Source organism: Mya arenaria, chromosome 4 (genome assembly GCF_026914265.1).
Source record: "Mya arenaria isolate MELC-2E11 chromosome 4, ASM2691426v1".
Lineage (NCBI taxonomy): Eukaryota > Metazoa > Mollusca > Bivalvia > Myida > Myidae > Mya > Mya arenaria.
The window spans coordinates 70,110,604-70,244,963 of NC_069125.1; the positions used below are offsets into that span (position 1 = coordinate 70,110,604).

General features: G+C 38.0%; 8 protein-coding genes across 13 annotated transcripts; 6 read left to right on the forward strand and 2 right to left on the reverse strand.

Annotated features, from left to right (window-relative positions):
• The first annotated feature begins 12,160 nt into the window (after positions 1-12,160).
• LOC128231157 (matrix metalloproteinase-2-like) lies at positions 12,161-38,770 on the forward strand. The gene is made up of 10 exons (XM_052943625.1): positions 12,161-13,337; positions 26,434-26,714; positions 32,624-32,805; positions 33,190-33,285; positions 34,174-34,332; positions 34,467-34,663; positions 34,889-35,021; positions 35,249-35,394; positions 35,606-35,732; positions 36,280-38,770. The coding sequence occupies exons 1-10, from the start codon at positions 13,026-13,028 to the stop codon at positions 36,564-36,566; spliced, it is 1,920 nt and encodes a 639-aa protein (XP_052799585.1). The 5' UTR covers positions 12,161-13,025; the 3' UTR covers positions 36,567-38,770.
• A 3,131-nt stretch (positions 38,771-41,901) lies between these two features.
• LOC128231158 (macrophage metalloelastase-like) lies at positions 41,902-53,062 on the forward strand. Of its 2 annotated transcripts, XR_008260306.1 has the most exons (12): positions 41,902-42,082; positions 42,408-42,490; positions 44,368-44,540; positions 44,807-44,882; positions 45,054-45,190; positions 45,444-45,701; positions 45,797-45,928; positions 46,118-46,291; positions 47,256-47,380; positions 47,604-47,752; positions 47,974-48,851; positions 51,124-53,062. XR_008260306.1 is itself a non-coding variant. In XM_052943626.1 (11 exons), exons 1-11 carry the CDS (start codon positions 41,981-41,983, stop codon positions 48,065-48,067), a joined length of 1,503 nt encoding a protein of 500 aa, XP_052799586.1. In that variant the 5' UTR covers positions 41,902-41,980; the 3' UTR covers positions 48,068-48,937. The 2 variants fall into 2 exon arrangements, 1 of the variants encoding a protein (XP_052799586.1); XM_052943626.1 differs by lacking the exon at positions 51,124-53,062 and having other exon boundaries at positions 47,974-48,937.
• Positions 49,855-52,384, forward strand: LOC128231048 (innexin unc-9-like). The gene is made up of 2 exons (XM_052943467.1): positions 49,855-49,880; positions 51,124-52,384. Exons 1-2 carry the CDS (start codon positions 49,855-49,857, stop codon positions 52,382-52,384), a joined length of 1,287 nt encoding a protein of 428 aa, XP_052799427.1.
• Positions 53,052-54,394, reverse strand: LOC128231159 (complement C1q subcomponent subunit B-like). Its single transcript, XM_052943627.1, has 4 exons — positions 54,250-54,394; positions 53,953-54,122; positions 53,562-53,641; positions 53,052-53,395 (listed from the first exon to the last, which is right to left on the reverse strand). Exons 1-4 carry the CDS (start codon positions 54,366-54,368, stop codon positions 53,069-53,071), a joined length of 696 nt encoding a protein of 231 aa, XP_052799587.1. The 5' UTR covers positions 54,369-54,394; the 3' UTR covers positions 53,052-53,068.
• A 6,434-nt stretch (positions 54,395-60,828) lies between these two features.
• On the forward strand, positions 60,829-61,498 carry LOC128231049 (innexin-3-like). The gene is made up of 2 exons (XM_052943468.1): positions 60,829-61,084; positions 61,191-61,498. Exons 1-2 carry the CDS (start codon positions 60,829-60,831, stop codon positions 61,496-61,498), a joined length of 564 nt encoding a protein of 187 aa, XP_052799428.1.
• Positions 61,499-76,305: 14,807 nt separating this feature from the next.
• On the reverse strand, positions 76,306-76,857 carry LOC128231050 (complement C1q-like protein 4). The gene is made up of 2 exons (XM_052943470.1): positions 76,819-76,857; positions 76,306-76,632 (listed from the first exon to the last, which is right to left on the reverse strand). Exons 1-2 carry the CDS (start codon positions 76,855-76,857, stop codon positions 76,306-76,308), a joined length of 366 nt encoding a protein of 121 aa, XP_052799430.1.
• A 6,542-nt stretch (positions 76,858-83,399) lies between these two features.
• LOC128232550 (scavenger receptor cysteine-rich type 1 protein M160-like) lies at positions 83,400-93,480 on the forward strand. Of its 3 annotated transcripts, none has more exons than XM_052946182.1 (12): positions 83,400-83,587; positions 87,852-88,026; positions 88,412-88,578; positions 88,810-88,963; positions 89,156-89,352; positions 89,444-89,560; positions 89,660-89,935; positions 90,192-90,464; positions 90,618-90,899; positions 91,028-91,153; positions 91,458-91,494; positions 92,264-93,480. In XM_052946182.1, the coding sequence occupies exons 1-12, from the start codon at positions 83,533-83,535 to the stop codon at positions 92,811-92,813; spliced, it is 2,409 nt and encodes an 802-aa protein (XP_052802142.1). In that variant the 5' UTR covers positions 83,400-83,532; the 3' UTR covers positions 92,814-93,480. The 3 variants fall into 3 exon arrangements, with proteins under 3 accessions (XP_052802142.1, XP_052802143.1, XP_052802144.1); XM_052946183.1 differs by having other exon boundaries at positions 87,876-88,026; XM_052946184.1 differs by having other exon boundaries at positions 87,882-88,026.
• Positions 93,481-101,002: 7,522 nt separating this feature from the next.
• Positions 101,003-120,232, forward strand: LOC128232110 (scavenger receptor cysteine-rich type 1 protein M160-like). Of its 3 annotated transcripts, none has more exons than XM_052945475.1 (17): positions 101,003-101,134; positions 101,749-101,893; positions 102,776-102,957; positions 104,474-104,627; positions 105,826-106,007; positions 106,217-106,336; positions 113,189-113,330; positions 113,812-113,978; positions 114,193-114,346; positions 114,510-114,703; positions 114,815-114,934; positions 115,044-115,316; positions 115,594-115,866; positions 116,032-116,313; positions 116,627-116,752; positions 117,078-117,114; positions 117,984-120,232. In XM_052945475.1, the coding sequence occupies exons 3-17, from the start codon at positions 102,810-102,812 to the stop codon at positions 118,534-118,536; spliced, it is 2,925 nt and encodes a 974-aa protein (XP_052801435.1). In that variant the 5' UTR covers positions 101,003-101,134; positions 101,749-101,893; positions 102,776-102,809; the 3' UTR covers positions 118,537-120,232. The 3 variants fall into 3 exon arrangements, with proteins under 3 accessions (XP_052801435.1, XP_052801433.1, XP_052801434.1); XM_052945473.1 differs by lacking the exon at positions 101,003-101,134 and adding an exon at positions 101,499-101,629; XM_052945474.1 differs by lacking the exon at positions 101,003-101,134 and adding an exon at positions 101,499-101,629 and having other exon boundaries at positions 113,195-113,330.
• The last annotated feature ends 14,128 nt before the right edge of the window (positions 120,233-134,360 follow it).

Below are 134,360 nucleotides of genomic sequence, written 5' to 3' on the forward strand. Positions count from 1 at the left end.
CTTTTACTGTTGACTTCGAAGTGTTTCATCTCATAATAAAACGAGGAAATAGACACATTTCTTGATCCTTTTTAGATCTCGGGAAGGAGTCATTAAAAGTCGTCCACGCGGCACAAAAATATAAAATATTTTGATATATATGGATATTAAGTGGAAAAAGTTTCTTTAATGAAATGGCCGAGAAATCGCTCATAATTACATTCGACATACACGAAAATAATAAGTTATTTTTTTCATTCTGCATAATGATTCAAAATTGTTTGTGGCGTAATATAACAGGTTCGTACTTGACCACCGTTTACAGCTAGGTGGCCAAACTTTAGCTATTGATTTCAATTCTATAATGCATGCGGGCGCGTTTTCTCGCAAACACAGATTACAACATTGCACGTGAAGTGAAACATCACGTGACTAGTGCAAGCAAAAAACTTAATGAATACAATAGTTCACATCTTTGACGAGGAAAGCAATAAATTTCTAGTAAAAGAAAATCTGTGTCGTATATTTGTGCATAAACATAAAAATGCATTATGCAAACAACTATGAATATTATTTTTTTAAGTAGTTATTTTAAGAACATAAACCGAATAGGTTTTACCATGTTTAAAGTGCGTATCGATCAGGCGAAGATATGAGATGAAGGCCAACGGAAGGTGCCTTTTGTTAATAAAGTGCATGGAAGTGCATGGTAATGTGTATTTAATCATTAATGGAAATCAGACGCTAATTTTTACATTCCCTTACGTGTACTGTAGGTTTTACATGATTGTTACTAAAAGCTATACAAGATTATTGCTTTAGGAAATACAAGATTATTACTGTAGGCAAAACAAGATTATTACTGTAGGCTATACAATATCTGTACTGTATTCTGTACAAGATTAAAACTTACATACTAAAGCCTAGTTCTAAAGGCTCTAAAAGAGTATGACTTGTATGCAATACAAGATGATTACTGCAGGTTTTATCATAGTATTTCTATGGGCAATACCAAATAAGAACTGTAGGTTATACAAGTTTATTACTACAGGCTATTCAAAATTAGTACTGTAGGTTATACAAGATAAGTACTGTAGATCATACAAGATTAGTATTATAGGCAATACATGATAATTATTTTAGGTAATACATGTATAGGCATTCCAGGATTATTTTTATAGGCATTACAAGACTTTTACTATAGGTTATACAATATTATTACTATATGCTATACAAGAAGAGTACTATAGGCAATAAAAGATTAGTACTGTATGTTATACAAGATTACTATTATATGCTGTACAAGATAAGTACTATATGGAATACAAGACTAGTACTATATGCTATACAAGATAATTACTATAGGCTTTACAACGTTAGTACTATAGGCGATAAAATGTTAGTACTTTTATTTTTTAAACAATATTTTAATTGCATTACTTTAAAATGAATAATAAAACAAACAAATATATTCAACAGATACAAAAAGTATATATTCAATTATTGTGACAGCAGTTAAAAACCGATCATGCACAAGTTCACAATAATGTGCATTTTGCAGATCGTTTCCGTAAGTATTCGTCCTTTCCCCGGAGACGTTCCTATCATCGAACTGTACAAAACGGTTTATGTGTTCGTACATCACCATTTCTAAATCTATTTCAACCGCGTTATGCGTATATAATTCACTACGCATACTCCAGTATTCCTACAATACCAATCTTTATTTAATAGAAATAAAGTAAATTGATTTCGTCATTTGAATTCCCGCATTTACCGTTTTTTGTTGTTTGCAATACAGTATGGAATAGAATGGAATGGGAAATTGAGTGTTGGTTTTCATGCCTGTTCTCAAACACATTTATATTTTAAAAAAATACCAATTTACCATCGCAGTATCATGTTATCGTTAGTAACGCTATAACATTCTCACCTTTTCATTTCAATCTAACATGGAAACTTGCCTACATTTCGAAACAAATTACAATCAGGAACTATATATTAAAAAGGAACTTAATTGCATATCAGGGGATTTCATCCCTTTGGCTGTATAATAACATTGTCTTATAGCCAGTTATTGCAAAATTACGGGGAGAGTTTATAGTTCCCGACGACGTGTCCCATATGACGCGTGTTTTGTTCACGCCTCTGGCATTAGGGGACCCTCTTTGTAAAAACAAGAGAAACAAACTTTATACACAACAACACAGCTGTTGGCAAAAGGTTTGCTATTTTATTTCTTTAACAAAATACCGAATATTCGATTACCGATTTTGAAATTCGAATACAAAACGTTCGGTCTTATATTCGTTTGCATCCCTAAATTTTACGACCAATCAACATGAGGCGTACTGAAAACATATGACTAGAGTCAAAATACTGTAACTCGAAAGAAAGCACCGAGATGCCGGAGAAATTGCTAAATAGTAAATACGGACTCAATGTGGACGTGCATCATACCGTTCAAACAAATATTTGGAAGTATCAATGTTGAAGTCTCAAACAAATTGACGTCTCGCACGGATGAAGAAAAACACAACTTATGAGATCTCTTTGCTTCATTTATGACTAAGTATCCTGGAATGTAATCATACAGACTATGGCTCGTTAATCACAGTAATTTGTTGCGTTTCTTAGAAACCGTTTCCATACAGACCATCACATCGGACGTTCGATACGGTTGCCTTTTGACACAAGATGATTGCTTTTTGGGATATGAGAGAAGCTAGAATCGATGTTTGCGATGACTGGTTGTCAAAATCTCCCTCTTTCTCTCGTTAATCAGCTTGATCACTGTTTGCTTTCTGTTCTAAGTTATTTGTTTGATATTGGTAACACTGTTAGCGGATGATGTATTTGGCATGTTACAAGTGATAGCGTGTTTTTGGCTGCACCTAATTTATTTGCAGCAAACCATTCCAGAAATGAAAATTGCTCACAATATTTATATCAATTGATATGTAAAGAGAGGCTATCTTTATGTTTTGCTAAAAAAGTCTTACTGCCTTAAACAGCTAACTTATGTACTATTACAGTGTGCTTTGGCAAATAATGAGACATTGGCCGCTCTTCCACAAGGATGGGTAATGAAGGGCAAGGCTGAGGTTCAAACCCCTCGGCTCAACCGCTGCCGTCAGAGGAATACCAACACTAATATGGTTTTATTCATTACTGTAATCCCATTGAAAGATATCAGAGACTGCGTGCTAAGTATTAAATAATCAAAGCTTATAAATCAATTAGGAAGGCAGGGTTTTGTATTCTTGTTTGCGAAAATATTACGGACTCGTTTTATCGTCTCTGTCTCATAAACTGTGCCCGAGTAGATTGAGAATTATTCAAATGATATTCAGATGTATGCATTATGATCTGTTTTCGGCCTCTCGGGGCTCTCGGTGTAGACAACATATCAATTCTGTCCCGAACAACCCTAATGTACGGAAAATCTTACATTTGCAAGAAATTTTGGCAAATTCAAAAAGTCACGAAAGCCAGCCATATTCATTTACACTGATCTTGCATTTTCCTTTTAATTTTATTGCTCGTTTCAGGAGATATTTCCGTGATTATCCCTATAAATGAATTTGCCATGGGATGTTTTAAAAAAAACAAACAGTGTATAGTGACTCGCAACACAACATGCTCATCACATCTCTAAATTTACATGATTGTTATTGAGGATGCAGCTTATTAAGCAATAATTATTACTGTTAAACAATATATATAAAAGCACATAAGACACGTAAATGTACAAATCTACTGTCGGTACGGCTTTAAATGACGTCGATCTAAATGCTGTAGGTTCCGGCTTTTAATGTTGTCGGTTAGATTTTCATTTTGAATGTACACGACACTTGAACATAGTAGCATTCATTTCTTTTATTCATTTCCCTTTCTGAATGACTTCCCTTGTATGCAACTGTCAGGGGAACTAATCTGGAAATGAATGTTCGATATATTCTTTGTTTGGTGTCCCTTTACCTATGGTTATCAATACGACTCGAATGTCGCTTGGGCTATATTTCTACAAGTTGTACATTCACCATCATGTGGATTCAGTCGCCAACTGTATAGGCAGTTAATGAATCCACATGATTCTGACTAAAAAAATCCAAAAATTTAGCCAAAGTTTCAGTATACATACTTGACTACATGATAACACTGTCCATTTTCCAGTTCTAAATAAAGCACCTCAGAAAGCCAAGAATGCACCAGATTGCACCATGGGTTTCAAACTTTCAGAGGGGGTATGCCCCACCCCATCCCCCTAGCACAGTTGTGAATCCACACGAATAGAGGTCTATCTACGCCGTGTTAACTATTGTTATAGCAGTATTAACATAATGCTAACTATCTTCTCAGCATAAATTATGTGAACATACATTATCTATCAATGTGTTAATCTCACTGTCAGAGCCTGTGTGAAGTTTGCTGAACAAACGACATACATCATCGGAATGTTGGTATAAATCGCGTTCGCGACATTTGACGTTTTGTGCATCAACAACATTCATCGCACTCGCAACATCAACAGCATTCATCGCACTCGCAACATCAACAACATTCATCGCCCTTGCAACATCAACAACATTCATCGCACTTGCAACATCAGCAACATTCATCGCACTCGCAACATCAACAACATTCATCGCACTCGCAACATCAACAACATTCATCGCCCTTGCAACATCAACAACATTCATCGCCCTCGCAACATCAACAACATTCATCGCACTCGCAACATCAACAACATTCATCGCACTCGCAACATCAACAACATTCATCGCACTCGCAACATCAACAACATTCATCGCACTCGCAACATCAACAACATTCATCGCACTCGCAACATCAACAACATTCATCGCACTCGCAACATCAACAACATTCATCGCACTCGCAACATCAACAACATTCATCGCCCTTGCAACATCAACAACATTCATCGCACTTGCAACATCAGCAACATTCATCGCCCTCGCAACATCAACAACATTCATCGCACTCGCAACATTAACAACATTCATCGCACTCGCAACATCAACAACATTCACAGCATTCGCGACATACAAATCGTTCGTGACATTTACAGTATTCGCCACGTCCACGATATTTGCGACATTCATTATATTGAAGAAATTGGAAACATTCGCAGCATTCGCGACATTTGCAATAATAGGGTCGTTTAAAATATTCGCGACTTTCACAAAATTGGCAACATTCACGCCATTCACACCACTAGCGACATTCACAACAATTTCGACGTTCACAACATTCACAAAGTTGCGACATTCACGACATTTTCAACATTCGCTACATTCACGATAATCACAGCAAGACATTTGCATCATTGTTATTATTACGATGATTATGATGTGGATTACTGTTGAAATTATGATGTTATGGGTTTTTTTGGTGTTTCAAAGACGGACATCATTTAAGGAAATTGGCGTTATTATATTGACGCAATCTGTATAAGATACTGCGTCTATTAAACTGATTGATTTCGCAAATTGACCCGATGATAAAAACCGTATTGAAATACTCAGGCGAAACTGTTTGCAATAAAATCATGCATAGTTCGGTGTTATTCCGGAGTTGATCACTTGTAAGCCATGAATATTTAAGAAAGATGCGAAACATGATATACCAGCAGTGTATTTCTCAAACGACATGCAAATAAGCCAGCCCCAGTAATTTGTCTTGTATCGATCAGTCTAACAAGAATTTTGAAATCATACTTTACGTTGTTGTGCCATAGCAACCGCCAATCAAACGTATCTGTTATCTTGATTTACCAACGGTTTTAACTTTTAGAATATCCTTCTGGATGAATAGTTGGCTCATTATATTATCTTTTGTGGGTTATATAAAAGAGTTCTATATACGTGAAATTGTTATATTCCGTTTTGGGAGTTAAATAAAAGAGTACTATAAACGTAAAATTGTAATATTACGTTTTATGAGTTGTATAAAAGAGTTCTATATACGTGAAATTCAACGCGGAAAGTCTTCGCATATTTTGCGAGTATTTTGCAAGTTTAAGTACATAGGTAAGAAAAAACAGTGGTTTACAAATATGTCAATATGAAAAGGAGTTGTTGATATTTCGTCAGAAACTGGAAGAGTGCAAGAAATGTATAACATAAAAATAATGTCTTCAATAAAACTTGCATCTGCACAGACAAGTCAAATACTCTAGCCACTACGCCACTACACCACTACCGCAGCTATGATTATAATGGTCAAACTGCTTTGTTTTTAAAAAAAGAGTATCGGTTTGGGTTAGAATCGAGACTTGTATTGCATTTCACTATTTCTGGCAAGTTATCATTTTTAAATGCATTTATCTTGTCCGGTTGAGAAAAAATATGTATTTTCCTGGGTTTTACAACCTTCGCATTTTCTTTTTTGAAATGAGTCGTCTGCATTTCTTCGAGCATGCAGAATGTCCATATGTGGTGAAAAATTGTCTGCAATAACTTGAATTGTGTGCAAAGATGTGTAGAACTGCACCATTTGATGCTTAATTTGCCCTTTTAAGTCAAGGTTCATTTGAAAAACCTCAAAGAATGGCATGTTTGACCAAAACGCCTTAAAATTACAGACGTACGGGTGCTTCGGTGACATTCAGTGAAATTGGAAAGCTGTCATAGAGTATCAGATTGAGCCAGTCTTGGATGTATATATGTATGCATGACTTATCGAACTTGTTTTTTATTAAACAAATGCAGGGACGGTTTTACTTTTACGTTATCACTAAATGCTAAGTACCAGGATGTGGTCCAGGATGCCCTCTCTATATTTAAGATTGTGAATGCTACTTCAGATTGATGTTTTGTTTAAGTGATTTACAAAATTGACAGTTGTCCAATACCTGCACTCAGAGACAAAAATATCATATAATTAACTTAAGATATTATGAGGATGTTTTTGCTAGACAAGAACTATGGCTGTCTTTTGGCCTAATGCAACATGGATTCCTTGAAATAACGTTGCTTAACTTTGAAGTTACTTCTTACAACAAACCTTTTTAATTGTTTAAATCAAGTTGGTTTGAACTTAAGTTTAAGGAAATGTATGATTGCCATGTACGTGAAACGCTAGAAATGGCTTTTTTTCAAATTTTGCCTGTTTGCATTGAAATATAAAGGGAAATTAACTAGTAGTGTATAACCCTACGACGAAATGCCAGTGTAAGAATTTCCGAGTTTATAAAAATCCCTCTGTGATATAACTTGCACACAATAGTCAGTCAAACTATTTTTTTAAACACCGAATGTATTAGTGTTTGGACCACTATATTATACGTACGGCACATAAACAGACGTCGAAAATTTTGAAAATACTGCCATCCTATTGCCAGTATTAATTAAAACATTATTTCAGTGAACATGAACTGTAACAGTGAACATAGCCTGTAACAGTGAACATGACCTGTAACAGTACACATGCCCTGTAACAGTGAACATAGCCTGTAACAGTGAACATGACCTGTAACAGTGACCTGTAACAGTGAACATAGCCTGTAACAGTGACCATAGCCTGTAACAGTGAACATGAACTGTAACAGTGACCTGTAACAGTGAACATAGCCTGTAACAGTACACATGCCCTGTAACAGTGAACATAGCCTGTAACAGTGAACATAGCCTGTAACAGTGAACATAACCTGTAACAGTGACCTGTAACAGTGAACATAGCCTGTAACAGTGAACATAGCCTGTAACAGTGAACATAGCCTGTAACAGTGAACATGACCTGTAACAGTGACCTGTAACAGTGAACATAGCCTGTAACAGTGAACATGAACTGCAACAGTGCCCTGTAACAGTGAACATAGCCTGTTAGAGTGAACATAAACTATAACAGTGACCTATAACAGTGAACATAGCCTGTAACAGTGAACATAGCCCGTAACAGTGAACATAGCCTGTAACAGTGAACATAGCCTGTAACAGTGACCTATAACAGTGAACATAGCCTGTAACAGTGAACATAGCCCGTAACAGTGAACATAGCCTGTAACAGTGAACATAGCCCGTAACAGTGAACATAGCCTGTAACAGTGAACATAGCCTGTAACAGTGAACATAGCCTGTAACAGTGAACATGAACTGTAACGGTGAACATAACCTGTAACAGTGAACATAGCCTGTAACAGTGAACATAGCCTGTAACGGTGAACATAGCCTGTAACAGTGAACATGAACTGTAACGGTGAACATAGCCTGTAACAGTGAACATAGCCTGTAACATTGAACATAGCCTGTAACAGTGAACATGAACTGTAACAGTGAACATAGCCTGTAACAGTGAACGTAGCCTGTAACAGTGAACATGAACTGTAACGGTGAACATAGCCTGTAACAGTGAACATAGCCTGTTACGGTGAACATAGCCTGTAACAGTAAACATGAACTGTAGCGGTGAACATGACCTGTAACAGTGAACATGAACTGTAGCGGTGAACATGACCTGTAACAGTGAACATAGCCTGTAACAGTGAACTTAGCCTGTAACGGTGAACATCACCTGTAACAGCGAACATGACCTGTAACAGTGAGCATGAACTGTAACAGTGAGCATAACCTGTAACAGTGAGCATGACCTGTAACAGTGAACATGAACTGTAACAGTGAACATAACCTGTAACAGTGAACATGACCTGTAACAGCGAACATGAACTGTAACAGTGAGCATGAACTGTAACAGTGAACATGAACTGTAACAGTGAACATAACCTGTAACAGTGAACATGACCTGTAACAGTGAACATGACCTGTAACAGTGAGCATGAACTGTAACAGTGAGCATGAACTGTAACAGTGAGCATGAACTGTAACAGTGAGCATAATCTGTAACAGTGAGCATGACCTGTAACAGCGAACATGACCTGTAACAGCGAACATCACCTGTAACAGTGAACATGAACTGTAACGGTGAACATCACCTGTAACAGTGAACATGAACTGTAACGGTGAACATCACCTGTAACAGAACATAACCTGTAACAGTGAACATAGCCCGTAACAGTGAACATAGCCTGTAACAGTGAACATAGCCTGTAACAGTGAACATAGCCTGTAACAGTGAACATGACCTGTAACAGTGAACATAGCCTGTAACAGTGAACATAGCCTGTAACAGTGAATATAACCTGTAACAGTGAACTTTACCTGTAACAGTTAACATAGCCTGTAACAGTGAACATGACCTGTAACAGTGAACATAGCCTGTAACAGAACATAACCTGTAACAGTGAACTTAGCCTGTAACAGTGAACATAGCCTGTAACAGTGAACATAACCTGTAACAGTGAACTTTACCTGTAACATTGAACATAGCCTGTAACAGTGAACATGACCTGTAACAGTGAACATAACCTGTAAAAGAACATAACCTGTAACAGAACAAAACCTGTAACAGTGAACATGATCTATAACAGTGAACATAGCCTGTATCAGTGAACATAACCTGTAACAGTGAACATAACCTGTAACAGAACAAAACCTGTAACAGTGAACATAACCTGTAACAGAACAAAACCTGTAACAGTGAACATGATCTATAACAGTGAACATAACCTGTAACAGTGAGCATGATCTGTAACAGCGAACATGACCTGTAACAGTGAACATGACCTGTAACAGTGAACATGACCTGTAACAGCGAACATGACCTGTAACAGTGAACATGAACTGTAACAGTGAACATGACCTGTAACAGTGAACATAACCTGTAACAGTGAACATGACCTGTAACAGCGAACATGACCTGTAGCAGCGAACATGACCTGTAACAGTGAACATGAACTGTTACAGTGAACATGACCTGTAACAGTGAACATGACCTGTAACAGCGAACATGACCTGTAACAGTGAACATGACCTGTAACAGTGAACATAACCTGTAACAGCGAACATGACCTGTAACAGCGAACATGACCTGTAACAGTGAACATGACCTGTAACTGTGAACATAGTCTGTAACAGTGAACATAGCCTGTAACAGTGAACATAGCCTGTAACAGTGAACATAACCTGTAACAGTGAACATAGCCTGTAATATAATTTTTATTATTTTCTGTCAATATCGTATTAAAGAAAGTAATACATCAATCTCAAACTGCATGATTCCGGCCTAGAAATAATTAATATATTCTAGGGGGAGTACCCCCAAACCCCCATTTCAACAATTTATTTCAGTTCTGTGTCGGTTCTAAGGACGGGGCTTATTTCAAAATGTGCTCCTAAGCTACGCCCCCTTTAACGTCAATTCCTCGCCCCGCCCCTGGTATATCGAGACCTATACAATTATGTCTGTCAGGCTAATAAGACAATTCAGTACACTTCGGTTTAACACTTCCATTGCGGTCTGGTCCCTGGTCAATCCACTTGTTTGCTGTAATGGTACTATCGGTGCAGAAATCTTGAAAGTATCCATTTCGCCGACCGGGACCATGGTGATTTTCGATCGTTTATGTGACAGACGACACCGGGGATAATGTGGTAAACTGATCATTAAACGGTTATGACACGTGCGTGCATGCAATGGTTTCACTTTCGGCGATGAAATTTGGGTGATTTTTTGAAGTCCTTGTGATGTAACTAAGTACTGTCCACGAACAGAAAATAAAATTTAAAAAAAAACATGTTGAAAATTTCTAATTTTTCATCTAATATAGTTCGGTATATTTCCCAGTTGAGTATATTGAAATGGGTTCTGGCATCTCGAACACCGCCCCATCCATACAAACGTGTTCTTTTATAAGTATGGGGTGCAGAAAGGATGGTCAAACGTTTGTTGATGTTTCAGTCGTGTGACAAGCTTCATTTGGAGAATAATGAGGAATCAGCGTTGACAAGCACTGTCAGTGACCACCACTAACACGAGATTCATATCGACACTTCATGTTAAGTTATCGATCAACGAAAGTGCTGCAAATGAAAGAAATCTCTTTTTAAAGCAGTGTCTAGCTCAAATTATTTTGTAAAAAGGCGAGAACTGTTCAATATTTACATAATTAAACCATACACTTCCATTTGAGCAGACAACAACCCTGGTAGTGGCTGAAAAGAAGTCAACAGAGTTGAAATTGAGAAAGCGGTTGGTCCGTTGAAAGCAATAATGGAATGGTTCAAAAGATGAAATAGTAAACAACTCTAAGCATGATCGTGGTGCCATCCATCTATGGTTTAATTGTTTAATTATTCGTACAACGTAAACAGAGACTCGATCTACGCGTTGGAAATGTGTCAGTAAAGGTACCATGCAGTCTGTCTGGTCAATGCGCTACACTTTGTCTACAAGTGGCTCCTTTGTGGCGATGTGGATAGGTAAATACATGAAAACATTTTAATTTCGAGTATAAAGTAGGTAGGTGCGATGGCCGCAGTGTCAGGTTAACAATAAAAACACCGCTGACTCAAGATTTAAAATTAAAACGATTTACCCTGTGGTCGCTGGTACTATAAATAAGAAATACCCCTGAAATGAGATATTCGTTCCTCTCGTGCTAAGGACAACATTGGATATTTCGGGGCTTATAAGGTGAACATTACACATTTCGTTTAAGTATAACCGACACGCGATTTTTTATACTGGCTTAAGAGTAAATTACTTAAATTTTATAAAATGTATTCCAATGCCGGCTTTTAAATGTTAAGGGGTTTCTCGTTACAAATAACTAGATTTAAGATTTAACAGCAGAAAGGCACACAACAGTGAAACAAGTGAGTGTGAATCAGGAAATGTTTTAAAGGGGAATATAATATTCAATTTCCAGCGTTTTATGAAAAGTGTTCTTAAAAATCGATTAACTGTTATGATATGAAGGGAGTGAACAATTTATTCTTCAGTTATTCAGTTAATGCTGTAACCATCTGTGACAGCTCATTGAATATTGACAATCCTTTTTGTACGCTTCGGGGATAAGAGGAAATGATTGGTATTATTAATTGCGATATTTATTTTTCAGTCTTTGATGAAAATGCATTTTTTCCTCCAATTGATATAACTGTTATATTTTTTTTTTTTACATGTAGTGTGAAGTAAAAACAAACGAAATGCAAGCCCATATATAACGCTGATATATACCACTTTAATAGCAATTATGAATCTTATTGGCTACATTTTACTATTAAAATTTGATATTACTAGTATCTTATTTTGATGAGCAGTGTATTGATAAATAAATGACGTGAATACTATTACATTGCAAAATGTATTTGACTGACATAGGTCATATATTATCTGCCAAAGATCAGCCGAAATGTCAACAAGATATTGACGGAAGTGTCCTATTAAAGGGAGTTTACTGGTATCTTATGTACACCGCACGTGCTGGTACAATGTCCACGAGCATCGAACGAGGGAAGGAAACCCATTAAGCAGGCGTCAAATTTCAAGTTCAACTGGCGAGATTAACGAACTTAAGAGCTCTCACGTCAGGGAGAATGACCCATATTTGCAAAAAACACAACAATGAACCACTTTCAAAAGATCGTTCTCACGTACAGATGAGGTCACGCTTCTTTTGTTTCCAATCCCTTTCCGGTGCCGTAGACGCTTGACTGGTATCTGATTTTTCGTCTGTGAGCGGCAGCTGGGCGTCCGTGTGAGTCAGACTAAGGTTGTATCGGTTCCAAGCACAGTGTGCTAGGCCGCTACACGGGTAATATCGGCATAGAATATTAGTAGGGAGAAACCTCTATGCCATACAGACATGTTTCTCCCACATACATAACATAACAGTTTACGTTTGAGAGAAGATCGCTGGAGTATGATTTATAACGTTTAAATGCATCATTGAAACACACTTTCAACCGGAAGGAATTTAGTTATTGGGTCATGCGTAAATAGCAAATGTAAACAAACAAATGCGCGTTTAAATATATATCAAATAACATATATAGCCTCAGTTCCTTACAAATAAATAGTGCTGTTCATGTGATATAGAACTTCTTATAAAGGATAGTTGTGTGCCTATTATATAAAAAGCGATGTATATACTTTCATTCGAAGTGTAATGTTTATAGCTAAAAATGTTGGATTGTAGATTTAAAGGAGATACGATGATGATGATGAAAGAAAATATCTGTGATAAAAAACAACAACCACACGAGAATTCGTGGAAATATGTCGGGCCTTTAAAATGCACAAGCTCATGTATAGATGGAACATTTTATAGAAAAAACAGGTGTAGTTATAGGGGGTTGGGCCAGTGTTTCTCTGGACATTTATCTGTGATAGTGACGCTGTTAGTTGTGTGTGTCCTTCACCTTGCGGTGGCGGCCCCTGCAGCCTCCTACCAGGACGCCACGGACTGGTACCGCCAACGGGAGCAACAGATGGTGGTATGTCAACTTTTCCCTAATTAATAACTAAATTTGTATAAGTACACCGTCCAACCCCTTCTTTAGCAGCAATATGTGGCCCTATTTCAGTATCTAACGTAACTAATATAGGATAATCGAAGTATGTTAGTCTGTAAGTCCGAAAATTCACTAGTTCATACACAGGACATATCATAATTGTGATCATAATTAATGGAAGTGAAACAGATTAGTTATACATGAATGGTAGTTTCAAATATAAGCCCTACTTAAGGGCTTTCCTTATCCCATTGAACCAAAGGGAAGTCAGATCAAAAGTGGTCTCAACCTCTCAAACAGCTATTAAATATTCGCAGATGTTTGCTACTTCCTACAAAAAGAAACCCGCGTATATTCTAAATCAATCAATGAAAAACAATATATGTGAAGCCATAAGGTTATCATTTTATCAAGATATATTATTGTTGTTAATTACTGTTAGCTCCGGGTTATGTTTCCCTCTGATATTCCACCAAGATCGGGAAATCTAATTAAGAAGATCTAGGTCAGACAGTGCTATAAGCATTAGGAATTTAATGTAAATAATCAATTGCTATTAAAGTCTAGGACAAATAATCTATACTTTCGCAAATTATATTTGTGTCTGTGTGACAAGTGTCTGTAACAGTGGATAGATCACGTTTAATCACACTTGTATGATAGAAGATAGGAGATAGCTAATGTTGCAACAAATTACAGCGATACATATCGTTATCTGTTCCTGAATTAGAACGACGATGTTAACCCACCATTTAAGTGGTAACCTGACACCAGAAATGTGAAGCAATTTGTGTTTAAATGACTCAACGGTCATCAAACAGTCCAAACTGGCCATTCTTATGTTGTCCGCTTGTGACCACGTGGTCTGCATCATTGCCCTGCCGTTAATCGATGAAACTTTATAGCAAAATCATTAACAATTAATCGATGTTAGCTTTATCCACATTATCATCAGCCTGAACGGGTTATGAGAGAAAAGAGCCCGTTATAAATCTAGTATAATGCTAACTTGTCCTTCCGTGTCTGTATCGAATGCCTATAAAATTGTATTATATAATCTACGATATTTATAAAACATATGTTTTATGTCAGTGTTCGTAAATTAATGATAACAAAGTCAATGTAGATCTAAACGTAAACACTTATCTTTCATAGAATACAGTTTAAACCAAGAATTCATACATTTTGCTAAATTCGACATGGGCTGAGCAGAAACAAAATCTTGACAAATGCAAGGTTAGGAGTAGCAAATTACCTCTGATGTCTCAAGGCTGTGTTCTGGGTCTGGGCCAACTGTTCATGTCGGCGGTTATACCTCGTCGGAGCTTGCCGATACTTGTGTCATATCAAGCCTTTCACTTACTATATTATTGCTGAAAGTACTTGGACCCGTCCTGCGAATGTCCATGATGCCACGTAAACGTTTCCAGCAAGAGCAATTAGTCATTGCTTTGTTGGAACTATGAGTAATGTTGGCGGCTTAAAGTTTCTAATTTTATGTTGAAAAAGGTATTTTTCACGCATACGAATTGCAGGATTTGAACACCATTTGAAACAGCTGCACTGATACATCATACAGTCACGAACTATGTACACATCATACAATATGAAATCATCATACACTCTGAGATTTAAGTTTATCTGAATGAAAGTGGTGATTGTTATAATGATGATGATGATGGTGGTGGTGGTGGTGGTGGTGGTGGTGCTGTTGCTGCTGCTGCTGGTGGTGATGATGATGATGATGATGATGATGATGATGATGATGATGATGATGATGATGATGGTGATGATGATGATGACGATGACGATGATGATGGTGATGGCTCATACACATGCAGTTGTTGAAGAAGTTGTTTTGTCTCCCACACACTGAGCAGTGGTTGTAGTTGTTGAAATGTGTACGTAACATATGCTGGCAAATGATAATAATCAGGAATTATCGGTGATGAAGAGATGTGTCGGCACAACACTAACGGTGATATATGAAGGCATTAACGCATATTTGCTTGACTCTCGGTGCCATTGTGTTCGACTGTGTTCTCTCAATGCTGGTATAGAAACGTGCCCTGCTTATCCGGAATTTGGTTAATTGTAACATGCAATATTAACGGTTCTTATTAATGACGAATAACTGCGTGCTGTACCGGGTGTTCCGGAGTTATTTTTGTGCATCTGATTTACGAATTGGTAGATTATATCTTTCTCCTACTGCATATTTACAAAAATAAACTCTTAAACGTTCTTTTAAACCTTCTGCATGGCACAGAGTCTGTAGAGCTGTCAGATTGACTGGCACTTTCTCTTAGACTAAACAGATATCTGCAGGTTTTGTTCTCAATTTTCTGACAAATTACTGTCACAAACCTCAGATTCAAACCTTTATGCCATGATGTCCAGATCAATTGAAGAGTCATCGATCTTTTAAAAAGGCGCCGGAGAGTTAATTATTAATATGACTCATTGTACCATATGGTATAAAAAAGTGTTTAATATTGCTATGAGCGTTTTTAAATATTAATCGCGCGTCGTCACGTTACACCCTGTTCCACACCTGGATGCCTCTTAAAGCGCTGATGATCGCACCTGATTACGGTAAATTGGTATTTTATGTCTCTGCTGAAGAGAGGATGGTCTGGTTAAACAGACCTGTATGACCTAACATCACATAAGACGGGGACCATTCATTAGGTAATAAACTGCAATTGTCTCACATTATTGTCATGGATAGTTGCTTCAGGACATTAAGGCTGACATTATACCGAAGTAAATATGTTTATGTAAACTGCATAGGATGTAAAACAAACAATCATTTTGTTAAAGTGAGTGCTAAAGTGGTAAAAATAATCCGTGTCCGAAATGTCCCCAGTCAACAAACACTTCAAATGACTTGAGATCAAACAAATACAATACAAAATCAAATCCCAGGATTGGTTTTATGTTCACATTCATGTTCATCTATAACATAATGTACAAATTGAGTATGACAATAACCACAACCTTCTAAATTGTTCAGGCAGTTCGTTAAATGAATTCTAACTACATTGTATTTCCAAATGCATATGTAATGCAACCTTTTGTTTATTTCATTTTGTATGCGAGTACCTATCGAATTAAAATAATTTTCTATCTATTTTGTCAGGGTTTAAACTGTTGCGCCCTAGACACCGCCTGGAATCAATGCCCCATTCAAAGGAACTCGCCCATGTGTTTAGACCGAATCTTATTTCATGGGCATCTGCATACATTTATACTATAATTATTTTACTTTGTGATACCGAAATTGCAGAATTTTTTTTTAAAACAAATTTGGTATTAGTTGAGAGCGAACCCACGCCGGTACAGTCAATATTATTATATATCCGGGATAGTTTAATCTTTAAGCCTTTTGTTGAAAAGCGTTACTTAAGCAATTCAAAATCGTGTACTTCAATGACAATATTAGAGATTATATCAACATTTGTTGAAGGGTGTCAGCCAACAGTATGTTAGATTTAACGATACTGGTGATTTGCCACACTTTATATCATCATAAAAAATGTGCATTTTACAAGACATGAGTGAGTCCCTTTAATCCTAAATTGAATGTTCTATCAAAGATGCATACTAGTTAATAGTTGCACCTTGACTAGGTTTTGGTAAAATCAATATTTCTTTAAATGGTATTCATTTCCAGTTGAATGTGAAGAATTCTATCAGTTAGCATATGATTCCCAATATTGTCTACAGTACTTCTGTCACTATTCTTCTCATTTGACACCATCCAGACTGGTTCATCGGCCTAGGAAAACACACCCCTCTAACCATAAATATTTACGCTATAAATCGTGTGAGGTTTATTTCAATGGGCATGGTGTTTAGTTCCCAGGTTAAGCCATCTGTGATGGTACATACTAATAAGGTTGGTAATGGAAGCTGTCAGGTCAGATCACTCGTGCATTTGTAAGCAGACACGCTGACAATAGCGGGTACTGTTACAAGTATCCTTTATTTTGATTGACTCAAAATCTGTCTCTCATGCATATACTATACACTAGATGCACCTTCACATTGTGGTCCATGTAGATGGGTATTTTGGTGAATTATACATTTGTAGAAGACTGTCTTCGATGGAATCACAGATTTAGGCATTCATTGCCCTCTTGTTTCCATTTGGTCGGTGGTAGAGCACTGAATGCATTCATTGCCCTCTTGTTTCCATTTGGTCGGTGGTAGAGCACTGAATGCACTGTGTGTTAAATAGTTCACAAAGGTGGTCTAACATAGCAATGGAAGTGCATGATTTCGGTACACGTGTTTCTAATTATTTTCAAATGCAAACATCCATTCTGTTTTGGGTGTTTTTAATTTAATGTGAGCAAGGTAATTTTGTATTTTAATTGAATGGCATAAAGTATAACATATGACGGACAGAGCCTTGGATTTCACAGTCTATACGTTTCTGGTCTAGCTACACACTGTAATTCAATGTTAAGTGTAGGTCCCAACCAAAACACAATGTAGAGTGTAGGTCCCAACCAAAACACAATGTAGAGTGTAGGTCCCAACCGCAACAATATGTAAATAATAGGTCCCAAACCCTATAAAATTTAATTGTAGGCCCCAACCACTACACATCCCTAGTGTATGTCCCAAAAACTGCAAGATGCCTAGTGTAAGTACCATCCACTAAACAATGAAAGAGTGTAGGTCACAACCACTACACAATGAAAGAGTGCAGGTCCCAACCACTTCACAATGTAGAGTGTAGTTTTTAACCACTACACAATGAAAAGTGTAGGTCCCAACCACTACAGAGTGTAGAGTGTAGGTCCCGACCACTACACAGTGTAGAGTTTAGGTCCCAACCACTACATAGTGTAGAGTGTAGGTCCCGACCACTTCACAGTGTAGAGTTTAGGTCCCAACCACTACACAGTGTAGAGTGTAGGTCCCGACCACTACCCAATGTAGAGTGTAGTTTTTAACTACTACACAATGTAAAGTGTAGGTCCCAACGACTACACAATGTAGAGTGTAGGTCTCGACCACTACACAATGTAGAGTGTAGGTCCCAACCACAATACAATGTAGAGTGTAGATTTTTACCACTTCACTATGTAAAGTATGGCCCCAACAACTACACAATGTAGTGTGTAGTTTTTAACCACTACACAATGTAAAGTGTAGGTCCCAACGACTACACAATGTAGTGTGTAGTTTTTAACCACTACACAATGTAAAGTGTAGGTCCCAACGACTACACAATGTAGTGTGTAGGTCCCAACGACTACACAATGTAGAGTGTAGGTCCCAACGACTACACAATGTAATGTGTAGGTCCCAACGACTACAAAATGTAGTGTGTAGTTTTTAACGACTACACAATGTAAAGTGTAGGTCCCAACGACTACACAATGTAGTGTGTAGGTCCCAACGACTACACAATGTAGTGTGTAGTCTTTAACCACTACAAAATGTAAAGTGTAGGTCCCAACGACTACACAATGTAGTGTGTAGGTCCCAACGACTACACAATGTAGAGTGTAGGTCCCAACGACTACACAATGTAGAGTGTAGGTCCCAACGACTACACAATGTAGTGTGTAGTTTTTAACCACTGCACCATGTAAAGTATAGGTCCCAACGACTACACAATGTAAAGTGTAGGTCCCAACGCCTACACAATGTAAAGTGTAGGTCCCAACGACTACACAATGTAGTGTGTATGTCCCAACGACTACACAATGTAGAGTGTAGGTCCCAACGACTACACAATGTAGAGTGTAGGTCCCAACGACTACACAATGTAGTGTGTAGATTTTAACCACTACACAATGTAGAGTATAGTTTTTAACCACTACACAATGTAAAGTGTAGGTCCCAACGACTACACAATGTAGAGTGTAGGTCTCGACCACTACACAATGTATAGTGTAGGTCCCAACCACAATACAATGTAGAGTGTAGATTTTTACCACTTCACTATGTAAAGTATGGCCCCAACGACTACACAATGTAGAGTGTAGTTTTTAACCACTACACAATGCAGAGTGTAGTTTTTAACCACTACACAATGCAGAGTGTAGTTTTTAACCACTACACAATGTAGAGTGTAGTTTTTAACCACTACACAATGTAGAGTGTAGTTTTTAACCACTACACAATGTAGAGTGTAGTTTTTAACCACTACACAATGCAGAGTGTAGTTTTTAACCACTACACAATGTAGAGTGTAGGTCCCAACGACTACACAATGCAGTGTGTAGTTTTTAACCACTACACAGTGTATAGTGTAGGTCCCAACCACTACACAATGTAGAGTATAGTTTTTAACCACTACACAATGTAAAGTGTAGGTCCCAACGACTACACAATGTAGTGTGTAGTTTTTAACCACTTCACTATGTAAAGTGTAGGTTCCAACGACTACACAATGTAATGTGTAGATTTTAACCACTACACAATGTAGAGTATAGTTTTTAACCACTACACAATGTAAAGTGTAGGTCCCAACGACTACACAATGTAGAGTGTAGGTCTCGACCACTACACAATGTAGAGTGTAGGTCCCAACCACAATACAATGTAGAGTGTCGATTTTTACCACTTCACTATGTAAAGTATGGCCCCAACGACTACACAATGTAGAGTGTAGTTTTTAACCACTACACAATGCAGAGTGTAGTTTTTAACCACTACATAATGTAGAGTGTAGTTTTTAACCGCTACACAATGCAGAGTGTAGTTTTTAACCACTACACAATGTAGAGTGTAGTTTTTAACCACTACACAATGCAGAGTGTAGTTTTTAACCACTACACATTGTAGAGTGTAGGTCTCGACCACTACACAATGTAGAGTGTAGGTCCCAACCACAATACAATGTAGAGTGTCGATTTTTACCACTTCACTATGTAAAGTATGGCCCCAACGACTACACAATGTAGAGTGTAGTTTTTAACCACTACACAATGCAGAGTGTAGTTTTTAACCACTACATAATGTAGAGTGTAGTTTTTAACCGCTACACAATGCAGAGTGTAGTTTTTAACCACTACACAATGTAGAGTGTAGTTTTTAACCACTACACAATGCAGAGTGTAGTTTTTAACCACTACACAATGTAGAGTGTAGGTCCCAACGACTACACAATGCAGTGTGTAGTTTTTAACCACTACACAGTGTAGAGTGTAGGTCCCAACCACTACACAATGTAGAGTATAGTTTTTAACCACTACACAATGTAAAGTGTAGGTCCCAACGACTACACAATGTAGTGTGTAGTTTTTAACCACTTCACTATGTAAAGTGTAGGTTCCAACGACTACACAATTTAATGTGTAGATTTTAACCACTACACAATGTAGAGTATAGTTTTTAACCACTACACAATGTAAAGTGTAGGTCCCAACGACTACACAATGTAGAGTGTAGGTCTCGACCACTACACAATGTAGAGTGTAGGTCCCAACCACAATACAATGTAGAGTGTCGATTTTTACCACTTCACTATGTAAAGTATGGCCCCAACGACTACACAATGTAGAGTGTAGTTTTTAACCACTACACAATGCAGAGTGTAGTTTTTAACCACTACATAATGTAGAGTGTAGTTTTTAACCGCTACACAATGCAGAGTGTAGTTTTTAACCACTACACAATGTAGAGTGTAGTTTTTAACCACTACACAATGCAGAGTGTAGTTTTTAACCACTACACATTGTAGAGTGTAGGTCTCGACCACTACACAATGTAGAGTGTAGGTCCCAACCACAATACAATGTAGAGTGTCGATTTTTACCACTTCACTATGTAAAGTATGGCCCCAACGACTACACAATGTAGAGTGTAGTTTTTAACCACTACACAATGCAGAGTGTAGTTTTTAACCACTACATAATGTAGAGTGTAGTTTTTAACCGCTACACAATGCAGAGTGTAGTTTTTAACCACTACACAATGTAGAGTGTAGTTTTTAACCACTACACAATGCAGAGTGTAGTTTTTAACCACTACACAATGTAGAGTGTTGGTCCCAACGACTACACAATGTAGTGTGTAGTTTTTAACCACTACACAGTGTAGAGTGTAGGTCCCAACCACTACACAATGTACTGTGTATATTTTAACCACTACACAATGTAGAGTATAGTTTTTAACCACTTCACAATGTAGAGTGTAGGTCCCAACGACTACACAATGTAGAGTGTAGGTCCCAACCACTACACAATGTAGAGTGTAGGTCCCAAAAAAGTTCGAAAAAGGCGGCAAACGATATGTTCAAAAAGGTGGCAAACGAAGTGTTCGAAAAAGGCGGCAAACGGTGTGTTCGAAAAGGGTGGCAAACGAAGTGTTCGGAAAAGGCGGCAAACGGTGTGTTCGAAAAGGCGGCAAACGGTGTGTTCGAAAAGGCGGCAAACGAAGTGTTCGAAAAAGGCGGCAAACGTTGTGTTCGAAAAAAAACGGCAAACGAAGTGTTCGAAAAAGGCGGCAAACGATGTGTTTTAAAAAGGCGGCAAACGAAGTGTTCGAAAAAGGCGGCAAACGATGTGTTCGAAAAGAGTGGCAAACGATAAGCTACACTATGCTCAATTGTTATCCCCTCAAAGCGTTGAGTGCACAGCCGATATCCGATCCTTATGATAATGATCACTGAGAGTGAACAAGTACTTACAGAATTAAATGATACATACTTAGTACTGGTACTACAAACAATTACTTCACACAATCTAGTTGTTGATACGAACTTTGGCTTGGTATAAGTCATGTTGTATCACTTGAAGAACAAAGCCGATTCCTATTAATTGAATTGCACTGCATTTATTTGCGTCCGGTCGAGTCATTGTTGTTTGAAGATAATAATTCTGTGAAAAGAATACGTTTCTAAGTAAAACCTTACCATATCGCTCGTTTCTGAAATAACATTTACTAACATGGTCATAAAACAATACAACTTTGTAACTTGAATGTTTTTCTGGTTTTGCTATGGTTTTGTCTAAGAGAACACATATTGAATACCATAACTGTTAAGCCATCAAGATCGATTTTGATAATCATCGAAAAATAATGTATACGACATACTAACGTAAATTGTACTAGCAACTGTTGATTACCAAACCACGTGTTAACATTATCTGAACAAAATGGGAAATATATCTCAAGCGTAACATGTTTAGTTACGTATTTCAATCATTAAAATCCAGTATAGGGAATGTCATATTCGTGACTAGCCTGTTCTGATGTATTTTCCAAGTGCCAAGATATTGTCATGAAACAATCAAAGAAACAATGAGTTGGAAACTTGTTTTTCCTGGAAATTAATTCATTATCGACCATATCTGTATCATTTCGTAGGAAGGTTCCATTAGTCCCAAGAATGCTTTCAACAGACTAGTATAACACCTGATAGCTCTTAAGCCGCTCATTATGAACTTAATTGTGTTATTCTCATAAAACACCTAATATCTACGGAAATATCGCAGATTTATGCAGATATCTTACTGGGGAATTCTAGGTATCATTACAGCATAAGTGTTTGTAATTATTTATTCGTATGTAGTTGTGGTTAACAATCCCCGACTCTTGTGCACTCCTCTGGTTTAGACTATAATATATTGGGAAGCACCGCTGAACATGCAAACGATCAAGTCAATGAATGAACTCGGGGACGTGTGTGCGTGTGACTATTTGTCATGTCAAGACGAGTTGACTTTCAGCGGGGAATAAGTATATGTAACAGATTGCAATAAACCACATATTGACATGCACGCCTGTAACATCGGGATTGGCTCTTTTCACTCTTTAATGATTCATACAAAATGGTTGTAACTTCGTTCAAGTTCTTAGTACGTATAAACACTTCTCATATTGCGTCACTTTCGATTGCAGTAAATTGATGGTAGTACTCTTTCATTTCCTGCGGATACAGGTGAGGCCAGTAGCTTTCCGAATATTGCCGTATTCTGAACCATGAACTGTCTGACTGCGATCTGTTGTCCTACCTTTTTGTTATGGTTAGAACAAAGCCCACAATAAATCATGGCTAAGAAACCGGAATAAAGTTAATAAAAAAACGATATTCTCAACGCTCTGAAATAAAAAAAATCATTACAAATCAGAAAGTAAAAAAGTTATCAATTACTTTAAGATTATCGGTTGGGTATTCATAATAGAGTGATGACATCCTGGCAGGGCTTATCAACAGCTCCAGGAACATTGCATCTACCTTGATACACGTCAGTTCTTTGTGCCATTGTTTGATAATACTCATTGAATTAGTCATTAGGTCATTCTTTCTTTGTTGCTAATAAGTATAGTATTGTTGTTTGGCTACCATTTACATCTTAGAACCGTTCACTTGAACTATCATGAATAAATACTTGATATTATTCCGTGTTGTTTCTAATGACATTGCATTGTTGTTTAATCGTTTGAATTGATCCTGGCACACGCGTGCATTGTAGGCTTGAAGAGGTTTAAGAATTAACCAGCTGGGATTTCCGCATATGTTTTCAAGCATTTCTTCAATTATACTCCAGAAATATATTATGCAGTTGTTTAAAAAAATCTACGATACTCTAATTTGCTCTAAAATATTTGAAGTATTCTCAATTATAGAATTTTGATTTGTTTTTGCTGTTTTTGTTGTTTTATTAATCAGTTGAAAAGTTTCAGTATCCGAAATACATTTAAAAAATACATGTTTTGTTCCGTTTAGCAGTCACCAGCATTCGCAAGGCTGTGTTCGGATTGTTTTTCAGGTCAAAATAGCAGAACCCTACAAAATCAAGCTTAATCTTCAAGTCCGTTCTCCCTGCCTGTTGAGCCGTATTCATATTACACTTCCTTTTAAAGTATCATGTTCTAGACGTCTGACATTATGGAATAATTAGTCTGAACGGTTTGGATCGATACAGGAAGCCCTGCATGCATGGTTTATAGTGTATGAACATTGGAATGTATCGATCACATTCATAATCTACATAAGTATTGACTAAGCTTAATGGTTTTTCAAAGAAATCGGATATCTTTAATGACCAGAACTCTTAAAGGTCGAGATCTGAATCACATCTTGTTCTCGGAAATGTCACATAAAACTATCAGACACCAAAAACTCGTTCTACAAAATTCAAATTATAGAATTGATAAACAAAAACGAACACAAAAAAACCCCCACTCATTGAAAGCAATAAATCATATAATACCTTTCACTTTGTACGGAACTATCCTTACATCTGAGAGCAATAATGTTCTTTGAAACGCCTTGTTTTTACAGTTTGATCAAGTGATTTCATCGGATATATGCGTAAGCCTTTAAACATTCAATTAGTGAAAGTTTAAAAGTAGATGCCCAAAAAGATAGAGTTGTTTTGGGGAATACACGTTGTATTAACAACAATTTTAAGTTAGAAAGTATATTTTGCCTGCCGTTGCGTGAAAGCAAGAGATGAGAACAATTGGTACGATTATTTCGTAAATTTGCTTTGAGCTATTCTGTACGCATTTGTTTTTCCTGCGAAATTAACGTAATTATGGCCTAATAGTTTCCGAGTGAGTGTTGCAGATGTTAATTGTGGCGTAGTGGCTTGGTCGGGTCTCGTAGGAAGGTGGATTTATGTGAGCGCTTTCCCAACACTTCAGTTAAAACGTGTATGCAAAAATAGTTTGTTAGTAGCCTCTAACAAACCAAAATGTTTAATTGCCAACATTTAAATGCCACGGTAATTTTGTCACAATACTGTATGTTTACTTGATAATGATAGCCTTAAAAGACTATTAATATATACATATCTCTGTTTAAATATGACAATATCTCTAATGTAGCAGCTACTTGGAAAAATATGCAGAATCGCAAATGATTTCCGAAATGACATGCAATATCCGACTCCAGAAGCCAGTTAAAGAATCCTGTTGCATATCCACATCGATTAGCAGAACTCTTCTCTAAATTGCCATTTGAAGCCCTGGTGCGGTATTTTCTGTTCCAAAAACAGGCCCATACACTGTCGGGTCAATAGATTCTGATCAGCGGAGCTTTATTGCTTATTCTTATTATTATAAGAGGGGACGGGGGACGCCACAATGTCTCGATGGGGGAAAGATCCATCATATTAAAGTCAATAAAAGTCAAAATGATGTGAATTCTTGTAAAGCGTTTCCTCTCCTTTTGGTAATATACTTTGCAGAATGTCTGGCATTATCGGAGGTTTGAATATAAAGCGAAATTTTGTTTTAGAGAAACGATGTTCTTGTGTTTTTATTACTTAGTACATGTATGATGACGAATACAATTTTATTGCAATATTATAAACCACTTATGCAAAAACTTAATAAAACGTACATGATGAACAGTTTGCAGGGGACACTACTGTAAAAGACAAATTATGATTTGAGTGACAGTATTAATTCCCTTCATTAGATATTATAATGTTCGGTTACACACTACTGATTTTTTTTAATATATTTTCACAAGTCAATGCTCGAAAGGTCAATTGTATTTGCTTTCAAAGACATCTTTGTTTCCGTATTTACCAGCGTGTTTAACTTAATCAGTAATCTTAACACTATCAGCCAAAACTCTGACACCGATCTAATCTCGAGTTTACCCGTATTTACAAAACCGTGGGGCGTTATACCGGAGCTCTCTGCTATCGATCAAAGATCGATCAACAGATAGGTGTTCCACGTTATTAAGATATCATTTTTCTGCCACAACTCATTGTTATTATTTTTATCATACATTAAAACAACATAGGAGATAATACAGTACGGTAATTTCCTCTACCGCGTGATAGAATGTCGTTTCTTCAAAAACTACATATATTCTATAAACCTTGTCTATATATGCGGTAAATCGGGACACTGTTGCAGTAGATTTAGATGCGCCATGTACCATCCGAGCTTCTCTCCGACCAATGCTGACAACTGGAAACATCCTTTTGAAGTAAATGGAGAAGAATTATGTTAGTTTAGCAATTGCGATTCCGTACGGACGCATACTGTCCGCATGAGAAGAGTAGTAATTTATTAACCTTTTTAAAATACCTTTGATCCTGTCTTTATATTTATTTCATGTGTTGCTTGATTCTGTTTTCAGACGTACCTTGGTGAATTTGGTTACATTCATGATGCGAGCCGGGAGGCGGGGCCGGCAGGACTCACCTCTAAAGAGGCATACACGGCCGCCATCAAGCGTCTGCAGCGTTTCGCCCATTTACCGGAAACCGGCGTAGTAGACAGACGAACACTAGAACTCATGGAGCGGCCGCGATGTGGCAATAAAGACGAACTTGATGAAACCCAAGACTCATCACGCAGACGGCACAAACGTTACGTCACAGCGAATTCCAAATGGGAAAAGAATGATCTCACATATAGGTTAGTAGCGTCATTTATCTAATGAAGTGGTTTAAGTCTCATTCATACTTTTTTAATTATCTTTTTTTACCGTTGGTACATAATTATACAATACTGCGCCGACAAGACCTTGACACATAACCGCATCTATCGAGGTTTACACCTGGGTATTTCTATTAATGATTACCTGCTCGAACGTTTCAAACTCATATTACGTAGAACACATTTTCTGGTACTTTTGGAATGTATCAACGTCAGCAGAATCTGATAGATCTGTAGATAACGGATATGATCCGGCATTGGGAAAGAAAGGTTCACAGTAAGTGTGCACGAATATCTCGTGCCGCATGTAAGTGTACATCCTCAAACAACGAGCACTGAGCAAGTTTTTTGATGGGTTTTCCAGCAGCTTGATGAATGTGCAGGTTTGCCCAATTCATGAGTGTTTCATTGCGCTGCTTACCTATATTGGTAATAATTCATCCCGATGTTTATGAGTATATAATTGAGTCAAGGTAGCTCCACCTTAGTATCATTGCCTTGAAAAGTGTCTTCTGGCACTTCAAGATGCGCATCAACCCCGGTACTGTCAACAAAAACAGGCGCATGATGATTGTGACCATACACATGAGTTGCTATGAACGTTTGATTTAAAGGGCACAATATAGAATTACATTTGGTAGTTGCAAAAATGTTTTTAATTGTTCTGCATTATTATGTTTAGCTCATTTTACTTTAATGATCAGAACAAAGATACATATGATTTGTGTACAGAAAAATTATCGATACTTTGGCGGGTTTTTTACTGGGTAGTTTGTGTCTATATCATCAGTGTTCCTCTTTAAAGCACCCCTTTCATCGTATTGCAAGCATACTATAACTATGTATATATCCATGTAGTACCATTGCTTGAAACATGATGAGCCAATACTAAGATCTTGATTAAATAAAGTGGCCAACCACTGTTTCATTTATTTACATAAGTATTTAATTACCGGATTTCTACAAAATCGACATCGGAACAACGGATCCTTCTAAAGTACGCAATAATATCGTTAAAACAGAGGAAGCGACAATTAGTGTCACATGAAGTGACTTCTTAACCATCAAAGATCTTCTTCTATCTCCGCCGAACAATACCTCTAAAGTTTCCTTGTTCCCTTCTATTATCACAATGATCATGCAGTGCCGGACTTTCGGTATCCGTGATGATACAGGCGCTTGTCAAGCGTCCTCGAGAAATCCGGAAGTCGGCACTTTGTGTCGCTTGCAACGTGGACGGACTTTTGTTCAATACACAAGTATTTGTCTATTTGAGGCCCGTAAAATCTGCTGAAAAGTTAAATATACCAATTGTGTATACTGATTGGGTCAGCAACGGCATTGTTCTTTATGTCTGTAACTTTTTTCTTTCAATACTCGATACAGAGATTGTGAATTTAGAAATACACGTATTAAAGAATTGCAAAACTGCTGTGTACATAGTAATTCTTGTTTTAATTTATAATGTTGACCAGGAAATGCATATTATTCTATCGTTTAGATATGAGTCTTTACTTTAAATACTTTTTCTTCAAGTGTGTCAATTTAGCAGCCACTTAAGCCAAGAAAATATTTATTGAACACCAAAATGACCGTTACAAACATATAAGAAATATTCTTCATTTTAATAACGTCCGCATAAACACGATTCTGCAACCCCTGGCGAACCTCATAAAATACCACTTGACTGTGAGAAATATTTAAGAAAGTATAATTAACCAATGAGTGTTTAAGTACTTAAGCTCACATGAGCCGCCTATTAAAAGCAAGTTGCGAGCGACCGTGTAGCAGAGATGGCTTGGCCCCCATGTTGACATTCATGTCATTCTTCTGGGAGTCGGGGATGTAACATGTGGTTTGCATATTATGTTTTCTTCGCATTGAGCTTTTTGAGTTCTTGTCTGGTTTGTTTCTGTGTTGAAATACATGCTCGTTGTTTAAAGTCTGTTAGGATGTTAGCGATTCTGGATTAAGATTTTAGTTATGCTTTACTTAGTAATGTTGACACATTGTGCGGATTTGTCTGTTTCATGATTAAATGGCCGACTTTTTGTCTCTCGCTTTGGTTGATTTTTCCTATTCCAACATATCTGTTCGAACAAACAACTTGGTGATATTGAGGAAAATAATGATAAAGTAGAATTGCTCGGTTTTGGGTTTGACAATTGTTTAAGGATTTATTTAGGCTATAAGATTTAAATGAAAGATAGAAATTGGGGTTTCTAAAGCTTTGTTGAAACATAAACGTCCGTGTTCCGAGGCGGCTTTGTTTCCTTGTTATGTCTCTTTATTTTGAATTGCGGAAGTGAACTTTTATTCAAGTTACCAGAGATCGTATTCAGTTTTCATCATACGTTCATTTTAGCAGAAGATGTTATACCAGTAACTCATGGAGTAACCAGGCATTTAGAGAAAAAAAGAGAATTGAACGTGAGAAATGTTAGCAGTCTGAAACCAAGATGATGAAGTGGACAAAGTATGGATTATTGTATCAAAGCCTGAATTAAACTGCTATACGGTTAGAAACAAGGGAGTACGAAGAGAAAACATTGTTTATTTCTTTTACAATTGACAGTGTAAATATGATGATAAACACAACACCTTAATGGCTTGGGTCTGAAGAAGAATAAAAAAACAACACAAAGATTCTGCGACGAAATTGCACGTGAAGGCACCTGTAACTAGACACGACATACAGCGATGAAGACGAAGATGAACTGCGTTTGGAATTATGGAAATGGCAGCTTGGACGACCCCTTGTTTAGCTGGGTTGCGATAAACTGGGGCAGGCTCTTGGATGTGACGGGCCCTTGTTCAGCTCGGTCGCGATAAACTAGGGCAGATTCTTGGATGTGACGGGTCCTTGTTCAGCTGGGTTGCGATGTAATAGAAATCATCACAACCTGCTTGAATGAGGACTTGTTCGTCCTAAAACTACATGGATTGTCACTTTTTAGATAATGAAAAGCCTCAGAATGAATTTGATATAATATGAATTTAGTTCAATTCATATTTGTGGGTTTTGTTTTAAACAAGTCGTTCATGGGTTCAGAGGGTTTGTCGAACTGCTTCTTTATAGTCCTTGTTTGAAATTTTTCATATTTAAGTTTCGATTGGTTTCTTTATCAGCCTCCCTTTTGCTTCCTTGCTTGTAAGCGTTCATAAGGACAAACGGAAATTAATGCATTTGAGGCACTTAAAACCAGGACTTTCATCCATGAAAGGCAATTAAACTGAAACGCAGATCCTATATACGATAAAGAATTGAATGTCAACACGGAGGCGTCAAGTAACCATTGTGTAGCAACTGCCTTACACAACTTCCCTAACACGTCCAACAAAATAACAGTCCAGTCAATCCTTCCCCACCATACACTCACATATCATGTCAGTCTCATCATATATATAGAAATTTACCTTTTATAATTGTAATAACTTTTTAGTAATCACTATAAATATAAATTGCTTTTTAATAGACTAAGTTGTTATTATTTCAAAATGATGATTCAAAAATACTAAATCAGACTATTTAAATAATGCATTAGATTAAATGAATGTTCAAGATGCGGAAACAATAAAATATGAGAAACATTCGAGTGAAGCATTGTCAGACGTGTAGTTTGTTTGGAGATATTCCAATTTCCCAGATGTGAATATTCCAGCGTGCTCTTATCCTCCATGATCGTTTTTTCTTCTCAAACTAAGTAGCATTAGAGAAAGATGATGTTTTGATAGAGAACTTGCAATGGGAGCTAATGAAAAACGCTTGTATTCATTAAACATATCAATGTTTTAGCTTTTTTAATTATGTTTTCCCATCTAGTTTCCCTGTCCAAGTGCCAGTTTGGTTTTAGAATGTCAAAGCATATAAATGTATGAGTAAACTTCCCTGAAACCGTGGGTCTTGTTGTATCATAATATGTATGTACAACATTTCTACTTCCCTGGGTCTTGTGATATTGGGTTCGTATTCATGATGTGTATTTTTTAAGAAATGAACAACATTAAGTTTTTGTTCTTCCCTGAACCGCTGGGTCTTGTTATATGGGATTTATAGGTACATGTTAAACTATGACAACACCGGCTTCGGTCATCACATTTTACAGCTTCTTGCACATTTCGTGATTAAAATTGAATAAAAGTATATGGCTTTAACATTTCCCGAATAATTCACTGAAATTATAATCATGATCCTTTTCAATAGAATCAAGAAGCCGAGCAGTATTGTAGATATAATTTCCATTTCCAAACTATAAATCACATATCACGCATCATTATCAAACGTAAGTTATCTTTATGTAATCCTATTTTCTTAGATTTTATTACAAAAACAAGATAAGCAGGTTTACGGTGCATATATCTAGCTATATCTTCGACACTAGAACCTTTTTGTTTGTACTCCCTGCTCGTCAAAAGGTGTTAAAGCAGTGCCTTGTGGTTGCTAATGTGTTGAGTGCACACATCATCATCGCTCCTGGTTCTGTGTTCGTTTCATTTAAAAGAATGAGTCTGTGTGTTGTTATCATCTGATATAAAGTCAAGTACATGTAAATTCATAGATTCATACGATCTTTAGTCAACTGGAGCAATGAGGTAGAACTTGGCTCAAGCATACATGTGATATAATGCTTAAGTTGCATTTTTCATCGCAATGCAGGATTATTTTATACTTGGCTTTGAGTGATTTCCCGACTGCTGCTATACCTTGTTACAAAACCTGATCCAAAATATTTACCTGATGTGAAACACAGGTCTCGGGCATCGGGCCCAGCCATGACGGCCTGCCATGCACAAATCTCGTTCACTGAGCCCAATTCATATTAGCCTGACGCATACAGGTCTTGGGCACTTGGCCCAGCAATGCCCGCCTGACGTCCACATATCTCGGGCACCGAACCCAGCCATGGCGGCCTGATGTAAACAGCTGTCTGGCACCGACCCAGCCAATGCGACCTTGCATACTCCAGCTCGGGGCTCCGGGTCCATCCATGGCGGCCTGACTTTTACGGCTCTCTGGCACCGAACTAAACCGTGGCGACCTGACATACTCAGGTTTGGGGCTCCACGCCCAGTCATGGCGACCTGGCATACTCAAGTTTGGGGCTCCGTGCCCAGTCATGGCGACCTGGCATATTCAAGTTTGGGGCTCCAGGCCAAGCCATGGCGGCCTGGCATACTCAAGTTCGGGGCTCCGCGCCCAGTCATGGCGACCTGGCAAACTCAAGTTTGGGGCTCCGTGCCTAGCCATGGCGACCTGGCATACTCAAGTTTGGGGCTCCGGGCCCAGCTATGGCGGCCTGGCATACTCAAATTTGGGGCTCCGTGCCTAGCCATGGCGACCTGGCATACTCAAGTTTAGGGTTCCAGCCCCAGCCATGGCGGCCTGGCATTATTCAAGTTTGGGGCCCCGGGCCCAGCCATGGCGACCTGGCATACTCAAGTTTAGGGCTCCGCGCCCAGCCATGGCGGCCTGGCATTCTCAAGTTTGGGGCTACGGGCCCAGCCATGGCGATCTGGCATACTCAAATTTGGAGCTCCGGGCCCTGCCATGGCGACCTGACGTTCACAGATCTCTAGCACCTGGCTATGCCATAGCGGACTGACGTACACAGGTCTAGGTACCGGACTCAGCCATGCCGGCACATACGACGCTTTCATGATTGATCAACCATGTGGTCACTTCTGCAGTAGCCTAAAGATACATCAATTAAAAATGAATCATAATCACACTGAAGTATGTACGATACTAACCAAACACTTGCACACTAAGGTAAATGATAAACCATTTCAGTATACAGGTATCTCGGACCGTGACGTGCTGGTTCAGTTTGAAGCAAGTTCACTTATTGTTCAACATTAGTGTTAATACGTCTTTTCTATTCCTTTAGGATAGAAAACACGACACCGGACCTGAGCCCCGGGAGGGTGCGCCGGATCTTAAGTGATGCCTTCAAGGTGTGGTCTGTGGTGACCCCCCTCACCTTCACAGAAGTCATGCACTCAGATGCAGACATACTCATACAGTTCTCAGAGGGTTACCATGACGACGGATACCCCTTTGACGGGAAAGGTGGGTTTCAGGGAAATATATTTTGATATAAGTTGATGCTATACTTGTCCTGTAAGAATATACTTGATGTTATATTATCAGTGATAATTATACCTGTGTGTATAGATTTGATATTATCGCTGATAATAACAGTGAGCAAAGTACTGATTTCGACGTCACATATTTGTTCCAAGTATCAGTAAAGACAGTGACCATGCTCTGTCTCTCACCAAACGTCGGCTCACCAAGTTCGCTGGTACAAGTCACGCTTTTTCGTGGCCGCTTGCAAATTCGACACCAGAAATGTTTTTTTTTTATTTTCTACTTTGAAAGGCACACTCGGCCAAATGCTATATAAGGTTTAATGTAACCGAACATGTTAGTAAGTGTGTGTATGGATTTCAGGGTCTGTGTTGGCTCACGCGTTCTTCCCCGGAAACAGCAAGGGAGGAGACACTCACTTCGATGACGCCGAGACGTGGACATTTAACTCAACAGATGGTATGGAAATAACTCAATTTTCACTATCCTGATATTTAACATGGAGACGCATGCTCAAACATGATCGATTCAAATATATAAAAAAAAATTATCTTAAAACAGTATAATTTTGTTGGTTTTGATTACTGAATCAGCGTGTCACCGATAAGCCATGGACTGCAACAAACTGTAACAAAGCAAGGTCTGGTTGTATAATATGTTCAGACTTCATTGTTTTTGTGCTATTTTTTCCAAAATAAATTGGATTTTCCGGTAAACAAAAACACAACATTCAAGAAATGCAGTCGAATTTCAGGGGAGTTCAAGGTTAAAATATATCAAAATAGTTCAGATTAACAATTAGGTTTTGAAATAACAAGCTCACTGGGTCAAAAGATCTTATAAAATTTGATGAGCAGACGAGAGCTTGGAGTAATACTATGGCATGTAATAGTTCCAATGAGCCGTAAACGAAACATATGGCCCGCTGCTCAGTGCGAGATCTGTGACGTCTGCTTCCGATTATCTTTCAAACCTGGCAGACGAAATGTTTAAAAGGCCACCTCGATGTATGGTTGTGATTGCATGATTTGGATTTAGATAAATTTAACATGAAACGCGTGTTTTGATTAACGATTAGAATGTTTTCCTCATCTGGCAAAGTTCGAATCAGATTTAACTTCCAACTATTCCTTGTTTTAAGATGACCTTGAATGACTTTCATTGATTACACACACCTGAAATGGAAAGTTTCAGATCAAGTGTAACATTTTCTGAATGCACTTCCATACTTTCTTCCTCAACCATGATGACTGATAATTGTGGTGATCTTATCGATGCATTTGAAGACTAACACACATTCTGCGGAGCAAATTATTTAATTACGGTTGCCATATTTCCTTCTTGTAGGGGTGGATCTGTTTATGGTGGCGGCTCACGAATTCGGTCACGCGCTCGGGCTTGCTCACAGCAGCAATACGGAGGCGCTCATGTATCCATGGTATCAGGGCTACACTGACAACTTCCGGCTGCCTTATGACGATGTCCAGGGCATACAGACACTTTACGGTACGTAAAATGCGATAGTATAACTAACTTTTCTTTCCTGTTAATATGGAAATCCTTCTATACAAATAAAGAAGCCAAGATGAAAAATGATGTGTACGGGTTTATCTCATGTTTCATCATTCCCTCTCCCGCAGGTTCCCCAAGCAATCGTCTGCCAAACACTCCGCGACCCCCGATCGTAGTGCCGGATAATAGGGACAGGGACAGAGGGGGTGAGGCGCCCATCACCCCCCGCCCGACGCACCCACCTACCAAGGACGACACTCCATGTACCGGAAATATCGACGCCATCACTGTTATACGGAAGGAGATCTTTTTCTTCAAAGGATCGGTAGGTAGACGTAAAAATCTTGCTAGTGTTCTCAATAGGACATGTATTTTATTCGGTGTACAAACAATATTTTAATTTTCGAGCTGCATTCAAGGCAACCTTGACAACCTCTGGCATTCTTCAGTTGGTGTAATGTGTGCCGCAAATATATTCTTACGTTTACTTATCTGTAACAGTATGATAGTAAATGTAAGAGTTGTTCATCGATATTTCGCTCTCCTGTAGAAATTCTGGCGCCGAGGTCCCAATGGATTGGCAGCGAAGCCGACAGAGATCAGCAAGTTCTGGTACAATCTTCCCTCAGACGGTATTGACGCCCTCTATGAACGATCCGACGGGAAAATAACGTTTTTTAAAGGTACATATTATATGTTTGATTTATTTGCAAAACATCTTACGTACCTTATTTAAAGAAGTTTCAAACTCTTCTGTTTTTGTTACCTGATGCCGTCGACATTGTCGTCGCGCCGTGCAAAAAAACAAATGCTGGCTATAACGATTTCAATTAAATAATTAAGGTATTAAAATGTATATATATGTGTGTATGTAAACGGTACAACATGTATGTGTATCTGTGTGGTTCAGGTGACCGGTTCTGGGTGTTCAGCAGTAACCACATGGTTACCAACTTCCCGGTTGAGGGTCGTCGGATCACGGAACTCGGCGTCGGCAAAAACGTGAAGAAGATAGATGCCGTCTTTACATGGCCATACAACAAACGCACTTACCTGGTAGGAAATGTGGTCTTATTCCATGCACTTCAGCTAAATTAAACTGGTCGCAAATTATTTGCGCTATTATTCTCTCGAGCTTAAATCAATGTTAATGGTATACAAAATAAATGTCTTTTACTATCGGCATATTTAAATTACATCTATTAAAATAACTAATAATGTACTGATAAATGCAGTGGTATGTAACACATGCCTCGCCCCCTTGTAGGTGACAGGTGACATGTACTGGAAGCTGAATGCCAAGGAGGATTTCATCGAGTACGACTACCCCCGGGACATGAGCATCTGGAAGAACGTGCCCGTCCCCCTCGACTCCGCCTTCAAATATTGGGACGGTACGGGACTTAAGACTGCATAATGTAGTGACAGTGTTTATGTTAGCATAGACAAATACATAGTATACCTGGTTCAAAGTAATGTCTAATACTAAGTAGCTGGTGCCCCTTATTGCATGAAGATAAAAATAAATGTTCACTAGATTGGGAATAAGCTTAACCTGTTTCTTAGTACACATAACACTAACTTAACGCTTTGGCAAACTTGGAAGGCTTATATTAAGAAAATGCCCTAAAGAACAAATGTATGTTTTCAAGTGCACGCAAAGAGGTTTCAAAACCGAACAATTGCCACAGTTTCCGCTTCGGAAATGACTGGCATACATGGTACATTGACCTATATTTAACGTTGACTCATTAATGGAGATTTGCGATATCTTTCAATGCTTTTATATAGATAAAATATTTGGACTCAATTCATGGGTAATGGTTTAAAGACTCATGTTAAGGTACAAATAACTTGAGTAACTAACACTTACAATATATTGCGCATATGTTCTTCATGCTCGTGGTGCAGGCAGTAAACTATATGTCAATCTTATTTCAGGGAAAACGTATTTCCTCAAAGGGGATCAATACTGGGAATTTTACGACAATAAGATGCGAACGCGGAAAAAGGACGGAAGGCCAATTGGTCGTCTGCTTGGCTGCCATAATGGCGAACTGAAAAGCGACATGACTCTTCGTTTGAGTGACGACCCAGACGACAATGAGGACGATGACAAAGGTTCATATAATTCCGAACACCAGACACAACCATCGTCGGCGGCGGCGTTAGTTACTTCAATTTTAGTTTTAGTTTATATTCAAATTGTGTTAAAACTTTTTCTTTGACGTATGTAAATTATAAACTTTTGCCTTTAAACAAAATTTTGTATCCGTCGCGATGTCTCAGAAATGATCCAATGAACCAAGTATTTTGCTCATGATTATGTTTCTTTTAGTCAACAATCAACGCATGAATCTCATATCAACAATTGGATTCAAAGTATACCATTTATAGCTGAAATCCTCATTTTTAAATTTGAAACTTTATGAGTATTGAGATTATGATGTGTGTCCTATTGTATGTGTAATATGTTTATATTATCATATAGAATCTGGTTATAAACATACCTGAGTCAGGTTATGGTGGTAAAACACATCAAATATTTCGTGGAATGAAGTCTTCATCCAGTTGTCGTTTCTTCCATTTTTTTTAATTAATACGGGAAGAAGGGACGTATGTATACCCCCATCTCAACAACGAGCGTATGGTTGTCGTTGTCATCTGTTTTTCGAATTATTTATTCTTGGTAGTATTGGTATATACAGCTTTATTGACTGAGTATTCATGTAAGACATTCTTTGGTAATTTGAATGCATTGTTTATCTTAATGAGTGTTATGACTCACTGACATAACAAACGATGGTTTGTCATGCGCTCGTTGATTTGGGGCCCCATTTAGGGCTTAGATCTGGATGCCATAAATAGCATTTACAAAAGAGACAATACAACCTCTTTCTTTTCAAAATGTTCGACAATTTTCGACATAAAGCTTGGAAGTGTACTTAGACAAAGCAACTGTGGTACACCATATATAGTGTGAAAGATTTGTGTTCTTATTTGTGTAGCAGTATAAGAGTCATTACAATTTTACGCTCAGCGAATCATGCATGTTCTTTTTTTATTGTACATCTGGCTGTAACTTAGTTACCATTTTTCGTACATTGTTCTTTACTCCATTGGTATAAAATGTTACTTTAAGTAATACTCATTAGCCATAGTCTTGCGTGGGATTATTTTGATTATATTTCTTCCGTTTTGCCCCATATAAAAATAATGTGTTTTTTTTTATCATCAAAATACTCAGACTACTGACTCCATGTGTATACATGTACCAGCCTTTTACATTGTGAATTGCCATGTTCTGTTGTAAATGCTGTCAAGTGTTTCTGATTTATGGAACGAAAGTTGTTTGAGGACTTTTTAACTCACGGTCACAATGATGCATGTACATGTAATTCGCTTTTTTATTTATCATAAAAACTTATAATGTTGTGTACATATATACCCTCATTGATGTGCCATGTTTTTTTGTGAAATTACTTAAAGATTTACAATGTTTTCAAAAAAGTCATATGATAACTCCGTCGCACAATCGAAAGTATTGTATATGTCACAACAGACAGCTGTTTGTACAGCTAACTTAATTCATAAGAATGATATTAAAACATATGATAACAACCAACCAAGTCTACCAAGCATTATTATTACTAGAATATCAGTTTCTTTAACATTGCAGATGAACAAAAATGTTTGTAAGAACTCAAGGTCATGTGTATATTTTTTTATAAATGTGCAACTTATTTATATTGTTAAATCTGTTTTTGTATATATGGTTTGCTGTATATATTTAGTTATCTTTACCGATTATGTGTTAATTTGCTCCTTGCCACACCTTGTTTGCGTTCTTCCACTTCGATCCTGTATATTCGGCAATATTTTGTTTAATTTATTTGTGCTTTGTATAACATAATAGTTTGCCTAAAACGATGGTATTATGTGGACACGTTTTTAAACAACTAAGAAAAACTAGAATCCGTTCCTTTATACCCCAAAAGTTTATGAGCCCATTTGTGTTTCCAATGTGCGTAACATTGGTTAATATGCTTATCAATCCTAAGTTGCTAGTTTACAATAAGAACCACAGTGCAATATTGTTGTGTATTAATTGTGATTCATACATATTCCAATCATTCTGCAGGTCATAAATTGATGTAAAACAATCCTTCTTAGTATTTTAATTTTATTATTGATACATGTGTTATAAAATGTACAAGAAATAAAAATTCAGAAAGGCCATTTTTTTTAAAAATATAAAAATAAAATAAATGTTATCAGATCATAACAGATGGAATAGCAACTACAATGCATAACAGTCAATTGTCATTTATATTCACTCTTTTAAACTGAGCAATGTATTTAACATATATGTTCTTACAGAAATGACATGTAAACTTCATTCATTATAAATAAAAAAAAATAAAAAAAAATACATTTTACATTTGTTATATATGATCAGTTTACGCAGATCAAGAATGCCCGCACCATTTTCTGTTGAATAAAATGAACTCATTTGGTGTTCGCACTTATTTGACTCACTAGCTTCGGCACTTTAAGTCACGTGTTATTTTGGCGCGAAAGTTAAATCGCCCAGGCGTGATAGCTTCATTAATTCAGCAAATGAGTGTCGTGCGATGGTAACTTGTCGCGGCTTTGTGAATACTTCATTATAGCAAATGAAATCAACGTTGGTTGTACGAAAATGAAAAAGTACCCACAGATGAACTTTTAGGTTACTTTATACGTTAAAAGAAAAAAGTATTTGGGTTATTATAATGACCTCGGTGCGTTTGCATAGTACAGTTACTGGGTGTGCCATTCATTATGATGTTATTCTTTTTCAATCACGCTATTCTGATATTTTTTTCGCATCAACAAAACACACTCATTTTGGTACTGAATTGTGCTTGCTTGGTTGTATATAAATAATAAAAGAAATAATTAACGTAGTGCTTAATTTATAATTGAATATTGAGACATATATTTGATAAGTTTACTGACACAACGATTCGACAGTTGTTCACACATCCTTTTTAAATTCGGGTTCATGACTAAAATTTGCCTCCAGACAACGGAACCCTTAGCTGTCAACCAGAGTTACATCGCTCATGTGCAGAGGAAACAACGAACTATGGAAAATAGACGACTGTACCAAGCCACGTTGACTCTCGACGAAAATAAATGATTGTACTCACTTGCAGATCTGTTCTACATGATGTGGAACACCAGTACATTGTACGGAACGAACCCTATGTGTTAATATGTTGTGACATGTAATGCTATTATGTCTAACAAACATGTTAATTATTATCATGTCTTACAGACATTAAACTATTTCTTACTGACGTGCGATTATGACTGACTGACATGTTATTATGTCTAATCGACATGCGTTTATGTCTAACTGATGTTATTATGTCAGACTGACATGTTATTATGTCAGTCTGACATGTTTTTAAGTCAGACTGACATGTTATTATGTCAGATGGACATGATAGTAAGTCAGACGGACATGCTGTAATGTCAGACTGACATGTTATTATGTCAGATAGACATGTTATTATGTCAGACGGACCTGTTATCATGTCAGACGGACCTGTTATTATGTCAGACTGACATGTTATTATGTCAGATGGACATGTTATTATGTCAGATGGACATGTTAGTATGTCAGACGGACATGTTATTATTTCAGACGGACATGTTATTTTGTCAGACAGAGACGGACATGTTATTTTGTCAGTATTATGTCAGACGGACTTGTTCTTATGTCAGACTGACATGTTATTATGTCAGACTGACATGTTATTATGCCTGATGGACATGTTTGTATGTCAGACGGACATGTTATTACGTCAGATGGACATGTTATTATGTCAGACGGACATGTTTGTATGTCAGACGGACATGTTATTACGTCAGATGGACATGTTAGTATGTCAGACGGACATGCTATTATGTCAGACGGACATGTTAGTATGTCAGACGGACATGTTATTATGTCAGACGGACATGTTATTATGTCAGACGGACATGTTTGTAAGTCAGGCGGGCATGTCATTATGTCAGACGGACATGTTATTATGTCAGATTGACATGTTAATATGTCTAACTGTCTTATTGTCTCCGATTCTTTCTTTAACCGTATCTGTCATGTTTATATATCCAAGCTCTGCCACCAGCATTGCCGATTCTACTTTTTCGGTAGTGTGTTCTCATTTTATTCATTACTTAATCAATCGCTGCCACTATCCAAGATACTACTGCGAACAATAATGAAGACCATAAACGTTTCTAAAACTTTATTTCAAACACGCATACATACACGTTGAATTTAGAAATTTTGGTCATTTTAGAGAAACTTAGAAGTTGAGATGTTTCACTGATGTAATTTCTTTAAATTCCTAAAGATGGATACAGACAAAAGAGAATCCAAGCCAAAAAAGACAGATGAGAGATCCTTCGCTACTTTGCCTGCTCTTTTATATATTACCAGTTGCATAACAGACCAAAAGTCAGCTGATCAAAAAGTTGTGGTCTATCAAGAGTTGCACGAGGTAGCTTACATGATAGTTGGGACTTACACACTAGTTTGGGTCCCTTGCATAATAGTTAGGGTTAATGTTGTATAATATTTGAGGTATGTACTCGTAGAGGATTCCCTAGTATTTACTAATATAACAGTTTGGTTTTCTTTTAGTACCTGAGTCATTGAGTGCATTCATACTTGACATATAAATAATCTATATCTACAGAATTGTGAAGAATGAGAGTGGCAAGAAGTAGCGTGAACATTTCAGCTTCTATACTAAGATGATTATTTGATTTGATTATACAAACTCCATTTAAAAACACGATCTTTGCATAGAATACCAACAAGTAAAGCAAAAAAAAAAACAACTGAACTTTAAGAAATTAACCATGTAATTATTGATATGTAGAACTGTACAAATTGCCATATCATTATGTAATAACTATTCATGACATTACATTTACACATAATTACATGTCTGTTAGACATACTAGCATTCCAGTTAGACATAATAGCATGTCAGTTACACATAATTGCACAATATGTGCCAGTTATGGCACTCCATCAAGTTGGGTTAATCCTCGACTGTCATTGGCCCACAAACGCGTGCAGACATCAACATAACATAATATGCAAAATTATATGTCCTATATTCGTTAGGAGGATTGAGGTCGTTTTGCACAAAGTGTGTGCGTTGTCAAAATATTTACAAGATATTGTACTTTAAATTAAAGATCAACCACAAAGATTCAAAGTGCATATCAATTCAGTAAAAGTTACATTGCGTAGGTGGTCGACATTATCTTGCCACCCGTCCCTGAATAGGAAGACGTCATATTTTCGTTATTTGGTGCGATCGCTTGAATGAATCACCGGAGAACTAAGTATAAACACACAATCTAAAGCTAGTGATAATGGCATTCAATAGGTTCGAATACCTTTGAGGTACTTAAGAAAAATGTATGGCTACTTAAGATATCAAAGTGTCACCAATGTGCCCTATTTAAGCAGTTCATTGACTAAGAGGGGCAGCGAAAAAAAGTTGGTACACTCGGTTGTTCTTTTAATTTTAGCTTGTTTTAATGTGCTTACAAAAAAAATCAGACCAACATGAACTTACTAGCATATTCTGGAATAATTTTATGTATTTTGCAAACTAATAAAGGATTCGAAATATCGAGGGAAAAGCGGGCAAAAGGATTTGAAAGTGATGTGAGTATACATCTCAAATTTTGTGTTATTAGTCAAGTCAAGTCAAGCAATATTTATTTATAAAGTCGGATTTACAACATATATAACACAAGCTCTATGGAGCTTTATTTTTACTGTGATTGTTGTGTGCAACTACGAATGTTTGACATAGTCACACTTCGATATCGGTTATATATGTACACATATCTGCAAAGTATTTTTTGTGAACTGAAATCCTGTCATCTGCTTGAAATGGGTAGGCTAAATACATTTAGCCAAGTGATTCCACGAATTCTCTTAAAACACTACTGCTATTGTAAAAATTCACTGTTCCTGGATATTGTAGAAGTACTTAGAGAAGTTCGGTTACCTGGACGAGGCGAAAGGTGGTCGCCAGCATGACGAAACATCCAGAAAATATGCCATCAGGTTAGTACACATTTTGATAAACTTTTCATTTTTCTAAGGAAAATACGCCATCATGAAGGTACTCGGTCGCCAGCATAACGAATGCTTCAGGAAATTAACGCCATCATGCACGTATACGCCTGCCTGACAACACCTACAGGAAAAAACGTCATTATGTAAGTGAACAGCGTATTGAACCTTCCAGGAAAGAGACGACATCACGTATGGTATGAACACCATCAGGATGATCTACAGCCTTCGGCTTGGCGAACAACATAAGGATGGTCTACAACCTTCGCAATGGCGAACTCCATCAGGATAGTCCAAAGCCTTCGGCTTGGCAAACTCCATCAAGATGGTCCACAGCCTTCGCATTGGCGAACTCCATCAGGATGGTCCACAGCCTTCGGCTTGGCGAACCGCATCAGGATGGTCTACAGCCTCCTGCTTGACAAACACCATCAGGATGGTCTACAGCCTTAGGCCTGGTAAACACCATCAATGTGGTCCACAGCCTTCGCATTGGCGAACTACATCAGGATGGTCCACAGCCTTCGCATTGGCGAACTCCACCAGGATGGTCAACAGCCTTCGCATTTGCGAACTTCATCAGGATGGTCTACAGCCTTCGGCTTTGCGAACTCCATCAAGATGGTCCACAGCCTTCGGCTTGGCGAACTCCATCAGGATGGTCCACAGCCGTCGGCTTGGCGAACTCCATCAGGATGGTCCACAACCGTCGGCTTGGCGAACTCCATCAAGATGTTCCACAGCCGTCGGCTTGGCGAACTCCATCAGGATGGTCCACAGCCTTCGGCTTGGCGAACTTCATCAGGATGGTCTACAGCCTTCGGCTTGGCGAACTCCATCAGGATGGTCCACAGCCGTCGGCTTGGCGAACTCCATCAGGATGGTCCACAACCGTCGGCTTGGCGAACTCCATCAAGATGTTCCACAGCCGTCGGCTTGGCGAACTCCATCAGGATGGTCCACAGCCTTCGGCTTGGCGAACTTCATCAGGATGGTCTACAGCCTTCGGCTTGGCGAACTCCATCAGGATGGTCTACAGCCTTCGGCTTGGCGATCTACAGCCGTCGGCTTGGCTAACTCCATCAGGATGGTATACAGCTGTCGGCTTGGCGAACTCCATCAGGATGGTCTACAGCCGTCGGCTTGGCGAACTCCATCAGGATGGTCTACAGCCTTCGGCTTGGCGAACTCCATCAGAATGGTATACAGCCTTCGGCTTGGCGAACTCCATCAGGATGGTCTACAGCCATCGGCTTGGCGAACTCCATCAGGATGGCCTTCGGCTTGGCGAACTCCATCAGGATGGTCTACAGCCGTCGGCTTTGCAAACTCCATCAGGATGGTCTACAGCCGTCGGCTTGGCGAACTCCATCAAGATAGTCTACAGCCTTCGGCTTGGCGAATCCATCAGGATGGTCTACAGCCGTCGGCTTTGCGAACTCCATCAGGATGGTCTACAGCCGTCGGCTTGGCTAACTCCATCAGGATAGTTTACGGCTTTCGGCTTGGCGAACACCATTAGGATGGTCCACAGCTTTCTACTTGGCAAACTCAATCAGGATGGTCCACAGCCTTCAGCTTCGCGAACAACATTCACTAAAGGAATTGTATGTTGTGATCCGGAAATGCCACCAAAAATGGCAAATTTGTAAATGAGCGATCATATACCTGCGCAATAGCCATGCATTGACTGTGACCTTTTTATAGGAACGCATGTCAATCACTTATATACACGCATTTCATTGTAATAGAATTCAAAAGTATCAAATGCAAAACATTTATCTCACAATTGTTCTGTTGAATTGGGACAGAATACACATGTCCAGTTAACTAAAAAAACTCCTGAACAATTATATGTGACACTCCAGCGAGTTCCAAGAGTTCGCAGGGATCCGGGTGACCGGGCAGATGAACGAGGAGACACTGGCCCGGATGTTGGCGCCCCGCTGCGGGCTTCCTGACGTCATCCGCCCTGGGGACAGGATCCCACCGAACGCCCGTGAAACCAACAGGAACAAGCCATCTAACTTCTACGCCCCAGGTATCACATGTGCTTATTTGTTATGTCCGTAGCGCGTTGCTGTGACCCTTCGTCTTGGAGATATATTGCCCAACCTTCCTTTTTAATCATCGTTCGATTACGAAAATGAAAAAGAAAATCGTGTGGAGACGCTTGTTGACACTGTACAAGTCAGTGAATTGCTTTCTTGTGTTACCAAGACAATGCGCGTCAAGGTATGTAAGGTGTAATGTACATCTGGTTCGTAATTGTGTTAAAATCGTTCCATATTTATATTTTTATTGCAGGATTCAAGTGGGATAAGAATGAAGTAACCTATAAATTTGTCGGCTTTTCAAGACAGCTACCGCAGTCTAGTCAACGGTATGGGTGTTTTTGGAGTAATAACGAAAATCAGACAATCTCTAGTTTAAAAAAAATGCTATGGCATTTAAACGCACCAAGATGAGTTGTCGTATGGCATAGTCATGAAGTTTTAACAATCACCAACGTTGATATTCACAGTACCAATGCTTTTAAGTTTATGTTCCTCAGACGCGCAATACGAAACGCATTCTCAAAATGGTCAGCGGTGACGCCCTTGCAGTTCCGGGAATCTTCCGGGGCGGCGGACATCCTTATTAACTGGGTGTTCGGTGACCACGGGGACGGCAGTCCCTTCGACAGAAGAGGTTAGTGAGTATAGCATGTATAGGTGAGGAAATACTTTGATGCCAGCTTGTCAATTCTTATATGTGTTTGTGTTATTATTTCTTACTTATAAATACGCCTGGGCCAGTATTATAACACATTACTCTAACGTCTTATTATTAAAACTATCAGTAACGCTCATAACATTCAGTGTTAACTTATTAACAGGTAGATGAAACAGAATCATGTCATGTGTTTACAATAAAAGAAGTAAGTGGGCGTGCTATTTTGCAGGTGGCACTTTGGCGCACGCGTTCTTCCCGGGAACGTCGGCGATCAGTGGCGACACGCACTTCGACGAAGCGGAGGAATGGACGGAGGGCAAAAACGCCGGTACCAACCTCGAAATCGTTGCTGCGCACGAATTTGGACACGCCATTGGGCTCAGCCATTCCAACGTGCGGGGTGCACTCATGCAGCCATTCTATGGCGGCTATGACCCAAACTACCAGCTCCAAAGTGACGACATTCGCGGCGTTCAGACACTCTATGGTATGTCTCTCATGAATTTACAGTGATATAAAACAAATCATTTAAGACCAAGTATGTCTGTGTTTAAATGAAGCCAATCTGTCACGATGTTACAGGATCGGCACCTCGGCCCCAGCCCCGCCCCCAGCCGACCCGCGCGCCACCCGCTACTACACCACGTGATCGCGACTCCGGCAACAACCCGGACAAGGAGATTTGTGAACTAAAGTTTGATGACATAGCTAATGGTAAGTATTAAATATCGATGTTATTGGCGATAGTATAGCGACAACAGCAAATAATAACAAATATGAACAATAACATGTGTCTGTATTCATAATAAAAAAGACCATATGAATGTAATTTAAAAGTTTAATTGTGAGTTAGAGTACGTGCTATTCTTAATTAGTTATAACAAACGAATCCGTTTGTTTAAGGTCCGGACAACCGCCTGTATGCGTTCAGGTTCGGGCGACTGTACAAGTTCAACTATGACGGCGTCGGCATTGAGAAGGTTTACAAAAACTCCCGGAGAGTGTTCCCGAAAGCACCGAAAAACATTGCGGCAGCGGCCTTCGACAGAAGAAATAACAAGTTCTATATATTCAAAGGTGAGGAAAATGACGCAATTGCAAGCGGACACATCGCTTTAAAAAGCTGTTTGAAATGCGAATACATATCGTTTACCCGGTTACTTATGTTCGGTTTTTATTCAACATATTAAAAAGTCACCAAAGTGTTAAATTAACAGGTCTTATGTCATTCCCTTCACGCAACTGTGCAGTCGCCATTTGTGCTACTCGCCATTTGTGCTACACTTTTCCCTTCACGCAACTGTGCAGTCGCCATTTGTGCTACACTTTTCCCTTCACGCAACTGTGCAGTCGCCATTTGTGCTACACTTTTCCCTTCACGCAACTGTGCAGTCGCTACACTTTTCCCTTCACGCAACTGTGCAGTCGCCATTTGTGCTACACTTTTCCCTTCACGCAACTGTGCAGTCGCCGTTAGTTCTACACTAATGTCAATTTGTGCAAAGAATGGCGTTAAACTGATTTTGATTTCGAAGAAAACGCACAAAGAAATGCTTTGAAATAGAGAAAATTTTTAGACCACTAACATTTAAAACGAAACTAATGCTATGTGTAAAGCAATTTTTTGAAAAAAAAATATAACAATGATTTACCGGAATTATAGGTAACATTTGACCTATAATTCCGGTAAATCATTGTTATATTTTTTTTAAACACAAAACTGCTTCGCATTTAGACAAATAAACACACGTTTAATAACGATATACGTATTACCCGATAGCTCATAACTACGAGCCGCCAAGGATACATTGTTGGTTTGAATCCGAACATTTCTACACGATTTTGTCATTTATATTGTCACTTAAAACAAATATTTTGGCAGTCAATTCGCTTTATAACAAAGTCAGCAAACTTGAGGTTTATGCAATAAAAACGAACAATTTTTGAATAGTTCTCCATTGGTCCACAGAAATGCATACATGAAATAGTATCGACCACCCGTTAACAAAATAACTAATTCCCATTCTATCCCGTCCCGTAGGTTACAAGTTGTGGCGATACAGCCAGTTCACGCTGGACGCCGGGTATCCAAAGCGCCTCCAAGGCTGGTATCGGAACGTCGACGCCGCCATCGTCGAGGACAGCGGAGAAATCTTGCTCCTTAAGGTATAATATATATATATATATATATATATATATATATATATATATATATATATTTCAAAGGTTTGAGATAAGCATTTATTTAATAAACAAACTATACGGACTTAACCAAGGTATATGCTATATTCGACACTTTTACGCTGACATGCCAATCAATAAAATATAATTAAAAAAATCTCCTTAATTCCGCTGATGTTTTGGTAATTGCAAACTGGTTATTTGTCAGGGTAAAGAGGTGAGCGTGTGGCGTGAGGATTTCGCGTCTCCCCCGCGAGGCTACCCGGTGGCCATCGGCGTGAAATGGCCGGGCTTGCGCGACGACCTGGAGGCAGCAGTTAGATATAGGCGCATCTCATACTTTTTCAAGGGTGCAAAGTAAGAAAATATCCCACACGACACTCTATAGCTTTTATGACTTGTGATTATCGGTTCTATCGGTTGACGTTAGGTCCGTGAAAACATCAAAGTCTTGCGGAGATCAATGAAAACATGTTACATATATATGGGCTAAATGGGTTAAACATTCTCACAATTATTTATTAACATTGCTCGAACAGTGTGATATAAAATAAGATCTTTTCGTGGCTTTTTTGCAGTTACTTCCGGTATAACGACTACAACAGAAAAGTGGATTACAGGAAGTCAAAGGCTGGACCCTGGCTTGGTTGCGGCAGACCTGAGCCGAAATAGCGAGAAGGGAATCAGATTGTCAGCGTGCCATTGTTCGATGTGGGGTTGCTTTATGTTATATGTATATACATGATGTATATGTGTCGCAATGATAGAAGTTGATGTGAGAACATCTTGCACATGTAAGGAAAGCATTAAACAACATTCAGCAGCCATGAGCCAAAGTCACAAATACCCCAAGTTCAGTTTTAATTGAATTAAGACTCAACACTTTTAAAATGGTATTGTAACGTTTGTATAAAACCGCAATGTATTTTGTTTCTCATGAGTGTATGCTTTACCTGTTACACCACCACTTAAGAATTCTGGAATCGGCGATTAAAAACGTATTAAACATTATATGTATCATGAACGCATTCCTTTTTGGAAAACAGTATAAAGTTGTTTGATAGTTTTCGACTTTGATTTAGAAAATGCTTAAAATGTGATCACAATTATTCTGGTCATGTTGATCATTTAAAATATAGCACAGAGATATTATACTTAGCAGTACTTAACATACCATTAAAAATCCACTAAATTATGATTTAAAAGTATAATTAAATATACATGTATTAAATACCCTACTAGGTCAACAAAAGTTTAAAAATTCTATCAGTACAAAATAACATTTGGGAAGAAGGTCAAGATCGAAGGCTTTCATGTATTGAACACATTGAGAATGATTTGTATGCCTTAAAGAAGTGGATATTTGTAAAGTATTGGGAATATCATTATCTTTTTTGTGACGGAAATAACTTGCGAACTTCAATGGATAGTTTCTAAATTTTCAAATATAAACGATGTAAGTAGTTTTTATTACTTCTGACCATTTGTATTTAATTAATGTATTCATTATCATAAACATAAACTAAAAAAGCAAAATCTTCACCATTTCTTGTCAATTTCTATTCCATCTATTTCATCGCAGATGCAGTTTCTAATGGTCAGGTGCTAAAAATAAGTCAACTTTTTCAAATGGCGGACAAAGCGTGATTCAAACTTGTTGAACAACACACAACTTATGTTTTGTCATTTGACCTTTTGAAGCCAGTCTGCAACTATAGCTGTGTGGAATCACTTTTTAGTCTTAAACTGTGCGTATGTTTATGATTAATTTTGCTTTATTCGTATAATAATTCAAGTACTGCCACACATTTTCGATCGGATTTAAATCCGGATTCTGGAGTCAGAAAACAGATCGCATTCTATTGTCATGTTTATCAATTTTCCGGACATTTGTCGTCAAAGAAAGGCCATGGTTTATATGAAAAGTACTTGGTTAGAATTGACCAAAGTAATTCTTAAGTAAAAAAAATAAACTTTGAACTTTCCATGTTTCCATGAACAAAAGCTAAAATAGCTTGGCCATAATGCACCAGTCAATTGTAACCACGCCCCCCCCCCCCATGTCCGGGGAATAGCGGAGACTTTGACTTTTGGTCCAGCCAACCCCGTCTAAAATCCTCGCCTTGCGGGGACAAACAGACGGTCAAATACCCGCCAAATGCCCCCGCACCCCAGGAACCCTAGGTAAGGTCCATTCCCCGCTATATTATATTATATTATATTATATTAAAGCGATAAAACCACCGCATTCAGCCGACACTGCCGTGCCACCTGAAAGGTAAAAAGATAGAGTCCTCACACCATCAATTTAAGATATCTCGTTGGCACTTGGTTTAGGTAACCAAAATGCACCAGTCAATTGTAACCACGAACCCACAGACCCGGGTAATAGCGGGGACTTTAACCTACGGTCCAGCCAATCCTGGGTTAAAACTCTGCCCAGACCAAATCCCCACCAAATGCCCCCGCATCACAGGATACTTAGGTAAGGCCCATTCGACGCTATTTTTTGGCGCGAAAATAAAACCACCACATACACTCCGCACTGCGATGCCACCTGGGAGGTTAAAACACGACCAATTTCCACCGCTATCCCCGGTATACCTCGATCTTGGGTGGGGGGGGGGGGCGTGGTTACATTTGACTGGTGCAAAAGAAAATACTTTTTTTGTTTCTCATTCTACTATCCAATACATTATACCCACACAGAACTGATTTCTGAGTGTTTTTCCTGTCCACTTCTGTGATCCCTTAGATTATGCTAACCACTTAACTGTAATACCTCATCTGGGGGACTACCTCATGTTTTGGCACCATCATTTCCCGGTTATGCGGCTTTCTTACACAAGCAAATTTTGTCGACCTGGATCGTTGATTTGATAAACATAATAATTGGTTGACCTGGACTGTAGATAACTTTAACTTTGTTAAATGTAGATTTTCCAGTGTTAAATATTCTAAATGTTATACATTTCTACTGACTACGGCATTTTTTCTACTGAGGATAGGCCATGTTTACAAAAAAAGAATGAGGTCATGGTCAATGAGGATATCATGAAACATGTATAACGGTCATCGTTTGGCAGTATTTACATACATGAAGATTCAAATTAATAAATATTAGTATAAAGGGGGAAGCAAACATTTGTTCAACTCTCGAGCATGATTGGCGTCTTGAAAAAGGTAACGTAACTGTGGATGTTCGTTATATGTCATGGAATGTCCTTTTAAGTAGCATGTACCTATTAATCCAACGAAAGGTTTACGTAAAATTGTTTATTGGACGTTATTTTCAGCTCTGTTTATATCGCTGGTGTAATCTTTTTTCAATCTTTAGTAAGAATAACCCGAAAAATTCATATTTTAAATAAATAACGCTAAATAAAACTAAATTGGAACAAACTTAATTATGTGGCATAGCGTATCTATCTCATAGATGATGGAACCATAAACAGATTCGTTGTATCTGGAGGATAAAAAAGGGATTATTTTTTTTTTTTTGGGGGGGGGATGTGTGCTTCAACCAGACTTTCCAACTACCAAATATATTGTCGCCTTAACATTCATACCTTAGCAATCCAGTGTTCTCAGGTTTGGCTACGACATCCTTATTTATTATCAATTGCTTTTAAGTAAATGTCCATACCCACACATACCAATTGCTTATATCAATGTGTTATAATGATTATAAATTTGTTCTGAGTTGTGCAATGTTTGTCTATAAATAGGTCAGCAATACTTGGGTCCATCCCGGGCATCACTCAGCTGCGGGCCTCTCGAAACGATGACAGGATTGACCGCCTTAACCACGTGTACACTACCGTCCTCCTGGTTGTGTTTGCCGTCGTCGTCAGCACCACCCAGTTTGCGGGTCACCCAATCCACTGCTGGCATCCTCCAGAGTTCGAAGAGATGGAATGGTACGAAAGCTACATCGACAACTATTGCTGGATATCCAATACATATCATGTTCCATTCTCTGAAGAGCTCTTCCCCGTAAACATTAGCGATCGTGAGGACCGTGAAATAACATATTATCAGTGGGTACCGATCGTGTTACTGCTCCAAGCTTTCTTGTTTAAGCTGCCAAACGTAGTCTGGAATCTGCTACACACTTACGGTGGTCTAAAATTAAACAATTTAGTAAAAATGGCCGAAACAACCCAACTTCTGAACCCAGTTGAGCGCCAAACAGTAATTGAAAACATAGCTTCACATATTGACAAATGGCTGGACGCAGAAAGAGCTTATAAATGGAACAAAATGACAGTTGCAAAGCAAAGGTTTGCCAACATTTGCTGCTTGTTTTGTAGCAAACGTAGTGGAACGTTCCTTTGTGGTCTGTTTACAACTGTCAAACTCTTATATGTGTGCAATGTGATTGGCCAGTTCTTCATGTTGAACTTATTCATGAGCATGGACTATATGTTCTATGGTTTTGACATTTTGAAAGGATTTCAGACTAACCAGCCGTGGAAACAGAGCCCAAGGTTCCCCCTGGTCACGTTTTGTGATTTTCATATCCGACAACAACAGAACATTCAACGCTGGACATTGCAGTGCGTTCTTCCTATTAACCTTTTCAATGAGAAGGTGTTCATCTTTCTGTGGTTCTGGCTGTTCCTGATGGTCATATTGTCCATCTACAACCTCGTCAGCTGGTGTTACATCGTCATGCTGAAGAGGCACCGCTACCAGTACGTGAAGAAGTACCTGAAGGTAACAAACCGAATACAGGGCGACTTTGACGACAAGTTGTGTCGTCGGTTCGCCAATCACTATTTCCGGGACGACGGAGTGTTCGTACTGCGCATCATCTCAAACAACGCGACGGACCTGGTGACCACGGAACTCGTGAATTACCTGTGGCAAATGTTTCAAGACAAGCAAAGCTGTGGACGACCGAGCAGGGCCGGAGAAAAACTGCGGCCCCTGCCCAGGGATGCAAATACCAGCGCTACCGAACGTAACTCTATCCATGCAAGTTGAGAGCATGAGTTGATTATGATACTTGTTGTGTTTTTTGTTGTTGTTGTTTTTTTCAAAATATGTTTAATGTTAAATTGAATATGAAATCTTTCTCTATGATTTCACAAAGAAGTTCAAGACTTTTTGATCGTTTTCCCTTTAAGTCTATTATTATATTGTTCAATGATGAAATTAGTCATCGACTTCGAGTATGATTATTGTATTTCAAACTAACTCTATATAACTATTAACTATATAAAAGTCCTTTCACAACAAAGCAGAGTTTAAACCTAATTTGTAACTCAAATTATCATTTACAAATTGTACTTTTGAATAGCCTGATATTGATTCCTTCAAAACGACAAAATAATCGTTGCCTTTTCATTATCAGTACTTGTCATTTTTTGTGATTGTATTTTGGTAGGCTACCTATACATCCGTGACATAGACTATATTACGTGCGTCTCAACATATTTGCAATTCAAACAGCAAAATCATGAATATTCGAATGGTATTCTTCGAACATCAGGATCGGTTTGAAACTGTCCATTGACATGAATGGTAAGACGAAGGTCCAACAAAGTAAACACAGCCATTACCGGTTGAAGTAGCATTCTGTAAATCTAAACATATCTCGAAAAAAACAACATCCTAACTACACTTTGAACAAAGGACATGAACTTCAAAAAACAGTTATGTATTTATTCACGGATATACAAACATTCCAGTGAACGAAGTCAAACGGTAGCCGGTCCAGCCTTCGACGTGGTTTCCAATGACTTCCTCGATAGCCACGGTGTCGCCTTTTTGAAGTCTCAGAGCAACAGTGTTTCCTCCCTGAAGATCCTGGGCGTCGTGTGCAGTCTCAGCCACCCCATCGATAATGTGCTCACCATTCTTAACGAGTTTAGCTTCCAATTCACCGTAGTTGCCCCTTTGACTTACCATGAATGAGAATACGTACATTCCTGCCTCGGGACACGTAAAATGGCCCGTATTAGGGTCGTAGCCGTTTGCTTCGTTGGTTATTATCTACAAAATGTATTATCGAATGTTTGCACTCCGATTGTGATGTAACTTAAAAGAAAAGCCCGTAGTTAGCCATTTTTGGGAGTCTTTATTGAAAATTGAAAACAGATATTTGATCTACACACAACGGTTGAACATAATCACTAATTTATTATTGCAAGAGACCAACCTTGTTAAACCTGATCACTTGTCCAGAGCCCAGTGTCATATCATGGTCAAGCCATACCGAAAACGCTACATTGCCATCAACTGTAAATTGATTCATGAAGAGTTAGCCTAACCTCAAACAAACGTGCATTTCGAAGTTCTTGTATCTGATCGTTTGGTTTTTACATTTGCATTGCGCGTTCCGTTATAACAGTGCAAAAAAAAACACAGTCGTTTACGAAACATCAATTGTTATGATAATAAATTTAGTTTATATGCGATGACTTTCAAATGGTAACTTCTACATTATAATCACACCATTAGCATTTGAAACTGAATTTACAATGAATACTTTCGTAACTTCTAAGGGATCTGAACCAACTACTTGATATTAGCAACCATGAAGTTCTTACATTGTCTTTTCTTTCGAAGCATTTGTTCATCGTAACGCTGCTTTTTCAAGTCAGCAGCAGCTGTTTGACAAGTGGCGAGGGATTCCTGCATCTCTTTAATCTGTGCATCAAACTTCTCATCTTGCAGCTGAATCAAAATCTGTTGGCTCCTGATTGTTTGGTCGATCTCCCTAAATATTTTAACGAAGCATGGTGATAACAAAGTCAGTTTAGAAGTTTAATTTCTCCTAACAAAGATTTAACGTGGGTCTACCCATTCGTGTTTATGAAAGGTTATAGATGTTTTAACGTACGTACGCCTGCTTCTGTTCTAAGGCAGCAACACGCCGTAGTAAATCATCGTTTGCCGCTCCATGAGCACCTGACGTTAAATGCAAACAAATAAAAGAAATAGTTAAAACAAAAAGCCGTTCCATCGTTTAACTTGAATATCTGTCTACACACCAGCATAGTTTGCGATAGAGATAAGCATACATACTTACTGTGGCAGTAATCAGCAATGTCAAACTGATTACGTAGCCATTCAGCAACGAGGAATGACGACTTGATTAAACGAACAGAGTACGAGACGAATACGTGCATACGGAAGCGATAAACAAGTCCGTATTAAGACTGACCCTTGTATCTACGGTAGACATAAACATATATCAGTGTATGAGAGAGAAAGGCTGGCGAAAGTCGCTCTCATCACTGAAGTGAACGGACTCTTTTATTTACACCATGCTGTTATTATAACGTAAGCCAAAATTGATCAACATGTTTACGCCAATAAAGTACCATTATCGGCTGCAATAGGTGTGGTACAGAAAATAACATAAATTTATTTAAGTTCAAACATTCAACATAATTAGTTACAATGAAGTAGATCAAATTGATCCTTGATCAGTGACAGGAAATAATACGTGTTCATATATACATGGCGCTCACCGAGTCATTACAGGAAACGAAAGAAATTTAGTATCTAAGAACACAATATGGTATATTGTAAGGGATATATTAATTTGATTCTAAAGAACATAAATGTAAATTAGACCTTGACATGTCAACAGTTGTTACGTTTTCAGAGGACATTCACACAATAGAATACCATCTATAAACATGCTTAAGCTACAGAGTAAAGTGTTTTCTCATTTCAAAAGCTCTTTATACAAATACAGCGAGGTTTTTAAACGTATTAACTTTCTTTGACATGAACAGCTCAATAGTTTGAAACATGCTTTGATTTCTACAATTATATTTGGGGAGGTAGCTTTGTCCAATTTCGGAATACAAATTACATTCAAAAAGGAAGTGAAACTCATCTTCTAAATGTTACATGATGGACACATCCTATCAACAATATGTGTATTATTCCATCTCCCAGTTTCGATACTAAGCCTACGCGATGATAATCTCAATTTGCTTAGGGCATTCCTATACTTTTCAATATTAACAAATTTTAAATAAAATTGGAAATAAAATTTGAAAATATTCTATAAAATAAAGCCCTAGAAGAATCAGTAAGTCTACCATAAACATCTTTGACAAAGTCTTTGTTTATAATATAGCAAAAATTAGGGTATATCCAACACTTTGTGATAACCAAATATGATAGAATCCTAATGAATAAATCTTACTTGTTTAGCCCAGTTATTTTTTAAAGGATGAATTTCAATGTCATCTAAAATAAGTTTATAGATAAGACTAATGTATTCGGTGAACAAATTACTTTTAACCAGTTGTTAAAGTGACACTCTTACTAAAAATCAATACAAACACATGTAAAACAAGCAAAAATTTTAAGTGATACACACTCAACTACTTACTAAATAATGCATTTATGGAAAATATTAATTACTATAAACAAAATTACAAACATGTATTAACTAGCTAAATACACAAAAACATTAAATGATTGGTGAATGCTAAAATATTTACTACCATCTACTATAGTCTTATAAGGTAGATTTTTAGAGGAACTATTTGACGTCAATAGTGATTTAAAATTACTGCGCTTTATGACGTCAGTAAACAACGTCGCACGCGCTTTTTGGTGAAATGTACAAAAGTGCGTTTTCTACGTCAATTTGTCTACAAATTCATAATTTTAGGTATGCAAGAAAAAATATCAATCATATATTTCCGGTCCGGATTGAAAAATCCGACCCTCGGGCACGCTGCGTGACCGGTAACGGCTTACGCGCGTGCCCTCGGGTCGGATTTTTCTATCCGTATCGGAAACACAAGATAGATGCTTATAAACCGAAAGTAAAGTAATGTTATGTAAGTAAGTAAGTAAGTAAGTAAGTAAGTAAGTAAGTAAGTAAGTAAGTAAGTAAGTAAGTAAGTAAGTAAGTAAGTAAGTAAGTAAGTAAGTAAGTAAGTAAGTAAGTAAGTAAGTAAGCATAAGAAAGTAAAGTAAAGTAAAGTAAAGTAAAGTAAAGCAAAGTAAAGTAAGTAAGCATAAGTAAAGTAAAGTAAAGTAAGTTTTGGTTAGGTAGGTAGGTAGGTAAGTAGGTAGGTAGGTAGGTAGGTAGGTAGGTAGGTAGGTAGGTAGGTAGGTAGGTAGGTAGGTAGGTAGGTAGGTAGGTAGGTAGGTAGGGTAGGGTAGGGTAGGGTAGGGTAGGGTAGGGTAGGGTAGGGTAGGGTAGGGTAGGGTAGGGTAGGGTAGGGTAGGGTAGGGTAGGGTAGGGTAGGGTAGGGTAGGGTAGGGTAGGGTAGGGTAGGGTAGGGTAGGGTAGGGTAGGGTAGGGTAGGGTAGGGTAGGGTAGGGTAGGGTAGGGTACGTACGTACGTACACGTCCGTAGGTAAGTAAGTAAGAAAGAAAGTAAGTTGTTTTGTATTGTGACATGTGCATAACACATATGATATTCACAATACAAATATAAATGATGATAGCACCCGGCCCATACGGCCTATAAGTCATCTTAATGTTAACCTTTCTCAAGCATTGGTACATATATTAACATATACAATTATGTAAATACATTTGCTAAGTTAAAAAAGATTTGTTAAAAAATAAATTATTAAACCACTTATTGTTACCTGACGAGTCGTTAAATTTTCAGTTTGTTTCAGCAATGCAGCCGTTTTGATTTTCGATAACTATTATTTCGAACAACCAAAATTTAGCGAAAACATATTAAAGAAGAAATTTAATAAAGAAATAACGATTTGCTTCGTTACCACTCATAAACATAAACATTGCCTGACCTGGGTCATAGGATCGTACATAAACATTGCCTGACCTGGGTCATGGGATCGTACATAAACATTGCCTGACCTGGGTCATAGGATCGTACATAAACATTGCCTGATCTGGGTCATAGGATCGTACATAAACATTGCCTGACCTGGGTCATAGGATCGTACATAAACATTGCCTGACCTGGGTCATAGGATCGTACATACACATTGCCTGACCTGGGTCATAGGATCGTACATAAACATTGCCTGACCTGGGTCACAGGATCGTACATAAACATTGCCTGACCTGGGTCACGGGATCGTACATAAACATTGCCTGACCTGGGTCATAGGATCGTACATAAACATTGCCTGACCTGGGTCATAGGATCGTACATAAACATTGCCTGACCTGGGTCACAGGATCGTACATAAACATTGCCTGACCTGGGTCATAGGATCGTACATAAACATTGCCTGACCTGGGTCATAGGATCGTACATAAACATTGCCTGACCTGGGTCACAGGATCGTACATAAACATTGCCTGACCTGGGTCACAGGATCGTACATAACATTGCCTGACCTGGGTCATAGGATCGTATATAAACATTGCCTGACCTGGGTCATAGGATCGTACATAAACATTGCCTGACCTGGGTCACAGGATCGTACATAAACATTGCCTGACCTGGGTCACAGGATCGTACATAAACATTGCCTGACCTGGGTCACAGGATCGTACATAAACATTGCCTGACCTGGGTCATAGGATCGTACATAAACATTGCCTGACCTGGGTCATAGGATCGTACATAAACATTGCCTGACCTGGGTCATAGGATCGTACATAAACATTGCCTGACCCACATTGGCTGACCTGGCCTGACCTGGGTCACAGGATCGTACATAAACATTGGCTGACCTGGGTCACAGGATCGTAGCTCGACATGCCTGACCTGGGTCATAGGATCGTACATAAACATTGGCTGACCTGGGTCACATGATCGTAGCTCAACATGCCTGACCTGGGTCATAGGATCGTACATAAACATTGCCTGACCTGGGTCATAGGATCGTACATAAACATTGCCTGACCTGGGTCACAGGATCGTACATAAACATTGCCTGACCTGGGTCACAGGATCGTACATAAACATTGCCTGACCTGGGTCATAGGATCGTACATAAACATTGCCTGACCTGGGTCACAGGATCGTACATAAACATTGCCTGACCTGGGTCATAGGATCGTACATAAACATTGCCTGACCTGGGTCATAGGATCGTACATAAACATTGCCTGACCTGGGTCATAGGATCGTACATAAACATTGCCTGACCTGGGTCATAGGATCGTACATAAACATTGCCTGACCTGGGTCACAGGATCGTACATAAACATTGCCTGACCTGGGTCACAGGATCGTACATAAACATTGCCTGACCTGGGTCACAGGATCGTACATAAACATTGCCTGACCTGGGTCACAGGATCGTACATAACCATAGCATGACCTGGGTCACAGGATCGTACATAAACATTGTCTGACCTGGGTCACAGGATCGTACATAAACATTGCCTGACCTGGGTCACAGGATCGTACATAAACATTGCCTGACCTGGGTCACAGGATCGTACATAAACATTGCCTGACCTGGGTCATAGGATCGTACATAAACATTGCCTGACCTGGGTCACAGGATCGTACATAAACATTGCCTGACCTGGGTCACAGGATCGTACATAAACATTGCCTGACCTGGGTCATAGGATCGTACATAAACATTGCCTGACCTGGGTCACAGGATCGTACATAAACATTGCCTGACCTGGGTCACAGGATCGTACATAAACATTGCCTGACCTGGGTCACAGGATCGTACACAAACATTGCCTGACCTGGGTCATAGGATCGTACATAAACATTGCCTGACCTGGGTCATAGGATCGTAGCTCGACATGCCTGACCTGGGTCATAGGATCGTACATAAACATTGGCTGACCTGGGTCACAAGATCGTAGCTCGACAAGAAAAAAAAGAAGAAAAAAAACAAAAACAAAACATGCAAATATTGTCGACTTAGATTGCAGATCGACACTGTATTGGACATTTAATTTGGTTGTCATCGGTCATAGAACGAAGCTCGACAAAAGAAAGCAACATGCAAATATTGTCGACAATATACTGGACATCAAAACTGGGTGACCCGTAGCTCGACGAAATAAAACAAAAATAAACATACAAACTTGCGATAAAATTGCCAGGATTGTTGATTTAGGTAATTGAAGAGACAATGATTTCCATGACAATGTTTACCGACTATCGGATTTGTTTCGATGCAGTGATCACCATTGACAAATTGATAGCAAATACTATTACTGAATAACAAAAGGATGTAACCGTCACAATTTTCCGGTTTTTCATTCTTACCTTCAAATTCAAAACAATAACAAATGCAAAAATAAACTAAAAATGTTTAACAGAATAAACGATAGATACTGTATTTATGTCATTGTATTTATCCTCTTTCTTTAATCATAAAAACTATCATAAAGCAATTCATAGTTTTATTAATGGGGCTACGGAAATATAGCTCGGGCTACAGAAATCTCAAAGTGTGTAGCCCCATTGACTGCCATGTTAATTCGCACATTGAATATAGAACATATTATGAAAAGGGTACATGCCATTTATTTAGATTAATTTGTCAGTGTGACACTAGCACTGTGTCATTTGATTCCTTCCACAATTGGAATTTTGCGACCTTTGACATGTTGTAATAATATGAAACAGGCGTTTTCTAAAATATATAAAAGATATATCCAAAAATACTGTTTGAAATGAAGAAACTATAATTTCAAATTCTGTCACCACTTTTTGACACAAACTTAACATAAAAACCATTATAAAACGAAGAAAAGTGAACGGGACAAAGCAAATTATGGGGATATTTTCCGACTTTGACCTTCAAATGACATTGACATTGAAGTCCTTAATGTTATATCTCAATTTGAAGTACATTATGAGAGAAGTAATACCATAGAAGAAAAATCACTCTTAGTTATTTTATAAAAAAAATTGCCACATTTGAAAATAGTACTTTTACTGAAATGGCAATTCATGGCGTTCATCTTGGGTGCCATCTTTGATATTTCCTTTTCGCAAGAACCCCTTCTCATGCGATCCAGTCGACAATATTCGCATGTTGCTTTATTTTGTCGAGCAACGATATATGACCCAGATCAACCAATTTTGATGCCGAATACATTATCGATCTACAATATTTATTTACAGTGTTTTTGTTAAATTTAGTTTAACCAATATATATTTTACAACGATCGTGAAGAAAGATATGATAACTTTTACTAAGTAATTATCTGTGCACGATTTTTGCGCGAGTTCAGTGTGGTCTTGTGTTTTGAGGAAAATCGGAGAAAACCCACTTGTCCGGCTTGGTGACCACTAACCAAACTCACATGCACACATTAATCGAACCCGGGTCGCCTTGGTGAGAAGCGAGTGCGCTAACCACTGCACTAATCGTTCTATTTTGTCGAGCTACGACCCAGGTCAGCCAAAATTTATGTTTATCAGATTGTCGATCTACGATCTACGATCTAGGTCGACCAATTTATTTATTGTTGCTGATGTACCATCTGCGAACTACGCGCCAATTTCACACACCTTAAATAAATAGATAATCAAATGTTATCTATAAATCGGTCAGCAATACTTGGGTCCATCCCGGGCACCAATCAACTGCGGGCCTCCCGAAACGATGACAGGATTGACCGCCTTAACCACGTGTACACTACCGTCCTCCTGGTTGTGTTTGCCGTCGTCGGCAGCACCACCCAGTTTGCGGGTCACCCAATCCACTGTTGGCATCCTCCGGAGTTCGAAGAGATGGAATGGTACGAAAGCTACATCGACAACTATTGCTGTAGAACGTTCCTTTGTGGTCTGTTTACAACTGTCAAACTCTTATATGTGTGCAATGTGATTCTTCATGTTGAACTTATTCATGGGCATGGACTATATGTTCTATGGTTTTGACATTTTGAAAGGATTTCAGACTTACCAGCCGTGGAAACAGAGCCCAAGGTTTCCCCTGGTCACGTTTTGTGATTTTGAAATCCGACAACTACAGAACATTCAACGCTGGACATTGCAGTGCGTTCTTCCCATTAACCTTTTCAATGAGAAGGTGTTCATCTTTCTGTGGTTCTTGCTGTTCCTGATGGTCATATTGTCCATCTACAACCTCGTCAGCTGGTGTTACATCGTCATGCTGAAGAGGCACCGCTACCAGTACGTGAAAAAGTACCTGACGATAACAAACCGAATACAGGGCGACTTTGACGACAAGTTGTGACGCCGGTTCGCCAATCACTATATCCGGGACGACGGAGTGTTCGTATTGCGCATTATCTCCAACAACGCGACGGACCTGGTGACAACGGACCTCGTGAACCACCTGTGGCAAATGTTTCAAGACAAGCAAAGCGGTGGACGACCGGGCAGCACTGGAAAAAAACTGCGGCCCCTGCCCAGGGATGCAAATACCAGCGCTACTGAGCGTAACTCAGTAAAGTACGAAAAGCCGGGCTTTTTGTGAAAGCCAGGTATGAAATATCATACTTGTACTTCTCAAGTTGTTTACCAGAAATATTAGTCTTTTTTAAAATGACTTAAATGTTTTTTCAATGTAAAATCTCGTGGAAAGTCAGATAAGAAATATCATAAATGTACGTTCTTGTTGATTTCCAAAAATGAAAGTTTTATGTTATACATCAAAAAGAGTTATATGTAAAGTGACAGAATTGAAGTAATAGGAGGGCGATTTCTTGAAAAGTCGCAAAATCTCGGGCTTTTCGCAATAAGCCGGTTTTTTGTGAAAAGCCAGATATGAAATATCAAACATGTACTTCTAAAGTTGTTTACCAGAAGTGCATGTAAAATATAGTTTTTTCAAAGTTAACGTGACAAAACTAAAGTAATTCGAGTGCGTTTTCTTGAAAAGACGCAGCAACTGGGCTTTTCGCGAATAGCCACAAACAGCCGGGCTTTTCGTGAAAAGCCGCCAAAAGCCAGGCTTTTTGTGAATGCCAGTGGTATGAAATATCATACATGTACTTCTCAAGTTGATTACCGGAAATATTAGTTTTATAAAAATGACTTAAATAGTTTTTCAATGTAAATGTGTCAAAAATGAAGTAATAGGAGGGTTTTCGTGAAAAGTCAGATATGAAATATTATACATGTACGTTCTAGATGATTTTCAGAAATGGAAGTTTTATTATATACAACAAAAAGTTTCAATGTAAAGTGGTAGAAATGAAGTAATAGGAGCCCGATTTCTTGAAAAGTCGCCCAAAATCGGGCTTTTCGCGATAAGCCGTTGTTTTCGTGAAAAGCCAGATATGAAATATCTAACATGTTCTTCTAAAGTTGTTTACCAGAAGTGCAAGTTAAATACTATGTAAAATATTATTTTTAAGTTAACGTGACAAAACTGAAGTTATTCGAATGCTTTTTCTTTAAAAGCCGCAAACACTGTGCCTTTTGCGACTAGCCGCAAAAAGCCGAGTTTTTCGTGAAAAGCCAGATATGAAGTGTCATACGTGTAATTTTAATTTGTTAACCAGAAATGCATGTCTAAAAAAAATCAATGTTACCGTGAAAAAAATAAAGAAAAGGCTAGCATTTTCTTGACAAGACGTAAAAAGGGGAAATCGCCAAATACGGGTTTTTGCGAAAAGCCGCTAAGAGTCGGGATTTTCGTGAAAAGTCAGATGAAATAACATACATGTGCTTTAAAATTGATAGCTAGAAACGCAACTTTTATTACATGTATATATAAGTTTTTACAATGTAGACCTGACAAAAACAAACAAAGAAATAAGTGAGCGTTTAGTTACATGGCTATGGTTTTTGTTTTAATATAAAGAATGTTATTATTGACATAAATTTATTTGTATAACCATGTTCGTGCATCCAGACCATACCACGTGGAGGCGCTCTCTTCATGGTCCACAATACAATATCATTTAACACAATACAAATAAATTACAAACAATACAATACAAACTAAAGAATTACAATACAAATACCTTACATTATAATGTTGTAATTACGAAATCTAAATTTAACTCAATATACGTTATATTAAACAAATCTAAATGCAAGTCTTTGAGTGTCCGCAATAGACAGAATTTATTCGTGTATGGCAGATATAAATCGGCTATAAAACCACATTGAAAACGTAAACTATGGGTTACATGTATTGTGAAAAATGTATTTATTAAGAAATCATTTTACATACAAAATTATTACTTCAGAAAAAAATGCCTTAAACACTGAAAAACGTCAAATGTGTGCGACACAGTCATCCGGGTTTTAGTAAAAGTCCAATTCTTCTAAGAATTAACACAGTTTTTAAAGTGCTTCTCTCTTTCATTTTTCTTTCAATTCCGTATTATTTATTTGGACCGTAGGGGAGTGGGCACGTGCCAGCTGATTAACTTAATTGCCGACAAATTCAACAGCAGATGTTAACTGAAGAATCGTTATCGCCTTATCCAAAAATATTTTGGTAACACATTTCAAGTAGACTGATAGAGTGTTCTTGGCCTTTCGTAAAACAAGTTGACGTTATGTCGTATCTTGTCAATTATGATATATAATGAAGAAATGGCAGTTACTTTATAAATTAAGTTGGTTCTTGTTTACTATGGCATTTTAATGTATAATATAAAAGGAACAGCTGCATGAAAATAGTATGACCATCCTATGTGAACTGATCAGTTAAAATAGTAATTGTGACACAATATTTATCAAACCAGGGACATCTTATTACATATTTGTTTGAACGAAACAGATAGTCAATTATTAAGATTTGAACAATGTACATCACCATCTTCGAAACCACATATACTAACTATATATACATACATATACGTAAGCACCTAAAACACAGATGTATGAATCAACGAAGGTGAGGATAAACAGAATTACCATTATATTCATTATTCAAAGATGTTAAAATCTCCGATCAAGTTTATGGCATATTAACAAAATTGCGACCAGACAATAGTTTATACCCTCCACGAAACTTATAAGTGCTACAGTACTAAATCTTCATTATTTTCTTTTATTTCTTAATTATATTCAACCAAATTTTTAACACAGAATAAGTATACAGATACCGATAACGGTAAATTACGCTATTTATTATTTAATTATTCAGACAATTAAATTGCATTTGTGCGTTATATAGCCTAACCCGTTAAATGCACGAGGAAATCGCTCTGTGCCGCGAAATAAAATCGTACGTGGTTAAATATACAGTAGACCCATGAAAAACAAAAAATGACTCGGATGTCCTACAAGAAATGAGGGTAGCAGTTGGATTGACTTGGGCAGGTTTCTCAATTGAGGTATGTTTATACGTTTTACATTTACAAGTTAATGATTTGCTTTGAAATATCAAAATTAACATTAAACATTTGCGTTATAACTGCATTTCTACCTGGCATAGTTTTTGACTGCATGCTATACCAATTTAGTACCGTTACCATAAGGTTTACCCGTTCTTTAATGGTACCGTTTTTTAAACAAGTACCGGACCACGGAAAGGTTTAAACATGCATTATTAGTTAAAAAAGTGAAACTCACAAATTTATTCATTATTCATGCTACATTGTATAATAATTTTTGGTTTTACCTTTTTGACAAAGGTAACAAAAGTCTTTATATATTGATGCAAACATGAATATTTTGCCTTAAAAATTGCCTTAAAGATAAACGTGTACGTCTGTATCTTTCCTAAAACTTTCATTGAATTACGTTCACTTTTTCTAAAATATTTCACTATTAAACTTGTCACACTTATAAGTTTCGTCAAATGTCTGACGTTAGTTCGATTCAATAATACGAATATTTGCCAAATGTTAATCAAACGATTGCCCATTGACATGTCTAAACGTTAATTGATACTTTTTGACAGAAATGTGATAAGGGCCTTTAATAAGGCAGAACATACAATTTAAAATATTCTTACCTCACACAGGATGCTGTAATCCTGACATTTCTTAGAACACACTGAGCACGGATATTTTACCATTCTAACATCGGTTATGACAAAGTCATAAGAGTCCGTATAATTTAAGGTTTATATATATACATTCCTCGGGTCCCAAAGACCACTCAGATCAGAGCAGTACCAGGCCCGTTTGATACCCACTTCACACTTGGGAGTTTATGAGTCTGTCCCCACTGCACTGGGAGCTTATTAAATGGGCTCTGCTAATTGAGAGATATTTGGATCTATGTTTGCGGTGGTAACGCTAACAGACCCCCCACTTACCCTTTCCCATTTATGGCTATGCCATAACCCAGGGCCGCCAATTTGATTTTAGTTTTACTTTTTTGTTGCAACATGTACATAAAACAAAGAAAACCTTATATGGATATCATTTTTGACAAACTTGTACAGTTTCATAAAACAAGAACATTTGAATCGAAAACGTCGATACGGCAAAAAAGGTTCTCCTGGCCGAAATAACACTTTAATTCAATAATTTATTTTATTTAATAATTTGCCTTTACTCAATACAACATTGTTCAGTGCATTTATTTAAACTATCATCACATAATTTTGCTTGATAAGAACTACGTATTAAGTAGCTTAGTTTTTCGTTTACTTGGAAATCTTCATAAAAAATTCTTATGATTCAACATTTCACTACTACATTCTTGTAGTTTAGGCTCTTAGTAGATTTCCTTAGTATGAACACACCAATGTCTTTCGTAGCTTTTAGTTATGACTTCATTGACAAAAAGCCGTATGAAAGTCAGTGTTCTTTACGAAAAGCCACGGCTTTTTGCGAAAAGCCCGGCTTTTTGCGGCTTTTCGCAAAAAGCCCGGCTTTTGCACTTTAGTCATACCGTAACTCTACCCATGCAAGTTAAGAGTTGATAATGATATTGTAATGTAATTGGCTATGCATATTTGCCAAACTCTTCTTACATTTTATAATATTCAACATGATTTATCCAGTTAGTATATTAAAATACTGCCTGCGTTTGTTGTCAACAGTAACTTTCATTGGCCGCGAAAATACATTACTTTTCCCCCTACCTGCAATAATAGTTGTGTTGCATACACCGGTCAGTGGCTTTACAATAGCTCATGGTTATAGTTTAATGTACTTACGTTAAACTCTCTTAATAATGTCATTCCATTTAGTTATTTCACGTTGTAATTGAAACACGGAAGTAAAAACAGTTTGTTTTGGGGCGGCCTCTTTTACTGGAATAATCTCTATTCGTAAAACATGCTTTATAGGTAAAATGCTATACCTCTGTAATACAAGGTTACGTTAAACCATTACTTTAAGTTGTTAACGTCACGGTGGATCACGCGTACGAGACCGGAGTACGTATCATAGGGATTTCGTCCGGATTCCGTACGTGGCACTAGATTTGATGTGGCGGAGGACTACAAGCTACGGATTTTCCGCACGGCTGCTGATTGGATGAGATTGGCCATTTTGGATTTTCCGGGTTTCTGATTGGTGTTGGGGCAAATGATTGCCATGTCCTCATCACCAAGTATCAAGGCGCGGGAAAGTATAAATACAAGACCGCGCAGCAGACGCCAGCTTTCACAACTTTTCGGCCATATTGGAAACTTTAAAAACTTAACTTTCAAATCTTTTCATACAAGTTTATTTAACAAGAAAGAGAGCCACCCTGCAGCAATGTAAATATTATATTATATCATTATAGATAATAGATAAAAGGAACGTTATCATTAAAAGAACATTTACTCTTTAATCAAAGTAATATTATTACAGTATCATATTTGTTTGCAAGGATTGATATTTATTTATGAGTAAATGAAAGTTATTACACATATCACGATCGTTGGTCCTGTATCTAGTAAATTTAAATGTCAACTGGAGCATCTGCTGTCTGTTTCGCATGAAATAAGGTAAACAACAAATCGAACGTATAAATTGAGTCGTCTACGTAAGGGTTCACGTTACAATGGTGTCAGAAGTGGGTTGTTAAAATGTTTTAACATCCGCGAACGATACCCTACATACACGCATAATTTACGACGTTGGAATTTGTGACGGAAAGGCGTTGGTCATTTTGCGGCACTCACAGATTTCGGATCACCGCCTTAAGACATAGGTGACTGCACGGTTGCACAACACAAGGACTTACGGATCCTTTCACTTGCGGTTTTACGGTGCGGATTTGCGGCCGCTCATTACGCCGTGTAGTGCGGATTCGGACGGTGTGGTGCGACATACGGATAGTACGGATTTACGGATCCTTTCACTTGCGGTTTTACGGTGCGGATTTGCGGCCGATCATTACGCCGTTTAGTGCGGATTCGGACGGTGCGGTACGGCGTACGGAATAACTGATCCTCTTACGGTGTGGATTTACGGCCGCACTAGAACGTCGAATATTGCGGATCCGCAGGGCGTGACGAACCGCTAGTTTACTGAACGAATTTGCGAATTTTCGGTTCGACGCACGGCCGCACATTTAACCGTTTTCTACAGGTTTCAGTGGTGCGGAAGCATTTCTTTTATTAATATTATAACGGAATTTTAAAACAAATATTATTTAATAACAACAGATTAACTTAATAAAATAAATAAATAAGAAAGCTCAATTTACATCTTTAAAATGGCCGATGGTAATGACTCAGAGTCCGAACAGTCGGATGTCATGCTTAACATGAACAACAATGAGCAGAGGGAAGACCAAGGTGACCATGAGTATGTTAGTCGCCATAGGGTACAAGGTCCTCGAATAAAGCCTGATCCATACACGGGTGAAGAAGACTGGGAGCAGTACATCGCTTATTTCGAGGACTGGGCGGAGTTAGCACAATGGACTGCAAAAGAAACACTTCTTTATCTGGCGACATCTTTGAAGGGTCAAGCCAGGGTGCACTACAGTTCTTTACCAATGGAAGAGAAGCGGTCTTACAGGTTCCTTACAGCAAGACTGGAACAGCGCTTCGGTAGTAAGAGACAACAGAGTAGATAGATATCTAAACTCCAGAATAGAGTTAGAGGTAAAAGTGAGACCATAGCGACGTTTGGAGATGAAGTCCGATTATTATCACAGAAGTCTTATGCGAATTTGGACCAAGAGGCCCAAGAAATGCTAGCGCTTCAACATTTCTACAAGAGCGTATCCCCGGAGATGAGGTGCAGGCCCATGGATAAGGGTTGCAGTACCATCAGGGATGCTGTAGAGGTGGTTGAACGCTACGAAGATGTGATGGGTAGGACGGACGTTAACGTCAGAGCGTCTCAGGTTAGGGGTGTGTTGTCTGCTGCTGAAGGTACAGTTGATGAACAGTGTAGAGCTGTGAAGTGCAATGACGGTAAAGATGGTGATGAGATCAAGAAGATCTTGCAGAGGATTGAGCAACGTATTGATAAACTGGAGGCGAGAGATCGAGCAAAGAAGACATTCATAAGAAAATGCTACAAATGCGGATCCACAGAGCACCTCATAAATAGATGTCCGGCAAAGGCGGACATTCCTGGAAATCTTATAAATAGGAAGCAGGAAATTTCAAACCGTCACATCAATAGGTCGTGGTGCGACGGACGAAACAGAAAATCGACCTAATTCCAGGATTACTACACCTCCGGAGCATATGGGCAACGCAAGACTTGGTAAAGTAAACACACAAACAGGATCTTTGGATAATGGTTTGTACACCATTGGGAAAATAGGGGACGTAAGGGTACAATTTCTTATTGACAGTGGACCAACGTGTACGCTAATCTCTAAAGATACATTTAACAAGTGCAAGGGACATAAATATACAAGCTGTTGAGGGAAGCAAAATACAAGTGTACGGTGTCGCCTATGTCACGCTGAAATAAGGACCTTTTGAAACAGAGATATCGGTCATTGTTTTCGAGATGGCACACGCAGGTATACTTGGACAGGATTTTATAATGGAACATGTTAAGCTTCTTGACTTGATGTCACCCGCTCTGCTAACAAAGCATGTTCTAATGATCAAGTGCTTCATAAAGGAAAATTGTAAAACTATTTGCAGAGTAATAGTTTCTGAAAAGGTAACTGTACTTTCCCACACATGCAAGCTGGTTCCAGTTCATTTCACAAACTCCTCCTTACTGCCGAAAACAGGATTTGTAGAAAAGGCTATTGACGACGATGGCCTTGAAGTACTTGAAGTCATTGTGCAAGAAAAGTAGTTACGTTGGCATGGTAAACGACACTGATGAGGATGCCGTGCTACAGATTGGTGAAGAAATTGGGCAGTGTGAAAGTATCTTCGAAGAAACACAAGGGGAAACCATAACAGCAGAAGTGTGTGTTACTACGCACCCTGACAAACATAAAGGACATGATGAGGACGTCGCGTTACCGGAACACATAAAAGCAATGTTTGACAAAAGTGCTGGCCTACTGAATGAACAGCAACGGAAAAAGTTTGCTAATTTGTTGATAAAATATCAGGACATATTTGCTAAATCGTCTGGTGACTTAGGATGTACGGACAGAGTGAAACATACAATAAACACTGGAAACGCAACACCTGTTCGTCAGCCAGTTAGGAGACAGCCTTATGGGAAGATAGAGTTGGAGAAACAAGAAGTCTCAAAGATGCTCGAAAAAGGGATAATAGAGCCCTCCAACAGCCCATGGTATTCACCCATTGTCTTAGTGACCAAGAAAGATGGAACGACCAGGTTTTGCGTCGATTATAGAAAGCTTAACGAGGTCACAGTTAAAGATGCATATCCAATTCCCCGCGTCGATGATTGCTTAGATGCCCTCTCAGGATCAAAGTGGTTCAACTGCATGGATCTCTGCTCTGGTTTCTGGCAAATTGAAATGGACGACAGAGACAAGTTAAAGACAGCTTTCTCCACAAGCCAGGGCCTCTACCATTTCCGAGTAATGCCTTTCGGACTTGTGAATGCACCATCGACGTTTGAAAGGCTTATTGAAGACGTGCTGCGAGGTCTGCAATGAGTGGAGTCATTGCTCTACATGGACGATATCATCACACCTGGTACGACTGTTAATGAGTGTCTAGAACGGTTGGAACATATTTTCCAGCGTTTACAGGTGGCTCGTCTAAAACTGAAGCCCTCAAAATGCCTGTTTTTCCAAACTTCAGCAACCTTCTTAGGACATGAAGTTTCGGGAAAAAGGTGTGCAAACGGATCCAAACAAAGTTAAATCAGTGCATGAATGGCCCACTCCTAGAAATGCCAAACAAGTGCGGAGTTTCCTAGGACTTGCATCGTATTACCGTCGATTTGTTAAGGGCTTCTCGGACACTGCTAGACTACTGCACAAACTTTGTGAGAAGAACAAACGATTTCAGTGGACCGAGGACTGTCAGTCGGCGTTTGACGCACTCAAGGAAGTACTCACTTCGAGTCCTGTACTTGCCTACCCAGAGTTAGGATCAAGATTCATACTCGACACAGATGCTTCAGATGTAGGTGTAGGAGCTGTTCTTTCGCAGGAAAGAGATGGACATGAACGCGTAATTGCATATATGAGCAAATCAATGAACACGCATGAAAGATCATACTGCATAACAAGAAAGGAGTTGCTGGCTGTAGTAGTTGCTCTCAAGCATTTCCACTCATATCTGTACGGACAAGAAATCCTTTTGCGTACGGATAATTCAGCTGTTAGCTAGTTGGGTACCCTCAAGGCTCCTACGGGACAAATAACTAGGTGGCTGCAAGAACTGAATACATACAACATGACAGTAGTACACCGTAGAGGAAAAAGTCACAGCAATGCGGATGCTCTTTCACGACAGCCGTGTAAAGCTTGCAAACATCAACAACAAATGCAAGAAGAGTTCGAGGCAAACAACGAAGAAACAGTTGAAGCAGACCTAACAGAACAAGTGAGAGCGTTAACCCGAAGTGCAGCATCAGAGCAGGCCAAAGACCATCGTGACAATCAATATCTACTGACTGGATGGGACCCAATAGTGATTTCTACTGAGCAAAATAGCGATCAAAACATTGGTCGCATAAAGCTTGCAATGGAGGCAGGTGAACCTAGACCAACATGGACGGATATCTCTGCTTCAAATTCTGAAATGAAAACTCTGTGGCGACAGTGGGACCGACTGGACATCAAGGGTGGGCTATTGTACAGAAAGTTGGAAACTAATGAAGGTGACAGAGTGTACCAGCTCGTTACAGCAAAGAATCGTCAGTCGGAAGTGATCAAATACCACCACGACCTGCCAAGCTCTGGACATCTTGGAGTGGAGAAAACATTAAGTAAGTTGAGACAGGCCTTCTACTGGCCTGGTATGGCGGATTCTGTGAAGAAATACTGTGCCCGTTGTGACAACTGTGCAGCCCGAAAATTGTCAAGAGAATCAAACAAGGCACCCCTAGGCGAATACATTGCCGGTGAACCGATGGAGAGGGTGATGATGGATATCTTGGGACCAATGCCGAGAACTAAAAATGGAAACCGGTATGTCCTTATTATCGCTGACTGGTTTACCAAATTGACTGAATGCGTCGCTTTACCTGACATGGAAACAAAGACCGTGGTTAAAGCGTTTGTGGACCAGTTTATCAGTAGATATGGAGTCCCATTTCAGATTTATACTGACCAAGGAAAATGTTTTGAATCTAAGCTTATGGAAGATCTCTGTGATGTCATGGGGATAGACAAGACACACTCGACGTCTATGAGGCCACAGGCGAACGGATTTGTAGAACGTTTCAATCGTACGCTTGTGTCAATGCTAAAAGCTTTTTGCGAAAACAACCAGAGTGATTGGGAAAACTACCTTCAACAAGCTGTCATGGCTTACAGATCTTCGCCTCAGAGCAGCACAAAGATCTCCCCCAACAAGATGGTCTTTGGACGGGAGATTATACTACCAATTCAAGCTTTTACCAGACGCCCAGCGACGGTGATCGTAAATATGAGGACTACGTCAACGACCTGCAGGATAAATTGCAGGTGTGCCATGACATTTCGAGGAACAATACAAAAGTCGCCGCATGCTGTCAGAAGAAACATTATGACATTAGCTCAAAGAAGAAGGCGTACCACTCTTGTCAATTAGTATGGCTGCATGACCCAACAAGGAAAGTCGGGGTTTGTTCCAAATTGACGAATAAATGGAAGGGTCCATACCTGGTGACAAGGACAGTAGATGACCTTGTTTGTATGGTCAAGCGGACACCCGCAGGCAAATCAAAGGCGTATCATGTGGATCGCCTGCATCCATATCAAGGAAACAAGATGCCAAGTTGGATCTAAAGGGAAATTAGGAGAATGAACAGCATGTAGTACATTCAAACAAAGGAAATTATCTATGTGTGAGGTGTTTTATTGTTAGAATAAAACAAATGTACATGTATATTTGGTATCAATAAATTAATGAATAAATAAATAAACAGATAACAACTACATTAACATAAAACATGTATAAGACAAACTTTAACATGTTTATAAATCGGAAGCGTGATAACAATGATATACAATGTCGAAATAAGACATTTTGCAACTATGTATGAAAAACATACACTAAATAAACCTCGTAAATATAAAGTATTGCACGGGTATAAATATTTGAATATAAACAAGTACAACAATTAATATAAATCGGGAAAGGCAGCAGGTGCGTCCAAGGTTCAAGTACTTGTAGGAATATCAATCTGAACATGTTCACGTAATATTAATGCACTCTCACATTTCAATGTTTTAGGGAATTCTGCTGGCTGTGCGATGCAATGTTCCCCAACCGGACGTACCTGAAGAACCACGTCGCAGGCAGTGCCCACCACGTTCTGACGGTTTACCGCCCCTGGTGTTTGGGTAAAAGCAAAACGTTTTCAAGGATTGCAGACCTCAAACAACACGCGGAGAGAAGTCACCCCAACGACATACAGGCAGGATTCTTCTCTAGGGGATGTGGTTTCTACTTCGCAACCAAACATAAAGACTACGCCAAGTGTATCGGTTTCGTCGCACAATATGAAAGTAAGGACGCTTTTGAGGCAAGAAAGTGCATGCGAAAATGGGCGGAGACTCAGAGTAACGCCAAAGAATTAAATGCTGGATGGAAGGCTGGGGAGAGGCAGACCAGGACGGATGCTACTAGTGGGCAGAGGGACCAGGAGAGGGAAAGGCAGACCAGGCCAGATGAAACTAGTGGGCAGAAGGACAAGGATAGGGAAAGGCAGACCAGGCCAGATGAAACTAGTGGGCAGAAGGACAAGGATAGGGAGAGGGAGACCGGGATAGAAGATATAGGTGGGCAGAAGGACAAAGAAAGGGGTGATGAGAGAAAAGTCACATTCAGGAAAGTGTAGACACAAGAAGAGAAAGAAGGACCAAAGAATGACGAAGAGAAGGACATAAACGCAGGAACAACAGCTGTGAAAGACAACACAGGAAATACAAAGCGCAAACAGCAGGATGGAGAGGAAAGGCCGCAGGAAGAGAAGAAGAAGAATAAGACATGCGAGGATGAATTAGAATACGAGGATGATATCGAGCTGGGAGAAGAAGCATCGGAGGAACAGAGGAAGCGGGAAGAGAGGCGTGCGACAGAAGAGGAGGAGGATGGCATCAGCTTGGCAACAAGCTCATCGGCAAGCAATTCTTCAACAGCAAGTGTGGCAACACTGCCCTTGTATAGAGGGGTAACTGGAACCCTCCGAGCAAAAGCAACGCTCATTCTAATGAGAGGGGCCATGCCGATGTGCCCGCCGGCACAGAGGGACTGGAGCAGAGTTGGGGAGGTGATATTTGATACAAAGATGGGTGAACTTAAGTGGCCACCAAAAGGCTGGAGAAACATGTCGGCTGAACAAAAATTGATGTCACATGAATATGCTGCTGTTTGTAGAGCACGAGCGGACAGGAAGAATACAGGGCGAACTTGGCCGTCGCGCATTACTTGACAAGTATAACTTTCTCAGTTTGGAAGGGGCAGCACGTCCAGCAGTCGAGGAAAATGCCCGAAAGAGAACCGGTAGGAATCTCCGTTATTACAACTTTGAATTCATAAAAATGTTGCAAAGGGAGCCGTTGACGAGGACCGAGTATCTTCCTCCATCATCAGCAGTCTAACGAAAGCAGATAGATGGAATGACACTGATTTCCTGACCAGTACACTAGACGAAGCCGGTGTCAAGTTTCGTGTTTAATCCTGGACTTATGTCGATGTTTCTGAAAGAAAAAAAAGTTATGCTTTTGACATATCATTAAGAATAGTTATAGTTAATTATTGTTGGAATTATCGACTCATTTCTATGTTTAAATATGCATTGCTTGTAATTGTTTGTGATGATTTGGAAAACAATGTTATGTACTATGAAGTGTTTCTTGCTTTATAATTTTATAATCCAGGAGGATTATTTAAATAGGAAGGGGGAAGGGTAATGTAATTGGCTATGCATATTTGCCAAACTCTTCTTACATTTTATAATATTCAACATGATTTATCCAGTTAGTATATTAAAATACTGCCTGCGTTTGTTGTCAACAGTAACTTTCATTGGCCGCGAAAATACATTACTTTTCCCCTTACCTGCAATAATAGTTGTGTTGCATACACCGGTCAGTGGCTTTACAATAGCTCATGGTTATAGTTTAATGTACTTACGTTAAACTCTCTTAATTATGTCATTCCATTTAGTAATTTCACGTCGTAATTGAAACACGGAAGTAAAAACAGTTTGTTTTGGGGCGGCCTCTTTTACTGGAATAATCTCTATTCGTAAAACATGCTTTATAGGTAAAATGCTATACCTCTGTAATACAAGGTTACGTTAAACCATTACTTTAAGTTGTTAACGTCACGGTGGATCACGCTTACATGACGGAGTACGTATCACAGGGATTTCGTCCGGATTCCGTACGTGGCACTAGATTTGATGTGGCGGAGGACTACAAGCTACGGATTTTCCGCACGGCTGCTGATTGGATGAGATTGGCCATTTTGGATTTTCAGGGTTTCTGATTGGTTTTGGGGCAAATGATTGCCATGTCCTCATCACCAAGTATCAAGGCGCGGGAAAGTATAAATACAAGACCGCGCAGCAGACGCCAGCTTTCACAACTTTTCGGCCATATTGGAAACTTTAAAAACTTAACTTTCAAATCTTTTCATACAAGTTTATTTAACAAGAAAGAGAGCCACCCTGCAGCAATGTAAATATTATATTATATCATTATAGATAATAGATAAAAGGAACGTTATCATTAAAAGAACATTTACTCTTTAATCAAAGTAATATTATTACAGTATCATATTTGTTTGCAAGGATTGATATTTATTTATGAGCAAATAAATATATTACACATGTCACGATCGTTGGTCCTGTATCTAGTAAATTTAAATGTCAACTGGAGCATCTGGTATCCGTTTCGCATGAAATAAGGTAAACAACAAATCGAACGTATAAATTGAGTCGTCTAAGTAAGGGTTCACGTTACAATATTTTCATGATTGTGGGCCATTCATGTTGTTGTTGTTGTTGTTTTTCTAAATATGTGTAATGTTACATTGAATATAAGATCTTTCTCTATGATTTTACAAAGAAGTTCAAGACTATTTGATAATTTTCCCTTTTAGTCTATTATCCTATTGTTCAATGAAGACATTAGGCATCGACTTTAAGTATGATTATTGTATTTCAAAGTAGCTCTATATAACTATATAAAAGTCCTTTCACAACATAGCAGAGTTTAAACAAATTTTGTGACTCAAATTATCATTTACGAATTGTACTTCTGAATAGCCTAATATCGTTCAAAACGACAAAATAATTGTTGCCTTTTCATTATTAGTTCTTGCCATGTTTTGAGATAGTATTTTGGTAGGCTACTTATACATCCGTGACATAGACTATTAAGGTGGTCTCAACATATTTGCAATTCAAACATCAAAATAATGATTATTCGAATGCTATCCTTCAAACATCAGGGTCGGTTTAAACTGTACGTTGACATGAACGGTAGGACGAATGTGCAACACCGTCAACACAGCGATTACCGGTTGAGGCAGTATTCTGTAATTTTGAAAATATCTCGAAAAAACAGAACATAATAACTTTGGACAATGGACATGAACTTCAAAACATCAGTATTTATTCACGGATAAACAAACATTCCAGTGAACGAAGTCAAACGGTAGGCGGCCCAGCCTTCGACGTGGCTTCCAATGACTTCCTCGATAGCTACGGTGTCGCCTTTTTGAAGTCTTAGAGCAACAGTGTTTCCTCCCTGAAGATCCTGGCCGTTGTGTGCAGTCTCAGCCACCCCATCGATAATGTGCGCACCATTTTTAACGAGTTTAGCTTCCAGTTCACCGTAGTGGCCCCTTTGACTTACCATGAACGAGAATACGTACATTCCTGCCTCGGGACACGTAAAATGACCCGTATTAGGGTCGTAGCCGTTTGCTTCGTTGGTTATTATCTACAAAATGTGTTATCGAATGTTTGCAGGATACAATTATTCAATTTTCTACGATTGTGACGTCACTTAAAAGAAAACCCCGTAGTTAACCATTTTTGTCAGGCTTAATTGAAAACTTAAAACAGGTTTTTGATATACACACAACGGTTGAACATAATAACTAATTTAGTATTGCAAGAGACCAACCTTGTTAAACCTGATCACTTGTCCAGAGCCCAGTGTCATATCATGGTCAAGCCAAACCGAAAACGCTACATTGCCATCAATTGTAAATAGATTTACGAAGAGTTAGCCTAACCTCAAACAAACGTGCATTTCGAATTGCTTGTACCTGATCGTTTTGTTTTTACACATGCATTGCGCACGTTCAGTTATAGCAGTGCGAAAGACCACATCTGTTTACGAAACATCAATTGATGTGAATACAATCTATTTAATATACGGTGCTTTCAAATGGTACCTTCTACATTATAATCACACCATTAACATTTGAATCTTTATATACAGAGAATACTTTCGTAACTCGGAAGAGATCTGAATCAACTACTTGATATTAACAACAATGAAGTTCTTACATTGTCTTTTCTTTCGAAGCATTTGTTCATCGTGACGCTGCTGTTTCAAGTCAGTAGTAGCTGTTTGACAAGTGAAAAGTGATTCCTGCATCTCTTTAATCTGCGTGGAAAACTTCTCATCTTGCAGCTTAATCATAATCTGTTGGTTCCTGATTGTTTGGTCGGTCTCCCTAAATATTTAAAAGAACCATGGTGATAACAAAGTCAGTTTAGAAGGCTATTTTGTACTGACAAAGATTTAACGTGGATCTACCCATTCGTGTTTATGAAAGGTTATAGATATGTTAAAGTACGTACGCCTGCTTCCGTTCTAAGGCAGCAAACCGCCGTAGTAAATCATCGTTTGCCGCTCCATGAGCACCTGACGTTAATGCAAACAAATAAAAGAAATAGTTAAAACAAAAAGCCGTTCCATAGTTTAACTTGAAGATCTATCAACACACAAGCATAATCTTCGATAGAGATAAGCATAAATACTTACTGTGGCAGTAATCAGCAATGTCAAACTGATCACGTAGCCAATCAGCAACGAGGAATGACGACTTTTTGCACACGGAAGCGTTAGAAAAATCCTTATTAAGACTTATCATTGTATCTACGGTAGACTTAAAACATGTTTGTGACGTCATCCATTGTTCTTTTTGTACTCTATATGGGTTATTGGACTGTGTTCTGTACTTTATTTCTATTAATGTTCCAATATTTCAAGGATGGGATGTCCAATATTTTCATAATTAACAGCCATTGTTCAAATAATGGACAGTCATTGTTCTAATCATGGACAGTCAGTAGATATAGTAGTATGGTAGAATCAAGACCGATGTTGACAAAAACATATTATTGTATGTGTTAAACTATGCACTTTAAAAAAAAATAAAAAATATATATTTTTTTTATTTGGGTTTAATTAAAAATTATAAAATGTTGATTTTAATAAAAATCCAATTTTTAGGTTGTAACAACTCAATGCCCAATGAAGATGTGACTGAAGTTTGTGCAGCCGTTAGGGAAAAGGGGAATGTTTATTAGTTGTATATCTCTAAGAGAACGAAACATAAGATCTTAAACTTAAAAAAGTTTCAATACAAAGTGAATAATGCACATTGAAAACACAGTTTGCACTTGTTATACATCCGTAGAAGTTATAATAATAATAATAATATTAATAATAATAATAAAAATTATAATAATAATAACAACATCTTTATTCAACGAAAGTTACATACTTAGTGTACAATCATTACATACCTACTACTTATTTCGAGCATGGCCTTCACACAAAAAGTATTACAAAAACACATATACTAACTTACATATTAAGCAACATACAAAACATACCATCACACTATCACTATCATAATTTTCTCATGTTATTCAACATAATTATACATGTATTCAACATTTCTTCGACAAACACAACTCAGTTTAATATAATGATTATAAATTACAATAAGCTCATCCTGAAAATAATGTAGATATTTCAGTAAAACCACATTCAATCAATATATTTTCAACATTTACACATTTGGTATTATCCATTACAAGTTGTTGCAAGAATGTCATAAACGTACATTAACACAATTCATGTAAACAATGAACTATTTATTATAATGTGAATTAAATAAAGTGTCAAGATTTTTTTTTCATAAGTGATAATATTATTCTGCCAAATAAGAAGCCTTTTAATGCACCTTTAAAGGCTGGTAGCTTATCTTGACGTTTAATGTATGTAGGAAGAGAATTCCAAATTTTCATTGCTTTATAGGCAAATGTATTTTTGATATAGTTTGTTCTAGGTTTTACAACAAAAAGATCCCTGTTTTCTGAAGAACGCAAGCTATAGTGCTCATTTTTTGGCAAATGTTAACAATTCTGTGAAGTACGAAGGAGTCAAACATTTCATGCTTTTGAAAACAAGTAATGAACGATGATAATAGCACCTGTCTTCAAAAGATAGCAACCCTGACTGTTTGAATATGTTTCCAAAATGGCTAGTTCCCGACTTTATTATTAGCTTAATCGCTCTTTTCTGAATATTAGAGATTTGTGTGGTATCTGAGAAATGTGTTAGTCCCCAGACACTACAACAGTACTCCATGTTTGACATGATATATTCATTATAATACAATAATTTCATCTCGTCTGTTTGATAATATGCTATTCTTCTTAGAAGTGCCAATTTTGAATTAAGCTTTTTCACTACAGTATTAACATGGGTATGCCATGACAATGTCTGATCAACATCCACCCCGAGGACCTACATTTCACGTTATCTACTGACAATCCATCTATTGATAGTTCAAGTTGCATTGCATGTTTTGCCTTATAATTAGTACATAGAATCATACATTTGGTTTTTGTTGGATGGTTTTTGTTGGATGAATTGACATATTATTTGTCTTACACCAACAGTTCACACTATAAAGACATTTTTGTAGATCTGATTGAATGCTCAATATACTTGGACCTATTTTGTATAACGTGGAATCATTTGCATATAAGTCAATACATGAATTGGTAGAAATTAAAGGCATATCATTGATGTATATAAGAAAAAGTAAGGGACCTAGTATTGATCCTTGAGAGACACCCGACATAGTTTTCATTTACTTAGAATAAATGTTGTTTCTTTCACAAATTGCATCATGTTAGTCAGATAGGACCTAAATAATTGCATAGACCTTTCTGTGAAGTGATAAAGTTTAAGTTTGTGTAAGAGTATTTCTTGGTTAACAAAGTCAAATGCTTTTCGCAGATCGAGATAAATGGCCCCTACATAATCACCACTGTCTATACCCTTCAACCATGTATCTATAAGATGGGTTAATGCAGTCTGACATGAGTGATTTGGACGGAAACCCGACTGATTTTTGTGTATAATATCCGTTCTCTTAAAAAACATTTGCAACTGAGACGCAATATGTCGTTCAAATATCTTTGATAAAGTATTGAGAATGGATATAGGGTGATAGTTTTCCGGTTCGTACTTATTTCCTGATTTGTGAATCGGGACAACTGAAGCTTCTTTCAATTTGTCAGGAAATAAGGATCAGATTCGAGATAACTAAATCTACTTTAAAAAGATCTTCATCGAAGCTTTTATAACATCGATATGTTATTGAATCGTGACTGTTTTTCACTTGTTTCTTTTTTACTGATCTCGTGAAAGCGATAGGCAAGTGGTTGCTTATGGTATAATTATATACAGCAATATCTGAGATGAGATCTTTTCTTGTTGTATATATATGGTCTATAATAGACGAACCATTTGTATGAATCCTAGTTGGCGTTTCAATGATTTGAGAAAGAAATTTTTTCCCATTTTGCATTATTGAACTTATTTGTCTGGAAAAAAATTGATGTTAAAGTCCCCTAGAGCATATTCTTCACTATCCTTGCTTCCTAATTTGTTGTATTAAGTTTCAAATAAATCTATCCAGTTTTGTGAAGAATCAGGAGGTCTATATACAAAGTTTACTTAAAACGATTTACTTCTGGGTAAAGCGATTTGAACCCAGACGGATTCTAAAGTGTCGGACTCTAAATCATATCGCCTAACATATAAGAGTTTATTTGAAATATAGACAATTATACCCCCGCCCCTTTTGTCGATGCGATCTTAGCGCACGAAGCTATATCCAGGAATAACAAATTCATTATCATGTACACTGGATGTCAAAAATGTTTCGCATAAACCAATTATATCAATGTTAAATGACTGAAATAAATGAAATTTCAATTCATCTCGTTTGTTTAAAATGTGTTGAATATTTAAACTGACTATGTGTAAGCCTTTATGATTCTTTTTGTCATTTTTAATTGGCAAAGTCGAAATATTATTATTAAAACCTGTATTTCTTATTAAATCAGTTTTGGTATTCAACGTACATGACGTAAATGGATATATATTTTGAGGCTCTCCCGTAGATTGTAACAAATAGTCAGTCGCTGGTATTGTGGTTCTGCATTCTGCAGTGTGTACACCATTTATTACGATATACGGGTATATCTCGTTCTCTGTCAATGCCGGCAACATTTTGCCGAGGGATTTATTATTTATATTGTCCGAGTGCCTTCTTGTTCTTTCACCGCGTTGTACCGCAGATTGTCTTTGACGATCCGTCCTATAAGCTGCTTCGGGTTTATGTGTGTTTCGCACTGCACCGCCGATTTCGGAGTGATAACTTCCTGCGTCTGATGACCTTCGAATTATTTTCACCGACGTGTTAATTGCACGAACCAAAGCACTTGTTCCTATTTTGTTCAAATGAATACCGTCGTGGTTATAATACTACGGAATTGAGGAATCGTCACCGAATACAAATTCAATTGTATTAATAAGTTTAGCTACCGTTTCTTCGCACAGTGTTGCCACAATTTTATTAGCCTGGCTAACGTCACAGTCGGCTCGGGGACAAATGGTGCAAACGTACATTTCGCAGTACGGATTTCTACGTTGTACTGATTCTATTCCATCTTTCAGTTGTTTATACATTTCGTGAAGATCCTGGCCATCAGATATATCGTTCCCACCGATAAACAGAATAACGTTTTTCAAGTCGTCTACTTGCCATTTTCTTAACCTAAAACCAACATGGTTAATTTTGCCCCCTCTTATCATTCGAATTTGAGCATTTTCTAGTCCTCTAGAATTTACATTCTTGAAAATAGAATCTCCTATCAACAATGTTGTCTCTGGAAGCAATTGTAAATTCGGGATTTTTTATTTCACGCCGACTCTCTGATTTTCCTTGACGAGATTTCAGTATATCCATAATTGACTGCATTCGTTTCTGTAACATGCCATTGTACTTGTTTATGTCTAGCTGAGTATTGTTTACATTTTGCTGTACAGACTCAATGTTGCATTAAAGTTGAATTTAAAGTAAAAGTTAGATGACATGAATTAAAAGTGAGTAAACCTTTACCCACCCGCGAAAATTGCAATTCTAAATGATTAAGACTAATAAGCCTAGAACTTAATCATTGCCTATCTGCAGTTGCAATGGCTGTAAATCGAGTTTGTATTCTAAAAGTTATTACTTTCATGATAATCACAAACATAATTACAATGTTTATGTATACGTAAATAAGCGCAAAATTATTTTGCTGTGCCTAAAAACATTGCATGACTAGTATCTTTTCATATGGTGTGACAGTGTACAATAAGTTGACAATAGCGCCATGAAAATCATGATTTGGACTTCGTTGTTGACATGTTTTAAGTAAGTAAAACGCCTCAAACTGTCCCGGTATTATGTTAGCCTCGGACTGTTCTTTCTCTAACATAATGGACAGTTTTCGGCCTTTCACCCTTAAATATTCATATATCTGTGAATGAGAGGGAAACGCTAGCGACAGTGGCGCTCATCACTAGAGTGAGCTGATTCTTTTAGTCATACCATGCTGTTATTCTAACGCAAGTCAAAATTTATCAACATGTTTCCGCTAATAAAATACCATTATGGCGTTATCGAGCTGCATTAGGTGTGATACAGAACCGAGCAGAACATAAATTTATTTCAGGAAGTAACATTAGCGAAATCGATTATGGATTTTCTCTGTTTTCACTTTTCCCCGACAAACATCCATAACAAGCAAAAGCGCAACGAACAACTCTATATTCATTGAATACACGGTGATGGTCCATTTCTGAAGTAGCTCTTCGAAGCAGCCTGAAAATGGAAGAAATATTTTTTCTAGGTAAGGCTCCCTGTGGACGGAATTGTATTCCATTAGTTTAAGTCAATTAAATCGCAATTTTTATGTATTGGAGGCGGCACGATCTCGCTAAAATGTCCTATGAATCTTGTGAAATGGTTTTGGGACTGTCGACGCTCAATATCTGAATAGAACACTCCGATTGCCAAAAAATGAGTCCATGCCGACGTAGGGTTCCCAGCGGAGATAGATACGCCTTGGTCACAATTTGAGATTGTATCACCAAGAAAGTTTTAATATTGCATGATATGTTTGGTAACTATTTTTTGTTTTGTTTTTCAGACTCAAACATGCGAAAGAAATGATCCAATTTAGATGTACACAGACCAAAACGTTATAAAATTATAATTGCGATATTGTAATCGTTTGTTGTGTGATATTTTGTGGAGATACTTACCTGGTAGCTAAATCGTTTGATATATTCATAAAAATCGACGATACAAAATGCCTGAATTAACTTCAATGCCAATATGGAATTAGATCTTTTAATAGCCTTTTTTATTGTATTCATAATGGAGTAATAATGACAGAGACACCCTGTTTGACACTGGGTATATGATTAATAATGACTTAGACTTCCTGATACAAAGATTGTTAAGCAACGATGGATTTTAGCAAACAAATACGGGTTTTACTTCTTCTTTGTACTCCTGCTTTAGGTAAGATATTATAAATTATAAGTATATTAATCACCTATCATAAAATTAGTGATAATTATATTGGAATATACGCTATTATGAACATATTTAAACCAGTGGCCATTGTCGTTTGCGGTCGAAAACTGCAATTTATGCTTATCATAGAATAGGCTTCCTGATTGGATCGATCAACAATAGTGTTGCCAATGTTTAGATAAACAAGTTAAATTCGTCTAACTTAATATTAATCTTAGTACGTTTTTTTATTTAAAATATTTCTCAAAGTCTTTTGGTTCAGTTTTCTTTATATTTTCAAATTACTGCATCTTAAGTATCTACATTTGACTCTCTTTTACGAGTAAAGTCTTTATTAACCTCTTTTGTTGACATACTTAAGACCACCATGGTTCTTCTTACTAGCATTTTACTATCAAAGCATCTAATTATATATCGCGTGTATTAACGAACTCTACATCAAACCAATCTTGTTTAAAATGCAATCACCATCATCAAATATCGGTTCATCTCATTTTCTGGAGAACTGAGGATACGCTTCACTACGAGCCAATTTAGTGAACCAAATTACAACATTGTTTACATATTCATTACTAGTACAATTGATATTATAATCAAAACTATTGAATTGCGGTAACATAAAAATAATTCCCACTCAGCTAAACTGAGCTTTGAGATTATGACCCAACCTATTTATTTATCAAAATATCTATGTCTCTCAGGTATATTATTTTTACAATGCAATTCAAAAGATAACGAAACGTGATCACTTCACTCAATAAAAGACCCGATTGTCAAATATTGTATCAATGAAAATTTGCGCTAGTGCACTAAAAGGTAATTTATAACACACGAACAGTTGTGGGAAGAATAAGATGTAGATTTAAAGTACCTAATAATTGTATACCATAATTATCGAATCCAGGGCAGATTGAGAGCCTAACTTACGTAACATCTAGCTCATAATATACACTAAACAGCGAACGAATTAAACGCATCGTGAGTAATAAAGTCGCATTTATTGCCAAGACGTTTGGCTAAACGAAGACCCAAAACGAAGAATTCCAAAATGTTTCCAAAACAGAAAATCAAAAAAATCAAAATTGAATACGTTATACGCCCCCACCACACGCCCTCGTGTAAGTATACATCACATCAGTGGTTGAGCGTTCTAAGCCCTCGGGTGCAGAAGGTCGCGGGTTGAGACTCCGGCCGCGTCAAACTGAAAATATACCAGTACCTCTCTTGCATAGCGCTCGGCATTAAAAGGATATTACTAGACAAATGGTGTTCTCAGTACTCTGACTAAACCAATGAACGTAGAATTCTGTGTTTCAGACATCTGCATCTTGCTCTCTGACATTAACATCTTGCTTTCTGAGTTGAACATCTTGCTTTATTGCATTCTCAATTCGTCATCGGAGCAACTGTAGGGTTAAAAGTTGTATATTCCATTCAGTTTATTTCCAAAGTTAATACCAGATTTGTGATAATATGTTAACTTAAATTGCATGTTGCTATTTTAGGAGAATACAAATCATTTAAAAAAACTTCATATTCTCATATTGACCGAAAAAACACACGGAAGCAAGCCACGAAGCAGAATCATGAGAATGTAAACCGGCACCGTTTATTGAACAAGGAGCGCAAGTTCAGAAAGTTATACTGAACCGGACGGAAACTCTTCAACAAAGAGATGTAACATTGAATAGTTTCAATTTCTGTTTTATTCAAGAACGAGGCCCATGTGGGCATCAGTTTTATGAAAAAATATTTACAAAGAATAAACACACTGACGTATGACGTAAGAATTAATGTATTTGCATACATTTCGGTAAAAAAGAAGAGATTGAAAAAGTAACTATTTAGTTAATTATAACACATTAGGTTGAGTTGGGTAGAAACAGTATTCTGTTGTTCAATTTAAGTAGCGATTAATTAAAATTTTGCATTATTTTTCTCACAGTATAGCTAATTTGAAGAGGCTATTTATGTCAACGTCTTGAACTATTTTTTTAAAACTTTTGTCTCTTTGTGGAATGGGGAATGTATTTATTTCCATTAGCATTAAGTTTTGTACATTCGAAAACTTTTTAAATTATCTAAGGCAAGTTTAGAGCAAAAGCGACATTTTCCATTGACCCTTTTCAATGGGCAACTTATGATTACAACATCTAAAGCGAAAAGAAGACAAAGCTCAGTTCCTCGGTAAGATTTGTATGTAGCTTTTAAGCTTTTTAGAATTTGACAACTAATACATTTATTTGAATAATTTACTGATTCGTTCAACCTTTGAATATATTGATCTGTTATTTGTTGTTGTTTTTTAAACATATTTTTTAAAATCATTAGGACACGGAACAGATGTGTATCGGAAATTCCAAAAATACCAGCTGTTAAAGTAATTCTTTACAAATGTTACCCATAGACTATGATGTGTATCATTTCTATGAAGTTCAAACAATAATCTATACATAACATTAGATTTTTATCTTGGTTACTGGCAACTAGCTTGCACCAAAAATTCAACATTGCTTTTTGTCAGGTGATCAATAGGAAGAATATCTAATTCACTAAATACCATACTATTTGGTGTTGATTGTTTTAAAATTCATAATGAGTAAAAATCATTGAGTTGAAATTTTACAACCAAACCAGATCTTCAATACCCCATACCTCAGAGCTATACAATAATATAGGTGTGATCATAACAGCAAATTAATCGAGTTGTAGATCAATATCAAGAAACAATGCTTTTGATTTTGAAAAAAAGAGTACATGGCTTTACGAGCTTGGTCACTCAAACGCGTTTTCGTTTTACTAACCTTGGCCTTATAATTGAAAAAGACATCCAGGTAGCTGAAGTTACCAACAAAGTCTAATTTGTAATTATTATTAAAAAAAACCTGGTAGATTACTTCATTCTCCTCTGAAGAATATAGCAATGTTTTAATGCAAATTGACAAGTTTCTAATGTTCTCTGATTACAATAACAGTACATGACATTCAGGGAAGGCTGTGAATCTGAGGCTAATTCTGACAAAATAACAGTGTCACCAGCACAGAACAACATACACAGTTTTTAATAACCCTCAACTGTGTCATTACTTAAAGATTCTTAAAGAGTTTTCTATAGACTCAGAAAAAAATCAAGGCCCTTATGATTCCACGAAGTAATATTAAAAAGGAAAATAAGTTGATGATGTTGAAGGAAAAACAAATCAACTTCGTACAGTCTTAAATGGTATTTTTATTTTCCTAGAAAATGTAAAATAATAAACATTGCATTGACAGAAACAGCATGGTGTGTGTGAAGAGGTAGAAACTGTTTAAAGTATATTTTCTTAAAGCTTTGCATTTAAACTTTTGAGTTGTCGTCTCTGCAGCTTTTTGTTGTTAGGTCAAATTTTTAAATACACTTATAGCGAATAGATGATCATATCAATCCTCAGGTCACCGTTTGAGTTCTGCTTCCGAATCGTACACTATCTGAACTTGTGTTATAAGAAGCATGCTGTGGGTTAGCTTTTTACTTTATTTGCTTGAAGTATATGCTTGAAGCGCGTAACTAGTATATTATATGCATTGCTCTTCAAGTTATCGCATTTTATTTACTTTCTAAGAAGCGTTTTGTTTTGAAATGATACTGGTCAGCTCAGCTTCGTTGGCACCAAGTATCCTAGCTGGAACGATTGTTAAACTTTCACTATCACAGTAAGTACACTTAAATGCCGCCTGAACATACTTCGAACTTTACTTCAGTCATAAAAGTTCGTAAAATAATCAGACGTGTATTCAATGGATTCATGTAAGCATTTTGCGTTTTTGTTCATCAATATGCTTGGCTTCTATGACTGTTATAGCCTATGGAGTCAAGGGTTACTGCCCTTTCACACCAACATGAAAACCCATGGCAACAACATGACGGATTTTAATAACTAGGTGAAACTGATTTAAACAGTTATAAAAACCTATCATTTTGGAGCAAACTATATTGGTGGTATAAAATAAATTTGAGAAGTGATACTCTACAATACATTTGAGAACTAGTTTGTATGAAACTCAGCGCGTCATGCCGTATGTTTGTACAAACCTCTCCGCTGGTTAGTTTTGAGTGTACGACTGCATCTTTTGTGCTTATTTAGTACTTTTGCCAAGTCTAAATTTGTGCCCTTTTAAATAATCATGATTTACGTAAGAAAACGGAAACGATCTTTTAAATTGTCCCTTTCCATACAAAACATGACAATGGATGACAATCACATTTTAGATAACCATGTTACAAAACTCATAGCTACAGGGGAGTTTGTGCGTTTGCGAAACCTGACAGAATACGAATATGAAGGCGTTATTCTCTTGAACGCCAACGAAACATGGGGTAGTGTTCACCAGCACGGCATACAACCGCCCACTGGCGACATCATCTGCAGAACACTCGGATATGGGTTTGTGATTTAACTTTTTACAAAGACGTTTGTTGTGTTTGGCGTTGAAAGCATTGTAATATATTTCATTAATAATCTCATTTTTTTTGTAAAAATGCAAATATATCACTGGACAAGGCTGAATGCCACTTACATTGGAACCATTGAATACTCTGACTTTATCTTTTCACATTTCACAAATACGAATTTGAGTAATTCCCATTTTTTAACATAAATAGCTGAATATTTAAATTTTTAACACTGTCTTTAATCGAATTACAAAGTAGAGTTGACTTTCTTGGCAATGCAAAACAGACATGCTAATGAATGGAAAACTACTTCTTCGGGACACCAAACTAGTATGAAAATATAGTCTTGTCTAAATCAATCCTTAATCTTTTTCTAGAGATCATGGTTTTTCAGTCAACCAATTCTACGGCAACGATTACATGCATCTAGAAGTTGCCAGCTCTATAGGATGTTTTGGTAATGAAACAAATATAACAGAATGTGACATTGACTGGATTGAACCATTTCGCGGATGGTATTATCTACCGGGTGTTCATTGTTTTGGTATGTACAGTTGTTGTTGTTTGTTGTTGTTTTGTTTTTTCAAAAATACACTGACTGTCGACGTTAATGATATACTAATACTTGGCGGCACATACTTTCACAAAGTTTTAAAATCAATGTACTGATGAGCGTTTTATAAACATATTAAAGTAATAGGTATGTTTACGCTTGCTCGCAGCAGCCATCTTGTTCGAACAATTGGATTTTAATACTCTGCCGGGTCTGTTTCAGAGCATGTTTTCACAGATATGCAATTAGTTGGAGGAGTGACAAATAGCTCGGGTGCTCTTCAGGTGAAGATGGACAACAGATGGGGCAATGTCTGCCAACTACATCGGTTTAGTTTCACATACTTTGACGTTATTTGCAGATCTTTGGGCTTCATGTACGCGGTTTGTTTTTCGTTTTTCATTATTTGTACCGACCCATACCATATGCAATGTTCAAACATTTCATATTCTATCATTAAAATATTAGCCATGTAATATTTAAACGCTACATATTATATCAAAAGTGTATCATTGGATAATGTATTTCTATGTATTCCATGATAATCAAGCACTGTATTACTGTGTAGGGCAGCTGATTTGGCAGCAAGCCCCGGTACATACTTTTATCAGAACGAACTCGCAACGAATTTGGTTTGGTTGGATTTAAGCGAGAGCGATTGCTTTGGAAATGAAACACATCTTAGTCAATGCTCCTCGTCTGACGTCATAAATGACCAATTTGGATGCCGCTGGGGGAATGTAAAGGTTACCTGCAAGACTTCGGGTAGGTTGAAATCTTGCAATATTGTTAAATTCTGACTTTGTATCTTATATCGCCTTGTTTATTCTTGACTTCCAATGTAATACCATTACAGTCGAATTATCAGAGCTGTGCTTTAACAATGACCACTGCACCGGTATAAAACATGCACAATGCCTGGGCAGTTGCCGTTGCAGCGCTGGATATCAAGAGGAAAATGGAACATGTTCAGGTACAAACTCTTTCATGTACATACACTTTCTTTCAGATTTCATACTTTTTATATAATGTTAATTTAATATTTAGGTTGATTTAAATTGTTTTTATCTAGGTTGTCCGTTCGGTACATACGGCTTTGCTTGTGCAAAAAACTGCACTTGTGATGAAACAAACACAGAAGTGTGCGATGCCGTCACTGGTCAATGCACGTGCAAGAATGGTTGGACCGGAGTCATTTGTAATATCGACATCAACGAGTGCGGGTCTGTTAATGCATGTCCCAACAATTCAGTTTGCAACAATCAGCCAGGAGGGTTTAATTGTTCCTGTACAGAAGGATTTCTTGCATTAGTTAGTGACTATAATGAGAGTCCATTGGAATGTAAAGGTAATACGTATGTTTATTTCAGTGTATGAGTAATTAATTGATAGCCATACTTCTATCTACCTACAAGCAAACGACCACATATTAAAAACATGAGATATTTAAAATATTCCAAATAAAAATAAAAAGATAAAACAAAATTCAAAACTACATTTCATTCGTATCAAATCGGAAAGAATATTGTACACATGCTTTGGTCAACTGAACTGGTTTAATTGGGGAATTTTTATATAGTTGTGTGTGTTTTGTATAAATGCAGAGTGTACCGGCAACACGTTTGGATATAATTGCTCTTCGACATGCGATTGCAGCGAGTATTTTGTGATTGACCAGGCCAAGATGTGTAATCACATAACTGGAATTTGCCAGTGTTTAACTGGCTGGCAGGGCTTGCAGTGCACAGATGATGTCAACGAATGCAGTGCGACAAGATGCATTGGGGCGAATGAAAAATGTGTTAACTTGCCGGGAACATACGAATGCGAGTGCCAGGATGGACACATTAACTACCTTGATGGAAGTTGTGTCAGAGGTGATTCTTAATTGTCGAAGTTCTGTGCAAACACAATATTCTACTTCAGCATTGAACAAATGTAACATTTATGTATCATTCTTTGTTTCGATAATCTAAGTGTTCGATCTTCCGTCATAATCTTGCATTTTACTGAAATTTCCGCTTTTTCAGAATGTCAACAAGACAAACATGGCGAAATATGCAATCTGACCTGCCACTGTACTGGCGAACATGCACGTAATGAAAGTGAGCGGGTGTGCGATATAAAGACTGGCTCATGCTTTTGTGAGCCAGGGTGGGCTGGCTATGAATGTACTGAAGATGTCAATGAGTGCCTTAATGAAACCATCTGTATAAGTGCGAACACTGATTGCCGAAACACAGACGGAGATTACGTTTGTGAATGCATTGAAGGCTACGTGAGAGATGGTGAAACTTGCATCAGCCTTGCGGGTAAGAAGTAGCTTGGGATAAATATTGTTGCAATGTTGTTGTCCTTGTTTTCACAAATCTAGGTCAAAACATTACATACACAGTCTATTGATATATAATAACTGTAATGGTCTCTTAACTCTTTCAAGCAACGGGAACTTCTGGTGAGTCCAATATTGTGTGGATCGCCATAGGAAGTGCAGGCGGAATTGTGGGAATTGCTGTTTTCGTCTTCGTTGTTTGGCTTTGTGTTAAAAGGAAAACAAATGGAAAAGGTACAGTTATCGCCATTTTGTTTATTCTGTGCTCATTCTTATACGTAGAATTAACAAAATAATCATTGAATTAAACAATTATAATCTGATACAAAATGGCTTTCAATGAAAAACCTTGATACCAAACGCTCTGGAAAATTAAATGTCCCTATTGTTGACAAGCGAAGGACGAACAAAAACGAGCTCCTCTTGTTGGACAACGGAGAAAATAGCGCATCAATGCATTTGTTGATGTTCGTTAAAAATATGTCATAAATCATAATCAAAGGTGCATGTATAAGTCATATGATTACCTAATTTATAGATTCGAATGGCCGTCACGATAAACCTAGCACTAAAAGGTAAGACTCAACCTTCAATCGAAAATAAATTTATTTACTCTTTATTTAATTAATCACAACAATTGGTGTTTAGACCTTCAACTTTTGTCTAGTATAACAATTTTTAGTACAAGATCAAGGCCAGTAGCCTAGGACATTACCAAACAAAAGGATCACGGACAAACACACCATAAGTCCCAATAAAACTGTCGGTTATGTTCTTTTCCATCCACGCCCTAAGTTTGCTATCTTGTATAATTTTATGCTGTTCATAATTATTGATGAACACTACACCATGGCTAATATTCACCAGTGTTTTGAGGCTCAAGACTTTTTTGTAAAAAAAAAGAAAAGTTATATTCAAGATATTTTGAAGCTGTTGGGAAATCATTGAATTTGGGCCCTGTCCCCTGTTTGAACGAAAAAACTTCAGTAATTTCAACTCATTTAATTGCTTTGTTTGATATTGTAAACGTTTTTTTCTCTGTTCGAATTGCATTTTCAATTGAAATTGCTGTTATAGTGTTTTGGTAAATTATTTTCTCAAAAAGTATTTTATTGCAAAAGCAATTCTTAAGTCCATGACTCGAAAATTAATGCATGAACAAAGAAATCAGAAATTGAAATAACCATACTTAAATTTTATTTATTTTATATAGTGTCAAGTTTTAAATAATGTATTTAATTGGGTGCACTGCACATCACAACTGTCGTTTGTGTTATTTGTTTTTCCAAGTGTCAGCTCAAACAATACATACTGGCAATATGCATATATATTCGTGTTTTACAGAAGTTCTGTTCAGCTTCGATCTTCCGTTCCAAAGAGTGAAGATTATTTTACCATTAATGACAATGACCGTGATAGAGGATATACGGATCTCCAAAGTAAGAGAGATGAAAACAGATATAATCGACTTGATTTAGACAAACCTATCAATGAAAGTGGTCACTATGACTACATATCCGATAAAAAGCCTGACCACCCTCAATCTCTTACTATGCGCAAAGATGAAAAAGGATATATCGAGTTTCAGTACAGACCCGGTGGGGAGTATTTGCAACTACAGAGAGAAGCAAAAAGGAATAACGACTATTTGAAGGTGCATGGCAGTAACAAAGGAAGCAATGTCGACCACCCGTACCTTACGCCTAAGCATGGCCAGCCCGACGAGGGATATTTAAGGCCAATTTCAAATAATCGACAACAAAATACGCGTAAACGGATTGATGAACAAGATGGTTATTTACGACCGGTTTCAAATAGGCGAAATACCACAAACCTACAGGAAGAACCTGTTGGGGATGGCTATCTTAAAGCAAACCGTCGCCAGGAACGTTGAAATAAATAAGAAAAAAAACATAACAAGTACCATCGATTCAGAGCAATTTGAACTCTATTTGAAACATACAAATCAATTAAGTTTTCGTTATTACCAAAGACGAGCGTTCCTTGATATTATGAACGTTTATCCTGCTGTATAAGAAAAATTAAAATAACATGTACATGGTCTTCGGCAACATTTGTTCGCTATGCCGAAATGTGCCTAAAGTAAAGCATATTTACAATCGAAAGAAACTAATACACTTAGCTTAGTTGTGACATGTTTTTCTTCTTTTTAAAAGGTTAAATACTAACATTAATTGAATTGCGTATCTATTACCTATTAACTAACCCTAACAGTGTAACTGAAATGTATATATTGCACTTGAGCAAATTGAAAATAGGCGGACTTCTTTAATAACGTTTATAAAAATTGACGTTTTTTCATAATTTTCCACCAAGATAACTACTGAAGTATTCCTTTTAAGAAAATTAAAGGAAAACGAAACATGCATCAAATACATTATAGTTTGATGATTGTTAAAGTAGTATTTTGAAATGCTTTGAAGGAGCACAATTGCATGGTGCAAATTGGAATGGGAAAGGTTTCATGATTGGTCATACTATGAACGTTTGTCACTGTATATATCTTTATGTTTAAGAAGTATTTTGTCAAAATAATCAGATCTAAATAAAAACACAAATATAATCAGCTTTTTTTGTTAACGTTGGGTAATAGACATTAATAAATAAGAATTTGTAAGGAGCAAGAATTTCTTGTATTCTTCCAAACACACTTGTGTCCGTCAATAGTATTATAGAATAACATGTGTAGCTATTATATAATTAATTCGTTAAATCTAGTCAGCGTTGAATTGTCACCGCTATTTTATATCAACAAATAGACACCCTGTTTAACTGCAGATGGAAAAAACACCATATGATTTCAGCGTCATTTCAGCACAATTTGAGCAATAATGCAAACATGCTACATTTATGATATTGTATTAATAGATACATTTGCAATGATGCTACTAAACATATAAAGAATTGAAGTTTAAAAGATGTTTAAAAGAACTGACCGCAACCATAAATCACATCAGCATATATTCTAACATTTTCGACCTATCGTAAGTACTAGAAAGTGTTTTGATGCCATTTTTAGGTATGAGAAAATACGGCGAAATGGAATTAAATTTTAGTGCAAAGGCCCGACAACAATACCATTGTCTATTTTCTTATTATCAGAGTATTATTCTGTACAAAACATTATTTCCTTTTATATAAAGAGTAATTTAGAATACTTGATTATATTTGACTATCAAAACTATAAGTACCCAATTTTGAAAACTGGAGCATGCCATAAGGTATCTATTTTTCATTGAAGAATTTGAATTGAAATTGACAGTTTCTACAGTGCAATACTCGCTGTGCCGTTAACTTAAATCCGAAAAATACTTAAACTTTCGAAAAATAATACTGTATCCGTATGTTTTAAGAAGTGCTGTTACGAGCCTATGTCAAAATGTGAAATCGTTTGTGGATCATTATGAATAAAAGAAAATGCTAACGAGCTCATCCCAGTAAAGTTCTGTACTATGCAAACATGTTTCGGTAATTCATCTATTCTTAAAATCAGCAAGTTGTTGTTGTTTATACGTTAAACACCTGTAACGTTTTGGTTTCGTTTTTTTTTCCAATTTTTTTGGTACAAATTCAATCCATTTTAGTTGCTTTAATAGCATAAAAACGCCAATTTAGCATCTTCAAAGATTTATAAAACTTTCGCATCTTCAAACATTCATAAAACTTTAGCCTGTATGCCAAAATAGCACGTGAGTATGGAGCTAGGGCGGGGCTAGTGGGTCAAGTACATGTATGTGCGAACACCAAATAAGTTAAGAGTTCATTTTAGTGAAAAGCAGAACAACGTTCCACTTTCCTACTTGCGCTCGCTTCATTTTCAGTACATTGCCATAATGAACTCTGACATAAACGTAGATCGATGTACCAAAAACAGCAATTAAGTGTAACTGTAGGCGGAAGTACGTTCATAGTAGTACGTTGATGTACTTGGTTGGTAATATGAAACTTAGCATAGCCCGGTCTCCGTGTGGATTTACAATTTACTGTACATTAAGACCAGTCAACCCCTTCAGGGTCGAGCATGCTTTCCTCTGAAGGGATCCTGTTGGCCTTGTTGGCCTTGCACGTTTCAAATGGTGGCAGGTGTGGGATGAAGACAACTGCTGGACCGCAGTTGCCTTACCTACGAGTTTTCCAAGCCAAGACTCGAGACGAGTCTTCTCTGTGGGGAAAGTAATGAAAAAGTTGGCTGAAGTACGTTCATAGTACGTTAATATTCTTGGTTGGTAATATGTAAATTAGCAAAGCTCGGTCTCCGTGTGGATTAAGAATCTTACTGTATATAAGGATCAGTCGACCGCTTCAGATCGAGCATGTTTTTCTCTGAAGGGATCTGTTGGTCTTGTTGGCCTTGCACGTTTCATAAGTTTGAGTCCCATTTTGACGATCGGCCGAGGTTGCCCTCTCTATTGTCTGTATATCGCAAAATTTAAATCAATCATATACGTACGAAGCTGTCACAGCTTTACCGTCTGATTATTATGTCTATGACTGTGAGGAAATAAGAAAATATAGAAAGTTATCCTAGAACGGTAAAGGCAAAAATCTCAATGGAATAGTAAGTTAATATGTAAATATATCATATATAGGTCAGTACCTACCTCTCTACAAATATCCTGCTGTTTGTGGAGTTTTGTCCTGTTCTTCCGTGTTTCTTGTTTGTGATTTTATGTTCTATGTCTTTGGCGTTTACCCAGTGCCATTAAACCGGGTTTATGTTTAAACGTGTTGATACTGAGCTTGTTTCTCTAGCTTTTCGCATAAATATTAAGGACCGTTGATGTAAGGATACTCTAGCAGTCGGGCAGGCTTTGTATGTAAAAGGTTGCAGCCACCCTGAACTTTTATTTTCGGACAACATAATTCAAAAAGAGTCACCTGCTAGTCATGACCAACATCTGTATAAAGTTAAAGGAACATTCCAGTTATCATTTGAAAAAGCTTTTGTTTTCATAGTTATCAAGACCGTGATCATTGATTATCGGAAATTATTCGAGTTTATCTGCTGGTCATGAATAACCTCCGCACCCAGTTTGAAGACAAGTATTACTTATATCAATCGGAAAAGCTCCCTTTTTTCAAGGTCATCAAGTCTGTGATCCCATGACCCTTTGACTTAAACATTAAAAGCTTATCATAAATAATCTCCCTTCCAAGTTTGAGAATCATAGGTTCAATCATACGCTAGTAACCAATCGGACAAGAGGTCCTCAAACTTGATTTAAACAGAGTTGTTACAACTTCAATTGATCTTGAAGCAACTATCTTTTGATCATTGCATTGCCCATATCCTGCTTTTTTTTCCCTTTCTTGTTCCCCGTTATAGGGACCATTAAGTCGAGGCTATCCCAATTAGCCCTTACAACATTCATAAACAGTAATTTGCATGACGTGAACATGCAGTTATCAAGTTATAAAATAACAGAAAGGTCATGGTACTTATTGCAGCAGAACATAATAGAATAGTTTAAAAAAATGAATTGTTACTGAGTTCCCGACGTACAAGTTGAAATTATTGAGTGAATTCAGTGTAAAAAAGCATTGTGCTCGTATACGTCGACAATGCGTGCAATATTCGAAAATATGTATATTATACTACCTCAAAAGCAAAATGAGTAAACATTAAGCAATGATGTTTATTAACGCAGTCTATATAAACAAAAAGAAGCAGCTAAAACTAGCATGCATATATATCAATAATTATACTATAAGCTGGTAAATATCATAAATAAAAGTTATTATTTGACTAAGGTCATTGATGTGTTTGACCTAGGTCAATAACGTACAATATATTCAAGAAAAAAAAGAGAAAAAGAGGACATTTAACAATCATTGTCAATTAGAGTACACGGGGAGTCCTAGAGATGTACACTGAGATATCAAGAGAAGTACACGGGGAGTCCCAGAGAGGTACACTGAGAGTCCCAGAGAAGTACACTGAGATATCAAGGGAAGTACACAGAGATATCAAGGGAAGTACTCGGGAGTCCCAGAAAAGTACACTGAGAGATAAATGGAAGTACATTGACAGTCCCTAGGAAGTGCACTGAGAGTACCAGGGAAGTGCACTGAGAGATTAATGGAAGTACACTGACAGTCCCAGAGAAGTACACTGAGATATCAAGAAAGTACACGGGGAGTCCCAGAAAAGTACACTGAGAGTCCCAGGGAAGTACACAGAGATATCAAGGGAAGTACACAGAGATATCCAGGGAAGTACTCGGGGAGTCCCAGAAAAGTACACTGAGAGATAAATAGAAGTAAACTGACAGTCCCTAGGAAGTGCACTGAGAGTACCAGGGAAGTGCACTGAGAGATCAATGGAAGTACACTGACAGTCCCAGAGAAGTACACTGAGATATCAAGGAAGTACACGGGGAGTCCCAGAAAAGTACACTGAGAGTCCCAGGGAAGTACACTGAGATATCAAGGGAAGTACACAGAGATATCAAGGGAAGTACTCGGGGAGTCCCAGAAAAGTACACTGAGAGATAAATGGAAGTACACTGACAGTCCCTAGGAAGTGCATTGAGAGTACCAGGGAAGTGCACTGAGAGATCAATGGAAGTACACTGACAGTCCCAGAGAAGTACACTGAGATATCAAGGGAAGTACACGGAGTGTCTCAGGAAAGTACACTAAGAGATCAATGGAAGTACGTGGGGAGTCTCAGTGAAGTACACGGAGAGATCAATGGAAGTACATGGGGAGTCTCAGTGAATTGCACTGAGATATCAAGTAAAGTACACTGACAATCCCAAAGAAGCACACTGAGAGTCCCAGGGAAGTACACTGAGATATCAAGAAAAGTACACGGGGAGTCCCAGAAATGTACACGGAGAGTCCCAGGGAAGAACACTGAGGTATCAAGGGAAGTACATGGGGAGTCCCAGAAAAGTACACGGAGAGTCCCAGGGAAGTACACTGAGATATCAAGGGAAGTACACGGGGAGTCCCAGAAAAGTACTCGGGGAGTCCCAGAAAAGTACACTGAGAGATAAATGGAAGTACACGGAGAGTCCCAGGGAAGTACACTGAGATATCAAGGGAAGTACACGGAGAGTCTCAGGAAAGTACACTGAGAGATCAATGGAAGTACATGGGGAGTTTCAGTGAAGTACACTGTGAGATCAAGTAAAGTACACTGACAATCCCAGAGAAGTACACTGAGATATCAAGGGAAGTACTCGGGGAGTCCCGGAAAAGTACACTGAGAGATAAATGGAAGTACACTGACAGTCCCTAGGAAGTGCACTGAGAGTACCAGGGAAGTGCACTGAGATATCAATGGAAGTACACTGACAGTCCCAGAGAAGTACACTGAGATATCAAGGGAAGTACACGGGGAGTCCCAGAAAAGTACACGGAGAGTCCCAGGGAAGTACACTGACAGTACCAGGGAAGTACACTGACAGTACCAGGGAAGTACACGGAGAGTCCCAGGGAAGTGCACTAAGAGTACCATGGAAGTGCACTAAGAGTACCATGGAAGTGCACTAAGAGTACCATGGAAGTGCACTGAGAGAACCAGGGAAGTACACTGAGATATCAAGGGAAGTACACGGGGAGTCCCAGAAAAGTACACGGAGAGTCCCAGGGAAGTACACTTACAGTACCAGGAAAGTACACTGACAGTACCAGGGAAGTACACTGACAGCACCAGGGAAGTACACGGAGAGTACCATGGAAGTGCACTAAGAGTACCATGGAAGTGCACTGAGAGAACTAGGGAAGTGCACTGAGAGATCAATGGAAATACACTGACTGTCCCAGAGAAGTACACTGAGATATCAATGGAAGTACATAAAGAGTCCCTGGGAAGTACACTGAGACATCAATGGAAGTACATGGGCGAGTCCCAGTGAAGTACACTGAGAGATCAATGGAAGAACACTGACAGTCCAAGGGAAGTTCACTGAAAGATCAAGGGAAGTACACGGAGAATCCCAGGGAAGTACACTAAGAAATCATGGGAAGTACACGGATATGTCAAGGGAAGTACACTGAGAGTCCCAGGGAAGTGCACTGAGAGATCAAGGGAAGTACACGGGGACTCCCAGGGAAGTACACGGAGAGATCAAGGAAAGTACACGAAGAGTCCCAAGGAAGTACACTGAGAGATCAAGGAAAGTACTGATTGATCAATGGAAGTATACGAGGAGTCCAAGGCAAGTACACTGAGATATCAAAGGAAGTACACGGAGATATCAAGGGAAGTACACAGAGAGTGCCAGGGAAGTACACTGAGAGATCAAAGGAAGTACACTGAGAGATTAAGGGAAGGGCACTGGCAGATCAAGGGAAGTACAAAGGGATTCCCATGCAAATACACTGAGAGTCCCAGGCAAGTACACTGAGAGATCAATAGAGGTACACTGAGAGATCAAGGGAAGTACACGGGAAGTCCAAGGGAAGTACACAGAGAGATCAAGGGAAGTACACGGGGAGTCCCAGGGAAGTACACGGAGAGATTAATAGAGGTACACTGAGGGATCAAGGGAAGTACACGGGGAGTCCCAGGCAAGTACACGGAGAGATCAAGGGAAGTACACGGGGAGTCCCAGGGAAGTACACGGAGAGATCAAGGGAAGTACACGGTGAGTCCCAGGGAAGTACACGGAGAGATCAAGGGAAGTACACGGGGAGTCCCAGAGAAGTACACGGAGAGATCAAGGAAAGTATACGAGGAGTCCCAGGCAAGTACACTGAGAGATCAATAGAGGTACACTGAGAGATCAAGGGAAGTACACTAAGAGATCAATGGAAGTAACCTTGGAGATCAAGGGAAGGGCACTGAGAGATCAAGGGATGTACACTTGGCGATCAAGGGAAATACACGGAGAGATCAAGCCAAGTACACTGAGAGATCCAGGGAAGGGCACTGAGAGATCATGGGAAGTACACGGGGAGTGTCAGGGAAGAACACGGAGAGATCAAGGTAAGTACACTGAGAGTTCAAAGGAAGGGCACTGAGACATCAATGAAAGTACACTGAGAGATCAACGGAAGTACACGGAGAGATCAAGGGAAGGGCACTGAGAGATCAAGGGAAGTACAGTGGGCGATCAAGGGAGTTACACGTAGAGATCAAGGTAAGTACACTGATATTTCATAGGAAGGACACTGAGAGATCAAAGGAAGTACACTGAGAGATCCAGGGAAGTACACTGAAAGATCAAGGGAAGAACACGGAGAGTGGCAGGGAAGTACAAGGCAAACACTGAGTTATTAAGGGAAGTACACTGAGATGTCAATGAAAGTACAAGGGGAGTTCCAGGGAAGTACACTGAGAGATCAAGGGAAATACACGGAAAGACCCAGGAAAGTACACTGAGATATCAATGGAAGTACAGGGGAAGTCCCAGGAAAGTACACTGAGCTATCGAGGGAAGTACATGGGAAATCCCATGGAAGAACACGGGGAGTCTCAGGGAAGTACACGGAGAGATCAAGGAAAGAACACTGAGAGATCAAGGAAAGGGCACTTAGAGATCAAGGGAAGTACACGGAGAGATCCAGGGAAGTTCAGTGAGAGACCAAGGGAAATACACGGAGAAACCCAGGGAAGTACATGGAGAGATCCAGGGAAGTACACGTAGATTCAGGGAAGAACACGGAGAAACCCAGGGAAGTACACCGAGAAATCCAGCGAAGTACACGGAGAGATCAAGTGAAGTACACGGAGAGATCAAGGGAAGTTCACGGAGAGATCAAGTGAAGTACACGGAGAGATCAAGTGAAGTACACGGAGAGATCCAGGGAAGTTCACGGAGAGATCCTGCGAAGTGCACGGGGAATCCAGGGAAGTATACTGCGAATTGCATGGATGTACACGAAAAATCCCAGAGAAGGTAGAAACCAATGGAGTTTCACGAAACACCCAAGTGTGGTATTTGAATAGACACTGAGTCAGCAAGATCATATCAAATATCCAGGGATTATTTCTTCCTGCGTTATTATGACGTCAAATGATAATCTAATTCTGGTTTAATTATTTTTATTTCTAGATTTTTGTGTCTTCTCACAAGGAGTTCAACCGTATTTTATTTTATTTAGACTGCACGCGAGGGTAATATTATGTTAATACCAGATGTCATAGAGACGTTAATGTCAACCAAGGCGATAGCACCTCAATACTGATTCTTGTTTGTGATGGATATTATTTTCAAGTAAGCAGCATTCAAGAATATGAAAGTAAGAATGTGTTTTTCTCAATTATACAAAAATAAAATGAAACTTGCAAACATCAAGAAGCAAAGGACGTTTATTTTAAATGGTGTTCCTGTTTCGTATAAAAAAATCCCAGATTTCAAGTGTGAGGGTTTAAGGCCTTAATACTGCGACAAGTATGGGGACATTATTTACTTGTTTTGGTTGTATAATTTGTTAAATATTATTTTGTCTGCATGATAAAAGGACTAATAGCTAAAACGTTTGGTATAAAGACAAAAATCCAATATACAAAAAGTATGGTTCAATGTCAAAATGTTATTCGAAACTTTAAATATATTTTAATGATGTTCATTGTGAAGTAAGCAATGCGACTTCCTGATCGATACTGGAAGATTGTTAGCAATTAAGGACGGTTGTAACTTATATCATCTGTAAATTTAATATTAACATTTCGACCATCGATGGATTTAAGGAAACAAATTTTAGTTTTAGTTCTTATTTGTACATCGGCTTTAGGTAAGATTTTGTATATTATCAGTATATTTACACTTACAATTAATTGTAAAATTATAAATATTTTTGAATTTGCGCAATCTCGAACCAGTATTTTAACCGGTCACCATGTTCGCTTGCAGCCGAGAACTTACGTCTTGACAATATAACAGGCTATGATTATGAGGGACCAGTTCAAGTCAATGTAAACGGTGAATGGGCTTATGTTTCAAAACATAGCATAGAACCAACCACGGCAAAGACCATCTGCAAACTACTTGGTCATGGGTATGTGTGATTAATATGAACTTGTATTCTGTTATTTATATTCAAAATTTGTATTTCCTACCACAAATTACACAACGAGCTGGTTTGGATATAATTTATGATAGAGAAGAGAGAGAGAGAGAGATAGCACATCGTAAATGTTCACAATGATCTTTGGCCGAGGATGGTAAACTGCATTAACATAGTCTAGTTATCCTGCCATTCGATTTCTCCTTAAGTTTTCCCAAAACTATCAAAAACATTTCTGCAGAAAGTAGTGACATTGCTTGATCGTATGCATATGGCGTCACTGACCTTACTACAATACATAATGGAATGCTATCAGTAAAGGCAAATACAAAGGCTGTCTGAATTCTGCGTAATTCACTAACAGGTTATTGTTCCGGTAACGTCTTAATACAAAATATCCAACAGACAATGTCATTGGCTTTGTGGTGGTTATAGCTATTTTAAGAAAGATATTTGATTGTTTTTTAAACCAGAATTTAATCGACTATTTTCATTATTTTATTGAAATTATTTCTGATATTAAAAAGATATCATCAAAAACCCAGAAGACATTGTATAATATGTAGACTAGGGCATTTTGACACAAAAAGCTAATATGTCGACAGATTTTTTCCGAAAGAAATGTGAATGTTTTTTATCCAAAATTTGACTAAATCTTCTTTCATTAAATCTGGTCAACAACTTACTACTCAAAATCATGTCATAAAGTATAATGTTTTACACCCGGAAACGATTTTTCTTCATAACTAAATAAAACATTAACTTTTGTGGTTTTCCCCACCCGCTTTTGCACTGATAGAGATAGAGATAGTTGATAGAGAGTGAATACTTTGAATACTTTAACGTAACAAATGAATTGTTTGTATTTTGCAGATACGTCGGTTTTCCTGTTGACAAATTCATTTATATGACGGGAAATCTTACGAGCGGTCTTCCCATGCTTGTCGGCATATTATCTTGCAATGGAACGGAAAACGACATTTCCACGTGCATAAAGGGATCAAACAACGTTATACCAAGGGGAGCCAGCTATGTAGCCGGTGTGCACTGTTTCGGTAGGTGTTCTTCATATAACTATATTGTGTAAAGTTATAAAAGAGAACATTATTTACCAAGAGAATAACTTAGTAGCCATATCAGTTTTAGTAAATCGTTCCCAAGTAAAACAAAGTTGGATTTGAAGTTCTATATAAAAAATTAAGATCTCTTTGAAAATAGCCACCCCTTTACTTAAAATCCCCATACGTGTTACATGTTTCACGCAAAATCACGCTTACTGCTTATTATTTCAGTAGTTTTGTCCATGGTGACTACGACGTTTTAACTTAATGTTCAAAATCCACACTTTTTTATACATTTTCGATAGGAACAGTTCTAAATATCACAACTGTACTGGTGGAATGCAGTAGCGGTTAAATATCTTAAAACATTATATATAGGGAAAATGCTTCACTTGTGTATTAAATATGAAGTAATAAATGGCATTAAGTAAATTAAAATGATTGAGAATGGGCGAAGTAAGTGCCATTCTTAGTCATTGATATTACTTCAGATTATCTAATTCACTTAGACTTAAACCTCTGAGGCTGACACCTTAATCATTAAGATTTTACTTCAAGTGATTTAACTGACTTAGAATAAAATTGAACATTGCAACCGTAAAAAAGACACTGGGAGTGTGTATCGGATCAGTGGCAGTAGGCGGACCTTTAAACTCTTTAAAGCTGCATTCTCACAGATTTACCATTTTGACAACTTTTTTATTTTTTGTCTTGGTAAGACCAAATATTTGCGTAAATATCTGCAAACCAATGATATAAGATTGCTGACAAAAACTCAGGTCGTAGATGTTCATATTTCCGTTCAAAAATTAATGTTTTATGGCTTACACCGTAACTAACGGTTTAAGAAAAATGCATAAATCATCAATTTTTGAGCTTGAATATAAAAATCTGTGATCTAACTTTTTGTAAGCAGTCATTTATAACTGGTTTCCATGGATTTTCGCAAAAATTTGCTCGTTCCAAGACAAAAAATAAAAAAGTTGTCAAAACGTTCAATCTGTGAGAGTGCAGCTTTAAAGTTGAAATTCTTAATGATTAAGCCTATATATAAATGCTTGCCTATCTGCAATTTTACGGCTAAAAAATTTAGGATGTATTTTAAGCGAGATTAGAAAAAGTTTCCGGCTTATGAGAAAAGAAAAAAATATTAAACGAAGCCACTTTGTATTCAAAGTCACCACATCAGACGCATGAGAATAAAACAATTCGGTGAAAATGTAAACATATAATTCGAACAAGATCCAAAAATTTCCGTGTCTAAATAATCAGCTTCGAAACCTATCAACATGGAAACTACTCTAACCTTGTCTGATATTGTATAAGCATTATTCAGTGGCATGTGCTAAAACAAAGCACAATAAAATAGCATACAAACGGGAATATAGATTGTTATATTCCTGAGAAGTTCGCTTTAACAACTGTCAGTAACCATCAAAGTAAAGGTTATGAATCCACATAATATTTAAATTCAATGGCAAAATAAAGATAGTGTGCACTCTCATTGAAGAGCATGCATTCAGTGAGGTACGACTTATGGGTGGAGCAACGCCACGTAACGGCCTGGTTCAGGTGAGGATGGACGACAGATGGGGATACATGTGTGGTTACAACTGGGTACCTTCTACGATTGAGGATGTCATATGCAGGACTATTGGATACACGTAAACATCATGATTTTACACATTCATAATTTTATATTCTTTATAAAGACCATACGTTGCATTTTTGGGTATTATAGGATGCTGTTGTCGTGAGGCACGTCTGATCACATGTTGGTCTTAAATTACAAACATAATAACGTGATTAAAGATATCGTTGCTAACTTTTAAGCGTGAACTATTAGTTGATGTGCTCACATATTTAAATAGTTCATCCTAAACTATTTCTCAAATCGTGTTAGAAATATTATACATCACAAGTCATCCATAAAACATGGAAAGCAGTAAAGAGTTTACAGTTAACAACGATGACGGTGACAAAGTCGTTAACTGTAATAAAGTTCTGAACAATCGGCCTAATGTGATTTTTCCCCCCAAATCTAATAAAATAGTCTTTCCTCAAGTTGGTCAACATCTTAACCCAAAACCATCCGACTATGGTGGCATATAACTGCCGTAAGATAACCTGATAACGTTCCTGAATTGTTTCGTGTTAACCACTTAATTATCGCGATGATTATCTAGTTAATATTCACGTTACTTTTTGGTAAGATTAAATCATAAGACTAACAACAGGCTCGAAAGTGCCCAGATCTGCCACCTGTTACCCTTTTTAGCTATACAATGGTTATCGTGATAAGATTCCTGTTACCAGTTATCTTTAAACATATAGTATATTTTAAACTGGTTTTATACTTATGGTTCACTTAGTAAATGGATGCACGAATCTTATCTAGTTAACCAGTAACTTACTAAGTGGAATGCGCAAACTATAACTACATAACCTGTTAGTGCCTGAATCTTGAATGCATTTATAGGTCTCTGGTTACACGAATCTTATCTAGTTGATCATTAAGTATGTTACTTACTAAGTGGAATTGGCGAATCATAACTAGAAGCAAAAAATGCATAAATACGGGTAACTGCAACACATCTTAACTAGTTAACAGGTTATTATGTTACTTATTAGGTGGAATTCGCATACCATAACTTGTCACGTTATCTTACGGAAAACATTTGAATGTCGAATACCTTTTACAAATAACAAAAGAAGACACACAAACACACACACATGCACTCACACTCATAAACCTACAGAGTGATGTCTCTTTTGTCCGTTTATGGTTTTAGAACCTAATTGTCACTAATTATAAATAATTAAAGATTAACATTGACGAGACTATATTTTAACCGTTTAAAGTCATTCAAATGGAACCAGTCTGCCGCTCAGCATAGACCATAGCAAGAATCATATCAACTGGTTGGAGGCAGCAGGAATGGTGTGTGACATATCTGAAAGTAAACTTAACCAGTGTGCTTACGTTCACCGTCTTGAATACCAGTTTGCTTGCAAAGAATACTACCAGACTGTCACATGCCATAGTAAGTATTTATTGTTTCCTGTGCATTTGCTGCTCCAACGTTATAAAAAAAATATGCATTTGTACTTTTTTATATTTTGAACCAATATGTCTAATTCATAATTATGGAGTTATAAATGTATATCTATAAAATGGTTAATAAAAATGTACATTTCAAACAAATTTCATCATACAAACCTGTACACAACCTTTATCTGTTTCCACATTCAGCACGATTGGGGGAAGTTTGTACAACTGATGAACACTGTAGCGGAGTTGCAAACGCTGTGTGTGTGAACAATCTGTGTTCATGCAAAACAGGCTACCTCACGCTTGGTGAACAATGCCCTGGTAATTACAATAAATTTATCTTTCAAAACTGGCAATACAAAACAGCTATTCTATTACAACTTCATAAACTTCATTATTCTTGTCCACCGACCGTACTGACTCCTCAAAGTTGTCAAACTTTGCCAACATGTTCAGTCTGCTAGATTGGTTACCAGAGTAGTGAACAGTCTCTTGGGCTTCTTGTTCTGTGTGTGCGCTAGGCATAACGTCTCAGCGGGAATTAAAACATAATGATAGGAATTTCAAATAAATTTGGCGAGAATTTTCCAATGCCGGGATTATTTTAAAAAACTTGGGGACAATCATGGATAACGCCTATTTCTGTGGTTGGCAAAAGGGAGAACACGTGCATATGACAGTCACTAGACAGAAATTAGACGTCTCGAATCTCCCACTAAGCAACGTGTTTATTAAAATAGGTACATATTATTACAACGTTATTATTAGAACTCCAGTGACCTTCTCTAGATATCCTTTATTCCCTAAAGTATACGTTGATGACATGTATACACGATCTAAAGATTGATCGCGGACATTTAGGGACAGGTCCTCGGCCTTAAAGGGAGACAATGATGCACCAGTCAATTGACCCCCCCCCCCCCCCCATCTCCCCTCGATCCAGGAAATAGCGGGGACTTTGACTTACGGTCCAACCAAAACCGGGTAAAATCCCCGCACTGGGAACGAACTGTTGGTAAAATCCCCGCAAATATCCACCACACCCCAGGGACCCTGGGTAAGGCCCATTCCCCGCTGTATTTTGCGCGAAGACAAAACCACCGCATTCACGCGGCACTGCGGGGCCGCCGGGAAGGTAAAAACACGGCCCATTCCGTAGGAGTTCCATGCTTGAGACGAGCTGAAGCCTTTTGAGATTATGACATGATGTGTAATTGTATCGGATATTTCGTCGTATATTTCATTTTGCTACGTTAAATAGAAATAAACTGCCATATCACACGCCGAATCAAGAAATAGTACCACCTTCACCGTTATATTGCCGTTTTGTAAACACACAATTATGTGCAATAGTTAAGTTCTCATTTGCTAGAAACACACTGATGCCGATGGTAACATTGCAGTTTTCTAGAAACACTATGATGCCGATGGTTAAATTGCAGTTAGCTAGAAACACAATGATGCCGATGGTTAAATTGCAGTTAGCTAGAAACACTATGATGCCGATGGTTAAATTGTAGTTAGCTAGAAACACTTTGATGCCGATGGTTAAATTGCAGTTAGCTAGAAACAAAATAATGCTGAAAGTTCCATTGCAGTTTGCTGGAGACACAATGATGTGCAATAGTTACATTGTCGTTTGCTAGAAACACAATAATGCCGATGGTTACATTGCAGCTTGCTAGAAACACAATGATGCCGATGGTTACATTGCAGTTAGCTAGAAACACAATAATACCCATGGTTACATTGTCGTTTGCTAGAAACACAATAATGCCGATGGTTACATTGCAGCTTGCTAGAAACACAATGATGCCGATGGTTACATTTCAGTTAGCTAGAAACACAATAATACCCATGGTTACATTGCAGTTTGCTAGAAACACTATGATGACCGTTTGTTACATTGCAGCTTGCTAGAAACATAATGATGCCGATGGTTACATTGCAGTTTGCTAGTAACACAATGTTGCCGATGGTTACATTGTCGTTTCTAGACTCATAATTGTGTGCAGTGGTTACCGTGTCATACACGCACTGTGTGCAACTGTCATATTGCCATTTTCAAGGGACACAATATGTCCTTCAGTCATATTGCTGTTGGTTAGAGACAGACTATGTGCAAAAGCTACATTGGCGTTTGATAAAGACACAAAATGTGGACTAGTTTCATTGCCGTTTGCTAAAGATACAATGTGTGGAATAGCTTCATTACCAATTGTTAGAGATACAATGAGGGAAATAGCTTCATTACCGTTTGCTAGAGACACAATGTTTGAACGAGTCACATTGCAGTTTGCTAGATACACAATGAGGGAAATAGCTTCATTACCGTTTGCTAGAGACACAATGTTTGAACGAGTCACATTGCAATTTGCTAGAGATACAATGAGGGAAATAGCTTCATTACCGTTTGTTAGAGACACAATGTTTGAACGAATCATATTGCAGTTTGCCAGAGATACAATGTGTGAAATAGCTTCATTACCGTTTGCTAGAGACACAATGTGTGAACGAGTCACATTGCAGTTTGCCAGAGATACAATGTGTGAAATAGCTTCATTACCGTTTGCTAGAGACACAATGTGTGAACGAGTCACATTGCAGTTTGCTAGAGATACAATGTGTGAAATAGCTTCATTACCGTTTGTTAGAGACACAATGTTTGAACGAGTCACATTGCAGTTTGCCAGAGATACAATGTGTGAACTAGCTTCATTGCCGTTTGCTAGAGACACAATGTGTGAACGAGTCACATTGCAGTTTGCCAGAGATACAATGTGTGAACTAGCTTCATTACCGTTTGCTAGAGACACAATGTTTGAACGAGTCACATTGCAGTTTGCCAGAGATACAATGTGTGAACTAGCTTCATTACCGTTTGCTAGAGACACAATGTGTGAACGAGTCACATTGCAGTTTGCCAGAGATACAATGTGTGAACTAGCTTCATTGCCGTTTGCTAGAGACACAATGTGTGAACTAGCTTCATTGCCGTTTGCTAGAGACACAATGTATGAAACAGTACAATGCCGTTTGCTAAACACACACTATATGCGATAGGTGTGTTGCCATGTCCAAGAGACACAATGATGAGTAATTGCTACATTGGCGAGACAAAAATTGTGCAGTAGCTACATTGCCGTTTGCTTGACACAAAATGGTATGCAGTGGTTATATTGCCGTTTGACATACATACACTGTGCCATTGTTATATTGACATTGGCTAGCGACACAATGTGTTGTATAGATATATTGCTATTCGCTTGGGGCGCAATATGTCCAATAGTCATATTGCTGTTTATTATACTTCACTTTTGTCTACAATGGTTAAATCCCATTAACCGAAGAAGAGATATTTTGACTATCAGAAACATTTTCAACCTTTTAGACACGTAACCAAACGAAATTCACTGTCAGGTCATGTGACCGCAATGACATTTTGAATGTCATATAAGGGCAAATAACTGCTTCAATATTTTAGCTAAATCATGACGCGATTGCCTCCCTTATACACATACAGCAGTGACGTAACCATTCAATGTTTACACAAAAACATCAGACAACAGTTTTTGAAGGAATTTAAGCATAATTAAAGGTGGAATTTTGTTCAAGATATAATTATTTCATTATGTTATATTTTGTTAACCTTGTTAAACTTGTTTGATTAAATACATATTTAAACTTTTTCTGTACTTAATTTTGTTCGGTATAATAAAATAAATATCATATGACAGCATGTGTGACATTGATATTGTCAACCCTCGAAACAGAATGTCACCCGAGGCGTTAGCCGAAGGTGACATTCTGCTCTCGGGTTGACAATATCAATGTCACACATGCTACCATATGGTATTTATATATTGATAGAGACACAATATGTGCAAGAGTTATATTGCCGTTTGTTGGAGATACAATGATGTTGAATATTTACTTTGCTGATTGCAAAAGACAAACTATGTTCAATAGTTACATTGTTTTTTGCAAAAGACCCACGATTTGCAATATTGTCGTTTGCTAGAGACACACTATATGTAAAAGACAAAAGATGAATTGCCATTCCCTAGAGGCACAACATTTTCCATAGTTATATTTTCGTTTGCTAGAGACACTTTTATGTTCAGCAGTCATATGGCCGTATACTATTGATACAAAAATATGATTAATAGTTATATTGCCGCCTGCTGAACAATAATTTCAATCTTTATATTGCCATTTGCTAGAGACACAATTATGGTCAATAGTTATATTGCCATTTGCTAGTGACACAATTATGATCAATAGTTATATTGCCATTTGCTAGAGACACAATTATGGTCAATAGTTATATTGCCATTTGCTAGTGACACAATTATGGTCAATAGTTATATTGCCATTTGCTAGTGACACAATTATGGTCAATAGTTATATTGCCATTTGCTAGAGACACAATTATGGTCAATAGTTATATTGCCATTTGCTAGTGACACAATTATGATCAATAGTTATATTGCCATTTGCTAGAGACACAATTATGGTCAATAGTTATATTGCCATTTGCTAGAGACACAATTATGGTCAATAGTTATATTGCCATTTGCTAGTGACACAATTATGATCAATAGTTATATTGCCATTTGCTAGAGACACAATTATGATCAATAGTTATATTGCCATCTGCTAGTGACACAATTATTGTCAATAGTTATATTGCCATTTGCTAGTGACACAATTATGATCAATAGTTATATTGCCATTTGCTAGTGACACAATTATGATCAATAGTTATATTGCCATTTGCTAGTGACACAATTATGGTCAATAGTTATATTGCCATTTGCTAGAGACACAATTATGATCAATAGTTATATTGCCATTTGCTAGAGACACAATTATGGTCAATAGTTATATTGCCATTTGCTAGAGACACAATTATGGTCAATAGTTATATTGCCATTTGCTAGTGACACAATTATTATCAATAGTTATATTGCCATTTGCTAGAGACACAATTATGATCAATAGTTATATTGCCATTTGCTAGTGACACAATTATGGTCAATAGTTATATTGCCATTTGCTAGTGACACAATTATGGTCAATAGTTATATTGCCATTTGCTAGAGACACAATTATGATCAATAGTTATATTGCCATTTGCTAGTGACACAATTATGGTCAATAGTTATATTGCCATTTGCTAAAGACACAATTATGGTCAATAGTTATATTGCCATTTGCTAGTGACACAATTATGGTCAATAGTTATATTGCCATCTGCTAGTGACACAATTATTGTCAATAGTTATATTGCCATTTGCTAGTGACACAATTATGGTCAATAGTTATATTGCCATTTGCTAGTGACACAATTATGGTCAATAGTTATATTGCCATTTGCTAGTGACACAATTATTGTCAATAGTTATATTGCCATCTGCTAGTGACACAATTATGGTCAATAGTTATATTGCCATTTGCTAGTGACACAATTATGGTCAATAGTTATATTGCCATTTGCTAGTGACACAATTATTGACAATAGTTATATTGCCATTTGCTAGTGACACAATTATGGTCAATAGTTATATTGCCATTTGCTAGTGACACAATTATGGTCAATAGTTATATTGCCATTTGCTAGTGACACAATTATGGTCAATAGTTATATTGCCATTTGCTAGTGACACAATTATTGTCAATAGTTATATTGCCATCTGCTAGTGACACAATTATGGTCAATAGTTATATTGCCATTTGCTAGTGACACAATTATGATCAATAGTTATATTGCCATTTGCTAGAGACACAATTATGATCAATAGTTATATTGCCATTTGCTAGTGACACAATTATGGTCAATAGTTATATTGCCATTTGCTAAAGACACAATTATGGTCAATAGTTATATTGCCATTTGCTAGTGACACAATTATGGTCAATAGTTATATTGCCATCTGCTAGTGACACAATTATTGTCAATAGTTATATTGCCATCTGCTAGTGACACAATTATGGTCAATAGTTATATTGCCATTTGCTAGTGACACAATTATTGTCAATAGTTATATTGCCATTTGCTAGTGACACAGTTATGATCAATAGTTACATTGCCATTTGCTAGTGACACAATTATGGTCAACAGTTAAATTGCCGTTAGCTAGGGACAAATTATTTAAAATATTGCCATTGACGTACTATATGAAATAGTAAAGTTGTGATTTGCTACAGCAGATTTTTGCAATAGATTTATAACCGTTTGCTAGAGATACAAAATGCCCATATTTATATTGCCGTGCGTTAAAGATAATATATGCTAAACGGTCACATTACTGTTTGCAAGAGGCACACTTTGTACAATACTTACAACGCCGTTTGCAAGTGATGCTGTGCAATGATTATATTGTTTTTATTGTAAGGCAGATTTTATGTGGAATCTTATATTGGCGTTGGCTAGAGACACAATGATGTGCAATTGCCATATTGCCGTTTAGTAGAGACACAATATGAGCATAGAAATAATGCAGTCGTTTGCTTGACACACAATATGCTCAATATTTGTTTTTCATTTGCTAGAAACATAATATGTTAAAAAAGGCTTTTGCCGTTTACTAGAGACAAAATATGTGCAAAAGTTATATTGCTGTATGGTAGAGACACACTCTGTGAAACATTTACATTGCCATTTGCTAGAGACACGATATTTTCAATAGTTATATTGCTGTTGGCTAGACACTTACGATATGAAATAGATTTATTGCCATTCGCTAGAGACATTCTATGTACAATACTTACATTTGAGACGCAGTATCGTTGTTCTTCCACAGACTCGATAATAGTAGTCTTAAAAAGAGTAACATGTAAACTGTTTTAAGTTTTAAAGTTGTCACCGGGGCCTTTTTTCATTAAAACTTGGACTTTAAAATTCACTTCAACTTTTAAGTATATTATATTGACCGAAAGGTCACCACCGTCGAAATGTTTTGTTTTTATTTTACAAATATTCTGCTAACATGGTTATTTTATGCGTACATGTCTAATTAGCTACATCATATTATTGCAGAATTGTTTTGGGTATATTTGTTATCACAACTAAATTATGTTAATACTTAATTTCCCTTACCATTACATAACACATGGTCTGTGAATGTCGAATCACATTTGAAATATATCATTTTGCAAAACTCATTCAAGTTACAGGTGATTTTTTGCGTTTGCGAAACGTGACTGAATACAAATACGAAGGCGTTGTTTTGTTAAATGCAAACGGAACATGGGGTCATGTTAATATGCACGAGTCGGCTGTCGGTGTCGTCTGCAGAAACCTCGGATATGGGTAGGTGATTTGTGTTATTTCATTGTTTACATATATGTTTTGTTGTATCTATCATTAAAAGTTTTTGTCATAAAATATTTAAGGTGGACAAGGCTTTTGACACAATAACTGAAACCAATTAATATTCTGCTCTTGCTGTTTTACCAAGAAATATTCATCGAAAAGGCCAGTTTCTGTTGATACCATTTTTGTTTTATGCCAGTTTCGTTTAAATAAAACAGCTAAACGAAAGTAAGTGCTTCTTTTTTGGTATGCTTTACGATTAAGTGTTTACCGTTCATTTTCAGCTCATCAGATAAGATAGATTTCTTAAATGTTTAGCGTCTTAATTGCGTTTAAAAGCCGACTCTTCACGAGTAAATTTCTATAACTGCGCATGCGCACATTGCCACAACTTATGTTTGCAAATAATGCAAAGGCACAAAATGCTTGTATAAAAATATAGTTTAGTATTAGCCAATCATTAATCTTTCGATTCTAGTGATAATGGGATTTTTGTCGATAATTTCTACTACAACGATCACATGCATCCACAAGTTGCAAGCGCTATAAGATGTTTTGGTAATGAAACAGAGATAACACAATGTGACATTAACTGGATACAACCATTTCATGGAGGATACGATTTAACGGGTGTCCATTGTTTTGGTATGTACAAACTTTTCAAGGCACAATGGCTGTTGTGGATTATAAAATACTAAAACGAGGCGATACATACTGGGTATCACCTATTTACTCATGAAAGCGGTTATTTGAATTTTGATGTTAAGTCATACTTGTAGAGATGCTTGCAACCACCTTATAATTACATGCTTATAAGGACAATTTACCTGGTTTTAATATCCTGGCGGGTCCGTTTCAGAACAAGTTTTTACAGAAATGCGATTAGTTGGTGGAGAGTCAAATAGCTCTGGTGCTCTTCAGGTGAAGATGGACAACAGATGGGGCGATGTTTGCATACTAGTCTTCTTTAGTTTTACATACTTGGACGTGATTTGCAGATCCTTTGGCTTCATGTATGATGCTTGCGACGTGCTCGATTATATGTTTTTCCATCTATAAGTACTGATCAATTTTTCATGCAAAGTTTAAACTCTACACTATATATCCTAATTACATAATTGGAAAATAACGTTGCTTGTGTTTGCCATGATAATGTAACAATTTATTAATGTGTAGAGCTGCTGACTTGGAAGCAAGCCGGGTTACACCCCTTCCAAACGACTTTGAAAGGCTTACGGTTTGGCTGGATTTAAACGGAGACGAATGCTTTGGAAATGAAACTCATTTCAATCAATGCTCCTGGTCTGGAGCCATATATGACCACATTGGATGCCGAAGGGGACAAGTTAAGGTTACATGCAAGACTTCGGGTAGGTTGAAATCTTACAAGATTGCGGGTTTGTGAAACATTGAGTCACATATCGCCTTGCTTTTATTTTATCTCCAATTATTATTATTATCATATTTTAATTCTATTACAGTCGAACTATTCGAGCGTTGCACTAACAATGAGCACTGCACAAGCATTACACATGCATACTGTCGAGGCACCAGTTGCCGTTGCAGCACTGGATACCAAGGGGAAAATGGTACTTGTACAGGTACAAACTCTTTCTTATGTAATGAACATACTGTGTTTTATTTTTTATTTTACGTTTAAAATAAGATCACATATATAAAATTAAATAATAATACATATTGTTTTTTTAGGTTGTCCGTTCGGTACACACGGTCTTGATTGTGCAAACAACTGCACATGTGATGAAACAAACACAGTCGTGTGCGATGCCGTCACTGGTCAATGCATATGCAAGAATGGTTGGATCGGAGTCAATTGTAATATCGACATAGACGAGTGCGATTCTGTTGCATGTCCCAATAATTCAGTTTGCAACAATCAGCCAGGAGGATTTAAGTGTTCTTGTACAGACGGATTTCTTGCAATTTTTAGAGAAAATAATGAGCGTCCATTGGAATGTAAAGGTTAAACATATGCAAATCTTATTGCGGTCATTTAGAACTGTCGTTTTTGTTTCAGTGAGTAATGAAGTGACAGCCTTACGTCAATCTACCTTAGAACCACAAGCAAACGATCACATATTTTATAAACGAGATATTACTAGTATTCCGTATTAAAATAAACAGATATACACACACTTTATCAAATAGAAAACAATAGTTTATATTTGCCTTTCTTTATCGTACTCGTTCATATTCGCACCTTTAATTTATCGCAGTTTGTACGTTTATTTAATTGCAGCGTGTACCGGCAACACTTTTGGACCGAATTGCTCTTCGACATGTGATTGCAACGAGTATCATGTGATAGACCAGGCCCAGATGTGTAATCATATAACTGGTATATGCCAGTGTGTAACTGGCTGGCAGGGGTTGCAGTGCACAGATGATATCAACGAATGTAGTGCTACACGATGCAGTGGAGCGAAAGAAAAATGTGTTAATTTGCCGGGAACATATAAGTGCGAGTGCCAAGATGGTGACATTTACTACCACGATGGGAGTTGCCTCAAAGGTAATCTTAATGATCTAAATCGTATTCAAAACTAATATTCTAACGCCATTATAGAATAAATGTTTCATTTCGGTTGTTCATAGTTCGAAGTATCATTCATAGTTTGAAGTGTTCGATCATCCGTCATAATCCCGTTGCATTTTACTGTAACTTCCGCTGATTCAGAATGTCAACAAGACAAACATGGCGAAATATGCAATTTGACCTGCAACTGTTCTGGCGAACATACACGAAATGAAGGTAAGAGGACGTGCGATATAAAGACTGGTTCATGCTTTTGTGAGCCAGGTTGGGCAGGCTATAAATGTACTGAAGATTTCAATGAGTGCTTTAATGAAAGCATCTGTACGAGTGCGAACACTGATTGCCGAAACACAGACGGAGATTACGCTTGTGACTGCATTGAAGGCTACGTGAGAGATGGTGAAACTTGCATCAGCATTGCAGGTAAGGAATACATGTAGTTTGGGATAAATCTTGTTACGATGATGTTGACATAATGTCAAATGGGAGTATATAAGCGATTCAATTGATAATAATGGATGTTACCAGGATCATTTAGACAAATGTGCAATTCCTTGTTTCCATAGTACTTGGTAAAACATAAACATTATAAGCAATGTCGGAGTATTATTAAACTAACATTATTGACAAATAATTAATCAATATTTGTATAACTGATTCTGGCGTAAATTATCGTCAAACTACTTCCAGCAAGGTTGAGATGTAATAACTGTAATGGTATCATAACTCTTTCAAGCAACGGGAACTTATGGTGAGTCCAATATTGTATGGATCGCTATAGGAAGTGCAGGCGGAATTGTGGGAATTGCTGTTTTCGTCTTCGTTGTTTGGCTTTGTGTTAAAAGGAAAACAAATGGAAAAGGTACTGTTACCGCCATTTTGTTCATTGATCATACTTTGCTCAATCTCTACTTCCAATGTGATAAGTAGAAATAACAAAACCATTGAATTTAAACAATTATAAGCTGATACGAAATGACGTACAATGAAAAACCCTTGATTCCAAACGCTCTGGTAAATTTAATGTCCATATTGTTGATAAGCAAAAGACGAAACAAAAACGAACCCTTCTTGTTAGACAACAGAGAAAATAGAATGCATCACTTGATGATGTATGTTCGTTAAAAATATGTCATAATTCATAATCAAAATTGTGTATACCATACTTATGATTACCTAATTTATAGAGTCGAATGGCCGTCACGAGATACCTAGCACTATACGGTAAGACTCAAACTTCATTCGAAAATAAATTCATTTACTCTTTATATAATTAATCACAATCAATGGTGTTTAGACCTTCAACTTATGTATGATTAAACAATGATTAGTGCAGGGACAAGCCCAATAGCCTACGACATGACCAAACACAAGGGTCATGGACAAACACACCATAAGTCACAGTAAATCTGTCGGTTATGTTCTTTTCCCACCACGCCTTACCATTTTGTGTATATTGTTCATATTGATGAACACTACAACATGGCTTATATATTGATGACCGCTACAACATGGCCAATATTCACTAGTGTTCTGAGGCTCAAGACTCAAAAGTTCATATTTTAATTTTGTTAATAAAATGTTTCATGTAACCTGTTCTACTATCGGCACACATCCTTTGTAAAATAGAGAATTTATATTAAAGATATTTTAAAGCTTTTGAGAAATCATTCAACATGGACCCAGTCCCCTGTTTCAAGAAAAAACTTAAGCAATTTCAACTCCTTTAAACTCTTTGTGTAAAATTGTACACGTTTTTTCTCTGTTCGATTTGCATTTTGCCCGAAAATGTTGTTATAGTGTTTGGAAAAATTATTTGCTCAAAAGGTTCTTTTTGCAAAAACAAATCTAAAGTTAATGACTCGAATAATAATGCATGAATACTCAGAACTTGAAAAAAACAAACAGAATTTATTTTCTTTCTTATAATATAGCTACGGGTTTTAAATAGTGTATTTAGTTGGGTAAAGACCCAATTATTTTCGTTGCACTGCACAGAACAACTGTTATTTGTGTTATTTGTGTTATTTGTTTTTCCGAGTGTCAGCTCAAACAATACATAATGCCAATATTTGCTTATTCGTGTTTTGCAGAAACTCTGTCCAGCTTCGATCTTCCGTTCCAAAGAGTGAAGATTATTTTACCATCAATGACAATGGCCGTGATAGAGGATATACGGATCTCCAAAGTAAAAGAGATGAAAACAGAAATAACCGACTTAATTCAGCCAAACCTCTCAATGAAAGTGGTCACTATGACTACATATCCGATAAAAAGCCTGACCATCCTCAATCTCTTACTATGCGCAAAGATGAAAAAGGATATATCGAGTTCCAGTACAGACCCGGTGCGGAGTATTTGCCACTCGAGAAAGAAGCAAAAGTGAATAACGACTATTTGAAGGTGCATGGCAGTAACAAAGGGAGCAATGTAGACCACCCGTACCTTACGCCTAAGTATGGCCAGCATGACGAGGGATATTTAAGGCCAATTTCAAATAATCGACACCAGAATACGCGTAAACGGGATGATGAACAAGATGGTTATTTGCGACCGGTTTCAAATAGGAGGCGCAATACCACAAACCTACAGGAAAAACCTGTTGAGGATGGCTATCTTAAAGCAAACCGTCGCCAGGAACGTTAAAGAAATAATAGAAACAATATTACAGGTGTCAACGATTCAATGGAATTAAACACACAAATCCAAAAGCTCCCCTTATTAGCAAGTTGTTCTTTTGACTCAAATGATCGTTTCTTGATATTTCGACGTACGAAGGTACATCCTGCAGTATAAGGTAAAAAAAAATATAGTATATCATGTACCTGATCGTCGGCAGCATTTGTTTGCTCTGCCGAAGTGTGCATACTTATTGTACAGCATATAAACAATAAAATACTATTAAACTTAACTAAGATGTGACATGTGTTGATGGCTGTGACGCTTCTGACAATAAGAAAAACTACTAAAAATTAGTATCTACCACCAATAACGTGTAACAGTGTAAATGAATTGTGTATACTGTAATAAACAATGCGTGGATTTCTAAATAACGTTTACATAAATTGACTCGTATTTCAAGTATTTCAAGTATTTTTTCACCGGGACTGCTATCAAAGTATTCTTTAAAAGGAAATGGAAGGAGAAAAAATATATAAAAAAATACATCAAATGTATTGTGTAATGTTGATCGTTATTAAGTCTATACAGAAAAATAAGAAATCTAGATTTATCTATGGATTGCCAACTTAAATTGTGTGATTCAACTATTCTTCCAATTCTTACTTAGAATGGGGTACTTGGGGTTACTCAGACGTTAACCTGTTAGAAAAGTGCATACAGACTTTATGAAAAATATATTACATGTTAAACGTAGTACTCCTCATATTATGCTATATGGAAACATTGGGAGATATCGCATTTCAATTGTTATCAAGAAACGAATTATTCGCTTTTGGTATAATATGATATCAAATACTGATAAAATGTCTTTGTTGTTTTATAAATTCATGTACTCAGACTATGTTCATAATTCTAAAATGTATAACTGGTTAACATTTGTTACGTCTATTCTAGATGAATGTGGTTTAAGCTATGTATGGATAAACCAAATGTTTGATGGTTCTAGAGATATGTTGTTAAAGAAAATAGAATCAAGTCTTCAAAATCAGTACTCACAAATATGGCATAGCAATGTCTTTGATTCCAGTAAATGCCTTAATTACCGTATGTACAAACACGAACATAAATATGAACAGTATTTTGATAAATTGTCACCCTACCTTGTACAACAATTATTTAATTTTAGAATGTGTAACAATCATCTTCCTATTGAAAAACTTAGATGAGCTAATGTCCAACGTTACGATAGAATGTGCAATGTTTGTAATTCTGGAGAGGTCGGAGACGAATTTCATTACTTATTCAAATGTAGTTTTTTTAATCAATTACGAAAAAAACAAATTCCAGAGCGATTCCAAAGAAACACAAATTGTCTTAGTTTCGAATCTCTTATGAATGAAAACAATGAACAAACACTTCGTCAATTAGGCAAATATTTGGCTATTATATTAAATCATTTTAAAAAACCACCCGGCATTCCAAACACACAAAACGTTCGATAATCATAGAAGCATGTATTTTCCTTTTGATAAATGTGTAACAACTTTTCCACATTATTTCTTCCTTCTGATAGTAACAACCCACAGCCTGGTTATTGTAGTTATTAGTATACTATTGTATAACCTTTTATCACATGTATGTATGTGCTAAGTGTACCAATAAACTTGTAAACTTACAAGCTTGTTAAACTAATATTTTAAAATGCTAAAGATGGGCACAAGGTGTAATTTGGGAGTTTGTTTATGTTTTTGACAATGTATCATAATTTGCTATACTAAAAACTTTATCACAGAATAAGTGTGTAATTCTTGTACTCAGATAATAATAAAAATAATGAGAATCAGAGTTTTATTAGTGGTGAGTGATTTAAATAAATGAATTCAAATGTGTACGGAGCAATAATATATTATATTCTTTCATAAAAGACTTATTTCCGTCAAGAGTCTGCATTACAGCCTCATTTCTATTAAATAATTAGAAAAAAAATAAAGTGAGTATATAAGTATGATATAGTCTTATATAAGGTCTGATCAATTCCCGAGGTCCACATGATCCTGTAGTTAAAATAAATGTTTGGGAAATACCAACAAAAATCCAAACTGGATCACTGACTCGCTAAATGCTAATCAGGATGGTAAATGTGCGGAGCATAGCGCTTTGTTAACAGTACACGAGCAGTTGCCGGAATAGACTGGAGAAATAACTAGAGAAATACTGAACATTATCAAATAGAATTTCGCAAAAAGAAATTAAACTCCTATTTCTGAAATTAATGTGATGCAAGTATTTTCGTATAAAAATATCAATGTTGTTTAGTGAAAAATCACATGCAAATGAAGTGTGGCAAATCAGTACGAGTGATAAAACTAAGATACCAGAAGTATACCCTACTCTAGGTGACATAACATCATCATTAATCATTTTCATATTGCATTGTTCAGGACATGTCACAGACAAAAACATTGTTTTCTGTAGGTATTCGTAGAAAAAATGTAAAGAAATTCGTATGGGATTGGCAGTTGCATTATATAGTTAGTGCCTGAATCAAGCTGTCATTTGACGTCAAAGGATTGCTACATCAATCTTTACATTAAAAAAGTCATAATCATTCGCTCTGATCAAACTCAGTTACGCCAATACAGAGCGTCTAGACGTTCGCATTGAACGGTTAGGACCCGGAACAGGTGCAGTCATCTAGATGATCGAGACTTCATCAGGATAACAGATGACGAAAATTCATTGACGTCGATTCCGAAGAGTTCCCCTTTTTGCACGAATGGGGGTGCCTTATTTAATAAGATATATGCCCCACCACCCCCATCCGGTAGCAAAATGCATAATAGTGTACCGGATGTATTCGGCGATATCGTAACTGATGATACTGCTCTCTCGTAAAGCGTGAACTCATGTTGCCATATTCATAAAATTAATTTATTAACTAAACTCGATTTCTGAAGTCATATTAAATCCTGGTGTTGCTAAAATAAACGGCACAAGATTTTTAAGGAAGTAGATAACGACACGGCAAAGCAATCTCCTTCATACATTTTATACCATTTAAGGCTTGTCTGTGTTTGAAGAATATATTCGTGTATAATAAGACTCTATAACATTGAGTTTAATAAGTGTCGAATTATGTCCTTTTTTCGATAACAATAATATGCAAATCTTTAGCCTGATTCATATTTAATTAAAAAACTATTCAAAATATTCAAATAAATCTGTAAACCCATTCCACAAGAAACAATGGAAAGAAGGTCTGATTCATATTTAATTAAAAAACTATTCAAAATATTCAAATAAATCTGTAAACCCATTCCACAAGAAACAATGGAAAGAAGGTCTGATTCATATTTAATTAAAAAACTATTCAAAATATTCAAATAAATCTGTAAAACCATTCCACAAGAAACAATGGAAAGAAGGTCTGATTCATATTTAATTAAAAAACTATTCAAAATATTCAAATAAATCTGAAACCCATTCCACAAGAAACAATGGAAAGAAGGTCTATAACTCTTATTGATGAGTTAAAAAATACAAAAGCTTTTTGGCCATAGCTGAAGATCAATTCAAGATATCCAAGTAAAAGTGATTCCTCATGTTACCAGAGACACGTGGATATCAACGTCAATAACTCTGAATATAACATTAAATGAGCCCCAACAACAAAAGTTGAACCCCCGATGGCGTTCCCTCCGCAGTGCTATTACAATTTTGAGCTATTTTTATTTCAATTTTCAACTGTTATCATGCATAATTATATACACACGTTAAGCTTTCTCTGCCGATGCCCTTTACATTGTATCAAAACTAGTATGTGGAACTTTGGCCATGGCATTTGAATTGTGTGCATTAGATATTTCTATGATATGAGCTAGTTTCTTACTTTCTACCGGACAAAACATATATTAAACTTTGACCTAGATTTGATAAAGACAATCATTTCTGATGCTATCATGAAAATCAAACCTTCTTCGAAGTTTATGATCTGATTTTGTTTATTTTTACTCCCGACGTCACCCATATTCGAACTTCACTTAGATTTTTTAAAGGCAATGATTTTGAGCAAGGTGTATGTGACATCTATATAGTTGTTATAAAATTTGACATGATTATAGGAGATGACCAATACCCGAACTTGATTTGAACTTCATGAAGATATTCAATCTGATCATGTTTCACAAGGATCAGATGACAAATCAGGATATATTGCGTAAACAAGTTATTTCTTAGATTTGACCAAGTGACCTAGATTTTATAACTTTAGGACGTAATCGACCTTGATTGAAACTCCACCAAGATAATAATTCTGATAAATGTTGGCAAAGATCGGATGAAAAATGAAGCCTCGACTAGGTTTCTAAAAGATTTGACCTAGCGTTTCTCCAAATGACCCCCAAAAAGAACTTGTCCGATCCGCGGTTTTATCAAGACCTTGTTTGGAAGCATTGGTATAAAATGGTTGCCTCATAATGTATTGCGTAAAAGATTTGACCTAGGAACCCTTTTGTCTGGCCCGAGATGACCCATACTCAAAAATATTTTAGATTTGATTAAGATATATATTCTGGCCAGTTTTCAGGAGCATTGGTCTAAAATTGTGACCTCTCGAGTATAAACAAACCAATTGTCGACGGACGACGGAGATAAGGCGATCACATAAAGCTCACCTTTGACCAATTTTTTGGTCAGTTGTGTTCATAAGGAGACACATGTTCATACCAATTATTAAAAATTTAAATAAAAACTGATTTTTACAAATCACTAGGGATGCAAACAAATGACAAAATTGATATTCGAAAATGCGGTAATTCTTTCGAACGAAATATTCGAATAATCGATTACCAAAATACATCTTTAAAAAGTTGCAGTAAACTTTTATGATATTCGCTAAAGTAATAGCTGGGGCATTTCATCCATACTTTGTCGTAACTACTACGCCCGGCGGACCCTGAATTTCACCTAAAGAGCCTCTAAAATTCCTCATTTCAGAAAGACAAAAAGTTATAAACAAAGAAAAAAAAATCTTTAAATTTATATTCCTGTGCCTTCGTATTTGTAAACTACGTGAACTTAGATGGATTTCTGGTCAAATGTCGTTATACGCCATTCTCGTTTACCTTTCACCTGAGTGACGTAGATTTTATAACGATCGAACCTCTGATGAATGAGAATGTTATACGCCAATGGAGGGTATTTCCGTAGGACGAGCAGCCTCGTTCTGGAATTGACCTCTACTAAATGAAACTAAAAAAACAGGGATGTAAGTACACTGGGAACTCAGGGAGGTAAACGGAGAGACTCTGGAAGGCACACGGAGAACCCGGGGATGTGAGTATACTCGGAACTCATGGAGATAAACGGAGAAACCCTGGAAGGCACACAGGGAACCCGGGGAAGTAAGTACACTGGGAACTCAGGGATGTAAACGGAGAAACCCTGGAAGCATACAGGGAACCCGGGGAAGTAAGTACACTGGGAACTCATGGAGGTAAACGGAGACACCCTGGAAGCACGCAGGGAACCCGGTGAAGTAAGTACACTGGGAACTCAGGGATGTAAACGGAGAAACCCTGGAAGGCACACGGGGAACCCGGGGTAGTAAGTACACTTGGAACTCAGGGAGGTAAACGGAGAGACTCTGGAAGCACACAGGGAACCCGGGGAAGTAAGTACACTAGGAACTCAGGGACGTAAACGGAGAAACCCTGGAAGGCACACGGGGAACCCAGGATGTAAGTACACTGGGAACTCATGGAGGTAAACGGAGATACCCTGGAAGGCACACGGGGAACCCGGGGAAGTAAGTACACTGGGAACTCTGGGAGGTAAACGGAGAAATCCTGAGGGCACACGGGGAACCCGGGGAAGTAAGTACACTGGGATCTCAGGGAGGTAAAAGGAGAAACCCTGGAAGGCTCACGGGGAACCCGGGGAAGTAAGTACACTGGGATCTCAGGGAGGTAAAAGGAGAAACCCTGGAAGGCTCACGGGGAACCCGGGGTAGTAAGTACACTGGGAACTTAGGGAGGTAAACGGAGAGACTGTGGAAGCACACGGGGAACCCGGGGAAGTAAGTACACTAGGAACTCAGGGATGTATACGGAGAGACTCTGGAAGGCACACGGGGAACCCGGGGATGTAAGTACACTGGGAACACAGGGAGTTAAACGGAGAAACCCAAGAAGACTTAGGGGAACCCGGGGATCTTAGTACACTGGGAACTCAGGGAGGTAAACGGAGACACTCTGGAAGCACACAGGGAACCCGGGGAAGTAAGTACACTGGGAACTCAGGGATGTAAACGGAGATACTCCGAAAGGCACACGGACAACCCAGGGATTTGAGTACACTGGGAACTTAGGGAGGTAAACGGAGAAACCCTGGAAGGCACACAGGGAACCCGGAGAAGTAAGTACAGTTGGAATTAAGGGAGGTAAACGGAGAAACACTGGAAGGCACACGGAGAAACCCAGGGAGGTAAACGGACAGACCCTGGAAGGCACATTGAGAAACCCAGGGAGGTAAACGGAGAAACCCTGGAAGGCACACGGGAAACCCGGGGATGTTAGTACACTTAGAACTCAGGGAGGTAAACGGAGAAATCCTGGAAGGCACACGGGGAACCCGGGGTAGTAAGTACACTGGTAACTCTGGGAGGTAAACGGAGAAATCCTGAGGGCACACGGAGAATCAATGGAAGTAAGTACACTGGGAACTTAGGGAGGTAAACGGAGAGACCCTGGAAGGCACACAGAGAACCCGGGGAAGTAAGTACACTGGAAACTCATGGAGGTAAACGGAGAAACCCTGGAAGGCACACAGTGAACCTGGGGAAGTAAGTACAATGTAAACTCATGGAGGTAAACGGAGAAACCCTGGAAGGCACACGGGGAACCCGGGGAAGTAAGTACACTGGGAACTCAGGGATGTAAACGGAGAGACTCTGGAAGCACACGGGGAACCCGGTGAAGTAAGTACACTGGGAACTCAGGGAGGTAAACGGATAAACCCTGGAAGGCACACGGGGAACCCGGGGAAGTAAGTACACTGGGAACTCAGGGATGTAAACGGAGAGACTCTTGAAGCACACGGGGAACCCGGGGAAGTTAGTACACTGGGAACTCATGGAGATAAACGGAGGTAACCTGGAAGGCACACGAGGAACACGGGGAAGAAAGTGCACTGGGAACTCAGGGGTGTATACGGATAGACTCTTGAAGGCACACGGGGAACCCGGGGTTGTAAGTACACTGGGAACTCAGAGATGTAATGGGGGAGACTCTGGAAGCACACAGGGAACCCGGGGAAGTAAGTACACTGGGAACTCATGGAGGTAAACGGAGATACCCTGGAAGGCACACGGGGATGTAAGTACACTGGGAACTCATGGAGGTAAAAGGAGAAACCCTGAAAGGCACACGGAGAACTCGGGAAAATAAGTACACTGGGACCTCAGTGATGTACAAGGAGAGACTCAGGAAGGCACACGTGGAACAGGGGGAGGTAAGTACACTGGGAACTCAGGGATGTAAACGGAGAGACTCTGAAAGGCAAACGGGGAACCCGGGGGTGTAAGTACACTTGGAACTCAGGGATGTAAACGGAGAAACCCTGGAAGGCACACGGGGAACCCGGTGATGTAAGTATACTGGGAACTCAGGGAGGTAAACGGAAAAACCCTGGAAGGCACACGGGTAACCCGGGGAAGTAAGTACATTGGGAACTCAGAGATGTAAACGGAGAGACTCTGGAAGGCACACGGAGAACCCGGGGATGTGAGTATACTCGGAACTCATGGAGATAAACGGAGAAACCCTGGAAGGCACACAGGGAACCCGGGGAAGTAAGTACACTGGGAACTCAGGGATGTAAACGGAGAAACCCTGGAAGCATACAGGGAACCCGGGGAAGTAAGTACACTGGGAACTCATGGAGGTAAACGGAGACACCCTGGAAGCACGCAGGGAACCCGGTGAAGTAAGTACACTGGGAACTCAGGGATGTAAACGGAGAAACCCTGGAAGGCACACGGGGAACCCGGGGATGTAAGTATACTGGGAACTCAGGGAGGTAAACGGAAAAACCCTGGAAGGCACACGGGTAACCCGGGGAAGTAAGTACACTGGGAACTCAGGGATGTAAACGGAGAGACTCTGGAAGCACACGGGTAACCCGGGGAAGTAAGTACACTGGGAACTCATGGAGATAAACGGAGATACCCTGGAAGCACACAGGGAACCCGGTGAAGTAAGTACACTGGGAACTCAGGGAGGTAAACGGAGAGACTCTGGACGCACACGGGTAACCCGTGGAAGTAAGTGCACTGGGAACTTAGGGAGGTAAACGGAGAGACTCTGGAAGCACACAGGGAACCCGGGGAAGTAAGTACACTGGGAACACATGGAGTTAAACGGACATACCCTGGAAGCACACAGGGAACCCGGTGAAGTAAGTACACTGGGAACTCAGGGAGGTAAACGGGGAGACTCTGGAAGCACACAGGGAACCCGGGGAAGTAAGTACACTGGGAACTAGTGATGAAACGATTATCGAGTACAATCGATAAATCGGCGCTGACAATGCTATGTCGGCGACAAACGATAGTGGTTGTCTAAAATCGATGCCGCTAATGTTACTTTACTACCAATTTCTTTTGTTTTGTGTTTAAAGTCGAGTAAATGTGAATTTTTCTTTCAGATAAATTTTCGTTGAGTTCATTTAAACAAGGAATGTCACTCCCTTACACAAATGCGGTGAATGTTAACACTTTTGCTTCAAAACTTACAACATCTCCAAAAATTACAAATTAATCTTAATTGTGTATATATTTCATAAAATATTCTTCAATAACCTGTCTTTATGATTATGGGGGTCCGGTCTTTCCTGTAAAAACCGGGAATCCCGACTCGATGTATTCTATTTTTGAAACCGTTTTTGGTTGGGTTTGTAATTAACTAAATTATTTTTTTGTTAAAAGTTTTATGAAATTAAGATGTTCTAATTAAATGTTAAGTTTAACAGGTTCACAAAAATTTAATATGCAGTGACATGGATAAAATATTAAGATAACTTACATGTTTCAGTGTGCATCATTTTGCAGTAAAATGTGCAATTATTAAGTATGTGTTGTGTTGTAATGTTTTTTCGTTAAGTTGTTAAAAGACAGAAAGAGGTGATGGAAATTTCCTTTCTGTTGCAAAAAGCATGTCTTTAGCATCACACGTACTGAATCCAGGTTTAACCATTTAAATGCTCGTGATACTATGTATAAATGATGTATTCCTTACTGATATTACGAACTTTCGATTATTGTCCGATAGTAAATCGAAATGCTTGGTCCGATTCGATTCGATCATCGATAGCAAATGGAGTCCGATTTTCAAACACTACTGGGAACCCTGGAAAGCACACGGAGAAACCCAGGGAGGTAAACGACGAAACCTTGGAAGGCACATTGAGATACCCAGGGAGGTAAACGGAGAAACCCTGGAAGGCACATTGAGATACCCAGGGAGGTAAACGGAGAAACCCTGGAAGGCACATTGAGATACCCAGGGAGGTAAACGGAGAAACCCTGGAAGGCACATTGAGATACCCAGGGAGGTAAACGGAGAAACCCTGGAAGGCACATTGAGATACCCAGGGAGGTAAACGGAGAAACCCTGGAAGGCACATTGAGATACCCAGGGAGGTAAACGGAGAAACCCTGGAAGGCACATTGAGATACCCAGGGAGGTAAACGGAGAAACCCTGGAAGGCACATTGAGATACCCAGGGAGGTAAACGGAGAAACCCTGGAAGGCACATTGAGATACCCAGGGAGGTAAACGGAGAAACCCTGGAAGGCACATTGAGATACCCAGGGAGGTAAACGGAGAAACCCTGGAAGGCACATTGAGATACCCAGGGAGGTAAACGGAGAAACCCTGGAAGGCACATTGAGATACCCAGGGAGGTAAACGGAGAAACATTGGAAGGCACATTGAGATACCCAGGGAGGTAAACGGAGAAACCCTGGAAGGCACATTGAGAATCCAGGGAGGTAAACGGAGAAACCCTGGAAGGCACACGGAGAACCCGCGGGGAAGTAAGTACACTGAAAACTCAGGGAGGTAAAAGGAGAAACCCTGGAAGGCACATGGGAAACCCGCGGATGTAAGTACACTTAGAACTCAGGGAGGTTAACGGAGAAACCCTGGAAGGCACACGGGGACTACGGGGGATTAATTACACTGGAACCTCAGGGAGGTAAACGGAGAAACCCTGGAAGGCTCACGGGGAACCCGGGGTAGTAAGTACACTGATAACTCATGGAGGTAAACGGAGAAATCCTGAGGGCACACGGGGAACCCGTGGAAGTAAGTACACTGGGAACTTAGGGAGGTAAACGGAGATACTCTGGAAGGCACACGGGGAACCCGGGGTAGTAAGTACACTGGGAACTTAGGGAGGTAAACGGAGAGACCCTGGAAGGCACACAGAGAACCCGGGGAAGTAAGTACATTGGAAACTCATGTAGGTAAACGGAAAACCCCGGGTAAACCCAGGTAAGTACACGGAGAAACCCAGATTGGTATATGTGTTATATTGTTTATTATTGCATAATCGAAGCCCGTTTTTTTTCGTAAAAAGGCGTTAATTTATTTACTAAGCACTGCCACTATTTGCATTATTATATTTAAATAGTAATGAAAATATTTTTAACAACACATTTTATCGGATATTTTATCTTATCTGAGTACGTAGCATGTGTGATAGAAAATTTAAAATAAAATTCTTCCATGTCGGTTGCCATGGTAAAAAAAGTTTAACATCAGTTGACCAGATTTAAAAATAATTTTACAAAGTGTTCCTTAGTTGACCCTTAATTCCTTTATGTTATTTTGGTACGTTAAAACATTGCCGACAGGGGCGGGGCTAGTTTCACTATGTGACTGTATGGAAACTTTTCAAAAGCTTCTCATCCTAAACCGCCGGCCCGATTAAAAAAATCACCGAAAAGGTCTAGCATGGCGCTAGGTTTCACTATATTACTACAGTTGAACACCGCTATTCCGAACACCGTTAAATCCGAAATTATCACTATTTCAAAATTGTTGTATATGGTAAACTTAATACCGAAACCCACAGGCCAGATTTCAATTTTACAGAAATGTTTTGTGGAACCCTTATAAATTTCATTCAAGTCGTAAACTTGAACAAAGGGATCGAGCAGAGCTAGTTATATAACATTATAAAGAAACTTTGAAAATCTTCTACACATAAACCGCTGGCACGATTTCAAAATAATCTCACAGAAATGTTCATAAAGTTGCCCATAATCAAATTTCTTCTTAATACTTAGCCGACAGGCAATGTTTTTCGGGAACCCTTTATCAACTTCATTCAAGCCATAAACTTGGTCAATGGGGCTAGTTACACCATATTAATACATGTATATTGAAAAGTTTGAAAACATTATTCTCAGAAACCGCTGGCTGGATTTCAAAATAACTTTTCAAAGCAATCATTTTTACAAAGTAGATCCTTTATCAAATTCCTTTAAGCCATGTTGTCTCGTTTGCCGACATGGGGCGGGGCTTGTTTTCACTAAATGGAACACTTTTAAAATCTCCTCCTGAGAAATCGTTGGTCAGATTTTAAGATACAATGTAGTTTCACAGCAATCTTCCTATGGCGGTTCTTCGTCAAATTCGTCAAATTTCTTCAAGCAATGTCGGTTCGTATAAACTTTGCCGAAAGGGGCGTTGCTAGTTTTGTCAATATGGAAAGGGAAAAATCAAAAGCTTCTCCTCATAAACTACTGGCACTATTTCAAAATGATTTCACAGAAATGTTCCTAAGGTGGCACATTTTCAAATTATTTCGAGCCAAGTTGGTTCGCAAAAATAGTGTTTGGCAGGCGGGGTGGTGCTAATTTTTCACTATATGACTTTATGGAACACTTCTACTCAGAAACCACAGGCCAGATTTCAATTTCACAGATATGGTTCTCCAGGGGCTCTTTACCAACTTTCTCATGCCATAAACTTGTATTGTAGCCTTTGAACATGCTTTCTCAAACTGCTTTATATCTGATTGATCCACACAGTTCTTTAATTAGTTGCTTTACACACAGGCCAAATGTTAAGAAACTATGTTCCATGGCTCTCCTTTTTAAGGCATATTGGTCTATTATAAACATTTCTAGCAAATATACACACTAATTCTAATACAGCTGCTTCAACTTTCTTGTTTGAAGCTGCTATTTTTATATTCCTGCGATGACTGTTTCCTATATGCCTTCAAGTTTTGATGTTAAAAATGCTAATATGTGCACAGCACAATTTACTATAATTAGAAGGTCGTAAATTTGTTGTCATAAACCACTTTCCCTTTTGAAATTAACTGCAAAGAGAACTTTCTCTGCCAACCCTGAACTGGGTACTCAGGTGAGCATATAATGCCTTATAACTGCAAAGAGAACTTCCTCTGCCAACCCTGAACTGGGTACTCAGGTGAGCATATAATGCCTTATATCTGCAAAGAGAACTTCCTCTGCCAACCCTGAACTGGGTACTCAGGTGAGCATATAATCTGCCTTATAACTGCAAAGAGAACTTCCTCTGCCAACCCTGAACTGGGTACTCAGGTGAGCATATAATGCCTTATAACTGCAAAGAGAACTTCCTCTGCCAACCCTGAACTGGGTACTCAGGTGAGCATATAATGCCTTATAACTGCAAAGAGAACTTCCTCTGCCAACCCTGAACTAGGTACTCAGGTGAGCATATAATGCCTTATATCTGCAAAGAGAACTTCCTCTGCCAACCCTGAACTGGGTACTCAGGTGAGCATATAATGCCTTATAACTGCAAAGAGAACTTCCTCTGCCAACCCTGAACTGGGTACTCAGGTGAGCATATAATCTGCCTTATAACTGCAAAGAGAACTTCCTCTGCCAACCCTGAACTGGGTACTCAGGTGAGCATATAATCTGCCTTATAACTGCAAAGAGATCTTCCTCTGCCAACCTCGAACTGGGTACTCAGGTGAACTTATAATGCCTTGTAACTGCAAAGAGAACTTCCTCTGCCAACCTCGAACTGGGTACTCAGGTGAGCATATAATGCCTTATACCTGCAAAGAGAACTTCCTCTGCCAACCCTGAACTAGGGACTCATGTAAGCATATAATGCCTTATATCTGCAAAGAGAACTTCCTCTGCCAACCCTGAACTAGGTACTCAGGTGAGCATATAATGCCTTATAACTGCAAAGAGAACTTCCTCTGCCAACCCTGAACTAGGTACTCAGGTGAGCATATAATGCCTTATAACTGCAAAGAGGACTTCCTCTGCCAACCCTGAACTGGGTACTCAGGTGAACATATAATGCCTTATAACTGCAAAGAGAACTTCCTCTGCCAACCCTGAACTAGGTACTTAGGTGAGCATATAATGCCTTATAACTGCAAAGAGAACTTCCTCTGCCAACCCTGAACTAGGTACTTAGGTGAGCATATAATGCCTTATAACTGCAAAGAGGACTTCCTCTGCCAACCCTGAACTAGGTACTCAGGTGAGCATATAATGCCTTATATCTGCAAAGAGAACTTCCTCTGCCAACCCTGAACTAGGTACTCAGGTGAGCATATAATGCCTTATAACGGCAAAGAGGACTTCCTCTGCCAACCCTGAACTGGGTACTCAGGTGAACATATAATGCCTTATAACTGCAAAGAGAACTTCCTCTGCCAACCCTGAACTAGGTACTCAGGTGAGCATATAATGCCTTATAACTGCAAAGAGAACTTCCTCTGCCAACCCTGAACTAGGTACTCAGGTGAGCATATAATGCCTTATAACTGCAAAGAGGACTTCCTCTGCCAACCCTGAACTGGGTACTCAGGTGAACATATAATGCCTTATAACTGCAAAGAGAACTTCCTCTGCCAACCCTGAACTAGGTACTTAGGTGAGCATATAATGCCTTATAACTGCAAAGAGAACTTCCTCTGCCAACCCTGAACTAGGTACTTAGGTGAGCATATAATGCCTTATAACTGCAAAGAGAACTTCCTCTGCCAACCCTGAACTAGGTACTCAGGTGAGCATATAATGCCTTATAACTGCAAAGAGAACTTCCTCTGCCAACCCTGAACTAGGTACTTAGGTGAGCATATAATGCCTTATAACTGCAAAGAGAACTTCCTCTGCCAACCCTGAACTGGGTACTCAGGTGAACATATAATGCCTTATATCTGCAAAGAGAACTTCCTCTGCCAACCCTGAACTAGGTACTCAGGTGAGCATATAATGCCTTATAACTGCAAAGAGAACTTCCTCTGCCAACCCTGAACTAGGGACTCATGTAAGCATATAATGCCTTATACCTGCAAAGAGAACTTCCTCTGCCAACCCTGAACTAGGGACTCATGTAAGCATATAATGCCTTATATCTGCAAAGAGAACTTCCTCTGCCAACCCTGAACTAGGGACTCATGTAAGCAAATAATGCCTTATACCTGCAAAGAGAACTTCCTCTGCCAACCCTGAACTAGGGACTCATGTAAGCATATAATGCCTTATATCTGCAAAGAGAACTTCCTCTGCCAACCCTGAACTAGGGACTCATGTAAGCATATAATGCCTTATACCTGCAAAGAGAACTTCCTCTGCCAACCCTGAACTAGGTACTCAGGTGAACATATAATGCCTTATATCTGCAAAGAGAACTTCCTCTGCCAACCCTGAACTAGGTACTCAGGTGAACATATAATGCCTTATATCTGCAAAGAGAACTTCCTCTGCCAACCCTGAACTGGGTACTCAGGTGAACATATAATGCCTTATAACTGCAAAGAGAACTTCCTCTGCCAACCCTGAACTGGGTACTCAGGTGAACATATAATGCCTTATATCTGCAAAGAGAACTTCCTCTGCCAACCCTGAACTAGGTACTCAGGTGAACATATAATGCCTTATAACTGCAAAGAGAACTTCCTCTGCCAACCCTGAACTGGGTACTCAGGTGAACATATAATGCCTTATATCTGCAAAGAGAACTTCCTCTGCCAACCCTGAACTGGGTACTCAGGTGAACATATAATGCCTTATAACTGCAAAGAGAACTTCCTCTGCCAACCCTGAACTAGGTACTCAAGTGAACATATAATGCCTTATATCTGCAAAGAGAACTTCCTCTGCCAACCCTGAACTAGGTACTCAGGTGAGCATATAATGCCTTATATCTGCAAAGAGAACTTCCTCTGCCAACCCTGAACTGGGTACTCAGGTGAGCATATAATGCCTTATAACTGCAAAGAGAACTTCCTCTGCCAACCCTGAACTGGGTACTCAGGTGAACATATAATGCCTTATATCTGCAAAGAGAACTTCCTCTGCCAACCCTGAACTAGGTACTCAGGTGAACATATAATGCCTTATATCTGCAAAGAGAACTTCCTCTGCCAACCCTGAACTAGGGACTCATGTGAGCATATAATGCCTTATATCTGCAAAGAGAACTTCCTCTGCCAACCCTGAACTAGGTACTCAGGTGAGCATATAATGCCTTATATCTGCAAAGAGAACTTCCTCTGCCAACCCTGAACTAGGGACTCATGTAAGCATATAATGCCTTATATCTGCAAAGAGAACTTCCTCTGCCAACCCTGAACTAGGTACTCAGGTGAGCATATAATGCCTTATAACTGCAAAGAGAACTTCCTCTGCCAACCCTGAACTAGGGACTCATGTAAGCATATAATGCCTTATATCTGCAAACAGAACTTCCTCTGCCAACCCTGAACTAGGTACTCAGGTGAGCATATAATGCCTTATAACTGCAAAGAGGACTTCC

Excerpts from the sequence above, each read along its gene's own strand:
- LOC128231157 (XM_052943625.1), top strand. The coding sequence starts at position 13,026 with ATGTTGGATTGTAGATTTAAAGGAGATACGATGATGATGATGAAAGAA. Across the intron at positions 33,286-34,173 it reads GACATTTAACTCAACAGATG|GGGTGGATCTGTTTATGGTG; the intron begins GTATGGAAATAA and ends TCCTTCTTGTAG. Across the intron at positions 34,664-34,888 it reads TCTTTTTCTTCAAAGGATCG|AAATTCTGGCGCCGAGGTCC; the intron begins GTAGGTAGACGT and ends GCTCTCCTGTAG.
- LOC128231158 (XM_052943626.1), top strand. The coding sequence starts at position 41,981 with ATGAACTTACTAGCATATTCTGGAATAATTTTATGTATTTTGCAAACT. Across the intron at positions 42,083-42,407 it reads CAAAAGGATTTGAAAGTGAT|AAGTACTTAGAGAAGTTCGG; the intron begins GTGAGTATACAT and ends TGGATATTGTAG. Across the intron at positions 45,702-45,796 it reads CGGCGTTCAGACACTCTATG|GATCGGCACCTCGGCCCCAG; the intron begins GTATGTCTCTCA and ends ACGATGTTACAG.
- LOC128231048 (XM_052943467.1), top strand. The coding sequence starts at position 49,855 with ATGCCCCCGCATCACAGGATACTTAG. Across the intron at positions 49,881-51,123 it reads CCGCATCACAGGATACTTAG|GTCAGCAATACTTGGGTCCA; the intron begins GTAAGGCCCATT and ends GTCTATAAATAG.
- LOC128231159 (XM_052943627.1), bottom strand. The coding sequence starts at position 54,368 with ATGGAACGGCTTTTTGTTTTAACTATTTCTTTTATTTGTTTGCATTTA. Across the intron at positions 53,642-53,952 it reads GCTTCGAAAGAAAAGACAAT|TTGATGGCAATGTAGCGTTT; the intron begins GTAAGAACTTCA and ends ATCAATTTACAG. Across the intron at positions 53,396-53,561 it reads AAGTGATCAGGTTTAACAAG|ATAATAACCAACGAAGCAAA; the intron begins GTTGGTCTCTTG and ends TACATTTTGTAG.
- LOC128231049 (XM_052943468.1), top strand. The coding sequence starts at position 60,829 with ATGTTATCTATAAATCGGTCAGCAATACTTGGGTCCATCCCGGGCACC. Across the intron at positions 61,085-61,190 it reads CTGTAGAACGTTCCTTTGTG|GATTTCAGACTTACCAGCCG; the intron begins GTCTGTTTACAA and ends ACATTTTGAAAG.
- LOC128231050 (XM_052943470.1), bottom strand. The coding sequence starts at position 76,857 with ATGACACTGGGCTCTGGACAAGTGATCAGGTTTAACAAG. Across the intron at positions 76,633-76,818 it reads AAGTGATCAGGTTTAACAAG|ATAATAACCAACGAAGCAAA; the intron begins GTTGGTCTCTTG and ends CACATTTTGTAG.
- LOC128232550 (XM_052946182.1), top strand. The coding sequence starts at position 83,533 with ATGGATTTTAGCAAACAAATACGGGTTTTACTTCTTCTTTGTACTCCT. Across the intron at positions 89,353-89,443 it reads GGTTACCTGCAAGACTTCGG|TCGAATTATCAGAGCTGTGC; the intron begins GTAGGTTGAAAT and ends ATACCATTACAG. Across the intron at positions 89,561-89,659 it reads GGAAAATGGAACATGTTCAG|GTTGTCCGTTCGGTACATAC; the intron begins GTACAAACTCTT and ends GTTTTTATCTAG.
- LOC128232110 (XM_052945473.1), top strand. The coding sequence starts at position 101,575 with ATGGATTTAAGGAAACAAATTTTAGTTTTAGTTCTTATTTGTACATCG. Across the intron at positions 104,628-105,825 it reads TGCAGGACTATTGGATACAC|TCATTCAAATGGAACCAGTC; the intron begins GTAAACATCATG and ends AACCGTTTAAAG. Across the intron at positions 116,314-116,626 it reads AACTTGCATCAGCATTGCAG|CAACGGGAACTTATGGTGAG; the intron begins GTAAGGAATACA and ends AACTCTTTCAAG.